The sequence below is a fragment of the Sorex fumeus genome, unplaced genomic scaffold (assembly GCF_029834395.1).
Source record: "Sorex fumeus unplaced genomic scaffold, SorFum_2.1 ptg000081l, whole genome shotgun sequence".
Lineage (NCBI taxonomy): Eukaryota > Metazoa > Chordata > Mammalia > Eulipotyphla > Soricidae > Sorex > Sorex fumeus.
In genome coordinates this window covers 9,829,021-9,973,199 of record NW_026606138.1, presented here as the reverse complement: position 1 = coordinate 9,973,199, position 144,179 = coordinate 9,829,021, and the positions used below count along the sequence as shown (strand labels likewise).

The 144,179-nt window shown below is 39.7% G+C and overlaps 1 protein-coding gene across 1 annotated transcript; it reads right to left on the bottom strand.

Moving 5' to 3' along the window:
• Positions 1 to 42,208: 42,208 nt before the first annotated feature.
• On the bottom strand, positions 42,209 to 130,561 carry WIF1 (WNT inhibitory factor 1). Its single transcript, XM_056130787.1, has 10 exons — positions 130,395 to 130,561; positions 129,714 to 129,853; positions 81,403 to 81,511; positions 67,231 to 67,371; positions 66,184 to 66,279; positions 65,005 to 65,100; positions 60,700 to 60,795; positions 52,710 to 52,805; positions 50,928 to 51,023; positions 42,209 to 43,063 (listed from the first exon to the last, which is right to left on the bottom strand). The coding sequence occupies exons 1-10, from the start codon at positions 130,540 to 130,542 to the stop codon at positions 42,942 to 42,944; spliced, it is 1,140 nt and encodes a 379-aa protein (XP_055986762.1). The 5' UTR covers positions 130,543 to 130,561; the 3' UTR covers positions 42,209 to 42,941.
• Between the last annotated feature and the right edge of the window lie 13,618 nt (positions 130,562 to 144,179).

Genomic DNA, 144,179 nt, shown 5'->3' with positions numbered 1-144,179 from the left:
TACTTTGCAATAAAGGAACCAATAAAATGTATAAAATGGAGGAAGTGAAACTTATTCAACACATAGCATAGGTCAAACCAATAAACCACATACAGAAAAAATAAAACTGAACCACTATCTCACACCATACACAAAAGTTAAGTCAAAGTGAATTAAAGATCTTGATACCAGACCTGAATCTATAAAATACGTTGATAAAAAAAATAGGTAGAACTCTCCATAATATGACTTCAAAGGTGTCCTCTCTGATCCATCTTCCTTAGCGAAGGAAGTACAAACAGCTGTAAACAAATGAGACTACATCAAGTTCAAAGGCTTATGTACTCTGAAAGAAACTATCACTAAAATTAAAAGACACCTGGCAGTGCTTAGGGCTTACTTCTGGCAGTGCTCAGGGGACCAAATTCTGTTCATTATAAAGGGGCATTATGAATGAAGGATGAGATACAGAGAACAGACCGAAGACCTCAAAGGAAAATCATGACTGCACTTCCAGAGGTGAAAAGGTTGTTCTTAGATCTGGCGGCATTTCAGATGCAAATACACATGTAGTGAGGAAAATTTAAAGAAAAAAGTATGTAGAGATACGTTTGAATGAAGTAATTGGGTGGCACTTGCAAAGTCCTCAGTGGGTCTGAGGCAATTCTCAGTCAACAAGGTCAGATGACTCAGTGAGAGGGCCCAAGGATACAGCAATTCACTTGCACACCAACATGTGGGCTATCTCTCTGGTCCCTTGAATGAATTTCTTTTAATTGTTGCATTAATATTTTTGCATAGTCAGACTTAAATTTTTAGAGAATTTTAGATGTAGAACAGAATTGAGAAGTTATACAGATTTCCCAAGTGCTCCTTCCCCTACAATTGGCATAGTCTCCCACATTATCCATACCCCCATCAAAGTTATACATTTGTTGTAATCTCTGCCCTCACAGACACATCAGAATCTCCTGAAGTTTACATGAGGTGTTAACTTTTGCTGTTGTATAGCCTATGGGTTTGTATAGACATATAATCATGTATATTTATCATTATAGTATCACAAACGGTGTTTTCACTGCCCTGAATATCCTTCTGCCTGGTTCACTCTGCCCTCACCCGGCAGCTCCTAGAAAGCTTTGATCTCCATTGATCACTACTGCCTCTGCAATTTCATCTTTTCAGAATGTCGCGCGGTTGGAATCATGTAGAATGCAGCCTTTTAGGGTTGACTACTTCTACTTGGTAACATGCTTTTTAAAATTATTTTGAGTTACCATGATTTAAACACTGTAATTATTTTCATGCACGCATTATTCCAACACCACACCCATTACCAGCTTGCCTTCAATCAGTGTCCCTCCCAGCCAACTCCCCTTCTAGATAAACTCAGTTCTGTAGACAATAACTCCAATTTTGATGTCTTTGCCCTTACTATGTTTCTTTATGGTCCACAAAAGAGAGGAAATTTATTTTTTCATTTTGGCAGTGGTGACACCCAGACACATATAGATAAACAAAGCTAAACTCTTGAAATCCCACAAAATTGTAAAACAATGATAAGTTGACTTTTTCCAATAATACTGTATTTCTTCTTATTAGTAATATGCTTTAAAAATTTACTGAAGTACTGGAATTTACACTACAGTTAATCATACTTTTCATGCATACATCATTCTAATACCACACCCATCACCAAAGAACTCGATTCCCTTCACCAGTTGGGACCTTTCCCAACACCTCAGTTCCATATAAGCTCAGTTCTATAGACAAAAACTTCAGTTCTAATGATTTTGATAATTTGTTGTTCCTTTAAATGTTTCTTTTTTAACCATACATGGGCGGTCTCTTCTTCTCTCTTTCTTTATTGTGAAAGTGGTAATACCTACACGATATAGATGGACAGAACTAAATAAATCCCCTGAAATTCCATCACTGTCACTGCTTCACTGTCATCCTGTTGTTCGTCGATTTACTCGAGTGGGCGCCAGTACCGTCTCTATTCCTCCCAGCCCTTAGATTTTAGCAGCCTTTCCTTACTTGTCTTTCCCAATGATTGGAGGCTCTTTCAGGGCCAGGGGAATGAGACCTGTTATTGTTGCTGTTTTTGGCATATCGAATATGCCACAGGGAGTGTGCCAGGCTCTGCCTGTGCAGGCGGGATACTCTCAGTAGCCTGCCGGGGGTCTCTGAGATATACATATATATATATATATCTGATATATATATACATATGTATGATTTGATGCCTAATGTCTGAAACCATCAAATTGTGGAAAATGGGTAGGAAGTGTCTTATGATGTGTGGTCCCGAGAAGCAACCGCGCAGTCCAGAAAGTGGTGTGGAGCGTGGCGGAGGTTGGATAGTGGAATTTGGCTGCCAGGGCTGGTTCCTTGGGGTGGGTAGGCCTCTCACCCGCCCCACTCTGGGGTGCCCCAAGTGGAAACAGCCTGGCGTGGAGTCCCTGAAATTCCATAAAAATTGTAAATAGGTTGATAACATACATTTTTTCCAAAAATTATATTTTTATTTTTAGAGGTATGCAAGTTAAAGATTAATATTATAGATAAGTTTGTGCTCATATAGTCTAAAATTTACATGAAACAGGTAAATAGAACAAATGTAAAATTTAGTAAGAGTGAATAGAATTATGGTAATTTTAAGGGGGAAATCTGATTATGCCTATAAAAGTAAAAAAAGTGTGTTTTCACTTTCCTCTAAGGAAAGTTTTTTGGAGCATTTTCAGCGGTTTATTCATAACAAACAATACCAAATAAATTATTTCAGTTCTGCTTTGGGGAGGGGGTTGGGGTTCAGGGTGGAAATATCCAAAATACGGTGGTGGGAAGGTGTAACAGTTGTGGAATTGGTGCTTGAATATTAAATGTAATCAAATATTGTGAACTACTTTATAAAAATAAAATAAAATTTTAAAAATGTGTGTTTTATCTTCTTTTCCCACTTATTTAAGCACCGTGGCTTACAAAGCTGATTGTGATGCATTTGTTACAGACATTTAATATGCCAACACCAATCTCACCATCACCATCATCTTCCACCATTGTCTTCATTTTCCCAACCATCCCTGAAGCCTGCCCCCATAGCAGGCCCATAATAATTTATTTTATATTGCTTGTTACCACAACTTGATGGGCTTCCATGCATCTTCTCCCACGTGCTGTGCAGAGGTAGTCACTGTACTAGGAATCTCTGAAGGATTAGACTGGGAGTTGCTCTCTTTCTTCCTTGCCCATCTTCACCCAAGGAAGTGTAACTGTAAGCAGTGTGAAATTTGATGAACGGAACTGTCGTGTAACTGCATGCGGGCTTCAAGAGATGTGGTGCTGTGTCAGTTAGTTTGGTGGAGGGAGCTTGTGGAGGATGTCCGGACCTAGCCAGAAGCGAGGGGAATTTGCTTCATTCTTAAAAGAATTTGGAGATGCCAGCTGAGAGATGAATCTCACTGGGAAGGGTAGGGAAGCAAGCGGAGGCTCAGACCCATTAACACGACAGAGGTCACGTGTGGAGACTCCTTAATAATATGTGTTTAAGTTTCCTTTGTGTCTTTTCTTGGCTTGATAGTTAATTTCCTTTTAGAGTTGATTAATATTCCATTGTATGGATAAATTGCATTGGATTTATCCATTCACCTATGATGCACCACTTACTTGCTTTCACATTTCGGAACTTAAATATTATGATAAATATTTATGTGCAGGCTTTTTTTGTGGACATAAGTTTTCCGCTTCTTTGGTTAAACCCCAGGCAGTTATGACTTCTGGCTCATTTGTTTGGTTAGAGTATGTTTGATAAGAATATGTATGGTTTTATAAGAAATTGCCAAACATATTCCAGAGAAGCAATATCATTCTGCATTCCCAGCCAACAATGAATGAATGGGAGTTGCCCTCTATCCTTGCCAGTTTTTGATGCTGTCAATATTCCACATTTAGCTTTTCTAATAGGTGTGTGAAGAAGTCTCATTGTGAATTTTATTTTGTATTTTGTATTTTTTTTTTTTTTTGCTTTTTGGGTCACACCTGGCAATGCACAGGGGTTACTCCTGCTCTGCACTCAGGAATTACTCCTATCAGTGCTCAGGGGACCCTATGAGATGCTGGGAATCGAACCCATGTTGGCTGCTTGCAAGGCAAACACCCAACCCGCTGTGCTATCACTCCAGCCCCACATTGCGCATTTTCGTTTGCATTTACCTAATGTCTTGTGTGTGGAACATCTTTCCATATACTTAGTGATGTTTTCTCTAATTTGGGAGGCATTCGTTAAGATCTCTGATCTATTTCTTAAATTGGCTTTGTTTATAGTTTTCATACAATGTTGAATTTTAAGAGTTCTTTTGTATTTGGATAATGACCCTCTATTAGATATGTCTTTTGCAAATATTTTTCTCATTCTATGGTTTATCTGTGTGATCATTAACTTAATATCCTATTAACTTTATCTTTCACAAAGTAGGAGTTTTTAATTTTAACAAAGTTCAGCATATTATTTCTCTCATAGATGTATCTTTTGTGTCTTTCTGGTGTATCTTAAAGTTATTCACACATCTAATGTTATTTACGTTTCTCCAATTTTATCTCCTAAGATCTTTATACTCTTTAAGTTTACATTTGGGTCTAAGATTCATTTTGAGGTAATTTTTGTGAATAGTTTATGTCAAGATTCCTTTCTTTTTTTTGCACGTGAATCTCTAGTTGTTTTTCAAACCATTTGTTGAAAAGCATATCTTTGCTCTTTTGTTTCTTTGTCAAAGATTTTTTCTGTATTTATATGTGTCTATTTCTAGGTTTCCTATTTTGCCCTTTAATTATAATCTGTCCTTTCAGCAATGTCAAGTCTTGATTACTAGACGTCTTTATTCTTTAATATTATTGTGTTGGCTACTCTGAATATTCCTCTCTCTGTAAACTTCAGAAGTAGTTGATCAATATGCACAAACTAATTTACAGAGATTTTTTTTTTGGCTTTTTGGATCACACCTGGCGATGCACAGGGATTACTCCTGGCTCTGCACTCAGGAGTTACTCTGGGCGGTGCTCAGGGGACTATGGGATGCTGGGAATCCAACCCAGGTCGGCCGCGTGCAAGGTAAACGCCCTACCCACTGTGCTATCTCTCCAGCCCCATACAGAGATTTTTGACTGAATATATTAAATCTATCAATCAAACTAGGAAGAACTGATATCTTAACAATATTGAGTCTTCTTATCTAAGGACACGGACTCCTTTGTTTACTCCTCCTTTGCTTTTATTGGTTAGAGTCTTAGAGGTTTCCACACATATTCCTTGTACATATTGTGTTAAATTGATACTTAAATACTTCATTTTGGAGTCACTTGATCACTTGATACCCCGTTACTCATTGATTTACTCGAGCGGGTGCCAGTAACGTCTCCATTCATCCCTGTTGCGTGCTAGCGTAGCCCAATGGCAGCTGCTCATTCTAGGAATATGCAGATCCTCAAACCGATCATTCAGGGTCTTGAAGAAGTCTGACCATCTTGTAGGTGGGCGTTCACGCGATCTTTTGACGTCCCGTAGAATCCAGTAAGTAATGGCTCTAGTCCAACAGTCATCTTTAAACCTCATTATAAAAAACCTCATTTTGGGGTATGATAATATAAATGACATTACATTTTAAAGGATTCCAGGTCTGAAGAAACAAGCCAGCAGGTTAACAATGGCACTTAGCTTAAAAGCATAGGGCCTCATGGAAACAGATGTTTTTGACTAACAAAAAAGTAAAGTTCTTATTTAATATTTAGATAAAGGAGACAGCTATAAATGGTCATCCCTGAAAATTCATTGTAGGAATTGGCCCAGGTTGCCCGGCAGACACTTCAGCTGCGTGATCCATCTTTTCTATCTTTGAAGTGGAAGTTTTTATAGCAAATCTAACAAAGAAATGTGCAGATGCTGCTCCTGCCTGATCAGTTAATTTAATATCTGGCTGAGAATCCCGTCTCATGTCAGCTTTATTCCAGCAGAAGTTGTCTTAAGAAGTGGATCTGTTTAAAGAAGGCAGTAGCTGTGCATAAAGTGAGTTACTTTTTCTGTTCGACAACTTGAGAAATGTGAGGAACATTTGGGAAAAAGAGGGCTTGCTCTTCAGTATCTGTTAAGAATTAGCTGTCTGTCTTTGTATTAAACACAAGTACAATCTGCAAAGTATCAGATTCTTAGAAGTTGGATTAGTGAAATTCTAAAACCATCTAAAATAGGATATACCTCTTGGATGATTTGCACATACATTAAAATTGTTATAAACATCTTCCTGTGGACAGAATAATAAATTTTTATTTGTAAGAGGGAAAAAAGGGAAATAATTTGTGAAATTAAAGTGAGTTCTGGACACGTAGCCAGAGCATCAGATTCATGATCCTTCTTCCTCAGACCCAGGTAGGGCAAGAGTATCTATGCTGGTCCAATACAAGTCTGGCTTTCCATAGCTCTGAACTTAAATTTTGTGTGAATTTTGCATCAGAATACTGTTCCAAAGGGCCTGTGGGCATTTTGTTTCTTGCTGAGCACATTTTAAGGTTGTATTTTTGAGTTTGTTTGTCTTTCGCCTCCTTGAATGCCATGAAGCACTTTATGGAGTAGAAATGCTTTTATGTGTCCTTTTTCCTTTCATGTCCATTTCTGGCTTGCTCTTCAATAGCATGGCCGTTGGCATGAGCTGTAATGCTCAGGGAGCAGGACAAGCAATTAAGAGAGCTAGACAGATCTTCCTTCTTCATGGGACTTTCCTGGCTTCTTCCAACACTGCCAGGCACACAAAGACCTTGGGAAGGAACTAAACAGTAACTCACTTCTTTCTTTAACAGAAACAACTCAAAACAGTATTAATCATTGCCATTTTGTAGTTGATGCTTAGGGATCAATGCCATAAGGATAATTTGGAAGGGGTAACCAGGAATTCCCTGTGCTTACTCTTTTTTTTCTCTCTCTCTGCCTCTGTTTAGTACATCACCTTGGAGAAAACATTCAGATTCCAGATCATTGCATGAAAAGAGGCTTCTGAAAATGTCTACTAACATTCTGAAAGTTAACATGGGAAAGAAGTCAGTGAGTTCTTCTAACATCTTGGAAACAAATGACAGCAACTGCTGGAGCAGTAATTAGAGCCTGAGATGAGATTTCTTCCATTCTGGAAACTAAACAAGCTAGAGGAAAGAAAAAAATCTAAATGCAATTTATAGACACAAAAGGAACAATTGAATTAGTAAGAATAGAAAAGGGCTCAAAGGTAAATTGGAGCATGAATTCTGTAGGCAAAGGATCAGATGAAATCTATTTTTTAAAAGCCTTTCAAACTTCTGAATCCTGTTGCTCTTGAAACACAGTTGAAGAAATGAAAAAAGTATGACTGGAAGCTCGATTAAAGCCAGGGAGCAGAAATTCTTGGTTTTAGCAGGCTGAACTCATCTAAGTGATGGGGAATGGAGGAAGGGAAGGAGAGAGGGAGGGAGGGAGAGAGGTAGGGAGGGAGGGAGGGAGGAAGTGAAAGAGAGAGAGAGAGAGAGAGAGCACTGTGTTCCCACATCATTCTTATGTAGGATACAAGCACCATTGCCTCTCCTCTTTGTAGACACCATATGGAATCAATCTTGGTGCTGATGATAAGCCCTGGGTGACTGTGATATTTCCCTTTAAGATCCTACAGATTTGACATGGGATGGGGTAGAAGGATGGTGGATTGGGAGGGAGAGAAAAGGCTCACAGGGGATAAAAGAGGGCAATGAATTTCAAACAAACCACAGGAAGACAAAAAGATTGCACTCCTTAGAAAAGTTTCAACACTTTCAAAACAAGTGAGTTAGGGAAGCTTCACTAAATGTGTTACACATAATTTAAGGTAGTGAGGGAGATGATTTTTTGGTGTGCTTTTTGAAGGTTAGAATAAGTTCCAACCTTCAAATAATGGATGATTTTGCAAATAATATTGTAATTCTTACTTTCCCAGCTTGCTGGAGAATGCCTCTAAAGCAGGATACCTAGGATAAAATTGGTTTATGTTATTTTCTGGACACTTAAAAGCAATTCCAAGCAAAGTGACTTGCATGGAAAGACTGAAGATGTGGGCCATGGACTACTGGGGTGACCTTTGGCCAAGCAGATAGCATCTCTATTTCTGCTTCTTCTCAGTGAAGATGTTTTGTTGGATGATCTTTCAGAAACTTTAAGTTTTGGAAATACCCTCAAATTCAACATTCCGTTGCTTTTAGTTGATCTTTTTTCCTCCCCATGGAAATTATTGTGAGTCATTCCTCAAAATTCTCTTTTAGGAAATGGACAGATAGTATGGAGTGTAGGGTGCTTGCCTAGCATATGATCAACCTGGGTTCAATACCTAGAACCCCATATGGTACATATGGTACCCTGAGCCCCATCAGGAGTGGTCCCTAGGTACAGAGCTAGGAGTAAGCTCTGAGCAGAGCTGGGTATGTCCCTCAAAGAAAACTCTCTTACTCCCAGGGTAGGGGGTTGGGGTTTGATATTAGGCTAATAGAAGAGATAAATAAAAAAATTTTAAAGGGTAGTAAAGCAATGGGAGTGAGGAGGTATTCAGTTACGTGGCTATCTGTGATTTGATGATGTGATCTGGCCATCAGTGATTTGATGATGATGATGATGATGATAATGAGTTTCTGGTAAAAGCTATGGGATAGTCGGGCCAGGATATAGTACAGGGATTAGGGCCCATGTCATGCATGTGCTAGACCCAGGTTTGGTACACAGCACCGCATGATCCCCCAAATATTTCAGGTCCTCTAGCCCTGAAGCACCACTAGGTGATCTGGATAATTTCGCACACCACAGGGCCCAAAAAGCATCCTTGGCCTAGCCCTGAATCTCTGGCCTGGTTGGTCAAGTATCACTGCATGTGGCCTTAGGGCCTCATAATCACTGCTTAGAAATCCTATTTTCACCTCTACAAATCTCTGAAATAACCACATCTGCATTCAGGAGCCTGTGCAACAGCCTTCAGAGAACTCACTTTAGATAACCCAGTGGTTGTTCTCTCCTTCAACCATTACTTTTTCCTGATTACCATTAAACACACTCCTTTATATTAAAATAAAAGATAAGGCAGAGATCAAGGGAGGAGATGTTATTAAAGTATATAGGGAGAACAAAACGGAGTCTCTAATGCTTGCTCATGTACACTGTAAAATACTTTCAAAATATTTTAGGAAAGTCTTCAGAATATACTCTCATAGAGAAGATGTCTTTATGTTAGCAGAAGAAAAGAAAGACTCTCATCACCAGAGATAAGTTGCTGAGGTTGAGAGAATTTTCTGTAAACTTTGCTAAACTACTCCTAACTGTCAGCGTTTCTCCATGATCAAGTCTTCTGGCACAACCCCACAGCTTTGTCATGGTTTTACATTTTCTTCTTCCTTGTCCAGCTTCATGAGAAGGCAAGCAAATGTGGCTACAACTTTGGGTATTCATTTTTGCTTGTGAGGATTCCAGTGCACATGGAAAAATAATCCAAATGTGTTTGCTTCTCTTCTGTTTTATCTCATGTTAATTTAATTTTTAGAACCAGTTAGAGATCATAAGAGAGTAAAGAAGAAATTTTCTTCCCCTAAAATGCAATATATAGTTTGCAAAAGGCAAGCGAGGTGAATCTTTATCTATATCAGTGGTTTTATGAACCAGTTCTGGTCACAGATGTAGAAAGTTGGAAACTACTGGTTTACCACCTTGGTTAGAACTGCTGGTCCATGGACCCACGTGTAGGACAGATGCTGGTCTGCAGGTGTAAAATGGTTGAAGAACGGGGCTCTATATAAGGTTGTTTTCCTTCCTTTCTTCTGTAAGAGAGTGTTTTCCCTTCCTTCCTTTTGTCTTCAATTTTCAAATGGACAAATGCAAAATAAAAATTTTAAACACTTCCCTTAAGCTTCTTTCAGCTTAAAATTTTTTTCTTTGTCATTCTTCATCCTATGTCCTCTGGTAACTTCAGTATTTTTGTCAGTGTTCGCTAGTTTATCTTGAGTTTTCTATGTCCTTTCTTGCCTTTAATTTCACACATTAGTGCAATCATTCAATATTTGTCTTTATTCTTTAATTAATATAATCTCCTTGAATTCTTTTATGTTTGTCTTTATCTTTTGCTTTATATATTCTCTTTGAGTTCTTTATACTTGTTGCAAATGACAAGATTTTACTTTAAAAAAATTCAAATAGTTCAGCGGGGGTGGGGGGAGGTGGTCCAGAATTTGGTCTACTCCCAACTGTGCTCAGGGCTCACTCGTTACTGTGCTCAAGTACCACTCCTGGCAGTGCTTGGGGATTGAAACTGGGTCAGATGTGTGACTCCCAAATAGTGACTTGTTTTGTTGTGTGTACATAACAAATCTTTATCCAATTATCTGTCAAAAGCTACTTCCAGTGTTTCTATATCTTACCTATTACAAATAATAATAAACATTGGGATGGGTATAACTTTCTGATTCAATGAGTTCATGTTCTTCAGATATAAACACAGAAACAATGCTGAACCAGATAGTAGCTACATTCTTGACTTTATTGAGGAAGCTCCATACTGTTTTCTAAAATGGTTGCACCAGTTCATGCTCCTACCAAGAATATATGGAATCCCCTCAAACACTCACCAAGATTTTTATTTACATTTCTTTTAATGTAAGCTATTCTCACAGGTGTAAGATTTTAATGTTTCATGTTATTTTAGTGTTTATTTCCCTAATAATAATTGACGTAAAATTGCTCAAACTCTTTCATATGCCTGTCTAAGTGTAGATATATCCTATTTTGGAAAGTGTTTATTCAATTTGTTTCAAATTAGGTTGTTTGTTGCTGTTGAGAATTTTAAAATTCTTTTTATGAGTTTGGTATTACAGAATCATGAGATACATTCTGTTTGAATACATTTTCAGCGGGATGTTTTATACTGCTATTTTCCTTGGCAGTACAGATCTTTTTCATTTTTTGTAGTTCCAATTGTTTACTTTTACTTTTACCTTTCCTTGTATTTAGGTTGAGATCTGAAAAACATATCTAATACTGATCTTATGGAACATTTAATCTCTGTTATCATCCATGTATTTTACCATTTCAGGTTTTACATCTAGGTCTCTAACCTATTTTGAATCTATTTTTTAATATGAAGTTAAAGGGTAATCTATTTTCATTGTTTTGCATGCGGATGACCAGTTTTCTCAGCAAGATATTGTCCTTCCTTCCTTCCTTCCTTCCTTCCTTCCTTCCTTCCTTCCTTCCTTCCTTCCTCCCTCCCTCCCTTCCTTCCCTTTCTTCTTCCTTCCTTCCTTCTTCCTTCCTTCCTTCCTTCCTTCCTTCCTTCCTTCCTTCCTTTCCATTTTCCATTTTCCTCCTTTCTTTCTCTTTCTTTCTTTCTTTCTTTCTTTCTTTCTTTCTTTCTTTCTGTTTTTCATATAACGAGATGCAAGCAAAGTTTCTAGAAACAAAAAAGAGTGAAAGAATAAAGAAAAAGGAAACCAAAAGTTCAAGAAAAGTGTGGCAAAAATGGGGTGGTGGGGAAGGGAGAACCAGAGAGGTAGTACAACAGGTAATGCCCTTCCTTGCAAGCGGTCAGCTTGGGTTTGACTCTCAGCACCACATGTGGTTCCAATAGGAGAGAACTTGAGCACAGTCATAAGTAAGCCCTGAGCATAGTTGGATGTGGACTCCCCTGCCTCTGCCTTCTGCCAAAAAAAAGCAAAAATGGGCAAGGTGTGAAGATATTTCAGTCTCTTGCCTACTTGATACTTCTCATCCCTATCTGGGCTAGCAGGAATTGCCCACCAGGACCTTTTCCTACAAAGCCACAGAACCACCATTTGATTCAGAAAACAAATATGCATCCTTACTATCATACTCATCTATTGCTTCATGGACCAGCTCAGTGTTACCCTTGAATGAAAAAATAGGCCATTTACAACCAAGTGAGACAATGGGGATCACGCCTCTGGTTCCCTTCAGTCTGTAGCCATTCTTCTGTCTTTCTTTAGTTTCTATGCTTTAAATGATTATAGGCCAGTTATTTAGCTGACTGTCCCTCAATTTGAGATCATCTGCTGTTCTCACAATTAGATTTGGGTTACTCATTTTTTGGCAGTGAAATCATATAAGTGAGGTTTTATTCTTTTCACTGCATCCTATCAGATGCCACAGGATTTTAATTTGTCCCACGACTGGTAATACTCACTTTGATGACTTAATTAAGATGGTGTATTCCTGGTTTCTCTACTGTTGAGCCACTTGTAATTAAAGCTATTTTGTGGGGGAGGTAATTTGAAACTATGTAAATACCTCATTCATCACCAAGTTTTCGATTCATTCATTTATTAATTAAATCTGTATGGACTCATGGTGTTCTTTCTATTTTATTTAGTGCGCTATGATGCATTGCTGTCATTATTTCTTTAGATGCTCTAATTTAATTGTCTCTCAAGTTGGTCAGTGGATTTTCTTCAAGTAAGCTTCTGTGTCCTTTTGACACATCTTCATCATTCTTTGAGTACTTCTTTGTCTTTTGGTGCAACACTCCAGACTCATGTACACTCCCTGCACCAGCGGAAGACCTAACAAGCAACACACACACACACACACACACACACACACACACACATACACACACACACACACACACACGAGTCTCCTTTCTCTAGTTTGTTCTGTAGAGATAAACCAGGTTCACATCAATCCCTGACTCTAATCCAACCCCCAAAACACAGAGCTCATAGTCGGAACTTCCTTCTTAGACAATGGGAGACCGAGTTTTATTATTCGTAATATATTTGCTTTCTTCTGCATTTATTGTCTTATTATGAGCTGACAACTTTATATAATTTCAGAGGTACAACATTATATCTTTCTATGTCATTATAAGTAAGTACCCCACCAACAAAGTTTCAGTATCATCCATAGCCAAAAAAAAAATTGCTTTCCTGATGACTTCCTTGAACATAATTGATCTCCCTTTTCCACTGTCATTCTCTTCTTTGTATAGTTTCCCTCCACATCTTAGTGGGACCCCAATCTCCTTCTGGGGCACCCCTAGCACCACCACATGCCCCTTCTTAGCCCTGCTCGGTTCTGATATGCATTTTGTCCATCTCTCCAGGATCTTCCTCCTCCCAATGCTCGGTCTCTAGTCACTGCTGCTGCCTTGCTTTCACATGGGTTCTGACTCCATGCTGGACTACTCCTGCAGAGAGACCCCATTTGGCCTCTCACACCACAGTCAGTGTAGCTATCTCTGCATGGGCCTCTTGTCCTCTAACCCACACTCCAACTCTCTGGACTCCTGCAGCACCCTCCCCTCTCCCATGGTGGAAGCCGACCTTGTTCTTCCCCTATCTTTAATCCTAGCTTCTGTAGGAAAGGAAGGAAAAAGAGAAAAGAGGAATGGGGAAGAGACAAATTTCTTCTAAATTTTGCCCTAGAACATTCTCAGTCTTATTTGTTTCACAAGAGCTTATTATATTCTTATTGAGATGGTTCCTTCTTATCTTGTGGCATATTAAAGAAAGCAATCCTTTCAGAAGAGTACAGTGAAACAACTTATTCTCTTTTATTCAGGTTTCCAGAAAGTATGTTTATCATGTTAGTTTCAACTGTTTCAAGTAACTCCAGCCATTCCATCTCAATTGAGGCGGATTGATGATGTGGGGACATTTCCCTTAGAGCAGGAGACTACCTTTAACTTGTCCCTCCCAGTCTGGACAATCAGAGAGACCACAGATTGCCTCCTTTCCTTCTACTTTGGAAACTTTGCTTTTGCCTTTTTGGGAACCCACCTGGCAATGATCATGGATTATTCCTGGCTCTGTGCTCAGGAATTACTCCTGACTGTGCTAGGGAGACTATATAGGGATGCTAGGGATCAAGCTCAGGTTGACTGCTTGCAAGCTCCTTAGCTACTGTACAATCTCTCCAGCCCCCAAAAGGTGAAACCTTTGGCACCCAGAACCCATCTACATGCTGTGGGGTGTGAAAAAGAATGGATTCCATTCCATGAACTTGCAGGGCAAATCTAAGCATTGTGGTCTCTCCACGATCACCCCTGCTTTTCCTGACCTTTTTTAGCCTTAGAAAGCTCACTTGAAGCCACTTCTTAGGAGTTTGGGGGTGACTTTTAGGCTTCTCTTCCTATTTGAGAGGTTGAATTCAGAGTCATGAGAGAAAATGTCAGATAGGTCATTTCCAACATTTCTTTCATTCCCATGGTTCTCCTCAATCTCTTCCTGTAAGCCAGTTTGTCCCACTGTTTCTTCTGGTCTTCCTTGCTGTTAAAATGATTGGTAATAGATATTATGGTTTTTAAAAGAAAGATGATACAATAAGAAGTCTAGCAATAAATAATAACAGTCATAAAAAGATAAAATAAGTTATTATTTTGACCTCATTAGTGCTTACTCACTTCTTTTCCTCTAGGCCTAGAGATAAAATATAAATGGTTCTTAACCATCTTTCTGGGATTGGCTTAATCATTGCTATGCATTATCTCCCCACTGGAGTGATAGCACACTGGATAGGGCATTTGCCTTGCACATGGCCGACCTGGGTTTGATTCCTCTGTCCCTCTCAGAGAGCCAGGCAAGCTACCGAGAGTATCCCATCCACACTGCAGAGCTTGGCAAGCTCCCTGTGGCATATTTGATATGCCAAAAACAGTAACCACAAGTCTCACAACGAAGACGTTACTGGTGTCCACTTGAGCAAATCGATGAACAACAGGAGGACAGTGCTATGGTGCTATCTCCCCTCGCCCTTCACCCTTCAATGTTTGGTTGAATCCAGCCCATGAACTTGAGAAATAAAGTTTATCCAATTACAGTTAATTAATTATACAATTGCTTAGATGATTATATTTCAACTAGACTTTAAGCTCTATGGGGGCATAGATTTTATCAGGCTTATTGACCACTTCATTCCAGTGTTACCAATATAGAGTTTAACAAATACTTGTCAAATGAATCAATATTTTTGTGCACCTCTGATGCTATCACTGTCCTCACATTATTTCTTCATTTATTTATTTTTACATTTTATTTTATTTTTATAAATTAATTCACAATATTTGATTACATTTAATATTTGAACACCAATCCCACCACCATTACACCTTCCCACCATCATATTTTGGATATTTCCATCCTGAACCCCAACCCCTTCTCCAAAGCAGAACCGAAACAATTTATTTTGTATTGTTTGTTATGAATAAACCACTGAAAATACTCCAATAAAACTTTCCTTAGAGGAGAGTGTGTGAAAATTGTTGTATTTCACCCAGGGGTCATTAAGCCTTTCTATAAGAGATTATTAATATGTTGTTAAAGGTCGAGCCTTTGTCCTTCGTGCCCTACCGAGGTCACGAGTAGCCTCACGTGCAGCTCTCCGGCACAGCCATAACACCAGACACACAGAAACCAATCTCGTAATTATCGGGCTCTTTGCAGAAATCCAAAATCACGAGGCCACTATTGCGGCCACGCGAGATTATATGATTCTCATAACCAGCTATAGAAAACAAAATATTTCACAGTGCCTTTTCAGCAATTCTGATTGTTGGGGGGGGAATTCTAAACAATAATGGTGCATCTTTTGTTGAAATAATGAATGTCATCAATGTAGAGAATAGTTAAGTGGAAATCATCTGTCTCACAGGCATTGGGAGGGGTGGGAGGGGGGTATATTGGGGTTCTTGGTGGTGAAAAATGAGTACTGGTGAAGGTAGAGGTGTTTGATCATTGTATGACCAAGACTTAAACCCGAAAGCTTAGTAACTTTTCCCACAGTGATTCTATAAATAAATATAAGAAGAAAAATAAATAAATAAATAAATAAATAAAATTATGAAAAAAAAGTAAGATGGAGTTCATGCCCAATTCAATCAATCAGCTAATCGGTGGCTAAATAAATAGCAGTACTCCTACATAAAAATAAATAAATAAATAAACAAATAAATAGGGGGAAAAAAAGGTTGAGCCTTGTGTGTGCTTATGTGAAAACATATTTTCCTCTAAGATTGGTTGCCTTCTACTTTAAACCCCATCTAATGTGGTGCACTACTATTGGAATATGAATAGTGTGAGGTATGAGAGGTCCAGGAATAGGTTTACTTGTGGGTGAGACGCAGTGGGAATGTGTGGAGAGTGGCCGTGAGCATGGTGGCGGTTGAGTTCTGGAGGATTTCAGCCACTCAGGCTGAGTCTCTTGGGATGGGGAGGGACCACACTGGCCCTCCTCTGGGATGCTCTGAATGAAACAGCCTGACACGGAGTCTGGCAGCATGACTGTGGCGAGTTGTTTCATGCTCTCTTCCAAGAGGACCATGGGTAACTGGCTCCTCACATTATTTAAACCTTCCAGTAGCCAATTTTATAGATTGTGATACAGAATCTAAGAAATTTGGTCATTTGTTCAAGTATGTGTAGATTTTAAAGGGTAGGTAGGTATAACCCCAAAGTTGGGATAGTCCCCTGGGCAGTTTAGGTCTGTCAGAATATAATCTGAGCAAACAAATATGCACCCAGCAAAGAATAGAATAAAACACTTTAGAGTCTTTAAGGTGCAGAGAGCAACACAGGCTAAAACAGAGTAGGAAATTGATAAGACTTTAATGCTTTTTGGTTCTGTGAAATATCCCAGCCTCTACTCTTACTGTACCTATTGAAATTTGATGTTCTCACTAATTGTTCTTATTGTCTGTCAACTTTGGGCTGGAGTGATAGCACAGCGGTAGGGCGTTTGCCTTACAAGCAGCCAACATGGCCGACCTGAGTTCGATTCCTCCGCCCCTCTCGGAGAGCCCAGCAAGCTACCCAGAGTATCTCGCCCACACGGTAGAGCCTGGCAAGCTACCTGTGACGTATTCGATATGCCAAACACAGTAACAACAAGTCTCATGATGGAAACGTTACTGGGCCCGCTCGAGCAAGTTGATGAACAACGGGAGGACCGTCTGTCAACTTTACAATGATTCAGTGCTGGGAGCCGGGGTGAGGGAAAGATATTGTATGAACAGTTGGCCAGCTGGTGAACTCTCCCATGGCTGCTCAGTTGACTCAAAACTTGAACAGTCCTTGTGTGTTTGTCTCCCTCTTGAACAGTCCTTGTGTGTTTGTCTCTTTCTCTATGACCAACCCCCCACTGAAAGTTCTAGTTGCCAATTGAATTGGCTTTAGACAAATGTAGATTCTTTTTTTTTTCTTTTTGGGTCACACCCGGTAATGCACAGGGGTTACTCCTGGCTCTGCGCTCAGGAATTACCCCTGGCTGTGCTCAGGGGACCATATGGGATGCTAGGAATCGAACCCGGGTTGGCCTCATGCAAGGCAAATGTCCTGCTGTGCTATTGCTCTAGCCCCAACAAATGTAGATTATGAACTCAAACCTATTTAGAGAAAGAACAACTGTTTCTTGTGCTTTATGCTTTGTGCTGTGTGTATATGTGTGTGTATTGTGTTTATAGGAATGCTCTCCAAAGTTGCTGGGAAGGGGGTTTTGGGCCACTTTTTGTATTGCTCAGTCTACCCCCACGAGAATCTGTGCTTAGGAGGTCATATGGTTCTGGAGAGCAAACTCAGAACCTGAAGTTAGAGGTAAAGGCATTTGCTTTGCATATAATTGACTCTGGTTCCACTCCCAGAATTGTATATGGTCTTTTGAGCATCACCAGGGGGCCATTCTTGAGCCCATAGCCAGAAATAAACTTTTGATGGCTACCCTCTCTGCACCCCACCCCCACCCTAAAAAAACTTGAAGCTCTTACATGCTAGAAATGTGCTCCAGTTCTTTGAGACATCTCCCCGATTCCAAAACACAGGTTCTGAAGCCAAGTGTCTAAATTTAGTGTTAGAGAATGGTAGGAGGATGAAACGAGATAACAAAGACAGAACACTAAGAAAGAGCATGGTAGAGTCAGCACCTGGGAAATGGTATGAATTTGTATCACTTATGCCAGTGAACTTTCTATTTTATCATGCTTCCTCTTCTCATCAAAAGACTCTCATTAACTCACCCTCTTCTCCCCACTTAGCTAAAGTACTAATCAGATTGAACTTGTGGAGTTTAATAGAAAAACACCAAAGTCTAGAAGCAAACCTGGAAGACAGATGAGTCTTGAGTTGCTGTGTGGATTATAGTTGTCGCTGCTCACCCATCTGGAATCTCTGCCTTTGGTGGCCAAACTAGTGAGAAATTCAGCTATATTGGATTAAGTGTCTGTGTCTGTGAGTTCCTAGTTAGTGACACTTTGATTACTACATCTTTACATTTCTTAAAAACTGTGTTGATAAAGTAGTATCTTTATCTCAGTAAAGATACTACTTTACTTTGTATCCTTAGTATCAAAATATCTAGTATCTGGGATCTGTGGTGGTGGGAAATGCGCACTGGTGGAGGGATGGGTGTTGATCATTGTATAATTGAAACCCAAGCACAAAAATGTGTGTCTGCAACTGTACCTCATGATGTCTCACTATTAAAAATAAATAAATAAATAAAAGTATCTGGTATCTTTGTCTCAGTTTATTTTGCTGTAAATTTTACTTGAACAATCAATTTTGAAAGGAATAGAGAAGTTAAAAAAAAGTCCTAGTTAATCTTTCGAATCCAACAGATCCTATACTGAAATATTGGGGACTCAAATAGATGTTCAATAAAAGCATGACTTTATTCCATTTTGCCTATTATTTCCTATGATCATGGAAGTTCTGTGCTGAAGAGGATTATGGTCAGGGAAGGATAGGACATTCCTTGATTTCTATTAGAAATATGATCACAATAGATCCCTGAACTAAACTCTATAGGAGGAGAATATGTTATTTAAACAGAGGGAATTGAATATAAAAGCTTGTTGATTTCTATTTTCATTACCCTCCCATATAAGACCATTTGAAACAAAATTGTGAGATGGTTCTATTTTAATGCTAACAACTAAAGTTAAGACTTTTGGAATATATGATTTATTGTCTCAAAGTGAGTAATTTGAGAACTTTATGTTTAGTATACACTGCATTTATAATTAAAGGTGGGAAGCTGCTTTTAATAAATAATAATATTAATTAAATATTATTTCTTTAACATGTGTTAAATATAAATATTTAATAAATAATAAAATAAGCATCAGGCTTATTTTTGGAATGCTGATATAAAGTATACTCACATAAAGGTGTCTGATGCAGCGCCTTTCCTCCTAACTAGTGTAAGAATTAACTGGAAGTGTTTCCCGTAAAAGCAAAATAATAATAAGAGGATAAAACACAGCCAGTGGTAATAGACCCTGCGAATCAACCTCCAGAAAGGACTTTGCCAGTGGAAGTTGGTATGTAGGGACCCAGAGACAGTGGTAAAGTGCTGACGTTATCACGGTGGGTGTGGTGTTGGAACATTGTATACTTGAAACATAACTATCATTGGTACTGTAAAGCAGAGTACTTTTTTTTTACTTGAAGGAAAACAAAGGCATTCTTAGCCACCCTTCCTACCTTTGCACATACCTCTTCATAGTGTTCACAAAGCCTTTGTCCACAGGTGTGCAACAGAATACACTCAGATTGCCTTTGTCCACAGGCGTGCAACAGAATTTTCTCAGATTAACTGCTTTCTTTTCTAAGTGAGTCACTAATGCAGGGATTTACTCATCTTTGGATTGGGTGTGTGGAGCCCAGAGAGAAAGTACAGGATTAAGGAGCTTGCCCTACCTGTGACTGGCTTCAGTTCAATCCCCTGATCCACCCCTTTGGAATATATGACTTATTGCTCAGATCCTTGAACATAGGAACCAGGAGTAAGCCCTGAACACCACTGGGTGTGCCCCCCCCCCAAAAAAAAAACAATAACAACAATGAAGCACAAACTAAGCTTGTGGTAGAAATCAATAAATAACCATTGAGTAGAAGATTAAAAAAATGAGCCTAAATTTAGTCTGCAGCCACCTTGGCTTGGTAAGGCACGTTGAAGATTCCATAATACAAGAAGAACTTCCAACTCCCTAAGAAGTGGTGGACATACGCTTCCCATTAGGGTGGAAAAGCAACTGTCTAGATTTTTTTTTAAAAAAAGTTTCCTGGGAATTTCACTTTGGGTTCTTATTAAGAGATCTTTTTTGTTGTTGCTGTTGGTCTCTCCATATGCATCATGGACCAAATTATCACTTTGTGTGTGTGTTGAGGGCGGGGAGGTTTCAACATGTTCTTGGCCATTGAAGGCAAAAACCTGCTGCAAATTGAGCCTTGTGACTACTTAAGAGAAGTGTCTCAAAGAAAACCTGTCCTCCAGCATGCCTTAAATGAGACTCAGGCATTTGAAGACTTCAGCCCAAACTCCAAAATGAAGTTAACAAAAAGGAGTTCCCAGGAGCAGATCAGGCGTCTGAGATACTCATGGGCAGTCAACTGAGTCCTATGAGGGTGCTAATGAGCTGTTTTACGTTGTTCTGGCAAATTCGCCCTGCACCATTGTCTCTCAAGGTATCATTAAAATCAAATGATTCCCTTATTTTGGATATCCATTTACACTGTAATTATTTTGGTCTTTTGTAGTGACTTTTGTGGCTAAATTGGGAAATTCTTCTCCAGCTTGTGTAGATAATATAATGACTTTTTAATCATTTATTTTCTACTGGCCAAATTGTTTCCATGATTCCTTTAAAAATTCTTCTGTAGTGATTCCAATGGATTTATTGAACTCCTGGGGACAGCCACACTGACAAATTGCAGGCTGCTTGCTGCTTAGGTCCAGGCAATGATTATTAAATATCTTCCATTTTCCCTGGGACCCAGAAAAAAATCTAGCAATTTTCACTGATAGATATTTTTTGACATTCACCATCAAAGTTATAAGGAATGACACAATGGGACCGAAGAGATGTTAAAGAACTAAATGCATCTGACTTGCATACATTTTAACACTAGTTGATCCTTAGCATCACATATGGTTTTCTGAGCACGGCTGATGCAACCCCAACCCCAAATTACAAAAAAAAAAAAATAGCATGTGGTAGGTTTTTTTTTTTAAGTTGCATTTTTGATTTGATCTGATTTCAAAAGTAATATTATACATTGCTATTATAAAAAAATCCAGAAATACAACACATTCTATAAAACACATAATTTTATAATATAGTCAAAATCATATGTATTTTATGATATTTCCTCATAGTTTCTAAGGCTTACTTCTCTATTATCCTATATCACTTTCCTTTATCACTTAGCTACCTACCTGTTCTAAATTGAAGTCATATGTTAATTATAATTTTAAGCCATGTTTCCTCATGGAATTTGCATGATAAACATTTTTCCAATTAACTGAATATTCTTGATAGTTTCAACTTTAAATTATTTTGTAATTGTCTGTAATGTTCTTGTTTGTTTCCTTATTTGTTTTTGGGCCACAACTGGTTGTGCTCAGGGATTATACGTGACTCTGTCTTAGAGATCACTCCTGGCAATAGTCAGAGAATCATTTGTGATACGGGAGATCGAACATGCCAAGGCTATTTAATCTGTTAGCCCCTGAGCAATCTCTCTGGCTCATTATACTTATTTGTAATCTAAATATTTTCTGAGCTCCTATTACAAACAAAAAGGATTTCATTATAATTTAACCTGTTCTTATTTTTTAAACATTTATATCACTTAAAAGTATGTTACATGGACTAGAGAGATAGAATAGGTGTTAAGGTACTTTTCTTGCTAGCAACTGACCCCCACTAGATCCTCAGAACTGCATATAGTCCCCCAGAATCACCAGAAGTAATTTGCAAGCAAAGAGCCAGGAGTAAGCCCTGAGCACCACCGGGCATGGTGTATATATATATATATATATATACATATACATACATATACATATATATGCATACTATATACACATATATAATACATATATATGAATGATACATTTCTGATACATTGATGTACACATTTTATATATACATATATCATGTACATCACACACACAGAAACACATACATACATGTACACATATATAATGGTATTTCTGTAGCATATCCCTCAAGAACTGTGTGTCAGATGTTTTATGTCCTTATGATGACCTTTGAGGTCATTTTGGGGCCCCAAACACTCTCTGGATTTCTTTCTTTTTTGTTTTTCATTTTGGGTCATGCCCAGTGATGAACAGGGGTTACTCCTGGCTCATAAACTCAGGAATTATTCCCGGCAGTGCTCGGGGGACCATGTGGAATCCTGGGAATCGAACTGGGGTCGGTCGCATGCAAGGCAAATGCCCTACCCGCTGTGCTATTGCTCCAGACCCTCTCTGGATTCATTTCTTACTCTTCTCTATGCTTAGGTAACTCCAGACACTGGACTTCCTTTATTGCTTTAGTTGTCAGACATACTTGTGGCCCTGGGCCTTTGCATCTCTGTACCCTCTCCCTAGAATTCTTCCAAACACACCAGTCATCTTGACTCATTTTACTCTTGGCTCAAGAGTCACCTTCTCAGTGATGAAAATTGCTTCTGCCATCTTGCCTCCTGTCATTGCTGATCTCTTCTATCTTGCTCTGTCTTTTTTAAACGTTACTAAATGTATTGCTTAATTTTTATTCTGCCCGCTATAATGCAAATTCCAGGAAAGTAGAGATTTTTTTTTTCAGTTTTGCTTACTAATGACAGATGCCAAAAACACTAATTGACACATAACAGATGTTAGGTAAATACTTGTTGAATCAATAAGTGAATGCTTTGCATATTTTACTGCTGTAAACAGTGCTGTATTGGATATGAATCTTTGATCTTTTGTGATTTTTCTGAAATTTAATGTAATTTTTATTGTTAAAGGAATAAATGACAAGGTTTATTAATATTTATTACTAAGAAGAGAAAACTTGTGCCAGAGATAGTTCAGAGGATAAAGTATGCACATAGCCAATTTAGATTCCATTCCCAGCACCCCATGGTCCCCCAAGCACCTTGGTAAGAGTAAGATCTGAGTACTGCTGGGTATGACCCCAAAATAAAAACAAAGCAAAACATAAAGGCAGACAAGTTGTTTTGATTTATGCTTTTAGCAGAGCATAGCTATGTTTATCTCACTGCTTTAACACATTCATTACGTTTATTTGGGCTGGAGCAATAGCACAGCAGTAGGGCTTTTGCCTTGCATGCAGTGCGATCGACTTGGCCAACCCAGGTTCGATTCCTCCGCTCCTGACAAGCTACGGAGAGTATCTCGCCCCCTCGGCAAAGCCTGGCAAGCTACCCGTGACGTATTCGATTTGCCAAACACAGTAACAAGAAGTCTCATAATGGAGACATTACTGGGCCCGCTCGAGCAAAACAATGGGGGGACTGTGCTACAGTGCTACATTTATTTAAAATATTTTCCTGTAGACAGAAGCACTTCTCATTTAAATAAGTGCCAATGAAAACTTTATAATTATTATATTATTTAAAGATTTTTAAAAATAAATTTACTGTTTCTGAAGAATTATTTGATCACATTCCTTATTGAAATTCCTATGGTAAATAGTTATTTTTATATCTTTAAGAAATAAAAAAAGAATAGATTAGAAGAAATAAAAGCTCTTGAATTTTACTTACAAAATGACACTACTTTTTTTAACCTTTGGGCCATGCCAAGCAATGCTTAGGGATTACTTTTGTTTCTGTGCTCAGGATCCTGGTGGTGTTTGTATGACCATATGCAACGCCAGGGATTTAATCCAGATCATCCCATGCAAGGCCAAGTGCCTTACCTCCCGTACTAATCTCTCCAGCTATAATTCGTCTTTTTCTTGGGAAGAGTGGGATTTGGGCCACACCTGGGGTACGCAGGGGTTATCCCTGACTGTGTACTCAGGAGCACGCTGGAGGTGCTCAGGAAACCATATGTGGTGCTAGTGGCTGAGGCAGGACTGGCTGCATGGAGGCATGGAGAGCGATCATTAAAGTGCATGTACTGTCTTTTTGGCTCCAAAGTCTTAGAAGTTCAGTGAGTGCCTCTGATTCCATTCCTCAGCATTCCATTGCGTTTTTGTGCCCTGGGATGGCAAATTGTTTTTCTTTCTTTCTTTCTTTTTTCATTTCCAATTTTATATTGAGGTGCCATAATTGACAATACTGTAAATAATAGTTTCATATATACATGATTCTAACACCACACCCACCACTAGAATGCCCACTTTCCTCCACCAAGGATCCCTCCCTATCATCCAGGTAAGCTCAGTTCTGAAGATAAATTCTCCAAATTTGATGAATTTTAGGTGTTTTTTCACCTCTGTTGAAAGCAGAGCCCTCTGTGTAGTCTTCTGTACTATATTTCTAAAACTGGCCAATTTCTACAACTGTGACTCATTTGTTTTTAATGCTGTATAGTATTCTCTTTTTGTATATGCCACTGATTATCTCGTCTCCTTTTGGGTAACATTTGGGTTATATATAAATATTTGTATTATAAACAACACTACTATATTCTTACTTATTATTTCATGGAATTCTATCCAAAATGTTTCTAAAGTATACACTTAGGATGGAATTGCTGTGTCATAGTGGAGATACATATTTAGTTTTTCACCTAATTTTTTAAAAGTTTTTATTTTTTAATTTTTTAAAAAAATTTTTATTAGTGAAATACCATGAGGTACAGTTGTAGACTTACAAATTTTTGTGCTTGGGTTTCAGTTATACAATGATTGAGTATCCATCTCCCAGGATGAGAGATGCATGCTGAAAGTAGATTATAGACTGAATATGAATGCCACTCATATTTAGCTTTTCAAGATAGCATGAAACTTCCACCTTGATTGAATCATTTTATGGTTTCTCTATAAATGAATGAACATCTCCATTGCTTTACATATTTTCTAATAAATAGTACTATACTGAGTAGTTAAAATAGTATTACATTTTGGTTTTAATTTGTATTTACCTGATTACTAACTGGTGAGATCTAGTGTCCTTTCAAATGACTATTGACCATTTAATCTTTCCTTTTTTCTCTATATTTAAAGACCAATAATTACCATTACAATAATCATTTTACAGGATAAAACTTTCTGTGTGGCAATCCTTGCACATTACTTGTTACCTCCTCATCAACTTCATGAAGTAATTACCATCATATTGAGGACACAGAGAGGTTATTATCAGAGTATATATTTCAAACTGTATTTCTCCAAATGATGGCCTTCACATCCTTATAACATGTGACTTGAGTCCCCAAACTAACCTGTAATCCTGTTAGACTACAATTTGACAGTAGGTATCTAATTTATACGGTCTATTGTAAGTTCTTCTAAATATTTCTAAAGATCAGTAATAGTTGTATGAAAGAAGCATTTCTGAAGTGTTATCTTCAAAACGGGCTGGAGCGATAGCACAGCGGGTAGGGTGCTTGCCTCGCACGCAACCGACCCAGGGGCAACCCCGGTTCGATTCCTCTGCCCCTCTTGGAGAGCCCGGCGAGCTACCGAGAGTATCTCGCCCACACGGCAGAGCCTGGCAAGCTACCCGTGGCGTATTCGATATACCAAACACAGTAACAACAAGTCCCACAATGTTGTGAGACGTTACTGATGCCCGCTCGAGCAAATCAATGAACAACGGGAGGACAGTGCAGTGCATCTTCAAAACAATTTCACTATTACTTCAGGAAGACCAACTCATATATAGTTTTACTCTGTCTAGAGAAACCGTTTACATATCAGCTAAAATGTAAAATATCAGCTAACACAAGTATAAGCCCCAACTCTTAAGGGATTTTCTACTGAAGGAACGTAGTAGTAGTAGTTGTTTAATGATTTTTTTTTTAAAAAAACTCCTGTTGGATTTTAGAATCTAAGAAGAGTTGGATGGTGATTATAAGTTTTCGATTATTTATTTATTTATTTATTTTGCTTCTTGGGTCACACCTGGCAATGCACAGGGGTTACTCCTGGCTCTGCACTCAGGAATTACTCCTAGTGGTGCTCAGGGGACCATATGTGGTGCTGGGAATAGAACCCGGGTTGGCCGCATACAAAGCAAATGCCCTACCTGCTGTACTATTGCTTCAACCCTTTGATTCTATTTTAAAAAGACAATATATTTGTTGATTTCTATACCTTAATTAATCTAACAAGCCTCCTCCACTCTGTTTCCTGTTAGGGGAGGTTCAAACTTTTGAAGACAGGAATTAATTCCTGTTTAAATTTTATCAGTAAATCTTAACATTTGTGTGCCATTGGTATATGGATAAAGCTAATGTAAGGTAAGAATGTTCTATTGATTCCAAATATATGGACACTTGTCATTTTCAGGATTTTTTTCAATTATAATAATAGTATATCAGAGTTAAACAACCAATTTATTGCTTTCTGTTAACCATCCTGAGATAAATTTACAGAAACTATTGTGGGCTATGGGCTGGAGTGATAGCACAGCAGTAGGGTGTTTGTCTTGAACACAGCTGACCCAGGTTCGATTTCTCCGCCCCTCTTGGAGAGCCCGGCAAGCTACCGAGAGTATCTCGCCTGCACAGCAAAGCCTGGCAAGATACCCATGACATATTCGATATGCCAAACAAAATAACAACAAGTCTCACAATGGAGACCTTATTCCAGCAAATCAATGAACAACGGGAGGACAGTGTGGCAGTGCGATTGTGGGCTATAGTCAATGAGGTGTAAAAATTGTGTTATCATTCTGTTTTAGAAAGTTTGGGCTAGGCCACTGTAGGCTGAACAAATCCCATCACCCAGTGCGTCCTTCAACTCATGGAACAGACCCAGAAAAGTCAAACTGAGGGAACAATGATGACCTGTCTAGACCTCTGTCTAACCATTGGACCAAGTTATCAGAAAATTCAGAAGACCACAGAACTGTTTCCAGGGTTTCCAGGAGGCTGGTTAAGAGAAGGTGAATGAGTCATTTGACCCAATTCTAATGTAAATATATATGTAGACTTATATACAAGCAATTTTCAAACTTTAACAGAATGTACTGACAGTCTACCAGAAATAGTATCAGATCTCACAAAAGTTTCAGTTTCCCAAGACCTCCCTTCACATCACACACCGATTGTTAGCCTAGGGTGAATCAGAGCTACTGAAAAAACCAAGTATAAGGCAGTTTCCCACAAGATCTTCATCAAGTTTGATTGCTTTGCTAGAGAGGCTCAAATAAGTCAGGAAACCCATTACAGTTCACAAAAAAGGAATAGCCAGCTGGAAGAGACACAGAGGAGGATATGTGGAAAGGGACACAGAGCTTTGATACCTTGTCCAGGTAAGGCACTCTCCACAAACCTCCACAAATCTCCATCTGTTCACCAACTCAGTTCTCTAACTTAATCTTTTTTGGATTGTTACGGAGATTTTTTTTACATAGACATGGTTGATGAACTCATTGCCCATTGCTGGATGATTCAATCTCTAGCTTTCTTACATTTTCTGAAATCCAAAGGTGGGAGTGAAAATTCAGACCCTTTAATTACTTGGTAGGTTCTTTTAAGACCCTTCAGGCAACCAGATTCCATCCTTTGGTTCTTCCAAAAGTCATTTCATTAACATTACAACAGACACCATTTTCTCTCTCAGTAAAAGCTCTGAATCACAAACTGTGGAGAAGGGCCAAATAGATGTGAGAAGCACGTTTTGGTGATCTGAGTGGCCAAATATGTATTTTTTACATATCGCTCATAATTTATGAGATTTAGTTAAGAGCTCCTTGTCTCCTGTGCACAGAGAATACACAGGAGGTCAGGAATGGGCCAGAGAAAATGATAACATGTGTGACAAAGTTCAGAGATGATCCTGACTTTTCCTGCTGCACAGGAAATGTGTGGCCTCCCCGTGACTCTGTGTGTCCACCACCAAAGTTATGCTTGGTGACCCACATGTGAATGAAGACTGACATAGAACATGCTCGGTTTCTGTTCAGATAAAATGGCTAGAAAATTAGTAAATCTGTAGACCTATAAAAGAGACTATGGTTGTCTGGGCCTGAGAGTGGGACAGGGAAGGTGAAGTAAGTTATTATCATCATCTGATAATCATCAAGTCTATTGATTTTATTTATTAGTAGAATTCAAAATATAATAAAATCGTAGATTTGACCAACGTGCACTCACATTATGCAAACTCATACTCTCTCAGCATATGTGACTTTATGCTTATGTTACTTAAAATCAATTTTATTAAGTATAATTTGTATGCCATGAAAGTTATCCATTTTAAGTGATTCAAAGATTTTTAGTAATTGTAGTGAATTGTGTAACCATTACCAAAACATGGTTTTGAAACAGTTTAATTACACCAAGAGAGTCCATCATGTCCTCTGGCAGTTAATCCTTGCTCCTCACTCCCACGCTCATAGTTCCTTCTGTGTCAGGCCTCCTTCACTTGGTATAAACTTCACCCTACACGCTATAACAATCATTAATATTTCGCACTTTTTTTTACTGCCAAACTCCACCCCTTAAAAAAGCAAAAAGGAAAGAAAATATGTCATGCAATTATAGGTGTGTAACTTCTTTCCAGATGAAAAGAGACATATTTTCATAATATAATAAGAGTAGTCAAAAAAGCAACTTAGAACTTGAATTGTTGGAAATGAACAATTGAATAGTAAGTGAATATAGCTCTTTCATAATAAAGGCTTGCCCTAGAGGAATCATAAGTTTCTGTCTCTTGGATCCAGGATATATTTTACAATATAAAGTCATATTCACAGGCTCTAGGAGTTATGACTGAGTCATCTTTTAGTCCTCTATTTGATATTAGTGAACACAATCTATTCTAGGCTGAGAGTTAGGGATCCCTCGGGCTGCCAAAAAAATTAAAGTGATGGTCCAAAATAAAACTACAGCCTAGGGTTAGGAAGATGACTTTAGGGGCTTTAGTGCATACTTTCAACTGGAATTCAGGTGTTTGGCACTCAAAACTACATAGTCTTCTGAACACCAAGCTCAAAAGAGCCCCCAGAACCTCAACACAGAATCTAGCAGAAAGTAGAAATTACGTGATGAAATTTGGCACAAGAAACACAATATGGTACAGTTTCTTTGGAAAATAGTTTTGCAATTTCTTAATAAGTTATGTTAATGGGGACAGGAGTGATAATAAAGCAGGTAAGGGCATTTTCCAACCCGCGTTCAATCCTTGGCATCCCATATGGTCCTCCCAGCACTGCTAGCAGTGATTCCTGAGTGAAGAGCTAGGAGTAGACCCTGAGCACTGCCAGGCATGTACCAAAACAAACAAACAGAAGTTAAGTTAATGACCCCAGGTAGACTTACCGTATGCTACATAATTCCACTTCTATGTTTTTATCTAAAAATAAAGGATACATGTATTTATGAAAGAGCTGTATTCTCTTACTATTCAGGTGTTCATTTTTAACAATTCAAGTTCTAGTTGCTGTTTTTTTTTACTACTCCTATTACATTATGGACATGTTTTTGGTGTTTTTTCCCCCCAATCTGGAAAGAAGTTACACACCTATAATTGCATGACATACTTTCTTTTCCTTTTATGAGAGAGCGAGAGATGGGGCTTGAGCCATACCTGGCAGTGTTCAGTTCTTACTCCTGGCTCTGTGCTCATTGATCACTTCTGGTGGGGCTTGAAGGACCGGATGTGGTGCTGGGGATCAAACTGGGTCAATTGCATGCAAAGCAAGCACCCTATCATCAAGCTAAATACTATTTCATTTGACTTGTGAGTTCTATATGGTCTGAAATAATATATCTTTTTATTATTATTTTATGTTTACTTATAAGCATATGATTAATATATTTATATATTTGTATATAGCACAGCGGGTAGGGCGTCTGCCTTGCACGCAGCCAACATGGCCGACCCGAGTTCGATTCCTCCGCCCCTCTCGGAGAGCCCGGCAAGCTACCGAGAGTATTTGATATGCCAAACACAGTAACAACAAAGTCTCCAATGGAGATGTTACTGGGCCCGCTCGAGCAAATCGACGATTAATGGGAGGGCCTTTACCTTTACCTTTACCAATTTGTTTAAAAATAAACATAATATATGTTTATATATTAAACATATATGTTAAACATAAACATATACATAATATATATGTATATATTTCAAGATTATTATCTTACCAAGACCCTGGCACTAATCTAGAATCATACCTTGTCCCAGAAACAACTAATCATTGTTATGTTAGAATTTAAGGTCATGGAAATTCAAAAGAAGCACTGAATTAGTAGAAAGATTGGTAGAAGAAAATAGTAGCTTCTCAATCTTTTCATCATTATAAGTGAGTGATTCATACATCCACGAGACTGGAGAATCAACTCTTAGAATAAAGAAAGAGATCGAACAGAGGAAAGGCTGGGTCACGTGTAGCTTCACATTAACCATTTTGGGGATCTCGGGTAAGATCTGCCAGCTAGTGAAAAGTGGAGCTGAAACTTCATCTCTTTCTCCTGGTACTTATGCTCACAATTTGTCTTGAGGTAATGACCTTTTGTTCTCTGCTCACTAGCTCCATCTCTGATCTGAAGTTCAGTGATAATTAAGAAGCAATACAGAGACCCAGAATTTTGGAAGGAACATAAACATAGTACAAGGCAATGGACTTATAAAAGTGCTTTACCTAGTAACTTCACAAGGGTTCCTAAATATCAGATGGTATTTAAATACCTTGAAAATTCCACTCATCTCTCCTTTTGTAGATTAAATAAATTACATAAATTAAAATTTTACATAAAAAGCTTAAAAGCACTTAACAATGAGGCAGTGTGTTGCATGAATATTCTTTCGGTCAGAGCCACAGAGACAAGACACGCCAAGAGTAATGGAGAGAGCACGGAGGGCCAAGGCATCAATCTGGCTTGAGACAAAGAGCAGCTGCCAGGGGGACTCCTTTATTCTATTTGTTATGAGTTACATCTAATGACTTCATCGCAGTAAAAGACTCACTAACGAGAGTACAAACAGTTACAGGATGAGCATTTGTCAAAAGAACATCAGGGTATACATTGTCTTGTCAAAGCTATGTTGTAATGTTTAAAAACGTCAAAGGAAGATATGGAACTGGACACGTAGGTTCTACAGATTATGTCCCCCACATTCTTGTGGTCGGTTATACATAGGGCAAAGAGAAGGCTCATATTGATACTTGAAGGTCAATCCAGATTAAGGATGTGTAAGAGTGGGGGAAACTGCTGCTTGTACTGCCAAGATAATGTATGACCATGTGGGTATATGAGAACATGCTGTACTTCTCCAGATCATCGGACTCACAAAGTTTATTTATTTATTTATTTATTTATTTATTGAATCACTGTGAGAACATTTACAAAGCTTTCAGGTTTAAGTCTTGGTCATACAATGATCAAATACCCATACCTTCATTAGTGCATATTTTCCACCACCAAAAACCACAATATACCCCCCCCATGCCACCCCTCCTCGTGCCTGTGAGGCAGATGATTTCCACTTAACTCTCTCTACTTTGATTACATTCATCATTTCGACGAAAGATGCACCATTATTATTTGGAATTTCCCCCCAACAATTTCAAGTCATCATGAAATAATTTGTTTTCTAATTGCTGGTTATGAAGAGCATATGATGTCGCGGGGCCACGGTAGTGGCCATGCAATTTTGGATTTCTGATATTTTTCTAATTAAGTCTGGAGGGATTTCTGCCCAAAGCTGAATTGTTCCGAGATTGGTTTGTGTGCCCCTGGGTCCATGGTCATGCTGGAGAGCTGCTTGTGAGGGGCAACTCGTGGTCTTGGCAGGGCAAGAAGGATGTGCCGGTTCTGCCCCTTCCCCCCCCCCCCCCCATCCCATGAGGCCGCAGTTGCCCTGTCACTGCCAGCTCATACCTGGCTCGGACTCACAAGTTTTAGCTTGCCCACTTAATATAAAAGTGGGGCTTCGGTTCTCCTTCCTGCTTGCAGGGCAGGATCCAGAGGCTCATCCTAATGTCTGGCTTAGCACCAACAGCAGTGTATTCCAATTCTCCTATAAATGAGTAGAACTAGAATAAAGGAGATCTATTTATTCTCAAATGCATAGGGAAAAAATAAGCTAATTACCAAACCCACTGATTTACAAAATAAACTGAAAGCTCTTTGCATTATATTACAGGTTTCAGTTTTCCTTGAATTAGATTCATACAGATAGGACAATGAAAGACCCTGAAGGAAATGAGTTAAGAACTAACTCCGGAGACATCAAACTCTTCTAAAGTTATGCTTCTTAGGTTTGGGGAATTCTGCATATTCATCTTCTTTCAGAGAAGTGATTCACAGTAGCACAGCAAAGACTCTGGGTGGTACTATTGTAGACCACTCCTTAATTTAGTGTAATTCTCTTTCTCAGTGTTATTTGATGTCAAAATCCTGTTTTCATAAAATTCATGTTAATATCCTGAACAACTGGTGTTTTCTAGAACCTTACTTTGAAATCCTCATGATAATGTTATTATGGCTTCTAAACTCTTTGCCATTTTCAGGAAATCTTAGACATCATGTTTTCCTTTGAATCTATAACCCCTGTCACAAAGATGCTGTGAACCAACATTTTCTAATAAAGATTCTCTAGAAAGTTTGGAATGCTACTTTAAAACAGACTTAAACTCATTACAAGAAAGCTAGCTTCCTGTCATCCTGTTACTGTACCCTACTAGAACTCTCACTCATTCACCCCTCCAGTAGGGGCACGTACAACAGCTCTGGTGAGGGACAGGGGAGATAGTACAGGATCTAAGGTGCTTGGCTTTGCATGTGATTGACTTGTGTGCCAACCCTGGCACTGCACAGGGTACCCTGAGCACTACCAGGGGTCATTCCTGAGCACAGAGCCAGGAATATCCCCTGAGCACTACTAGGTTGTGTCCTACTTCAAACCCCCTTCCCCTGACAAAAAAAGCATTGATGCGCACTTGGGATAGCTAACGTTGCTCCCTGTTGTTTCAGTTTTAACCTGATGGCTGTTTCGAGGTAATTTTTTTTCCATTCTAAAGGCAAAAGGGCTGTAGTAATTTCCTTCCATTTAGCTATTCACATTGAGACAAATTGTCACTGGAATAACCTGTGCTCACATCATCATTTCAAGGGTAGCTTAAATGTGGAGCCAGGATGGCTGCAACCTTAGGGTTCACCTTGGCTTATTCCTCTGCAGTTGCTGTCTCAGTCTGGTTTTGGTTTAGAAACAAGGAAATATGTAAGCCAAATAAACAAGCCAGGGCAGAACCTCCAAATGAGAGAAAAGCAAAAGAGCTTGAAAACTCCAGTAGGATACTTGGGATTTAGCTAGTGTGACACAAACCAAGTATTTCTTCCACCTCAAACTATCCTATGGATGAAGCGCCCGAGACTGGCTTTGGAAGAAGCTGTGTTTGTTCCCTAAGTGTATTGGAATTTTGGGTCAAATGAAAACTCTGAGCAAATATTCTTTGCAAAGTAGTTAAAGAAAATCACAGATTTGCTTTTTAGTTATGGGTGTTTCCTTGAAGTGAAGCAAGACTAATTTGGGCTTTAGGGACATTTGTCTTTGGGATTTCTGGAGAGTGTCAGATGGCTCTTCATTGACTCAAACTTCCTTGGGTGGAGATGAACTTAATTTCTATTCCAGCCAGGTTTCTGCCTTTCTGCCTTCTAATAAAGAACAGCAGTCAGAAGTTGGAATAACCCAAGAAGGTCTTTTTTGGTTAAAATGGATTATACACAGAATTCTGAAAATATCTTTCCCCTGTGAGCTATAAACTTCGACCTACAAATTCTTTCTTTTTAAGCAGGAACTGAGGTTCAAAGAACTTGACTGGATTGAAACATGAAGCCATAAAATTTTTGTCCCCTCATTTTGCCCTTTCCTTGTTTTCTTAGTTTTGTGTTCCAATATTAATACAAGAAGAAATTCAGCAAATGGTCACTGATTTAACTGGTTTGATGGCTAATGATTCTTCCATTCTAAGGTTTGGATGTCTAGAGAGGAAAAGGCAAGGAAAACTCCAGTGACTAGTGCCTGAGGGAAGAAGACTGTTTGGTATTTTACCAAAAGTTCCCCAAAGAACCTCCTGAATGGAACTAGCAGCGGCAGGTTTATCTAGCTCTGTGAAACAAAGATCCTAGGTTTGGTTGAAGGTCTTGATGTTACCCTCTTAAAATGCTAAATACTTTCCAAGGAGAAACCACTGTTTTCATTTTGCTCTTGGCTGAGAGCAGATTGCAACCCTGGCCCTTTCTGCTTTACAGTTCACTAAATCTCTCTGTGGCCTCTTGCTCTTCTCTCCCTGCTGTGTCTATAGGTCCCTTGGGAGCATGTTTTTTGCTGGACACTCCAGAGCCATGACCCTTAAAGCAGGTGTCTTCATCCTGCCTAAGTGTTGTTCCACAGTTCTCCTGTACAGGATTCAGTAAGGATTATCCATCAACTCGGTTGTCTTGCCTACTTTGGGCTTTAAGAAATGTCAGGTAAGTAGATAAAGGACCAAACATGATAGCCTCTCAGCATCTATACTGAAAATCATAATGCCCCAAAGTAGAGAGTATGGGGGAAATTGTCTGCCATGGAGGCAGGGGGAGGGTTAGAAATCTGGGGGTTGGGAGTGGGGGGTGTTCCTGGGGGTGTCCAGGTGGGTATACTAGGTGGTGGAGAATGGACACTGGTGGAGGGATGGGTATTCGATCATTGTATGACTGAAACTCAAACATGAAAGCTTTGTAACTGTATGTCATAGTGATTCAAGAAAGAAAGAAAAAAGAAAGAAGGAAGGAAGGAAAGAAAGAAAGAAAGAAAGAAAGAAAGAAAGAAAGAAAGAAAGAGAGGAGAGGAAGGAAGGAAGGAAGGAAGGAAGGAAGGAAGGAAAGAAGGAAGAAAGGAAGGAAGGAGAAAGAAAGAAAGAAAGAAAGAGAGAGAGAAAGAGAGAGAGAAAGAAAGAAAGGAAGAAAGAAAGAAAGAAAGAAAGAAAGAAAGAAAGAAAGAAAGAAACTGTCAAGTAAGCCAATAGTTGCACCAGCTGGATTTGATGAGGAAGGGAAAGGTGTTACTCAGGGGAAACCGGTGAAGCCAAACCTTAACAAAATATTTTCCTTGTGATCTATGAACTGTTATTGACAATAAAGTAGCTGAGGTGTGAAATCCATCTATGTATATTAGAATTCGAAAATATCTTCCCAATACACCTGAATGCTTTGTTATATGATGACCACTTCCTGACTGTGGTTTAAATTTTTGGATGGTGTCATGGAGGGTATATATGCAATATACTCGTTAAACTATAACATTGTACCACTGACATAAACTGTCTAAAATGATCATGTTGAAATTCCTATCTTTGCATAGTTTCTTGTTTGATGTCTTTTTTAAGAATTTTTTTTATTAAGTTACCATGAGATACATAGTTACAAAGCTGTTCATGGTTGGGCATCAGTCATACAATGTTCCAACACTCATCCTTCCACCAATATACATTTCCCACCAATAATCACCCCAGTTTTCCTCCCTTTCACCCTCCTACTCCCAGTCTACCTCTATGGCAGGCATCTCTCTCTCTCTCTCCTTCTCTCCCAGCCTCCCTCTCCTTTGGGGCATTATGGTTTGCAATACAGATACTGAGGGGTTATCATGTTTGTTACTGTTCCTACCTTCAGCATGCAGTTCTTATCAGAGTGATCATTCCCAACTCTCTTTGTCATAGTTGTCCCTTCTCTATCCCAGTTGCTTTTCCCCCAAGCATTTGAAACAGGCTTCCAACCATCCAACAGGCTTCCAGACCTATCCTGTTTGATGGATTTTTTTCCCTTTCATTTTATTGACTCAGAATAGTCTTCAGAAATAACCATGTTTTCCATTTACCCAATATAAAAACTGCTCACCTCACAGTAGCCTCTGCCCCCTCCCTCTTTGATGACCAGCTATTATTAATTTGTTATTAAGTTTTAATTGAGGTCTCAGAGTTCACAATACTATTGAAGTTGTACTGTTGGAGAGCTTCTACAGCAGTCCCTCCACCAGTAACCTAGGACCCTTTCCCATTCTCCCCTTTCCAAGTCTCCTCAGTTCCCAGTTCTATTTATTTATTAACTTAAAAAATTGGCACCATGATTCACAATACTGTTAATAGCAGAGTTTCAGGCTCACAATGTTTCAATTCCAAATCCATCACCAGTGTCTGCATTCCTCTACCAATATCCCAGACTTTCCTCCCATCACCACCCTGCCTACTTTGCAAGCACTTTAACATTTTAAAATGTTAACTATTATAATATCCAATAATTGACCAATGTGCTTATGACACTTCCAGTGCCACAACTTTCCTCCTTGTCCCACCTTAGGCATTCTCAGTACTAAAATGTAGCACCAAAAGTTTGTCATTGGTATCTTCCATTCCCTTATATTGCTGCTCCGGACACCACAGATGAGTGAGCTCATCTTTAGGACATCTTCTACTAAATGGCAGTTTAATGTGATCATGTCTGCCTTCTTGGAGAGTATGGAAACAATCTTGTCTGTTATTATCCTCTTTGTATTAGGGACCACTGCATATCACACAGCGTTCTCACCTCTGTAGAAAGACCCACGGGGCAAATGCTCTGTGCTGGCAGGGCTATTAGGGTAAGGCCCTGCTAAAACCATGTTCCAGGACTCACTACATGAAATTAGCAGAAGAAAATTAAAGCACCGAAGCCCCTTTTTGAGAGGAATACTATAGATGATTGAAAGGAATACTTTGGGAAGCCAATTAGAGAGATGTTCAGAATTTCAAGGGGGTAGGGTCAGGAAAATAGTTCAAAGGACTGGAACACATCCTGTCTGCATGAAGCTGTGCATCGCCAGGCCCCTGACCATCACAGGGTGGGCCCTGGGAGCCTGCCAGTACCACTGAGTCTGAGCAGCACTACATTATGAAACCTGAACACTAAATTATCCAGCAGGGTGGGCCCGAGTATTGCTGGCAGTAGAAGTGCCCCCCTGCCATGCCATTGTTTTGGAGGCTGTGCTGAATTAACAATGATCTCAGTATATTCTCCTCTGCAAACCTTGGGCGGGTTTAACAGGAGCACTATTGTTAGCTGGTGGATGAGAAGCTGAACCTTGTCAGCAACATTTAAAAACATTTTTTTTATTATTATCACTTAGGCAATATGGTCACAATAGTGTCTAAGTTTATAGTACTGATGTATAAAGTTACTGCACATCACTACCACTAAAGTGTTGATGATCTTCCACCTCTGGTTCCATCTTCTATCCTCCCACCTCTGGTTCCATCTTCTATCTTCCCAATGGTCTATTCTCCCTACCCACTACTGTCAGCAACACTTTTCCTCTTTGATGATTGGTAAACAGTATTGGAGAATCCCCAGGCTAGCTTTACACTTCTATTATGTGCATAAGACTCTTTCTTAACTCACAAATGAATCTTGGAAGAGAGCAGCATGCTGCAGAGATGCCTCTGGACCCTGTGCCAGGCAGATTTCACTGGGGCACCTCAGAGAAGAATAGGCATAGTCCCTCGCCTGCTCCAAAGGAACCCTGGCAGACGCAAATCTCCAGAACCCAATAAAAAAAAACCCAGGTATGTGGGAGCAGTGACTGAAAACTCCAGGCCTTACAGAGTCAGAAATGGGCCACCACTTCCCATCTCCCTGTCCTTCCGCTTTCCTGGCTGTCACTTCCACAAACTACCTCCGGGTGCCATTTAAGCACCTTAATGGCCATGATCCAGAGACTCACAAATGAATCTCAGAAAAGAGCAGCATGCTGCAGAGATGTCTCCAGACCCCAATTATTTAAAATTATAGAATTTTAAGGGTGCGCAACTGCAAAAGCGGCCACACGACATCTCATACTATTCATAACAAGCAATACAAAATCAATTATTTAGCATCTGCCTGCGGGGCAGTCTTAAGTGGTGGTGGGAAAATTCAAAATAATGGTGGTGGGAAGGTATAATGGTGGTGAAATTGGTGGTTAAATATTGAACGTAATCAATTATTGTAAACAACTTTATGAAAATAAAATTAAAAATTATAAAAGACTGTGTGTCTCATATATACATATATACACACACACCCCAAAAAACTCTTTCCAATACAAAAAAACCCTTTTACCCATTTCCCCCACACCCTGCTCTGCTTCCTTCCAATAACCACCATTTCCCACCAAATTTAGTGATTCCCCTTTTATTGGCAGGGACATACCTGGAACTGGTGTCAAGGCTTTTTCTGTTAGGGTGAGTCCTAGCATCGCATGCTAGGCTTATTCATGACTCTGTGCTCAGGGATCACTCCTGACAGGGCTCAGGGGACCATATGGAATTCCAAAAATTAAACCCAGGTCAGCTGAAATCAAGGCCAGCCCCTACTGTGGTGTACTATCATTCCAGCCCTTACTGGACCCTTTTGTTGAGAAACATTTTTCTTGGCCTCTACCACGTAGATCCTTTGTAAATAAATCTGAGAGATATCTTTTAAGAATGATTGGTTTGTTTATTGTGAACAGTTCAGCAATGAACATACAAGTGCAGATGTCATTTTGACCATACATTTTTGCCTCTCCAGGATATATTCCTAGGAGTGGTATTGTTGGGTCAAATGGGAGCTCAATTTCTAAATTTTTGAGAATTGTCCATACTGTTTTCCAAAAGGGCTGAACCAGTTGGTAATCCCACCAGCAGTGAAGAAGAGTCCCTTTCTCCCCAAATCCGCGCCAACACTGGTTGCTTTTGTTCTTTGGATGTGGGCCAGTCTCTGTGGTGTGAGATGATATGTTGCTGTTTTGATCTGCATCTCCCTGATGATTAGTGATGTAGAGCATTTTCTCATGTGCCTTTTAGCCATTCGGATTTCTTCTTTGACAAAGTTTCTGTTCATTTCATTACCCCACTTTTTGATGGGGCTGGATGTTTTCTTCTGGTGGAGTTCAACCAGTGCTCTGTATACCCAACTCGAGTGCCCGAGAACAGATGACTGATTAAAGAAACTGGTACATCTACACAATAGAATACTATGCAGTTGTTAGAAGAGATGAAGTCATGAAATTTGCATACAAGTGGTTCTACATGGAAAGTATCATGCTAAGTGAAATAAGTCAGAGAAGGACAGACAAAGAAAGACTGCACTCATCTGGGGAGTATAAAGTAACAGAATGGGAGACAAACACCCAAGAATAGTTGAGATAAGTACCAGGAGGTCTGCTCAATGGCTTGGAAGCTGGCAGCACATGCTGGGGTAAAAGGCAGCTCAGATAGAGAAGGGAACACCAAGTAAAGATGTTTGGAGGATTGTCTCGGGATGCGAGATGCGTGCTGAAAGTAGGCTATAGATCGAACATGATGGCCACGCAATACCTCTACTGCAAACAACAACACCCTAAAGGAAAGAGAAAGCAAAAGGGAATGCCCTACCACTGAGGTGGGGTGGGGTGGGGGTGGGGGAATGGGCTACTGCGTTCGTTGGTGGTGGAGAATGGGCACTGGTTGGGCACTGGTGGAGGGATGGGTACTCAATCATTGTATAACTGAAACCCAAGCACGAAAGTTTGTAAGTCTACAACTGTACCTCATGGTGTTTCACTAATTAAAAAAAAAGAATGGTTGGTTTGAAGGAATGTAAAAAGATAGCTTTCCACTGACCTCAGCATCTCAATCTAATGTAAGTTTCTTGTACAATTGAATTTTTCCTGAGAAGCTAGTGTTTTGTGCTTATGGTCTTTGGGACTCAGTGCAGTCCCATATACTGAAGGGCAGAGCAGAGCTCATAGTTAAATGCAGCTTACCTCTCACAATTGTGCTCATGCCTGGACTCATTTTCTCTTCAAATGTTTAGTTTCGTTTAGTAAAAGTTTTCTTAGTTATTATAGCTGGTCAAGTGGTATATATCTTCTCAGGTTGCCTTAATTCATTACTACATAAGCATAGCAGGTGGCACTATAATACATACTGTTGACCTTTGAAGAGATCTGTCCCACTTGATGTGATTCTATATATATCAAAGGATTACCAAAGAGTGTGTTTTGGGGGAAGATTTAAAATATAGATGAGAGTGGAGGAGGATGGCAGATTATGCTTTAATTGACTTGCCAAATCGGAAAGGCCATACTGACATACAAATAAATGTGTATATAAATATCTACAGGTAAATAGCAAAGAACATTTAACCATAGCACTGTAGCACTGCCCTCCCATTGTTCATCCATTTGCTCGAGTGGGCACCAGTAACATCTCACAACAAATTGTGAGACTTGTTGTTACTGTTTTTGGCATATTGAATATGTCACAGGGAGCTTGCCAGGCTTTGCCGTGCAGGCGAGATATTCTCAGTAGCTTACCGGGTTCTCCGAGAGGGGCGGAGGAATCGAACCCGAGTCAGCCGCGTGCAAGGCAAAGGCCCTACCAGCTGTGCTATTACTCCAGCCCACGTTTAACTATAGAATCTAAAAACACAAGTGAATCATACTGCTTTCCAACAATAAAAATTTTATGTAAATTTATCAAAAGCAAATCTCTATATAAGTCTCCATATAATCTCCATATAATTAGTCTTACTTATTTATAATATGACTAATAATTAGCAAATAATTGGCTTAACCTCCTAACTATATTTCTAAGTGACTTTAGGCATTTTCAGCAAGATGTCCCCAAAGTGCTTTAAGCTCAAAATCTTCTGAACTGAACCCAACTGTGGAAATCTATGCTTTTGTTCCCTAGGGACTTGCATTACTTGGTCATCTGGTCCTGTTTAGATATGAAATTTCTGTGTCCCAACTACCTAACACCAATGCCATTTCAGATCTTATTTCTCCCCTTTATTTGAGGTCTGTCTTAAGTGTATATGTACTCGTGGGCATCCATAAAACCATCGTGGTGTAAGTGAGTCAACACAAGTAAATTCTGGGATAAACTAGATAGCATATACAAGTTAGCTCTTGTTATTATTTTTACTATTATTTTAGACTCAAACTCAAATTTCTGCCATGGTCATAGAGCTTCATTATCATGTATCTAAAATTGTAGGGAAGGATGGAGGTGCAGTGTGCAGAAGGTCTGGGGACCCCTGTGGCAATTCTATGCCAACCAGGCTGTCAGTTCAAAGTAAGGTCCAGAGAATATGATGCTGCTCAGGCTCTGCAATACCAGGATACCGGGGCTCTCCCAGTGATGATCAGGGAGCTTCCAGAGCCATACCCAGTGGTGCTGAGTGGACCATCTGGTGCCAAGGATTGAACCTAATAGCCACATTTTCTTCCAGTCAGCCCCATGGATCCTAACATAAAATGTAAAACAAGAAGCTTCTTATATTAAGATCTTAAGGTTAGCTCCCTTGTTCCAGGTCACCTTTACCATGTCTGTGTGACCACAGGCAGAAACTCAGGGCTCACACTTGTTAGAAGAGAGACAGTACTAGGATCTGGCACCTTGATAAGAGAGGTTCACTTCACTTCCGGTTTCTCCCTTCATCACTTCCAGCAACAGCACCATTTCCCTGAACCACACACTGACCCTGCCACTTGCAGTGTAAGAAAACTTCATCACATTAGATCAGCTATAGAAAAGAGGGTTCATTCCCTTGAGAGAATGAAGAAACTAACATAAATTGGAAAAGAGCTAGGATCTGTGAAGTTTTGTGCTCTACTATATTTACTGAGAAAAAGAAAGGAGAAGAAAGAGCAAGGATTGAAAGTTTCAGTCACATGATATGGATTCAAATACATCCCTATCACATGATGAGATCTTGTTGCAATTATTATATTGCTACAAACTTCAGCATTAAAAAATCTGTAAAATAATATAACAATAGCTCATAGGATCGTAAGACAACACATAATTTTTAACAAATGGCAGCACTTGATATGACAGCTTTAGAAAGTCTCTGAAAGCTTTTCATGGATGAATTATTTATTTTCCTTGGCTGGGGATCCAGTACTGTGGGGGCAGTCAAGATGCCCTTGGAAACAGCACCATGGTTTGAACTTGCAGCCTTGTGCCTGCCAGACGAAGTCACTAAGCCAACTTCCAGACTCTTAATGAATTTCTAACACTTCTGGGTTAGAGAAGACTTGAAAGAAAAGACACCCAAACTGGGAGGGAATATAAATAGAGTTTCCTATGTTCTGGCTGGAGCAGAAGCAGAACTGGGAGAGCTAAGAAAAGGCCAAAGAATGAAGGAATGAAGCAGATGACTTTTTTTTTTACTTCCCAAATAATACTGCAAAGTTTTATCCACCACTAATTGCAACCAACTTTATTTCCATAAGATAGCACATGCACAGACCATACAACACTCAGAAAACGAAAGCAGCACCTTTATTTTATACATACAAACAGTATAAAGTGTTTATTATGTAAGGGCTGTGTTTTGTTTACAATATATTATATTGCTTCAGCCAATGCAAAAAAGTTCATACATTATAATCCTTATTTTACTGTTTTTACAATATATTATATTGTTAAAATGCCACTACCACAGTGTTATTTCTTTTTCTTCTTTTACTACTGAATTCTCTGGAATCATGATAAGGTCAAAATACGCTGTATTGAGAGATTTAAAAATAAGAGCAATTTTCAAATGTGACAAACGTCTTCATACTTGATGGTAAAATTTGAAATGCTGTAACTTCAGCAAATTTACTGCTTCATTCCCATCCCTGTGACTTATGCATTTTTGTTCCATTTACCTTCATTAATGTTGCCTCAGCCCCAACACCACAAATCCATTGTAATTTTGGAAAGTATCCACCAACTACACATTGAAAAGACAAATTTTTAACTTGATCAACTGACATAACATAAGATCTGTCCCAAAGCACTGAAACAAGAAAATCTATACCATCATGCTACAGACATACTTAGAAAACTTAAAAGGAAGAGTAAATATCAGCCCAGTGATTTATAATGAAGCTAATAAAATTCAGGCCAGTATTCTTAACTGTAATGAACATTATTTGAACATTCAACACATGAAAGGTTAACAAAGGCTATGAACTTGGTGTAACTTAAAACGTTTCAGATGTCGGAGTTCACCAGACGTAATTGGATTCAGGTGGATCCTGTCGCTCCTCGGCCTTTTTAACTGAAGGCGTGTACAGCCTGAGTCGGGTGCCGGCTGGCCCCAGGGCATGCAGGAGGCTGGCTCCGTATCCTGCAAAATTATTCACAGCTTAAAAGAAAAGAAACTACAAAAACAGACTCTTCAGATTACTTATTAACCATTCAAATGAAATCCATTTTCCCTCTGCAACCCTGAGTGCACAGCCACAGCGACCACCAAAGGCTACCTGCAGGACGAGATGCTACAGGCCCAAGATCTCTCCTAAGATCTCAAAAGGATTTTAGGACAGGTGATTAAATTATTCAGCCCCACCCGTTATCGTACAACCATTCCTTGGCAACGTTTATGAAAACCAGGCATAGTCTACTGTCGAGTTTTGACACCAGACATACATGGGGTAGGACAAATGTTCATCCTTTGTTATGAGGAGAGTCATTGATGCTGATGAGTCTGGTACTCGGCTGCTTTGATTTTTGAGTATTGTCTCTGGTAGTACTGATTTTGGATTATGATACTTTGGGGCTTGAGTTTGTTAATAATTCTCATTTGTTCCTTGTCCTTGGGCAAACCAGTCAATTTATCTGAGCTAGATACACTTAGGGATTCAGGTAATTTATCTGTTCCTTGAGAAAATTCTAGTGCTGGGATCTACCTAAATCTTACTTCTGCCACTCCAAATCCTCTGAAATTTCCTCCCAATTCTCCGTAGAAGATAGAATTTGAGTGTTCCCTCTTATGGGGATTCCATTTCTTTCCTCGATTATTGCTTAGAAGCATTTATCATAAAATCTTCCCAAGCATAAAATCTTCCATGTGTTAAAAGGAAAAAAAAACCCTACAGGAACAGAACATAATAGCTGGACAAATTATCTTGTCAGAATGGAAATAGTATTAACTAATTTAAAGACATGGCATTTAAAAACTTAAAGGAAACCCATTTTATTCCATTAGATCTGGATTTTATTAAATCTCTGAATCACTGTATATTATGGCCTGCACAAATTCTTTATGCAAAGTTTCGATGAACGTCTGGATGACTGGAAGGCTGTTCCCTACCCAAGAATTGCTAAGAATCTAGCACTGAAATCTCAAATGCAGAGACGTTTTTGCAGGGGATCGAATCATTGATCTTCTCACTATGTTGCAAGGACAGTTTTGTGACTCAATGTTGCAATTCAGTATAATAACCCACTTTATTGATATTGATATGATATTGTTATTGATATTAATACGATATTAAATGATGTGGAGCAACCACTGAATTTATAGAAAATTGGAATTCTGTAAGAATCAAGGAACTTCTGTTATATAGTACTGTAGCACTGTAGCACTGTCCTCCCGTTGTTCATTGATTTGCTCGAGCTGGCACCAGTAATGTCTCCATTGTGAGATTTGTTTTTGTTGTTTTTGTCATATCGAATAAGCCACAGGGAGCTTGCCAGGCTCTGCCGGTTCGATTATATAGGTTAGAAAAAGACTTATGGCTTGAAATCACTCCTTTTAATTAGATGTGTGATTTTCTCTTAGGATGATCATGTAAGCTGGAGAAACAGCTCAAAGGACAGAGCACCACTTCCCTGAGTACTGCCAGGAGTTACCCTGGTGCAGTCATCCTGAACAATAAACCGAGATTAGACCCTGAGCTTCACTGGCTATGGCCCCAAAGCCTCTCACCCACAAAAGGCACCATCCATTTCCAGCTTTAAGTACTAAGTGGAGAACTTGAGACTTTTATTCCTCTGTGAACGATTAGAGGCCCTCAAGGCCCTGATTTCTACTGATTTCCTAGAATTGAAAAAAAAAAATCTGCCTCTATCCCTTGGTGCCTTAGTCAGTCAGGTTTGGCATTACATTTGTTCCCGTGGTTTTTAACTGAGAGTATGCCACTAAATAACTACTGAGAACAGAATACTTTATTCCTCAATGAGTTCCTTTGAATTGTCAGTATGTAGGCTAGTTGCTCACAGAATGGTCAAAACATGAGCCAACAATGCACTGGAATAAATCCCTACCCTTCTGCTTGTCCTGCCACCCATGAAGCCCAAACCTCCCTGCTGGAGTCTGTCTGCAGTCTCCTCCTCCCCACAGGATGTCCGGGTGCCCGGGACCTCCCAGTGTGTCACCCCACTGGGAGTCTGCTCTGTGCCACAGAGCTTCCTGTCACCTCCCTTTTGTCAAAATAAACTCATTCTTTCAGCTTGATTTCCTTAGTGGTGTACAGAACGACTGGGTGGCCGCTCCTGCAGGCACACAGTATTTCAGTGAAGCACCAGTTTCACCTTTTTGATCTGATGCAGGTACACGATGGCAAAAGCCTTTACCAGCTCAGTTCCTGGGAAGATGGAGATGTTCTGTGGGGACTGGTGAACCTATTATAATTGCTCCCCTTGTCTACTTAAGGGTCCCTAACTTTCTCTATTTTGGGAAAAATGACAGGCTCTTTCAGCAGGAGGAGGTAATCCTGTGCTCCTGTCACTCTCAGTACTCTCCAGAGAGGAGTCCCAGAGCCCCTTGGAAAATGAAGACCTGGGATGCTGAGTTTGACCTCAGGTCATACACAGACCTCAGGATTTCTTGGAAGTTAATTTTTTAAAAAATTTTTATTAGTGAGACACCATGAGGTACAGTTGTAGACTTACAAATTTTGTGCTTGGGTTTCAATTATACAATGATCAAATACCCATCCCTCCACCAGTCCCCATTTCCCACCACCACGGATCCCAGTATCCCTCCCATCCCCCACCCCCCTCATCCCACCCTGCCTCTGTGACAGGGCATTCCCCTTTGGAAGTTAATTTGATTTCAGGAAAAGCCTCAGGGATTGTATCTAATTGAGGGGGGCACAAAAGGTCTGGCCTATTCTTCTCCAAAGTGGCTCTAGAAATGGTGAGTTTCCTATAGGTCTTTTAGGATGAAAGTTTCCCTGTGAGAAATAGAAGTTCTCATGGAGGAGTTATAGTACAGCAATTAGGGCATTGCCTCGCACGGGGCTGATCTGGGTTCAATCCCCAGCACACCATATGGTCCCTTGAACCTGCCAGGAGTGATCCCTGAGCACAGAGCCTGGAGCACATACTGACAGCTGTCAGGTATGGCCCCCCAAAACAAAACCAAGTCTTAACAAGGCTATCATTCTACCACTAACACCTGAGTAGAGGAGCTTTTTCTAAAAGAGCGGCACTTGGGGTTAAACTGCGTCCACCTGCAGACAATTCCATATAGCCTGTCAATTCAGAATGGGGGAAAAACTCAAAACAATGTCTGAGTGTATCCTGAAGACCAGATGTCAACCTGCCTTAAGTTAAACAGTTCAATGTATATATTTCTACATATCAATGTATTATATAGCACCATCAGAACATCATGTGGATACTGCAAAACTGCACCAAAAAGAAATCAGGATGAACATATAAAAATAGCCTAATCCAGAAATGCATCTGGACTGTGCATTAAACTATGGCACCATGCCACCCCGGGAGGGGAAGGGTGTTTGTCCCTTCGCCTTTTACCCCTGGCGGCAGCGGCATGGTAGCCACCATCTTTCAGAGCCTAATGGACAGCCAGGTATGACACTGCAGTGATGAGGGCATGACGGGCCCCATGGGATGGGGGGTAGAAACGGCCCTGCTCTCCGCCCTGTCAAGGCCCCGAGTTGCAGCCCATGAACACCAATGCCTCCTCTGGTTCCTGAACGACCATGATACCAAAGGTACACAAACCAACCTCAGAACCCAGTGGCTTTTGGCAGTAATCCCTCCAGACTTATTACTAAAATATCAGAAATCCAAAATCGCATGGCCAAGATAGTGGCCACATGACATTATAAAAGCTCTTTATAATCAGCAATAGAAAACAAATGATCTAATAATGTCTTTTTGGCAGGTCTGATCGTTGGGGGGAAAATTACAAACAATAATGATGGGTCTTTAGTCGTAATATTGAATGTGATCAACATAGAGAGAGAGTAAAGTGGAAATCTGCCACACAGGCAGGGGGCCTCTATTGCAAACTACAACACCCAAAAGGAGAGAGAGAGCAAAAGGGAATGCCCTGCCATAGAGGTGGGGTTGGAGAGGATGGGATAGGGGTAGTGGGAGGGATATTGGGATCAGGGGAAGGGGCACTGGTGGAGGGATGGGTACTTGATCATTGTGACTGGAACGTAAGCACAAATGTTTGTACCTCATGGTATTTCACTAATAAAAATAATAAACTGTAGCACTGTCTTTCCGTTGTTCATCGATTTGCTCGAGTGGGCACCAGTAACGTCTCACAAAAAACGGTGAGACTTGTTGTTACTGTTTTTGGCATATCGAACACATCACAGGGAGCTTGCCAGGCTTTGTCGTGCAGGCGAGGTACTTGGTAGCTTGCCAGGCTCTCTGAGAAGGGAAGAGAAATTGAACCCGGGTCGGCTGCGTGCAAGGCAAATGCCTTAACTGCTGTGCTATCACTACAGCCCACGTTTAACTATAAAATCTAAAAACACAAGTGAATCATACTTCTTTTCATCAATAAAAATTTTATGTAAATTTATCTAAAGCAAATCTCCATATAAGTCTCCATATAATCTCCATATAATTAGTATTACTCATTTATATTATGACTAATAATTAGCAAATTATAATATGACTAATAATTAGCAAATTAGCTCGAGCAAATCGATGAATTTGGCTGGCTGTCCATTAAGCACTGTCTTCACGTTGTTCATCGATTTGCTGAAGCGGGCCCAGTAACGTCTCCATTGTGAGACTTGTTGTTACTGTGCTTGGCATATAAATACGTGATGGGTAGCTTTCAGGTTTTTCTGTGCAGGCGAGATACTCTCGGTAGCTGGCTACGCTCTGCAAGAGGGGCAGAGGAATCGAACTCACATTGCCTAGGCTGGCCACATACAAGGCAAACACCCTACCACTGTGCTATGACTCCAGCCCATATAGATAATATATAAATGCATATTAATAAATATAAACAATATATAAATATTATAGATATATTACAATATAAGTACAGGTAATTGTAAATATAAAATTTATTTTGTAAATATAAATACTTATATAAATATACAAATATATTTATATTTATAAGTAAAATACATTTATTTTATTTAATATAAATAAGGGGCTGGAGCGACAGCACAGTGGTAGGGCGTTTGCCTTGCACGCAGCCAACATGGCCGACCCGAGTTCGATTCCTCTGCCCCTCTCGGAGAGCCCGGCAAGCTACCGAGAGTATCTCGCCCGCACGGCAGAGCCTGGCAAGCTACCCGTGATGTATTTGATGTGCCAAACACAGTAACAATAAAGTCTACAATGGAGACGTTACTGGGCCTGCTCGAGCAAATCAATAAATATAGATAAAATAATATGAAGTGTCAAAACTATTTTTAAACTGTTTTCCTTCAGCATCTGAGTGGATCATTTCTTCACTCACTAGAGCCCTTGGGACCTGCCCTTTAAGACCACTGATCTAAAAACACATATAAGTGATTGACTGTACTGGAGTCCATTTTTTTTTGAGGGGACTCCCAACTCATGTTCAGGCGACACTCCTGGCAATCCTTGGTCAACTGGGCTGAATCAATGCTGGGTCCAGTTGTTCTGGGGAACTCCATGGCTACACGTGGTGCTGGTGATCAAACTAGGGACTTTGCACATACAAGACTTGTGCCCCTGGATCCAATTGGTTTTTGGCAACACAATATGATGGCTACAGTTTGGACTGACACCTGCCTTTACAGAGGAAAGTGGACAGTGAGTCCATTCTTGGCAGAATGAGCACCAACAAGGCAATCCTTGTTTCATACACTAATTAGTTGACTGTCCCTCCCACTAGGACTCTAGCAGGTAGAACTTTCTGTATGTGCAATTCTCTTACCCAACCTGATGCTGGGGTCACGCTTAGCCCAGGGAAGATACGCATCAAAACAGAACTTTTGTAGAGCTCTAAAAGTATTTTATAGATCTTGAATATTAACCCTTTGTCAGATGAGTTGTGGGCAAATAATTTTTCCCGGTTTGTGGGCTGTCTTTGTATTCTGTTCTTTGTATCCTTTGAGCTGCAGAAGCCTCTTAGTTTAATGTAGATAGTTCATTTGTTTATCTCTGCTTCTACTTGCTTGGTCAGTGACATTTCATATGTAAAGAAGCCTCTAGCTTCAAAGTCATGAAGAGTTCTGCCTTTACTTTGCTCTATGTAACTTATGGATTCAAGGGACCCTTATTCACTGCTGGTGGGAATGTTGACTGGTCCGACCTTTTTGGAAGACAATATGGACATTCTTCAAAAACTAGGAATTGAAATTCCAATGAGCCAGAAATTCTACTCTTAGGAGTATACTCCAAGGGCCCAAAATCACTATACAGAAAAGACATCTGCACTTCTATTTCATTGCAGCACTATATACAATAGTTAAAATATGGAAAAAACCCAAATGCCCACAAACAGATGACTGAATCAAGAAACCATAGTACATACATACAATGGAATACTCGTAGGTCATAATGAAAGATAACGCCATGCAATTTGCTGCAATGTGGATGGGTCTGGAGAGTGTCATGTTGAGTGAAATCCGAGGGAGAGAAATGGATTCAGAATGATCTCTCTCATATGTGGATAGAAAGAAATTTCATAGGAGAATATCAAAGGCCCAGTGGCAATAAGAATGAAGAACAGAACTGGCCTTCAGTAGGAAACTTACCACTGGCGCAGGGGATGAGGTGGGAGGTGGGAGGAGTAAGTTAGGGAAGGAAACCAGGACAATGGGGGAGGGGGAAAGTGCCTGCCATAGAGGCAGACTGGGGGTCGGGAGGGAAACTGGGGACTGGTGAGGAATTGGTGTCAAAACATTGTCCACCTGAAACTCATTCATAAATATCTTTGTAACTTTGGGGAAACTAGGGAGCTAGCTCAGCAGCCAGGGCTGTATGCCTTACCTGCTTTAGCACTGAGGCCTGCATTTGAACCCTGACACTACATGCCCTCCCCACCCTAGTAGCCCCCAGCACTGCTGGACTGAGCATTGAACCATTTGACCCAGTTGGCCAACTTTCAACGGGAGTGGCTTCCAGATCTCGAGCATTGCTTAGGAGGCCTCCCCCGTAAATCCCAAACCCGAATGGCCAAACATATTATGTTACATTTTGTGTTTGAAACAGGCCAATGGTTATATTACCTAAATAACGAGACCACTTTAGCTGTCGGGAAATTTGAAAAGTGCCAATTAGAACATCTTTTCCAGGCTTCATGAGCTTTTTCTTGCCCTCAAAAATAACTCATTTAAAGCATATCATAACCAATATAAAGATTTTAAAAGATCAAAACGCTATATTTAATGTTTGTTGATACATTCTGAAAGATAAAATCATGTAAACATGGAGTCTACATTAGATATAAAAGCCCCAGCTTGTCATATCTTTCCTTGTTTATATACTGTAACATCAAATCAACCTTTATTACTACTTTAACCTAGAAAAGATTCATGATAATATTTTACAGATGAGACATTTTTTACCTATGATCCTCTTGATTCTCTAAGGCTTAGACTCAAAGTAGAGAAAGTTGTGAGGATAAGGGACTGAAGGGCAGAGATAAAGGAAGAAAGGAGAAGAGGAGAAGAAAAAAGAAGAGGCAGTGGAGGAGGAAGAAGGAGAAGGAGAAGAAGAGAAGGAGGAGGAGGAGGAGGAGCTGAAGAAAGAGGACAGGAGAAAGAGAAATAGAAGGAGAAGAAGGAGGAGGAGGAGGAAGAGGAGGTGGAGGAGGAGGAGAAGAAGAAGGAGAAGGAGGAACTAAGGAGGAAAAGGAGAAAGAGAAGGATAGGTAGGGTGAAGAAAGGCAGATGGAATAGTTGCTTTTACTGAAAAAGAAAGCAGGGCTGAGTCATGGGTTGCCCTTTAGCCTCCAGAGCCAAAAACTAGTTGGGAGGAGCAGGGCTCCCCAGCTGGCTTGCACTCACTTTTATTGCAGTGTCTTCCATGCCAGCCCTCTTGACATAGGCATTTGTTGGGCTCATAGCAGACTCCGTGTTCACCACAGTCAGGCTCACAGACAGCTAGAATCAAGAGATAAAAAGAACATTTTCAGAGACTTTGTTTCATTAATAGAATCACACAGCTGCTAAAGTTCTTTAGAATGTGAAGAGCCAAACTTTCCTGAAGGTCTTTAGAATGTGTTAGTCTTGGCCTCACCCCCTCTCCAGTTTTTTTCCAAGTCAGTTTCCTGCTATAATATGGTTGTTCAAAACTTTTGGAAAACCTGGTGTTTCAAAAGTTTTCCCAATAATTTTGAGAGAGATTCTAAACTATGCTGGATACTTTTCTTTTACAAAACCATTCAGGAACTTTAAAACTGCTTGGCAATGGAAGTTTATTTTCTTTAAGAAAACTCTTCAGGGATTGGAGTGATAGCACAGCAGGTACGGCATTTGCCTTGCACATAGCCGACCCGGGTTCAATTCCCAGCTTGCCATGTGGTCCCTGAGAACCGCCAGGAGAGTGCAGAGCCAGAAGTAACCCCTGGGCATCGCTGGGTGTGACCCAAAAAGCCAAAAAAAAAACCTCTTCATATGTATGTCTACATATAAATATGTACATATATACATACACATATATGTGCATATATATTAAGGCAGAGTCTCCTGCCCACGCGCCTGGCTGTGCTCACTGGGGCCCCTTGGAGGGGGGTTGAGTTTCCCTCCCCACCCCAAGCAAAGCCCCGGCAGCCGAAGACCTCCAGAACCAGCCATAGCCATGCTGAGACTACCCTCCACATGTCTGGACAAGCCTCATGCATGAAGGAACCGATCAAGGAACCCAGGCATGTGGGTCCCGGGCCTGAGATCTCCAAGCCTACTGGGACTGGGCCTTCTCCACCTAGATCCCCCATCTTCCAGTAGGTAGGCGTTACACCCAATAGCTGCTACCAGCACCAGGCGGTCCCATCAACGGCCAAGACCCAGAGACTATGAAACCCAACTCCTGGAAGCGCGCAGCCACGAATGCGACATCTTATTATCTCGTTTTTACTTTGGAGAACCCAGCAGGCTACCGAAAGTATCCTGCCCGCACGGCAGAGTCTGGCAAACTTCCCATGTCGTATTCAATATGCCAAATACCAGTAACAATGATAGGTCTCATTCTCCTAGCCACGAAACAGCCTTGAATATGGCACTTTTTAAAATCTCAGGGCTAGGACGAAGTAGACGTTACTGGTGCCTGCTTGAGGCAATCAATGAACAACAGGATGATCATGATATTAAGGCACTGTATTTTATAAAAGTGTTCATAATAGAGTTGAGAGTTGAAGTCACACAATGCTCCAACCCCAATCCACTATCAGTCAGTGTCAAAGCCCCTCCACCATTGTATCCCGGTGCCCTCCCACACGGAGACTTGCCTCCTTAACAGGCGCATTTTCAAGTTTGATTGTTGTAATTTGGTGTGATGTTTTCAGTGTTATTGACTCTATGGTTCAGATATGTCCATGCACCTCACCTCTACATTACCTATCTGCTTGAAGCCCCTAGCCCCCGCCCCCTTTTCCTCTTAATTTCCGTCCTTCCCTGTAGTTGTGTGTGTGGTTTTTTTTTTCTGTGAATGGGCTTCATATAGTGCTTCATTATAAGGGACGTAAACAAGTCGTAGTGCAGACAAATCATAGGGATGCCTCAAAAGCGCATGGCAGGCATGGGAACTATGGTGCAAGACACACATTCTGGTTAAGTGAAAAGATTACTTACGCTCGGAGCACAGGTCTCCTTGGTAACCCTTGGAGCACTTGCATTTGTTTTTGCCAATGCATTTACCACCATTCTGACAGGGTTGGGCGCATTTACCTGAAAAAGAAAAGAGTGTGACTAAGCAGGGAAATCTCTCAGAGGTAATTACATTTTTCAAAGTAATTTACTGCAAGGCTTTGAGAGAATAAATGTTTTTTAGATGGTAGTAATTTCCACTTATTCTAGATATTTTCTGCTGTTTAAGTTTCACCGTTGGAACCAACAGATCAGTATTTTCACATAATAGGGTGTCGCATGTCTATCTTTTTTAATCCGGTGACCAAGTGCCGCTATTTGTATTACTTTTGATTTTGCAAACTGAATGTAAGCAAAAGATGTATAATTTTTATTAAAAAAAACAGATTCATAATATATCTAAGGCAAACCAAAGTTTAAGATCTGAACAGCCCTTAAATGTTATTTAATGTGAGTTCTGACTTTTGAATGTGATTTTTACTTAAAGCAAAGTATATCCGACTAAGTCTAGGATTCTCCAGAAAACTGGACTTACAGATTATTCATTCATTTATAAGGCATTGATTCATTTATCAACCTCAAAAAATATAAATGTATATACTGTACATCCAGATAGCTCTAATTCTGGTCTTATCTGTTTATCCATGAACATCTTTCATGATCAAGTCCCTGAACAATGCTCAGCAGGTACCCGTTCTGATAGAAACTAAAGTAAATGCTCTTGGAGGTGCATCAAAACCTGGAGGGTGGAGGGTGTAAAACAGGAAAGGCAGGAGAGCCAACACACAAATGTGTCTGTGGTTAAACTTCAACAGGAGCCACCAGGTTCCAGATTCTGCTGGGGCCTGAGGCGCCACGTGTGTGGCACCTTCAATACGTTGGAAGAAAGAAAAGGGAATATTCATCAACTTCTGACTCACACAAGTCAGAAGTCATACCATGGAACAGCTTCCTGGCACTTCTGTTCTATTACTGTGAATGTAGGCTGTATCAGCTTTCTTTTTTTTTCCCCCCCTTTTGTCTTTAGACTGGGAGGAGTCTCTGGGTGCAAGGCAAGAGAAGCTTTGGGCAGTTGAGGTACAGCCAGGCTCTGTCTGACTGTGCCAAACAGGTTATAGTAGCCGTGGCTGGAGTAAAAGATTGTTGAGAAGGATTTATGGGAAAAGACTTGATAACATACTAGTGCCTTTTTCCCCATGGACTGTCATAGGTCCTAATAGTCCATCACTCTTTTATCTCTGTGCCAAACAGATGTTGCTTGTTTTTTGTTGTTGTTGTTTTGTTTTTTGTTTTGATCACAGGATCTTAGAGTTAAAAGACCTAAAATGTGAAAATTACATAACTTTCTTCTTTTGCACTCCAGAGGTTTTTCATTCTCTCTCTGCGATGTAGGATTTGCCATCCCAAGGCTAAATTTTTTTTTAGATTTAATTATTTTTATTTAGACACTGTGATTTACAAAATTATCCACAATAGTGTTTGACACATACAGTGTTCGAACAATTATCCCACTATCAGTGTCAACTCTACAACGTTCCTGGATCCCACCCAAACTTCCAGCCTAGTGTAGAAATGTATATTATATATTTGTCTCAGTATGTCCTTGAATACAAATAAAATATATATAAATTAAGACAAATTATGATATAGGTAAATTATATCATTAACCAATTCAAAGTCTGGAGCGAGAGCACACCAGTAGGTTTGCCTTGCATGTGCCAACCCAGGTTTGATTCCTCCACCCCTCTCGAAAAGCCTGGCAAGCTACCGAGAGTATCTCACTTGCATGGCAAAGCCTGGCAAGCTATCCATGTCATATTCGATATGCCAATCACAGTAACAACAAGTCTCACAATAGAGATGTTACTGGGCCCACTCGAGCAAATCGATGAACAACGGGAGGACAGTGCTACAGTGCTACATGATAGAACTGTAAATATTCCTTGATTTATGATAGGATTATAGCTTGATAAACCAATTGAAAAATAAAATATTGTGACTTGAAAATGCATAAATGCATCTAATGTACTGACATCATAACTTAGCCTTAATATGCTCAGGACATTGTATTAGCTGATAATGAATGAAATCATCTAACAAAAGCTATTTTATTTAAAAACTGAATATCTTGTGTAGTTTATTGAATACTGAGCAGCAGGTAAGTGAACCATGATAATGTAAATAAAACCAAAAAACATAGCATCAAAAAGTGTTGAAGACTGAGTAATTACAGGGTATCAATTATATTTTTTGTTTTGCTTTATTATTTTATACTATCTCCACTTTATTTGAGTCAGTTATATTTTATGTGCCACAGTCTATGTTCTCTGCAGGTTTTGAAGTCATTTAGATGTCTCATCTAGATGATTCATCTCATCTATCAAATTGTCTTCATTTTATTGACAATGAGACTTCATTCAGCTTTCCTTAACTGGTTAGATTTTCTAAACTTCTAATGCTTAATTTTTTCTTTTTCCTTTTGCTTTTTGTTTAAGTTCTGGGTGTTTTAATTGTTTTCTGTTTTTTATTGTGATTAATTCTTTTTTCAATGCATTGTGATCTGAGAGGATGGGGAGAATATCAATTGTTTAACTTCAGAATAGTGTGACTTTCTGTGAGCTGCCACTTGCAGTATCTCTATTTTGCATCACCATACATTTATTTTTATTTTTACTTATATATATATATATATTTTAATGAATCACTGCAAGGTACAGTTACAGACTTAGAAACTTTCGTGATTACGTTTCAGTCATACAATGATCGAGCACCCATCACTCCACAGTGCCTATTCTCCACCACCAATGTTCCCAGTATCCCTCCTGCCACCCCTTCCATCACCCCCACTCCCCAGCCCCAGTGGCAGGCATATTCCCTTTTATTCTCTCTTTCCTTTTGGGTGTTATGGTTTGCAATACGGGTATTAAGTGGCCATCATGTTCGGTCCATAGAGAGTATCATGCTAAGTGAAATGAGTCAGAGAGAGAGGGACAGACATAGAATGACTGCTTTCATTTGTGGAATATAAAGTAACATAATGGAAGACTAATACCCAAAGATAATAGAGATGAGGGCCAGGAGGATCGCTCCATGGCTTGGAAGCTGGCCTCATATGCTGGGGGAAAAGGCAGCTGAGATAGAGAAGGAGATAATCTAAATATTTTTTAAAATATTTAAAAATTCCCAGCAATTTTCAGTACTTACTCCTGGTTTTGCATTCAGGGATTAATCCTGGTGGGGCACAGGGGACCATACATGATACCAGGATTGAATCTAGGTTGCCTGTGTGCAAGGCAAGTGTGCTACCATTTTACAATCTCTCCAGTTGAGGGCTAAATTTTTTGAAGTATGAAAGATAAGGGATTATTCATTCCAGGCTGAAATCAAATCCTGTGACTGGGATCACCGTGTTCCAGAGAGAGCAAAGAGTCATTCAATTTGGGAGGTGGAGGAGTTCAGACTTTTAAAAAAATTATTGTGGTTCTTTCTTTTTTTAATTTTCCTTTTTTTCTTTATCTTAGCAGAATACTCATTATAAAGGCCTCGGGACATAAATAAATTTTGAAAAAAGTGAACACTTAAAGATTTTTTCCAGTAAGCACAATGCTTTATATATATGAAATAAAATCCGTGTGAAAATTATTTCTACAAACACTTTATTCTCTTTGTAACTTATCTTAATATGATTTTATTTGTATATAAATTGATGAAGGCAGCATTTAGTTCTTTTGGAAACATTATAAGCATAATATTGACATGTTAGAGTCTCTCAAAAATCAGGAATGGCATTAGATATTTAGGATTTTCTGATGCAGATGAGTTCAAGAAACAGGTATTAACACATACTTATAATATATTACCATCTTTCAACTGAGCATTAAAAATCTAAATTGGACCTTCATGCTAGGGTTGTGTACAAGAAAAACATTTACTATTTGATTAAGAAATCAACTCTCACCTCAAAGAAAGAAATACTTAACTTTCATTTGCATCAAAAGAATGTCTGGCCCATCATATACGTGAAATTGGATCATATCACAGTACTCTGAAATGCTTTTGGGTTTTTCAAGTAAACAAGATGTGGGACTATAATTATATGGCAGAAAAGATAGAGTACTTATTGTGAAATACTTGGTGAGTCCAAATTTTCCCTTGTTCTATGGGAGGTGAACTTGGCAATCAGGAGTAACACTGGAAATAATGAATGAGAGAGTCTTGTTCATTGACCAAACAGGCCTGTTTTGTTTGTTCAGCCATACAGAAGTGAGGGTCCTTCAGTTTACTGTAGCCAGGATGGAGGTATTGACAAAATCAAGACATTGAAGTTCTCCTATCCAACTTATTGGATTGCAGGAAAAAAAAAATTGCAAATCTGCTTCTCATAGAAAAAGATTTTTTAAAGAGGGTGTGAATAGGAAATTTCAATAATGGTCATACCTGGGTCTTAGGATTATTGATAATTATAGTTTATCCACTACTATAATTTTTATTGTATTTTTTATAAACATATATTATATATACATTTTTAGTGCCAGGGATTGAATTCAGGTCTCATATATGCAAGGCATGTACTTTATCACTGAGTCATATTCCTAGCCCCATCATAAATATTTTATATATAGAAGTTTTATAATAACAATTAATTAAGTGATTTAAACTCCATCTATAATACAGTATAAATAATTTGTGTGATCTTTAAATTGAACATTCATTAAAGATGCTTGAGAGATCTATATGCCTTAATAAAAACAAGATAAATGTGTATTCTACATCCAGATGACTTTAGTCATATTTTATTTGTTAACATACAAGCATAACTCACAACCAAGTTAAAATGAAGTTTTAAAAGATATAGATTTTGAAGAGTCCAGGAGGACAAAAATATAAATAATAGCAGAATACATTTTTCGTAACAAAAATAATGACAAGTGTTGGCAATGATACGGAGAATTAGAACCCTTAGACACTACTGGTGGGGAATGTAAAATGGCACAGATGTTTTGGATAACAGTTTGGCAGTTTCTAAAAAATTAAACGTAGCATTAACATATGGTCTAACAATTTTACTTCTAGGTATCTACTGAAGAGAAACTTAAAGCATATGTTCATACAAAACTGTGTACAGAAAAGCTGATAGCAGAGTTATTTATGAGAGTCCAAAAATAGAAACAACTGGAAATTCATCAACTGACATAAAAGAAAAACAAAATGCAGTTGGCACAGCATACGCTGGAATACTAGTCAGTAGTTAAAAGGAAGTGCAAATGTATGCTGCAATTTGAGTGAATCTTGAAAATATCATGCTAAGTTAAAAAAAAAAGACAAAAGAGACCATATTATATGATTATATTTCTAATGAAAGGTCTGAAATAGGCAAATCTAAAGACATAGAAGAGTAGTGGTTTTTAGGATCTTAGAGGAGAGGGCGAGGAGGAGTAAGTGCTAATGGGAACTGTTTTTTTGGTGGAGGGTGATGACATGTTCTGAATGAAGATGAAGGGATACTGCACAACTTCAGAATATATACTGAACAAGGATGGAGAGATAGCACAGCGGGTAGGGCGTTTGCATTGCACGCGGCCGACCCGGGTTTCACTCCCAGCATCCCATATGGTCCCCTGAGCACCACCAGGAGTAACTCCTGAGTGCAGAGCCAGGAGTAACCCCTGTTCATCGACGTGTGTGACCCAAAAAAGCAAAAATATATATATATTGAACACTGAATGGTATTCTCTTTTTTTGGCCGGGTTTGTGGCCACACCCAGCTGTGCTCAAGACTTACTCCTGGCTCTGTGCTCAGGGATCACTGTTAGTGGGGCTCAAGTGTGCCATGGACTGAACTCGGGTCAACTCCATGTGAGGCAAATGCTCTACCTGCTGCACTCTCATTCCAGTCCCGAACTGTACTTTTTAAAGTGGTGAGTTATTTCCCAGTTTAAAAATAAGAATACACAATTCAAACTGTCATGTTTAGTACATTTAGAGGCACTTTTTAACCCAGGACCATTTCCATAGTTTACTGGTAATATGATTCCTGGATCAGGAATAGGAAATTCCCTTTAGAGATCTGAGAGCAACTTGTGATAGGGACAATCAGAAGTTTTAAAGACCGTCATTGTAGGCGCAGTTATGAGGTGGGGGGACCCCACAAAGAAGAATAAAAAACAGTGCCTCTTCCCACGTTAATCTCAGAAATGTCAAGGCATGAAAGGGTACTCTTAAATGAAGAGAAATGAGACCATGAACAAGGATCCATAAACATGAGCTGCCCAAGTATGTGAAGTCTGAGAGTAAGCAAGGGGAGAAAATTGAGGGGAGTTAGTTCAGAGATATCTTTATCAGGGCAGGGTAATTAATAAGAACCGAAACCACATCCTGACAATTAATTACATGTTTCATGGAAACTTCAGAGGCATTTCATTTGAACTCTATAAAAAAAAGGTTACTTCATCTACTAGTCATTAAAGTACAAAAACCCACAAATAAATTAGAGGTCGAAAGTTAAAGTGGGAAGTCAGTTTTCAGTCTGGAACAACTAGCATACAGAAACTACGGCGGGACTAAGCACCTGGGGTGTTTTACAGACATGGTAAGGCTGGAGGAGCAAAGGACCCCTCCAGGGCTCCCAGCAAGGCAGGAGCAGAGAAACCCTGGCAGAGAGACACACACGGCCCTTGTGCTCTTCCTTAAGCAGAGTTCTAACATTATCTGTCCTGGATGAAAAAGCAATCTAAGATGGGTCAGCCCATTTCTGAGTTTACTAGGTCTCAGAGACTCATTGAGGACTACGAGGCTGACAGATGACAGAACTGGAACCATCAGTTTGCTATCCTATCCCAAAACAATGATTATCTCCCATAGCCCACCCTTAGTATTCATCTCATGTACTTTTTAAAATTTTTATTAGTGAGACACCATGAGGTACAGTTGTAGACTTACAAATTTTGTGCTTGGGTTTCAATTATACAATGATCAAATACCCATCCCTCCACCAGTGCCCATTTCCCACCACCACGGATCCCAGTATCCCTCCCACCCCCCATGCCCCCCATCCCACCCTGCCTCTGTGGCAGGGAATTCCCCTTTGTTCTCTCCTTTTGGGTGTTGTGGTTTGCAAAAGAGGCATTGAGTGGCAATCAGTGCATCATCTCATATTTTGGATTGAAGCTGGACAAATATATTGAAGGCATAGTAAGAGGTGAACATAAGTTTATATAGCTCAACTCTTGCTTGGTGTGAAAAGACATAAATACTCAGTGGAAGCTTTGTCAATCAAGATACAGACCATTCTATGCATCTCCAAAAGGTTTCTTTGTGATCCCAAGCACAATTTTTGTTTCTACTTTTATCCATTAATTGCACCTGTTTTTTGAACCTCACAAAAATGGAATCTTTTTGTATATACTTTTTGGAGAACTAGCTCCTTTGATTTAACATCGCAAGTTAGCAATTTATGTTGTTTTGTGTACTATTAGTTCATCCTTTTTTATTGCTATCCTCCCTTTGCTGTTCTTTTATAATGTGTTTTATCCTGTTGGATGGACTACAGTCTTCCTTCTAGTTTAGGAAACATGGTACGTCAGGCACAGAAAGAATTCTCTAGGCCTGTAGGTGAGTGAGCAAATCCCAGTTGCCCACTGCTCTGGTCTAATTTCTAGATGAATACTAGTGGTTCTGCATCATGAGAGGGGACCAAAGCACTGGTAAAAAAAAGTCACTCAACATGCTGAGTAACCCAAACCCAGACCCAAATGAGTCTGAAAGTATTTGATGTGAGTCATCTGGGCTGGGTTAAGCCACTCTGCGCTATGTATAGCAAAAATGAGTGTCAACTGAGTTGACTGGACCTTTGGCTGAAGACCCCGACAAACTATTCTTTCTCTTTAGGTTTCAGGCTCTTTGCTGACAACATTAAGGGCTAAGAAGGAGTTTCCAAGTCCCCCCAAAACAAGAATGCAGAAGATCAATAACTCACTTATTTCACACTGTTCTCCCTCTAGTCCTGGAGGGCAGATACACTTTCCAGGGAAGAAACAGGTCCCTCCATTAAAGCAGGTAGTTGAGCAATTTGCTGTTTGGATGAATAGCAGAGCATTGCATGAGATATTTGAAGTATAAAAAAAAAGTCATGTTAAATAGGATTATTCTTTTGGGCATCTGTTATTTGCCATTTACTTACCTTAGTAAATTAAGCCACTCTAAAAATACAAGAATTGTGATCAATTCTTGCTATTTCAACAATATAATAAGATATCACATGTTTTACATAGTACTCATTCAAGGGATTAATACCTTAGTGAAAAAAAAAAGCACAGTGCATAGAAATTAGTTTCCAGCAAACATATATTCCTCTAAAAGGATTAAGTATATTATAAATTTAAAAAAAATATCTTTTAAGACAAAAAAGAAGAGAAAACTTCCCTTGGAATAGAAGTCATAAATATTAGGCTTAAAATATTTATTAGACATAAAATATTTATTAGACAAAAATAAAAATATTAGACATAAAAATTAGCAAAGAATTGCAGAAACTTTTTCCCAACATAAAATAAATATTTATCTTGTGTTGTATGCATTTTTTTTTGTAGGGGGAGCCACACTCAGTGATGCTAAAGGGCTAGGAAGTGCTGGGGATCAAAATTTAGGTCCTCATACAAGTGAGGCATGTTACATTCTATGACTTGAGCTACAACAAACTAGTCCCAGGAATATTTTTTGATAGATACTTATGACCTTGGGAGAAAGAATCAGTATACTCAGGAAAAGACAGGTTATAGACACTGTGAGCTATCATCAGCAGGGAATCAGCAGCACCCTGAATGGAGAAATGAGCTATAGAAATGGGGGAATCCAATTAGCTGGACCATTCATGTAATAATCATATTGCTCACGATTCATCCTAAAGCTTCTCCCTTGGTGCCAACTTTTGGAACTTCAATAATTACTGTCACCTAAAATAGTGGGAATACAGAAATGGGGACATGGGAAGGAGAGCAAATATCTAAATACAGACAAGACGGCTCATTCCGTGAAGGAACTGAAACGTAAGAACCTCAATTCTCAGCCTACTTATTCTTGTCCCATATAAAACAGGCCAAATTGGCTCTAGCAGAACAGAAACTGATGCTAAGCTTCCTGTAGGAAAATAAGAAAGGAAACCCAAAAGTGATAAGTATATGTTTTATTTCTTTTTATGATATAAAAGAAATACAATGGAAATGTTCTATAAGCACAATGCTTCTTTAATAATAAAAGTTTTTGAGTATTTTTGTTTTTTTTTTTATTTTTTTGGTTTGTTTGTTTAAAAGTGTAAGTACCTTCCAGTTTAAGCCAATGCTGTGCTGGCTTTGATGAAACAGAACCTTCTGGAGCCAAACAGAACAGCAGCACCAAGGCACAGTGGCTCAGAGAGACTGTTCTCTGGACTTCCTTCTTGCTCCTGGCTACTAACTGACTAGGGTCCGATAGTTATTTCTGGAAGTGTGTCCTGTCTCCCAACTTGTCCCCATTTCTTCACCAAAGAGAAAGAGATGAGAAAGTGTTGGGATCAGTGCCTGCTCGGCTGATGCCCTTAGGCATCATCCTTCACCAACGCAGTGAATACCACTGGGAACTTAACTGAAAGTTAGAAAATAGGACAAAGCTGAGTCTAGAACTTGGCAGTCTTATTATGCATATAACATTTTAATATGCTGACCAAGCTTTTCTAAATTTCTGACTGCAGTGTGACTCCTGATAAAGAAAATGAGTCTGAGAAACTAAGTAGTTTTCACTGGATGGAGGTAATGCTAGGTCAATGCTTAGCTAATCTCTTAAAGTTTGACACAGATGGCACAAGAGCCAAGAGAAGTGAACCTTAAATGTTCCTCAAACACACAGTGTTAAGGTCTGGTTTCATGCCCATGATTAAGCCACTTTGCAGACTCTCTACATTTCTTACTGCATAACAATTGTGATTTGCAGGACTTTGGATTTGGGGGCCACATCTGGTGGTGTTAAGGAGCTACTCTCAGTATTGTGCTTGGGGTAGGGGACTCACTGCGGCAGTGCTCAGGGGACCAGAATGTAAGGGATTGAATCTGTGCCTCCTATATGCAAAGCATATGCTCAGTCTTTGAGCTATCTATCTCTCTGGCCTGCTTTTTTCCCTAATGTTGTGAAAAACATTACTTTTTAATGTTCCCACATTTCCAGTGAGTCCCTGTGGAATGTCAGCAGACTCCTCAAAGAACTTCTTATAATGTCTAGGGTCTAACAAGTAGAAAAATCTTTCATCTGAAAGGCAAAATATTATAACTATATGATGTACTGAAATACAAGTACAAACGTTTCTTCAACATATCCATGCAATATTTATGGTACCACAGCATTACCAAAATATTGCAACTGACATTCTAGTTTGAAAATTATCCCACAATTTCCCCCTCTATAGAAGCAGGCCTTACACATGTTCCCATTAAATACAACATCTCCTGTTATTACACAAATTCTTATCCAAATTTCTAAAGGCTTTGCTCTGTTTTCTAATGCATTTGAATCTGCTTTAAGAAATGCCTGATATTGAAATAGCAGAAACTCTGAATGTTAAATTTAGAGCAATAAAAAAATTCACCATAAGAAAATTCTACCCACTTTTGTTCATGTTATTAGTGTCATTAGTGCTTAATCTTGATGTATACAAATCTTAAAAACTATTTTAATCTTATGGTTATAAGTTACTTTAGGGGAGAAGAGTGAGAATACAGTGGTTAGAGCACTCACATTGCAAATGACTGATCCATGTTCTATTCCCAGCACCCCATAAGATCCCCTGAGCTCCACTAGGAGTGACCCAGGTTTATAGCTTTGAGTTATTTTTTCTCACCTCTAACCAGAAAATTAGACCAGTGTCCAGTTCCCCTCAGCTATTTAAAATAATACTGAATAACCCCTGAGTATCACCAGGTGTGACCCAAAAACTAGAGAAAAAAAAAGAAGAAAAAAATGCCATTAGAAGTATCTTCATGGTTTCTTTTTACAGAAAACTTTTATTTGTTTATTGACATTTTATTTATTTATATATTAATTTCTATGAGACATTGCTCAGGGCTTACTCCTAGCTCTGCAACTCAGGGATCACTCCTGGTGGGCTCAGGGGATGATATGGAATGCTGGGGATCACACCGCATTCAGCCACATGCAAGGCAAGCACCCTCCCACTGTACTTTGGCTCTAACCCTATTTTACAGCAGTCTTCCACTCAGTCATATATATTTTTGAAATTTTATCATGGTGAGATACACAGTTACAAGGTTGTTCATGATTGTGTTTCAATTATACAATATTCCAATGGGAAATGCATAATGGGAAACATACACTGGTGAAAGGATGGGTATTGAAACACTGTAGGACTGAAACCCAATCACGAACAATCTTGAAATTATCATTTTTGACACAAGAACAAGTTTATTATATACAGATACTTTGCAGAAGTAATTCAATTTTTTTCCCATGAAAGATGTCAACTGGGCAAAACAAACAAGTCCTTTGTAAGGATTATGAACCATCTCCAGAGTTAATATAGGGCCAAATATGAATCAACTTTCTGACTAAAAGGGTGTAGTGTCAAGGAGAAAAACACTCTATGTCTCAGGGATCTGATCTGTGAACTGGGGGTGGGGTGGAGGTGAACGTCTAGCTGAGACAATGGGGAGCAGGTTGTTTCATATCCTTCTTAGAAGTTCACCCATAAAATTGATTTAGGACATAACAGAACTGCATATGGCAGGAACAGCTAAGTGTTCACAAAATTCACTCTCCCTCCCATAAAGCTGTCAGTGGGAGGCAGCTGTCCAGGCAGGAATGACATCTTCCTGGCACACATCTGGATGGGACCATGAGGTTAATTCCTACCACTGAAATTGGGTAGAAGTTTTGTCGGCTATTTCTGAGCAGGGAGTTTTTTTTTTTAAAGCTGTTTATATTCTAATCTCTCCCTGTGCTTACTGACTGGCTCCAGAGAGCTTCAAACTCCCATAGGACTCTACCTAGATCTCTGTGTCATTGTGGGGAGGTGAACCACATACAGCACAGCCCAGTGACCAGTAATTACAGCATTGGGGCGTTCAGTGAGTGAAAAATTAAAAGCCCTCTAGTCTGTTACGATACACTAATGTTATAGAAGCAGGCTTGGTCCAAGTGATGCACTCTATTTATAGAACTGTTACAAAGAGAAATGATATGTTAAGTAGGTTTCTTTTCATCTAGAAAAGATCCTTGTTCTTGAAAAAAAAAGTGGTACCTTTATCACAATTGATGCCATAGAATCCAGGCGGGCAGATGCAGAAACCAGGAGTAACGCAGAGGCCGCCGTTCATACAGCGTGGTGTGCAAAGGGCTAGGAGGGAGAGACAATTTGGTTAAGGCCAAACAGGCTTTCAGAGGCAGGACCATTCTAAAAATGTTGCAGTTTAATGGGATGGCATTTTTAGGTTCTGCAGTTGACTCTAAACGGGTTGCTCTTAAGGGTTTTAGTAAGTTTGATTAATGTGTGTGTGTGGGGGGTTATCAATAAGGCTATTTTTTGATCATTTTCAAAAAGAGAATTTTGGGGACTGTTATATTTGAATGAATGATTTTTCTGTTCCTTAGAATCATTATTTGAACTAAGATGTTTTTTTCCAAGACTAAATATTTTTTGCTGTTCCTTCTTCTTGATATCCTAATTCCAAACAAGTAAATATTCTTCTTGAAGATAAAAAGTTCTTTTTATTATTTTGGCCAAATAAATTATTGACATTAAAGCATCTTGCAATTAATATATATTGTATTGTTTATCTTCTTTTTATATACTTTTTTTTGGTTTGGGGGCCACACTTGGCAATGCTCAGAGCTTAGTAGACTATAGGGGATAAAAACTATTGGATAGAATCAAGGTTGACCAGGTGCAAGGCATGTATCCTATCCACTTAACTATCCAGCCCAAATTTCTTTAAAGTAATTTTAGAGAAATGAAGAACTTACTACACAAGTGACTTTCATCTTTTTGAAGGAGAGAGCTAATAACAAGTGCTTAACACAAATGTAGACATAATTGTGAATTCAGGTACATTTCATTGGAATGGAATACTTTCAAATTAATCATAATGCTAACTTTTAAAATCCAATTTAAGTGGAAGAGAGAAACTCTAAAATTTTCATAAGCTTGTGCCAAAGAAGAGTGTATATAACAGTGAATTTGTAGGGGAGTGGTTTCACAGAATATAGCATTCGTGTCAAAGTCCTCCATTCCCATCACTACATATTAGAGGTCACAATTAGAAGAACCGCTTTCTAGTTGCTCTTCTGTGGCTTTTTAAAATTTCACTATTCTTTCTAATGTGATCAGAAAAATCATTTCAGGGGAGTTCTTGAAAACACTGGTGAAACTTCTGTGAGACCCCATGTTGAATAGGATGCAAGGGAGAGAAACTGAATTTACCTTTCTCACAGTGAGGTCCATAGAACCCATCAGGACACTCACAGACACGCCTTTCATTACAGAAGCCTCCATTTCGGCACCCTCCTGGACATTCCGCTTCACCAAAGAGAAACAAGGTTTAAATGAAGAGGAAGAGGAAAGCATTCTTAGTTATTTCCCCTAGACCCAGCAGACTATCACCACTCATTGAACAATCAGTAGAACAATATTTCTACTCCAATTCCCTCTTACACCATTTATACTACTTACTACACTAAGTTTCTTCAAAGCAAGATTTTGCCTTTCTCAATCCTAGATCCAAAAGCAGAGACTCAGTGAAAAAGACAAAGCAAGCTTTATTAGAACTTCCTTCTTCCCTATTAATCAATCGTCCTCCCTCTCTTCCTAAGCACCTTACATTCACACTAGACTACAATGCATATTTCCCTTCATGTTTACTTTCAGCTGGTGGAAAGTGACTATTGTTTAGAGCATAGAATGCACTTAAGTTGAAATTCTGTGCTGATAAAGCGGTATGGAAATAGGAAAGGAAGCAGGCCTTTGTGCATAAGGGGACATGCAGAGCACAGTGAGGGGGGGCTTCCGCCTGGTAGGGATTGCTGGCAGAATGGTGGCATCTGGTCCTGCATGGAAATCACTAAAATGAAACTTTAAACCAGGGTCATGCCCTGACATATGGCAACTGCTGATAATGAGGAACCAGAGCAAGAAAGGTGAAATTCATGACCACAGTTGGAGAGAGCTCTGGAGATTTCCAAAGATTGTACAGAAGGAAGAGAAGGTAAGAATCAGGAAAAGAGGCATTGTGAAGGGGTATTAGGGTGCCTGACCTCATGATTGGGGTCAAAGCAGAGAAAGTTTGTCTTAGTACCATTTTTAGAGCCTATGTTTATCATCCTCTCACCCTACTGGTATGGTCAGAGTGGTTATAATCATTAAATTATCTATCTACTCTATCAATCATTTTTGTGAGATTCAGATCATACTAGGTGTAGACCACACCTGGAAATCTTGGAAATTCTTTCTTGAGTCTCCATCACCAATTACCTTGTTGGCATGTTTTAAAGAAGATGGCATTTTGAGGCGTCTGCAGGATGGTGTTCCCTTCAGCATTCATTACAATCACATTCACTTCAAATGCTGCCACTCCATCTTGTTTTCCAAGACAAGGAAAGCCAACTTGAACAACTAACAGAAAAAAAAAGTTTGGAAAAATATTTTATTTCATTGGGTCTTGTTTTAAAGAAATCTTGATAAGAGAAACAAAGTAAACTATTCACATTTCATTGATGTTTCTGAAAGTCTACTGGATGTACAATTCAATTTTGTTCATCTACATCTACACATCCTGCACAGAATTAATTAGTTAATATTTTCTTGGGCTCTTTGTTATTAAGACTTGTTCACATTTTGGGACGCATATGATTCCCGAGCACATATGTTGCTGCTGCATGCATGTGATGCCCCTGCATCTGTCACCTGCATCTTGCCTCTTGAGATATGTAACTTCATATTTTAAGATTGGGATGTGTGCCACTGGACTCTCTCTCTACTCTAGAGAAACCTGCATTCTCCCTTCAGTGAGTCTCTCTCTCTCTCTTTCTCTTTCCCTTGCTCCTACGTGTGCATGTGCACATGCACACACATATACACACACACGCATGCATGCATGCATGCACACAGGTACACACACTCAGAACTTCCAAATAAAACCTGTTTTTACTTCACTGCTTGTCTCTTCCTGAAATTCTTTTCTGAGAGGCAAAGGTGACATACCCAAAATGCCTGGATAAGCTCTAGGACTGACTTTCCTTTCCTGTGAGGAGCAAGGCGCACAGCAAAGTCTTATCAGCCCTAAATTTCCTCAGCTATTCCCAGGTTGGCAAAGGTAGATAGAAAACAGAAGATTCCCTTCTCAAGGCTGCCATCTCTCCTCTCCACTTCATATTAAGTCACCCCCACCGGCTTCATTAAGTAGCAACCACAAAGAGATGATGCAGTGTAGAACTTCCAGAGGAAGGAGGTACAAGTGAAAATCAACTATGGAGATAAGTTCTTTGGGACAAATCTCCAGCAGGACTGTACTGTTTAGCCTCTCTGTGAATGTGTGGTCTCTATGAGGAGGTACCCCTTCCCTATGCTTCTTGGGCCACAAACCACAGGGGGAATTAGAACTTGAAGATTCTGGGGGACTATGGCATTACATCAATCCCCAGGAAGGAACCCTTTCTCCTATCTCTGCTCTCAGTCGACAAAGGGAGTTGGCTAGAGATCACCAGAGGGAAGTGAGATGTTAATGAGAAAAGTGAGCAGGCTCGGGTTTGAGCAAACTAAAGACTCGCAGAAAGAACTAGTGAGAAAAGATGCCTCAAGTTAGAACCGTTTTTGTCTCCAGATCCAGATGGAAGGTCTTCCAAAGCCACAGCACTCACTCTAGGGTAGTCTCGATAAGTCCTATGTCCGCGGCCAGGTCAGACCCCAGAGACACTTGGGGTGGAGCACAAAAGTCACTGATAAAAACATCCAATACAATGACTCTCTGACAACTTTTAGGAATGCTTGCTAGGGCATGGGGTGTTGTCTATTCCTGCAAGCTTTAAAGGAATAAGGCTCCTAGCCACAGAAGTTACAGCAGATAATGGAAAGTTGCATGGAGATGTAATCCAGAAAATGTTAAAATCCCCTTCGGAGAAATTACAGAGAATCTTAAAAAGAGAATGTTAAAGACCACCTTTTTATTTATTTATTTATTTATTTATTTATTTATTCTTTTGGGGGTCAAATTTGGCAATGCACAGGGGGTACTCCTGGCTTTGCAGACCACATTTTAAAGCTTTTCCTCTCCATAGATTGTTGCTACTCATAAGAAGTATAGAGAAAATTCCTAAGTACTTGCTCTTTAGAGTGTTTGAGAAAGACACTGGCAGTTTCCGAGGCTCAAATATACATAGGAACTGTTCTAAAGCTTCATTTCTCACCCCTTCCCTCCAGAAGGAATTCAGGAAACTTACTGTCATTTGTTAATGAGTCAAATACTGATACAGACTGAAGGGGGGAACTGAGCTGTTTTAAAACTTAAGTCACTGCTACAAAGAACCTTTTCCATGTTAGTGGTTTCTGAGAATGGAGAAATGAAGACACTTCTCAGAGGAAGACAAGTGGATGGCCAATAGGCACTTGAAAAAGATGCTCAGCATCGTTTACTATTACTTATTCTCTAATAAGAAATCCAAATCAACACAGTGAGTTATCATCTCATACCAGTGAAAATGGTACATATCAAAAATAGTAGGAACAATCTGTATTGGTGCTGATGGTGAAAAAGAAATCTCATCCACTGTTGGTGTGAATGTTTGGTTCAACCCCTGTGAGAAACAGTATGGAGATTCCTCAGTAAACTTAGAATTAAATTGCAGTATTACCCAGCAATTCTAATTTTGGGCATCTGACTCCAGGACTTAAAAAAATTAATTCAAAAGGACATATGCACACCAATATCCATTGCTGCATGTAGTACAATAGCTAAGATGTGGAATCGGTGTCCAACGACAGGTGAAGGGCTTATGAAGATGTGGTAAATATATACAATGAAGTACTATGCAGATGCAAGGAATGATGAAATCATGCAATTTGCTGCAATCTGGTTGGAACTGGAAAATACCATGTTGAGTGAAGCCAGAAGAAGAAGGACAAACGTGGGATGTTCTCACTTATCTATGGTATATAGAATAACTGGATGAAGGAAATGTATTGTAGTAAAGGGGAATGCCTAGATCGATCCCAGAGTTTAGAGAGGAGAAGGAGCGAAATCCAGAGGCTAAGGAAGAAGAAGAGATTGGGAAGTAATGGGCAAACAGGGATCAGTGCTTCAATTATACTGGTGATGTGGGAGAATGTTAAATCCACATATCCAAAACATGACTCAACAATGCTGAAAATATGAGATCTAAGCTGCACCTACCAAATTTGTAATGTTCCGTGTAATGTGTAATGGGGTTAGATGCCCTTCAAGGTGACAGGTGGGATGGGGTGGGGTAGGGATGGAATATGGGAACACTAGTGGAGGGAATTTGACACTGGTGGTGGAATTGGTGTTGAAATATTATATTCCTAAAACTCAACTATCAATATCTTTGTAAGTCACTGTCACTGTCACTGTCCTCCCGTTGTTCATCGAGCGGGCCCAGTAACCTCTCCATTGGAGACTTTGTTATTACTGTGTTAGGCATATCTAATACATCATGGGTAGCTTGCCAGGCTCTGCCGTGCGGGCAAAATACTCTCGGTAGCTTGCCGGGCTCTCCGAGAGGGGCGGAGGAATCAAACTCGGGTCGGCCATGTTGGCTGCATGCAAGGCAAACGCCCTACCGCTGTGCTATCACTCCAGCCATCTTTGTAAGTCATGGTTTTATTTTAATTAAATAAAAATTATTTTAAAAAATTTGTAAAACTTGTTCACATCTTTAAGATCTAGAAGGGTTTAGCATTATAAAATAATCTCATTGTAAACTCATATTTAATGATGGGGGTTCTTAAGAACAGTCACTTCTTTTTTGGCAAACCCACTGTAACTTGACAAGTATAGGTGTTGACAATAGATTCACTATCAGAAAGAACTAATGAGGCTTCTTTGCCAAGGGAAAGGAGATCATCAGCTCTGGAATGCCCACCAGTCAATGCAAACTGGTTTATGTCATTTACTGAGACTGATTATGCAAGTTTTAAAATTTCATTGGATTATGATAAAATATCCACTGGGTAAAACTGGTCAAATGAATCCACTAGACAAGTGTTTCCTTTCAAAGTATAAGAAATATTGTTAGTAGTTAGACACATAAAATTTTGCTTGATGTTTTTTCAGCATGGCTGGCTATGGTTCTTGCAAACTTGGGGAAAAATCATACCAAGCCAAAAATAATCTTTCCTTTTAGAGTTTTCATAAACATTTTCTCTAAGTTTATAAGAAGAAATAACCTGAAAATTGGTTTAGTCTTTTCCATAAGGCCCTACACACAAGCTGGTTATACAGTTTTCTTAACAGGTTTGGCAACCAAAGACAACTCTCAGAGTTTTGGCATTTTCCGTGTTCACTTCTGTGCTATTACCAAAATAATATGGATTTCCCCTCTTCTTTGAGATCTGAATATTATAGTCATTTAAATGATGAAACTAAAATACAGATATTTCATAAAATACAGATATTTTCTTGTGTTGTAATTATTTTTGGTATTTGGGTCACAGTTGGCTATGTTCAGGGCTTGGTCCTGATTTGGTGCTCAGGGCCCACTCCTTGCAGGGCTTAGGGAATCATGTGCAGTGCCGAGATTGAACCTGTTCGGCTTCATGCAAAGCAAAGCAAGCACCTGTATATCTGCTGTACCATTTCTCTGCATCCCCCAAGAGATATTTTATGAAAATATAGAAAGAATAAAAATCAGAATTGTGTCTGAAGTTCTAAAACAAAATTGTTCCCATGAAAACTTTGGTTGAATGAAGTCTTACATGTAAAAGATGCTAATTAACAAAACACAAAAATCCTGGGGCTCAGGGATGTGGCTGTGGACACCACAGCAAACTGTATAATCCCTGAACATTGTTACTATGACAACAACAACAAAAGGAAAAGTAGGGAGAGAATTAGTATAGATGGTAATATTTGTCATGTGTGCTCTAGCACAAAACAAGTTTTCTTAAAGAAAACACACAAAAAAAATCCATTGATAAAGATTTCCATTTTAACAGAAAGTAGGGGTCTGACAATTTCTTTAACTTATTCACTCTTCCATTGTGGTAATACTTTGCCCAATTATAAAATTTTATTTATTTTTCCTATATTTTTTAACATGAATAAGAAGGCTAAAAAATTCCCCAAAATATAAATGAATAGAAAAACCTGAAATGATAAATAGAAAACTATTAGAAAGTCCCTCACATATGCCATTTTTCTAACCATTCTTTTCTGGGTCTTTTTTCCTGGACCCTTTTTAGTCCTTCAACTATCAGCAACTTTTTTGCGGGGAGGGTACCCCTGGAGATGCACAGGGGTTACTTCTGGCTCTGCACTCAGAAATCACTCCTGGCGGTGCTCAGGGGACCATATGGAATGCTGGGAATCGAACCTGTGTCGGTCGTATGCAAGGCAAACGCCCTACCTGCTGAGCTATCGGTCCAGCCCCTATCAGATACTTTTATAAGGTACTTCATACTTATCTTAGCATCCAATATCTTGAAAGATAAAGTATTTGTAAGTAAACTGTTCTTCATTTCTGCTCATCAATTTTGTAAAATTTTAAAGTACATCTTAGACCTTAAGTATAAAAATGTCTGATTAGATGTGTGGAAAATTCAGTTACATGTGCCCACTTTTCTAGCTTAAGACTTAAATTCTTTTCTAAAGACTTTAGTAGTCCTCCTTTCCTTTTTATAAATTTTATCTGTGAAACTAAGAAGAATTATAATAAAACAGCTTTAACTTTTTCCCAAGAATTTTTCTTTAAAAAACAAAAAATGAAAGCACTGTCAACACAAACTGCTAGCAAGGATGTGAATCAACAGGAACTTATTCCATGCTGGTTGGAATTCAGAATTGCATACCATTTATTTTTCTTTTTGGGTCACACCCGGCAATGCCTAGGGGTTACTCCTGGATCTGCATTCAGGAATTACTCCTGTTGGTGCTAGGGGACCATATGGGGTGCTGGGAATTGAACCCAGGTCAGCCGTATGCAAGGCAAATGCCCTACCCGCTATGCTATCGCTCCAGCTCTGCATACCAATTTTGAAAGACAGTTTGGCCTCTAAACATACTCTTGCCACAAGTTCCACAACAAGCTTCTTGATATTTACCCAAAAAGATTTGAAAACCTATGTCCATACAAAAGCATATGTACAAGCATTTATAGCATCTTTATAAAACTTGAAATAAACCAAAATAAATTTTATTTATTCTTGGTCAATGGACATTCAGCTTCAAAAAGAAATAGGCTAAGAAGTAATGAAAAGACAAGGAAGAAACTTAAACACATATTACTAAGAGAAGTCAACTTGAAAAAGCTACATATTTCAAAGCTAGCCGCATAGTTTCAACTTAATGACACTCTAAGAAAGTCAAAAGTATCGAGACATTAAAAAAGACTTGTTGACAAGGATTAGGTAGGAATGAATGTAGAACACAGAGGAGTTTTAGGACAGTAAAACTTCTACGCATGTTACTATCATGGTGGGCATATGTGATTAGATATTTGATCAAACTCATCTAATGTCCATCACCAAGAGTGAAGTGCAATGTAAACTAGGAATTTTGGGTGATTATGATGGATTGAGACAGATTCAATTGCAAAAATGTATCATTCTTGGGGTAGATGCAGCATAGTTGGGCTTTTATGGAAAGGCAAGAATTCTATGATAAAATTCTATAGCGTCTATTTAATTTTGCTGTGATTATAAAACTGCTTCAAATAAAATCAATAGAAATGAAGCTAAACAAACACAATGACCCGATTTGACCTCACCTGGTCTTCAGAAACAGACCTTTGTGCCCAGTGAGATCTCTCTGATCCCTAACATGGAGAAGGCAGCCCCAGCACCCTGATACCACATCCAAGTTGCTGCTTCGGTGTTCTCTTTCCTGGACACTATCTCCCCTCTCAAGATAAAAGCAAACAGTACTTGCTTTCTGTAGCTTTCCCCAACATGTCTCTCTCCTGCCTAAATCATTTTACTTATATCTCTTTCTGATACTTCCATATGTGATCGCATGGTACAGATTGTTAGAATTTTGCATCCTTTGCTCAGAAGGGCATTTTCAAAGGCAAGAGTAGTATCCTATTTGTTTTTGTAATCTCAGCCCCCAGCATTTGATCTGTCACAAACGAGGTGCTGATAGACACTAGACACTAAGATATAATTATGGAAGACACACCCCTTTGTTGGATAACATTGGGTTGTCCTTGCTCCTCCCGAAGGGAACTTAAGGTTTACTGAGCTACTCCCACAACAGTGCCCCGGAGACACACCCAATTCCATCAAGCATTAATAATCCTATATTGCTTTTCTCTTTCCTTTATGTCATGTGCATGGTTTAGCAATGTCCTTTTTGTATAGATACATGAAGACAGTTCATGATATGCTTTTGTAACATGGGAGTTAATTGACTCCAAATAATATTTATTCCTGAGCACCCATCTGTATTTACTTGATAAAGCCTCAGTTGCCCTTAGTTCCTAGAACTCGAAAAGCAGGGTCTCAATGAAGGGACTGAATAGACCCAGAGCAAGCAATAAGCTACTCTGGCATTGGAAAAGGGACAAACTAAGTGTCATAAGTATAATAAACTAAGAGCATGGTCATGAGACAAACTCTGTCATGACCCAAAAAGAAGTAACTGAATAAATACCCTGCTGGGGTTAGGAAAGATTAACCTGGCTTAAGAACTGAAGTCTGCCATGTCCCTAGGAAGAGCCAATCTTTAATCTTAATATATTTCTTACTGTGTTCATACAAAATGACTAGAAATATTGTAACACTGTAGCATTGTCCTCTCGCTGGAGCAGGTACCAGTAACGTTTCCACTGTGAAACTTGTTGTTACTGTTTTGGGAAATGTTGTAAGAAGTAAAATTTACTATGATTGTTCAAATGGATTACTAGCTGAGGGAAGGATAAAGCAAGACACTCTGGATGGAATCCTGCGCTTAAGCAGATCTCCCAGTAATCTGGAGTGATGAACCCTCAGATGAGATTTTATCCTTGAGTTAATCTCCTAGAACTTCCCCTGAAGGAGTGGCTTTACCTCTGTTTGTTGTTATGACAATGTTCAACAGCCACCTATGTGTACCCCCGCCCTTCATGATTTCTATATAACTATACTGTAAGGATAGTCTAGGGCAGTCTTCTGCCCCCGCGCCTGGCTGTTCCTCGCCGGGGCCCCTTGGAGGGGAGCGGGTTGAGCTTTCCTCCCCGCCCCGACCAGGGCTCCGGCAGTCGAAGACCTCCAGGAGCAGCCACCACCATGCTGAGTCCACTCTCCGCACACATGAAGGTACTGGCAGAGGGACAAAGCCACGTGGGTTCCGGGGCCGAGATCTCCAAGCCTACTCAGATTGGAGTTGAGCATCCTCCACCCAGATCCTCCAAATTCCAGTAGGTGGGGGTCACACCCACCACCTGGCCCCCTGGCGCCGTGTAATCCCATCAACGGTCAAGACTCAGAGACTATAAAATCCAGCTCCTGGAACTGCGCGATCGCAAATGCGGCTGCGCAACATCTTATCAAGACATCTTTTTATGACATCTTATTATCTCATTCCTACTTTGGACAAACTTTCAGGCTATTGAATGCAGCCTGCCCACAGGGCAGAGTCTGGCAAACTCCCCGTGGCGTACCAAATATGCCAAATACCAGTAACAATGATGGGTCTCATTCTCCTAAAGAGCCTTGCATATAATCTCAGGGCTAGGATGAAGGAGATGTTACTGGGGCCTGCTCGAGGCAATCGACGAATAACAGGATGATGAAATGAAATGAAATGAAAATACTGTAAGGATAGGAGGGGAGAGGACTTTGAGGTCTACAAGGAAACTAGGATGATGGAACTCTGCTGACTGGGACTATGACCAAAACTACAACTGATTGTGCTGTAAGGGGAGAGATCGGACTATGTTGGGGAGGAGAGAGAAATAAACTGACTACCGACCAGTCTGGGGCCATAATTCTCTGTTCCCTCGGTCCGTCTGTCACCATGGGCCAGCCAGGAGGATGGTTTTCAGCCACCGAATGCTCATATCCCCCACGCGCCCACACACTCTTTCTTTTGGAAACTTATCCTTACACACTTGCACATATGCACACCCACACACATATACAGCCAGAGACAACAAATTTACCAAAGACCATGAGAGGTAAAGATAAAAAGTATTAATAATTGGTACTCCCAAAAAAAACTATGCACAAAGTAAAAGTGCCATCAAAAGTGCTGGATATTGCAAAAGCAATATTGCAAAAGCATGTGAGTTGAAAGCCACTTTTACTAAAAGCCAAATTAGGCCAGATGTGAATTCCAGTGAAGTCTAGCTTGTATAATCTAAATGGAGGCAAATTGAAACCGCTCAGGAAAAAACAACAAATTGAATGTAACTAATTCTTAGGACATTCAAACACATATTGCTGTGCAATTGATTACACATAAACAACTACAATATAAAAGTAATGGTGATTTATTCTGCCTGAATACCTCTTCCACAGTGAAGCATAGAAGAAGCTTGTAAAGGTTTAGACTCTGATCTTGGGAGTCCGTCCTCCAGTGCATGACACATGAATGGCAGACCAGAGCTCACCCTTCTCACCGCATGATAAACTGCTCCGTGATTAGAAGTTGCCCAATGTAGTCAGTCATCAGTGCTCCCAACTGTGCTGGCAGCAAGTGATACTCTCAGCAAACCTAACCTGAGGACAGGAATCACCAGAAGATGATGACCCTTCCAGCTTTAGCTATTTCAAATTTATGACCTTTTTTAAATTTCCTAGACAGTTGGGCTCCTGCCTGTCTTGGCTAAAAAACACTGCAGCTCTGTTACTTTCATGGTATGACTGAGCCCATGTTCAAAGAGGCGAAGTCTTGGCTTTATGGAAACTGTTTTTTGTTATACAACTCAGTAATTTTACTGAACCACCCTGCAGTTTGTATTTCCTGTTTTTGTTCTCTTCAGATGCCAGAAGGCAAGCACTTCATAACTGTTAAAGATCAAGCGTTTTTCTTTTCTTTTCTTTTTTTCGTCATGCAATGTTTAAGCATATAGGAGTCTGGAATAAAAGAATGGCTTAGCAGCTTGGAGGTATAAAATTGCCTAGTAGAGTAATGAACATTACCTGGATACTTAGAAGCAAGGACACGCTGATTTGGTTACTTTTTAATAATTCAAGGTAACTTCACTGTTCTAAGTGTGGAGACTGAGCTAATGAGGCTAATGAATACCTGCCTGGCAATGACTAAAACTCCCATAAATGTCTTGCACCTGCATCTCTGCAAACAAATCCTACATCTGCCTCCAAAAACTTCTGAGAGGGAGGCGGTATGGGTTAGGGGGAAGGGTTGTACATGCAAAATGTGTATGTGTGCACAGGTCAACTTGTTTCACAAGACTATGATACTATTTAAGATAATGTTTTTCTAAACATAATTAACTGAAAGAGTGTCACGTCACATATTCATATGTGTTTCCGTATCCTGATAGGACTTAGTATGTTTTTTTTTAACTAGATGCCAAAAAATTGATTAAGTTGAAAAAATTTAAGATACAAACTTCAAGTTAAAATGCACAGGTAGGGATACTGGGATTAGTGGTGGTGGAGAATGGGCACTGGTGGAGCGATCGGTTCTCAATCATTGTATAACTGAAACCCAAGCACAAAAATTTGTAAGTCTACAACTGTACCTCATGGTGTTTCACTAATAAAAATTTAAAAAATAAATAAAATGCACAGGTATAAGACTGGAAGTTGAGCAGGTGTAATTGTGTAATTTAAGGGACAAATTGTGATTAGTTTATATTAATTTAACAGAGAAAAGCAGAGAAAGCAATGAAATACAGATCAAGAGATGCTATGGATTTATTTGTGACTGCTTCTACAAATATAGCAATGCATATGATCCAAAAATTTTTATGGAAAATTATCAACTAGAACAAAATGTGTGGTAGAGAATGAAACTGAGAGCTGGCCATGCTGTAAGAACATGGGGTCCAGAACATCTGTCTTGTTTCATGCTGTAGGAAGCCCCAGCAACACCATCTGAGAGGATGTGGAATATAGAGCTCTCTGGAATAGGATACCCATATCCATGAGCTACAAATCTCAGGTAAAGCAGAATGTGTGGCTTTCTCATTCTTTCACACAGGCTTTCTCTTTCTCCAAATGCATATGGATCAGAAGCAAATCTTCCGGCAGGGCTGATCCCCATGAGGCAGCACTAGGATGATGCAAGAGAAACTCAAATTGATACTTCTGCTGACTCCATCTCCTGTCTAGACTGGCATTTTATGCCAAGAAATTAGAAAAACTGCACTTAATGACACCAAATCTTATAGTGCTGGGATTTCAGGAAGTAGTAGAAAATTACCATCTGGGAAAAAGCTGACACTGGTTTTGGGAACAGTATATGCCTGAAACTCTACTATGAGTCATGTAAATCATTATGCCTTAATAATACAAAAAAAAAGCATGTTAAAAAAAAGAAAAAAATCACCTAAAAATGAACATTAGAAGAGTGCTAAAATTGCTAAATATTTTCTAGATTTAAATAATCTCCTAATGATATTTGCAGCTGACAAGAACTTTCTGTTTCTCTAGAAAAATATGACTAATTTTAAACAAAATAAACAGGCTTAAACTAACAACGTTTTAGAAATATAAACTACAAATATTATTTTATTAGAACAAATAAAAACTCTAAAATAAACTATATGAAGAACTTAACGTAAAATTTAGAAGCAAAAATTGAATCAGTTCAACACTGTAAACACATTGCAAACACTAATGATTCAGAAAAACAATTCAGTTGCAGAACTATTTCATAATATTGCTGTAAAGTAATTTGTAAAGTACTAGAAGCTTGTGCAAATCATTACTAAATTGTTCCTTAAAATAAGAATAATTTCCAAGCATAAATATCATGAGGAGAATATTACAAAGGTGAAGAGTTTTGATGATAAAATATGTTAAAGGATCTCGCCTTTCAAAAATAAAAATTAAATATAAATAAGAAATTTGAAAATCCAACAGAAAGTAGTGCTTTTCAAATCAATGAAGCACTATTATTTCAATATAAAAGTAAGCATGTAATATTAAAAAAGTTGAAGTCATGAAGTTTCCTTATAAGTTCATGGACATAGCGAGTATCATGCTAAATAAAATGAGTCAGAAAGAGAGGGACAGACATAGAATGACTGCATTCATTTGTGGACTATAAAGCAACATAATATGAGACTAACTCTCAGGGACCATAGAGAAAAGAGCCAGGAGGATCACTCCACAGTTTGGAAGCCTGCGTTATGTACTGGGGGAGAAGGCAGTTGGGATAGAGAAGGAACTACTAAGTCAATGATGCTTGGAGGGATCTCTTGGGATGGGAGATATGTGCTGAAAGTAGACTAAGGACCAAACATGATGACCTTTCAGTATCTTTATTGCAAACCATGATACCAAAAAGGAGAGAGAGAGAGAGAGAGAGAGAGTAAGAAGGCAGGTGCCTGCCACAGAGGCAGGAGGTGGGATTGGGTGGGGGCGGTGGGAGGGATACTGGGGACATTGGTGGTGGAAAATGCACACTGGTGGGCGGATGGGTGTTCAATCTTTGTATGACTGAAACTCAATCATGAAAGCTTTCTAACTGTATCTCATGATGATTCGATTTAAAAAAAGTAAGCATGTACATAAATATTTTTCATGTCTAAGAGATACATAAAGATATATTCTACCCCAATAGGAACTAAGAAATCATACTTAAAAAAACACTGAGAAAATGTTCTATGTCACCAAAATGCTTACCATGATTAATAACATTATCTGTTGATAATATTACAGTTAGCAAAATTATCTCCCATATTGCTGGCCAAGATGTACAACCTTAATGGAAGTGTAGAATTATGTATTTTAGACATTTGTTCTAAGAACCTTTACACAAGTTCATAATTCACTTCTTTTGATATTCTAATTCTAAGAATTTATCTAAACAAAATAATGAAACCAGTTCAATTATTTGGGTGCACATATCAACACTGAAAGTATTTTCTGAATGCCAGCTCTGTGCTGGGCTCCTGTGTTGGCAGTCATGGTGAATAAAACACGAGGCTCTGGCACAGTGACCATCATTGCTTTAAAAAAGAATGTATGTCAGTGATATTTCAAGGTTGCAAATCCTGAAAACAATCAAAGGTGAGTGAATAAATACATTGTAAGTTCATGCAATGGAATATACTGGAAGGGCATTAAAACAACTTTTGGAAAAATTTATTAATGACATAGGAAAAAGATTATATAAAAACATTAAATGTAAAATACCACAAAGCAAAAACAAATGTATATTATTTCCACAATTATGTGCACTATATATCCACCAAATGGAAGGAAATATTTAAACATGTTCACATAAGCTATCTCCATATTTTTCTAAAAGTCTATAATCCTGGCTTTATTCTAAGTTTTCATCACTTACAACTAGTACATGATCCAGGAAAAATCAGTTAAATTTTATACACTTTAATTTTCTAATTTTTAATGGAACTATAATTCTGGTCTTGACTCCATACCAGAATTTAAATTAAATAATGCATAATGGGTACTTCATAAGTTGAAAAACTCTTAGTAAATATCACATACTATTACATGCTTAGCAAGGAAGGATAATTATTTCTGAAAGCCAGATTCCTTTCTTTCATTCTTCTATATCTCATCTTTCTTTCAAATTCCTATTGCACACACTGTTTGTTTTTTCAAGGTTTTCACAACTGATCCAACTTGCCCTCAATGACTCATCTCACCTCTCACATTTATTATAGACACTACATGAATGAAAAATTACTGATCGGATATGTCTCATCTGTAAACTTTTTTTTTGTTTCAATCCAAAATCATTTGTGAGCTCCAACAATGTGAGTTCTTAGAAAATTATGAAACTGCCATTTTCTTCATTCCCATCTCAGTCTTTTATTCAAAGAATGTAGTGATAGGGGTGGCAGGAGGGAAATCGAGGACATTGGTGGTAGGAAATGTGCACTGATGAAGGGATGGGTGTTGGAACATTGTATGATTGGAATTCAATGATGAACAACTTTGTGACTGTATATCTCATGGTGATTCAATTAAAAAGAAAAAAGGATGTAGGGACATAACAAATAAACCATCCGAACATCAACAGAGCTTAAAAATTACCCCATAATCCTTTTTCATTTTATATTATTTTTTGCTTTTTGGGTCACACCTGGAAAATGCACATTGGGTTATTCCTAGCTCTGCACTCAGAAATTACTCCTGGCAGTGCTCAGGGGATGATAAGGGACGCTGGGAACCGAACCTGGGTCGGCCACGTGCAAGGCAAACGCCCTACCTGTTGTGCTATCGCTTCAGCCCTCCATAATCCTTTTTATGGGTGATATCTGGGTCTTAAATATTCCCATCACCGTTACATTTTAACTGTGATCTCTTTCTGCAATGAAGACCACTCACCTGATGCTTCATGAGGCACTGTTCCCAACAAAGGGACATTAACGGTTGGATCTGCCATGATGCCTTTATCCAAAGAGCGCAAGGACAGGAATTCATAGAAGTATTCTGCCTATAACAAAAGGCATTGACAGTAAGTGCCATGGAAACCACAGAGGGTGAGAAGGCATTTTCCAACCCATAACTTCTCTGCAGGGAGAGCGACATTTTTTACTTGAGGAACTCTGCAGCATACATCTGAAATATGGCATAAGCACAACTCTTTTGGTTTTTAGAACTGTAGAGTTAAACCGTTTGGAGAGAAGTACACTTAAAAAATTCATCTTAGCTTTGCCAATAATGATTTAATTTTTATAATGTTGAAATGAGTATTTTGACCAGAATTTGGAAAGTTGAAATAAAGGGTATTGAAAATAATAACCAATCAGTAAATGAAGATATGAAAATCTAAAGTCTACTAATTGTGGCTGTTAACATTTATTTCCTTTGAAAGGTTTATATCTCAGGTCAATTTAAACTAACTGGAGAGAAAATTCTAATACAATATTGACTACTAAAGTATGACAAGTCACAAAACTTTACATTATAAGCTTTTTTTTCACTTTGTCTACTGTTTGGTTGAAAAAGTGATTTCTGCTACTTGAACAGTCATGAAATATTGAAAGTAGTAAGGTATAATAATCTCCCCATGAAGTTTTGCTGCATAACTGCTTCTGAACCAGGTTACTAAAATGGATTTCTAATGAAAACAATATGTTCTTGCTTAGGAATAAAAAAACAATCAATAAATAGCACAGATACTAAAATTTGAGACAAACTGAGTGATGCTGCAGTTATCTGTAGAGACATGCAAAATTTGAATGAGCTAATTAGTAAAAGAAGTTACAAAAATATGAGCATATAAGAGACTTAAAAGAGATGACAGTCTCTTTTTATATGCAGTATCGAATTTATTTTTCAACATGGAAGATACTAAGACATACATTAGTATATGATTGCACGACTAAATTGCAATGTCAAATGTATTTAGCATTGAGAACTTCCTGTGAGACTAATCACATAGAAAAGATCATCTCACCTTCTATCAGGACCCTGTCAACGGCTGCAATGAGTCATAAAACACTTTCTGGTTTCATTAGATTGAAAGGAACACTTTCTTTGACTAAATTCTCACTACAACCCCTTCCCTGAGTTGTGACAGTAATTGTAGAAGGCCACAGTGCATACTCTAGGCGGTAACAGAGTTGCATGAATTAATTTTACTAAATTCACCCACTTGAAGGACACTAAGAATAAAGGGTCCTCAGGCGATTCCTACCCATTCTAAGAGTAGGCAGTGGTTTGCAAGAAATCTGATAAAGGCAGAGTCCTCAGGAGAGATAATTCAATTTAGAATAAATTCAAGAGAATACATAACCCAGTGACTATTAACAGTGGACTAATTAGATCTCATTTGATGATCTTTGGTGTTTCATTTATTTATTTTTAAGTACACTTAATAATCATATTTCTATTTGTTTACTTATTTGTGGCACCAGGGATCAAATCCAGAGGCTCATACATATAATGCATTCTTTCTACTGCTGAGTCATTCCTAAACTCTAGTGTTTTCACTGACTTATATCAGATGCATTTCCCACTAGATATTAACAATTAATATTTACCACTGAACATTTTATTCCAAAACATACTTTAGTTGGCATAAAAAATATTTATTCTTGGATAGCTGAGATCAGCACCAGGAGGATTACTCCATAACTTAGAGGCCAGCCGGGTATCCTAGAGGAAAGGGCTATTCAGATAGAGAAGGGAGCACCAAATAAAGGATGTTTGGAGGATCCTCCCAGGAGGGGAGATGCATGTCGAAAGTAGACTATGGACTGAACATGTTTGCCACTCAATGCCTCTTTTGCAGACCACAACACCCAAAAGGAGGGAGAGGACACAGGGGATTGCCCTGCCACAGAGACGGGGGATGGGGGGATGGGGGTGGGAGGGATATTATCCATGGTGGTGGAAAATGGGCACTGGTGGAGGGATGGGTATCTGATCATTGTATAATTGAAACCAAAGCACAAAAAATTGTAAATCTACAACTTTAAAAAAAATAAAATAAAATAAAGGGGGGAAAAAAAAATATTTATTCTTGGATGCTCCTATAGTAAATAAGATTGGAGTTAATTATGTCAACAAATACTACAATAGAATCTAGCAAAGAAAACACAACAAACACCTGTGTGATGTGTACCATGTGCCAAACTTAATCTAAATATTTGAATTTACAATACATAGAAAACACTGGAAAAAGACTTATATTGTCTGACATATGTTGGTCAGTCACTGCATAAATCACTCTCAGCAACTTCGAGAGCACCTTGAATGTAATTTGCAACTTACAATTTGAAGCTGCAATCTCACAATTGCAATCTCAATTGCAATTTACAATCTTACCCCAAACCTCTATAAAGAGTCTCCTTGTCAAGAATTCACTGACCATCTTGTGAAAACCCAAGCTAGGTCTCCATACTGAAGACCCCGGCTCCAATTGTGACCACTACATAGTTACTGTAGATTAAAAAAAAAATCAGAAAACTCAGCAAGCACTAACCAGCCCAGCCGGATCCTCAGAAAATGGTTTCAGTAACACCAGCGTGATATATAACAATTATCACAAATTGACTTTTTATATATCTAAGTTTTAATAACACCATTTTCCTTTGTGTTGTAACAAACAATGTGAAGTAAATTTGTTTTTGTCTATAAGGTAGCAGTTTGGGGTCGTGATGGGAAACTGGAGACCTCGGTGGTGGGAAGGTTACACCGATGGTGGTTTTGGAACGTTAAATGCCTGAAACAATTGTATTATGAACAACTTGGTAAATTATGGTATTACAATAAAATTTTTTTAAATAAGGAGATTTAGTATTTTTTTAAAGGAAGGAAATGAGCATCAGTTTCACAGGTACTTTACAACAAAAACACTGATAAAGTAAAATACTTTATTATCCTATATTATCTAAAACACATTATCATATAATGCTCCATTACCTCTTTGAACTTTACCATGTTATAAATTAAGCCTACATTTATATGAGTAATATATACAAGTAATATATACATGTTTATACAAGCTAATATAATTTCAGAAAATTTTTAAAATCATTTTTGTTTTTGATCTGTGCAACAGTAAAGTGGGTAAAACAATTGTCTTGTCCTCAGCCGGCCAGGGTTCAAATCCCTGCCATCCTGTTTGATCCCCCAAGTCTACCAGGAGTGATCCCTGAATGTAGAGCCAGGAATATGGCTCTGAGTACTACTGGGTGAGCCCACCCCAAAATAATTATAAAAATTTTTTTTGCATTGAGTTAAAGGACAAAAGAATAGACACAAAGAATAAAATAACGATTGTATAGGATTGATGACAACAGTTCTTTTTCTTTTTTCCAAGTTTTCTACATGTGATTCCATGCCTTTCCAATGAAATACATTTATTTAAAAACAAAAATTAATCATGTGCCCTGCTTTCAGATCTATGTGCTAATGATAACCACTGGCTCTATTTGTATAATTATATGATCATAGATGAAATATTCTTCTTGGACTTCTTGTTAGTGTTGCTGCACTCATGTGACAATTTGATTGAAATCTTGCATGTCTCTTTCAAAGTGTGCTTTATGAAAACAACACTCAGTACTAAAGTGGCTTCTGTAAGTGTCTACGAAAACCTTTTGATAATGTTCAAAGAGTGTGGAACCAAAAACACTTCACTCAGAGTCCAGAAACATAATTTCACAGAGCCTTCAGATTTCTGGTTGTTGCTTTTGGATATGGCAACATGAAAAAGACTGGGAATCCTGGGATCCATAACACAGTATCAGAAGGTTCATAATCAGCAACAACTTGACTGCTCAACTTGCTATGCCTAGGATTAATGGACTCCTCTGAACAGCTAATACTTTGATCTTATCAATAACAAATTTCATATTATAGCTTCTCTTTGATTTCTTTGAGAATCAACAAACATATGACTTTTCTGTTGCAACTCTAAGACCTGTATCACAGAGTACAAATGGTTCAAAAATTCTTGAGTCTTATCAGCAAGAGGAAGTTGCTGGATTAAAATGTTTTTCATTTGTCTTTCTTGTTGAAAATAATTATGCTGTTACTTCTGAAATATATCATTTCCTTTGTACTTGACCGATTTTTAAAAGGTTTATCCATGCCTTTAAAAAAGGCATGTTTGCATTGCCTTTAAAAAATTGTCAACTTGAAAACCATTTATAAACGGACCCAATCTTTTGTCTCTGATCTTGACACTAACTTCTTTCAGAGTTTTGTGTTGTCATTACAGAGATTCCACCCATAATATTCCATCCATTAATACATAAATATTTCTGCAAGTAAATTATGATCACCGTGAGGAAGAAATAAAATATTTTCTTCATGTAATTTAATGGCTCAACTATTTCCTACAGTGTCACAGAAACAACTGATGAAATAAATGATAGATTTATAATGACATATTTTAACGTCTAGCCAGGAATTTCTGTTTTTACTTTATTTATAATATAATAAATATTCCTAGTCTCAAGATTCTCTACTGGAAAAACTTATTTGGGGGCAAATAAAACCTAAATTCTATTGCCAAAGAGAACAGAGAGCTCTCTTTAAAGTTTGGGAACAAGTTACACAAACTGTAGATTTATGACTTAGATAAAAGGAACTCAGAGCATAAACTGTAGTAGGGATGTGGCCCTTTGGAGGGTAAGAAACCTCTATTTGGAAAAAGTACATTTTGTTTCATTAAACGACACTAGTGGAAACTGAGGTAGATGTGAGTAGAGTGCTTACTTGGGAAACCCATGAAAAGATCGCCTTGTATTCAAACAAAGAATGAGTCTATTCAGGAGAATAATTCACTTCTAAATTAAGTTGCTAAAAAATTGTTTTGGCCTGATTTTCCACACAGTAAATTTTCTTTTCATGGAGAAGTACAAAAGACACCCAAATATTATCAAGAGAGGAGTGCTAGAGGCCATTTATCCTGCTTTCAAGCAAGTTGGCTGAATATTAAGGTCGTTCCTTCCAGAAAAGATGAAGACATCATTTAAGCAAAGAAAAAAAATGGGACAACTCATAAAAGGCCTTCACTGGCATTTTTGGGTAGACAAGGAGAAAGGAAGCAGAAAATTGCAGTAACCTTTGGGAGGAATGGAGAAAATCCAGTATTTCTTTTTCACCTTTGAAGTTCTAAGTTTATGGTGCATATTGAATCTAATAAGCACAATAATTGCAGTAACCTCTGAGTTAAGACTCAGAGGTTCTTCGTAAAACCATGGCTCTCAAACATCTAACTTTATACATCAGGATACTGACCAGAGTATTCCAGAGTAATTACTAGAAAGGGAGGTGGGGAGTCATATTTGCCATAAAGAAAATTTCACATAATATTTAACAAAAAACGTATAGTTGCCATAAGGTTTGAAAACTCATTAGCAATTTTTGGTTTAGGATTTCTATACTACAGTTACTGTCAATTAAAATTTTATAATAATCTACTATTAAAATAGAAGTATGTTCAGATTAACAGGACACTGAGAATTACTTAAGGGATATAAAATAGCTACTACACTGTAAGTGAAGGGCAAGAATAAACTTAAAATAAGCAAGAAAGGAAAACAGTTCAGTGTTAAAGTCCCAAACAAAATGAATGAACATGCCCAATGCTTAAAATAATCTGACGCCTGAGTGTCTAGACCAAAATTTGCCAGATCTCACATTCTTCTTTAGCATTCTTCTTGTCACCTCTCTACAAAATTTTTTTCTTCAAACTCACAACTCATTATGCCCAGGTTTTGTGACACTCCGATGACTCCCATGTCTCGATTTTCTTACGTTTTCTCATTAACTCTCTTCTCAGCGCATGCTCCAAGAAAACCACTAAGAACCAGGTCTCAGCCCTTTCCTCTTTACTCCCTTTTCAGTCAGCTCTTCTCTTTATTCTCTCATAAAGTTCAAGCCCTTTTACAGCTGGAATTATTTTCTTTTGGGCAATGACACTCAGTGTGAACCATGAACACACTCCATGGCCATATTTGTCTACATGTGGTGTAGAATTGATTTTCTTCTCAAACCAACTCCCCCAAAGAACAAGATGTTGCTTCTTGCCTTTTTTCCTTCTTCTCCAATAGCCAGAGACCAAAATCTCATCCTTTCCCTTTCATAATGTCTGTGACTCTCTCCTCCCTTCTCACTCACAGCCTCCGGCATAACCTAGACTCTATATCCCCATATTTGCATTATCATAACATTTTTGAAATACCTTTGTTGCCTTCTTCTTCAAAATATGTTTTAATTCCAATCAATATATTTAATGTATCACTTTTGCCATCATTATTCTTCCTTGCCTCCCCCTTGTCTATATGATAAAATGGATATCCTCCACTGCTGGTTTCAAATTTCCTTTAATTCTTATTAAGCCCATTAGAGATCAATTGGCTGGCTCTGAAAAGTCATGATCAGAGTATAGCCAAAGGCTTTCACCACACTTACCTGCAATAGGATTTATACCAATCTGACCCTTGGACAAATACATACATAATCATCATCATCATCATCATCATTATTATTATTATTGGGCTGGAGCGATAGCACAGCAGTTGGGCGTCTGCCTTGCACGCAGCCAACATGGCCGACCCGAGTTTGATTCCTCCACCCCTCTCAGAGAGCCTGGCAAGCTACCAAGAGTATCTCGCCCGCACGGCAGAGCCTGGCAAGCTACCCATGACGTATTTGATATGCCAAACACAGTAACAACAAAGTCTCCAGTGGAGACGTTACTGGGCCCACTCGAGCAAATTGATGAACAACGGGAGGACAGTGATACAGTGATTATTATTATTTTTATTATTATTATTATTATTATTATTTTCAGGCTTTCTCAGGGTCAGGATGGGCTACCTCCCCCCACTTTCCTGTACTTCTGGAAGCCTCAGCGGTCACATCCACACCCCAAAGCTGCCACCCAATTGAAAAGCTACTCCAGCCTTACCATCTTGAAAAAAATACTGAAGACTGTGAACAAACACCATGACCTCTTAGCACCTGTATTGCTAATCATAATGCATAAAAGGAAAAGGAGAGAGAGAGAGAGAGCAAGAAGGAAACTGCCTTCCATAGAGGGAGGCTGGCAAGCTCCCCGTAGTGTATTCATATGCTAAAAACAGTAACAACAAGTCTCACAATGGAGACGTTACTGGTGCCCACTCGAGCAAATCGATGAACAACAGGAGGACAGTGCTAGAGTGCAGTGCTATTATTATCTGTGAAAAATTTATTCTCATTATTAACATGTATTCTCATGTACATGTTTGATGTTACACTTTTTGAAGCCATTTGATATTGTTCACAACAGGTTATTTAATGAATATTGTCTGGTGGAATGAATGCTCTACTAAGAAGCATCCAAATGTGTAAGGCCAGCACAACCCAGAACAAATTGTAGTGGCGAAATAGCATTTGCCTCTCATGCTTCTGATAGGAGTCAGTTTTTCTCTTGTAGAAATTGATGAACTATGTTCCTGGGTCAAGAGAATCTCTTTTTGCTTTGTGACTTGTCACCATGGCATGCAAAAGAGAACAGAAAACATTTCTAAAAAAAATGATCAAACGAATATTGACATTTGATATCCAGCCAATCTGTGGGTAGAATTTATAACTGTTTTATGCTTGTTCTCAGACAAAACCTTGGCAATGAGATTGCCAGAAAGAATGTAAAAAAACAGTGTAAAACAAGATCCAGTTCCGAAACATCACTGCATCCAATGCTCTTCTGGTTTATATTTCTCACTTGGCTCTATTTCTAAAAATTGCATGTAACTATAATTATCTATAATTTATATGGTTTTTAAAGTCTACAAATTTTGTGAAATCTTCTCAATTTATGTCAGGTTCTTCTATCTCTAAGTCACAATATATAATTACAGCACGACTGGGATTGTAAAATATTGACAGTGACTATTTCCTCGCCTCGTTTTGATACTAACTCTATGAAGAATTTATTTCAGAAACCAAAGTGAAAAGTACCTTCTCAGGCAAGGGGTTATTGAATTATTTCACCATCCTTGCCTTAAATTGACTTTGAAATGAACATTGCTTAAAGAGAAACTCTCAATCGACCTAGTTCTTCTGTTCTCGTAATTGTTTTTATACACACAGGCTAGACCACAGTCAGTGGGCTGGATTGAGGGAGTCGAGTTATTGGAATATAATGGTAATATTAAAACATAAAGTCCAAGTAAACGCATCCGGGACCATGGGAGTTTTGTAAACTAAAACTGGCAAGAGATCACACAGTTTGGCTTCATATGAATCTGAAAAATCTAAGACATTTTTCCATTTTTCTCCTCCTAGGGTTTGGAATCATCTTTGCTCATGCAAACCAGAAACAGACCTGGCTATCTGACAAATCATGGCTGGTGTTCTTCTCTTTGAAGATCCAAAATATAGGAAAGAAGTAGAGCACCATATTGTAACTTTGTATTATACAAAACCTAATGCTCTTCTTGGTTTTACTTAGGTTTTGTGTGTGGTTCTGTGTGTGGTTCTGTGTGTGGTTCTGAGGAGGCAGGGGTAAGCTGGGGAGGGTATGATAATTAAGAAGTAGAAAAGAAAAGCACTGGAGAATAGAGTCCTCCACTCCACCCCATCAGTTCCCTCTGACTTTGTTGTAGTGATGGGCCAGAAATTGCATATTTGGCTGCCATGCTGGCACACTTTTGTTTGAAGTACTTGCCTGGGGGGGGCCACACACCTTCAACAGTGGTGCTTGCAATCATATGGTTATAGAACACAGGAGACAGCACACATTGTTGTGGTATAGTCAAGGATCTCAAATGGCAACACCCTGTGGGTTTACTTAGTGTGTGGGTTGGGAACAGGACTCATGTCTCCGGCCTACAAGGCAGGCATTCTATCGTCTGAAATATCCCTAGGCCCTGCAAAAATTATTTTCCTTCTTAGTTTTTCTAAAGCATAAAATAAAAATAACTAATGATATAAAAACAAAGGATTTACAGAAAAATACAGCCTGATTAACATTGCTTACACCAGACTGTCAAAATTTTCAATAGGACACACAATACTGGTAGCAGAGGAATTTGTGTAAGTTCTCCTCCTCTTTATTCTCCGATGCTTTAGAACAAGCACAACCTCCTCCCACCACACTGCTCATTCCAGCATTTGAAAAGTTACGTGTCAATGCCAGCCTGAAAATTGGGCACAGGGAAGGCAAGTCCTGGGCAGTATTGGGTGGGATAAGCAAAGAGAAAAAAGAAATCCTTTGGGGGCAGTGGGGCAGCTGGTACTTCAGGAGCTAGGACAATTCACAAGGGAAGGATGAAGGAACTTGGATGAGCAGCTCTGAGTTTCTCCTAGAAACTAAGTATAGTTATTGGACACCATGGCAAGCTTGCTGAGCAACACTATTAAGGAAGTGTTTTCACAGAGGAGAGGGAAGAGAGGTATTTCTGTTTTGAAAATGGAATGCTTTAAAACAACATGGAATACTTCTTTACTCATCACAAGTTTTATATTTGAGTATTTCTTTTTTAAAAACTTCAGAAATAGCCATTGGGTAATCATATACCTGGAGGGAAAAGAGAGTACTAAGAGATGTTTCTTTATTAATTATTATAAAATGGAGAAATTATCTTTTTACTTAATGTAGTGCTTTTATACTTTAACTGTGTCTCTTTTCCTTGTTCTCTCTCCTTCAAGCAATTCAAAAGATGATGCATTTCAGCACTTCACTTTTTAAAAAATGATATTACACATAAATGAAATTTCTATGTAAAAATAAAATTTGGTAGCACTGGTAACTAGCTCTAAAGAGAAAAAATTAATGGGTTCTGGGGTAATCACAGACAAAGCTCAGGGTTTACTTCTGGTTCTGTGCTCAGAATCACTCCTGCTGATGTTCAGGGGACCATATGTGGTGCCAGATATGGAACCAAAGTCGGTCGTGTGCAATCGCCTTAACCAGTGTTATCTCTCTGGCCCCAAATACTGCATTTTTAAAAAGGGGTCTTCATAATGCTATTTCATGATACTGATAGAAAATGTGTCTGAAACTTTCAACTGACTTAGAAACATGAGGAAATATTCTGAATAATATGGACAAAATTCAATTACTTCTTTGATAAAGCCAAGAAATAAGGGTCTAGGAGACGATATTAGCAGTTAGAGCACACGTCTAGTGTGCCTCAGACCCAGCTTCCATTCCTGCACAACGTGGTCCCCAGAGCATTGCTGGGTCAGCTCTAGAGCAGCCTCCAGCACTATGCCATGTGTCTTTGAGGGCCCCCAGCACCAGCAGGATGGCCCAGGTACTCCCAGCCTTGCAGGGCTAGAGCAGTACCGTGTGCTCAGGCCCTCGTGCTGAACTTCCAGGTAGGTTGGCAAAGATTCTCTAGTAGGGCCTCGGGGCCTCCTGAGCACTGCTTTGGAGGATAGCTCTCAAAAAGAAAAATAAAACTTTTCCACTGAACTTTATTTTGGAAACAAATGCAATAAATGTAAGGTTATGAAATATGGCCTAATTCGACTTCTTTTTCATATAATAATAATTTCATTTATCAGAACTGGGGCATATGAGATGCCTTCCAGTGACCAGGTTTTTGTTTCTATTTAAGAGCAAAATAGGAAAAAGGAGTTAGTAACTCCATGATTACAGATTTTCAAAGTTCAAAACTTCAGAAACTTCAAATCACAGTCATCTTTCTACATTTTTATACTTCAGGAAAAGTCCTTGCCGAAAACCTACAGCACAACTGACCTTTTAATCTTTTAAAAATCTTTAGGTAATTTATGTTCTAAATTTGTTCTCACACATGCATCATTCAACCTATTTCAGGAAAAGAAAAACCGAGGCAGAACTGAAATAATTTCTAACACTTAGGATGATAATTTGTAATTTGAGAGTGGTTAAAGTTAGTGGCCAATCCCCTGATTATTTCTTTTAGGCAACCAGTGTCTTTTTCTTCTGTTCTTATTCAAGTGGTTACAATGTTCTACTCACACAAAAAATAAGAGTGTGAGATACAAATTTTCTCAACTTTTCCTCTATTCACCTACAAATAGACCACATTTACAAGTCGGTACTACTTTCTTTCATACCCTCTGAAACTTGTTTTATAAACTATGTCATTTTTTCCCATGAAGATAAATTTAACTGAATTTTTTAATTGAAACACTATGAGCTACAGTTACAAAGCTTTCATGTTTGAGTTTCTGTCATAAAATGACTGAACACCCATCCCTCTACCAGTGTACATTTTCCACAACCAATGTCCCCAGTATCCCTCTCCAATGCCCCTCATGCCTCTATGGCAGACAATTTCCCTTTTACTCCCTCTCTACTTATGGGCATTATGGTTTGCAATACAGATACTGCCATCATGTTTGGTCCTTTATCTACTTTCAGCACACATCTCCCATTCCAAGCGATGCCTCCAACCATCACTGGCTTACTAGTCCCTTCTCTATCCTAGTTGACTGAAATTTTTAAAAAAAAGAAAATCAATCCTCTCGCCATCTGGCTTCTTCCTTCTTTCTGTGTTTGAACAGGGGTATGTACTTACATCCTTGATTTCCTGCTCATCCCTCTATTGCCACCGTTATAAAGAGGATGTTTTCATAAAATATCACTAATGACCTCTGAATTGCTAAAGTGAATGAGCACTTTTACATTTTCATTTCTCCTTGCATACCCTAAATTTTTACAAAATTGATTTATCACTAAATACTATTGCAATTCAGCATATAATTTCACCTGGGCAAATACATATACCACACTACACTCAGCATCAAAGTTCTAGTACCATTCACTGCTATCAACTTGACCACCTCCATCCCAGACTCCCATCCCCTTTTCTTCTCCAAGGATACCTACTATTTTGCTGGCAGAGTTCAAGATTTATTTCTATGAGTTTAGTTAGTTTCATTTGTTTCTTTATTGTTCACATGAGAGAATCATTGTAGTTGTCTTTCCCTTTCTGACTTGTTTTCTTAGCATAGGATGGTGACATACAGAAGAATGATGCTAGATTAACATCACAATCACGATCATCCTGTTGTTCGTAGATTGCCTTGAGCAGGCACCAGTAAAGTCTCCTTTGTCCTAGCCCTGAGATTCTAAAAAGTGCCACATTCAAGGCTCTTTCAGGATTATGAGAATGAGACCCATCATTGTTACTGGTATTTGGCATATTGGGTACGCCACGGGGAGTTTGCAGACTCTGCCGTATGGGCAAGTTACATTTGGTAGCCTGCCAAGTTGTCCAAAGCAAGAACGAGATAATAAGATGTCGCGCGACTGCGCTTCCGGGAGCTGCGTTTTATAGTCTCTGTGTCTTGGCCGTTGATGGGATTACACGGCGCTGCGGGGCAGTTGGTGGGTGTGACCCCCACCTACTGGAAGATGGAGGATCTGGGTGGAGGATGCTCAGCCCCGATCCCAGCAGGCTTGGAGATCTCAGCCCCGGGACCCACATGCCTTTGTTCCTCTACCATTACTTTCATGCCTGTGGAGAGTGGTCTCAGCATGGTTAGCATAGATTAACATCTATGCACAAAAATTAATGGACTTTTATGAATGATGTTAGATTCAAAATGAACTACTTTTTAATATATTAGGATTAAAATTTGATTAAAGTCTTTAAAGACCCGAAACCGTAACATACAAGAAGGACATCTAGGCCCTGCATTGCATGAGGATAGCCTCAGAAAAGTCTGTGGGGACTCAACTTCAGTGACAGGGGAAAGAAAAGAAAAATAAACAAAAGAATTTTTTTATTAAAACACACTTATATTTCTCTTATTTTCTAACCTACATTCAGCAAGAGTTTCTGAATTTTCTTTATCTGAGCAAGCATTCTCTTTGCATGCTTCTCTCTATACATTAGCAAGAGTCTTGAATCCACAATTGGCCATACACATATGACTTTTCTTCTGGAAACTAAGTACTAACCTTTAACACATTTTTGAAGGAGTCCAGAACTAAAAAAAAAAAAATTTAAACAAGACACCGACTTAAACATTGTTGTTTCTCAGAAGGAATTACTGGCCCGCTCCTCTTCTGTTCTGTTTTTGGGGTAACTTTTCCATGGCTTAACTTTTAGGTGCTTACATTTCAATGATCTCTCAACTTTTGTCCCCAGTTTGTATTCTTCATCTAGCCTCTAGATTCAGATTTATAGTTATCTACCATATATTTCCCCTTGTATTTATTTAAATCAAACTCACTCTTCCCTAAGAACCTAGTTCTTATTTCCTGAGAGCACTGTAAATTTGGTTACCCAACATATAAACTTGGCAGTCTTTTTTTAGATTCCAAACTTCTTTCTCATCATCCACAAATTCTCATTAACTTTACAAATATATTACTTTCTTTTATTTGCTACTGTTACTCCCCAAATTCAGACAGTTGTCATTCATTAACCTATTTATCCATGGTCCCTTAATTGCTGTCACTATAAACCCATGGCCTCTAGATTTATCAATGCCAAATGGACATCTTTTAGGTATTTTTTTCTAAATGCCTACTGTAAATTCCACTGTTCTTATTTAAACCCTTGTTTTTAGTCAGAGTGGTAAAAGTTTCATTGTATCTTATGCTGGCTCTGCTCACCAGAGCCAGTATTCCCTCAAAAGCCTTTTATTCAGTCACAGGAAGCTAGAGTCACTAAATCACTTACTTTCTCCTCTGTACCTGGAAATTCTATGTCATGCCTCTGTCCACCAAGCAAACTAACCTTCCCAGGTTGGGGTGAAAATTGACTTTGGTGAAATTTTCCCTCACCTAGATGCTCTTTCCTGTACTCATTCTCTTAACTCCTGAACTTAAAGAAACAGTCTATTTACCTGTATTCTCCATTAAGCTTTTCTCTATGGAAGAAACTTTATCTTTTCTCATTTCATTTTTTAATTTCGTTTTTAGGGAGGGAGGCTTGGTCACACACAGCAATGCTTGAGACTTACTCCTGGCTCTGTGCTCAGAAATCACTTCTGGAGGGGCTTGAGGGACCAGTATATGGCATGGGCCTTATAACAAAGGAGGATCAGCCACATGCAATGCAAGCACCTTACTCATTTTACTATCTCTCCAACTCTACCTTATATTTCGGGTTTGGTTTTTATTTATTTGTTTGGGGGCTGCATTCATCAGTGCTCAGAGCTGACTCCTGTTCTGCACTCAGGGATCGCTTCTGGTGGGGCTCAAAGACCATATGTGGTGCTAGGAATTGAACCTGAGTCAGCCACATGCAACTGATCCTTTTGCTCTGATCCTTTTTATATTTTAATCTTCAGTGATTAACATATTTTTTGTGGTTCAACACCTTTTTTAGAAAAAATGCATCCAGGTTTTGAGTCAAGGGAGTTATATATCTAAATAAAATAGGCAGTACATGTTTTGCCATATTCATTCCAAGTCATGAGACTTCTAACTTTCAATGGAACAGGAGCCTGAGTATACTTTGTTTGAAGACCTGGAATGGGAAAGGCAAACACTGGATTCCCAATTATGAGTCAACAGAATATGAGAGCTAAAGAACCTAACTAAACATTGATGCTGAGCTCATGATCCAGAAAGTTACCATCGCCCATGTAACAAACTTCTCAAGAATCTGGGTGAAGTATGGGTTGCATGCAGATCAAGCAGGTTTGCATTCTAATTTCACTACATAGGGGTTAATAATTTTGGACATCTCAGCCTCTGAGTACTATGTCATCAGTAGCACTACATATGCCTAATATTGTGAAGATGAATAAAAACAGATCTAATGGTTTATCTTTTAAAAAGTATTGAGATTCTGTAGTTTGCTTTACTATTAACAATAATTTCTCATGCACATAATTCTAACACCACATTCATTTCCAGTGTACCCACCTCCCTCTCCCAAGGACCCTTCTGAAACCTCCAATCCCCACCCCAACTCAATTGTGTGGATTAAGTCTCCCATTATATTGTTGTTGGATCTTTGTTGCTATCTTACTGTGTATCTTTAAGTTCCATATATGAGAGAGATATTGGGGATTCACCCTAGTGGACCCCAGGATCACTGGGTCGAAACAACATCAGGTTTTCAACACCAACCACTTAGGTATCAGACCCATATAGCCAGACCAAGAATCACCAGGAGTGGTCTCCAGGTCTGAATTCTGCTTGAGGACCTACCTCCTCCCACACAAACCCCAATAACAACAAAAAAGAAAGTCTGTGCAGGAAAGAACAGCAGGATTGTGATTGCTTAATGAGCAGAAGTTAAAAAGGTGAAAGGTGGACAGTGTTTCCACCGAGGAAAAACCAGGTGCATGAAGGGCTGACAGAGCTTTGACAAGCTGAGATACTGAAGGAGAAAACACCTACCTAGGGTCCAGACGACTGTAGTAAGGGTATGGAAAGACATTTAACTATGACTGGAGACCATAACTTGACTACCAAAAAGAAAACGGGTTCACTGCAAAGTGAGAATAATTTTAGCATGAGAGCGAACAGAATATTTTATTATCTCCTGGGGACTAGGGACACTTCAGGATCTGCTTAAGGCCAACATCTCTTATAGGCCAAACTTGTAGGGGCTGCTGGGAGGAAGAGAAAGTCTCACTGGCTATCATAAGACATAGAGGCATTTTGCTTATGGACTCCAGGGTTTAAATCTTTAGCTGTCTATCGAAAGATTTTAAGACCTAAAGAGGGGAAGCATATTTTCCATTTATGTTAGCAATCCCGCAGCTTTTTTACTTGTGCTCTGAGAATATGCCAGAATATTAGGACCAATCTGAGGCCTCCACTGTTATTTTTTCATGTTATTTGTTGCATGTGAGCATTCTCCTGCCTAAAGATTGCTGCCTGTGAGTTCCTGAGGACTCGCAGTCTGCTTGGATTTAAACTTAATGATAATCACTCTCTTCCAAAAGCACAGTGGATGACAGTGCTTTACAGTTCAAATAAACGGTTATGAGGCAGCTCCCAGCAGACACCATAGTTAGTCAAGCTGATTCATTAGGAAAAAAAGGCACGTTAAAGCTGAATCAACTGTCATCTTCTAGTGATGACTGCTGATCTGATGTGATGAGAGAAAGTTCATGCACGTGGATGGGTGAATGTGCTCCCGGACAGCCTGGAACATCATTAACTCATACAGACTGATTCTGGCCAGGGCTCAAAACTTTCAAGGCTTTGTTCTCGGGGCTCACAGGATAGCTTTGAAGTTCTGGATAAAGCTCTTCTAACACACCATTACCAAAGAATAACCTTTTGATTATGATCTCATGAAAGTATAATCAATAACTTACATAAGTTAAAACCATGGCAAACAGTGACGGTCCTGTAATTGGACCTTTATGAATTCCATATGTGGCAACCTTGGCATTAGCTCGCAGTCTTGCATAATACATAGATCTCTTCCCAAAACAGAGCCGTTGAACTTTCTTAAAAGGCTATGAAACTTTTCACAGCTACTGTCAGCCTTGAACTCTTCTGGTCTCTAAGCTCGGATGTGAGTACCTAACGGGAGAATGTCTAGAACTTAAAAGAGTAAAAAAAATATTTCCCCCAGCCAATAGATATTTACTTGTAACCAAAGTCAACAAATTTTTTACTTAATTGTGTGACTTTAAAAAATATATTAGGGAAAAAGACTTCCAATAAATCATTATTAAAAAGCATAAGTGGAAAATATATTCATTTAGCAAAGTTGTGTCCTCATGGGAAGTTATCAAGTAATGGAGACCTAGCTAAGAATCCATGATGTGATTTTCTAAGATTTATTTTTATATCTTTCTGTCTCTGTCTCTCTATTTCTCCCTACTTCTTTCTTTCCTCTTACTTTGGACCTCTTTCTCCTCTCTCTTCCTTTCCCCCTTTTCTTCCCTCTCTTGCCCCTTTCTCTCATCGATGTTAATGTTATTAGTATATTTCAAACATGGGTATTTAGTGTAGCTTAATTGACTTCACTTTGGTAGGAAGGGCAGCAAGCAGGCAAGAAAAGATTTGGGAGGAAAACCATCTAACTCAAACCTACTACAGTTTTTGAAAAAACACAACCCAACAGAGTATCTGATCTATCTATGGGATAATGAAAAAGTCTGGAATGAAGAAACATTTTATGACAGAACAAAAGATATACAAATAAAAATTTGCATCATTCGTTCATTCATTCATTCATTTTATTAAAAATAAATAGCAGGTCCAGGATGGGAGATGAGGACAGAAAGCCCAAAGCAATATACAGGGGACACATCAAGTGAGCTATTTTTGCATCTTGGCCCCCTTCTTAAATACTATTACCTGCCCCTCCCCATTTACAGTGACATTTTACTTTTATTATTATGAATTCCCACTCCTCTCCAACTTTGGAAGCATATTTGAAATCAAAGTTCATTTTCAGCAAATTTATACACCTCTATATCAAGATTTTTCAATCTTTTCACACCTGCTGATCAAGCCCCTGTCCGAAATACCTGCCCATGAACCAGCAGTTCTAACGAAGGTGGTTTTCATTCTTTCTATGCCTGAAGACTGGTACTGGCCCCCGGACCTGTGGTGGAAGAATTCTGCTCTAGCTAAAAACTACCAAAATAATCTTTGTGACTCTACTGTACTCTAGTCTTTGTGATTCCACTATGTAGAACTTTACCAAAATAAATATGGTGCTAGATTTGAATTATTGGCACACCATGGATTCACCATACTCATCTACATAAAAAATTGATTATAATTTCTGAAAGTAGATACTGTAACAACAATAATCTATTTTTAATATTTACTTTTATTGTAGTTTAGGTAACATTGCTATATTAGTGTTGGTGTTTATAGTTTTGAAGTACAAAGTTACCAACCTACTATTAATGTCCAATTTATTATTATAGAAATAAAAAGTTTCAAATGTTTTGTGCACACATACATAAAAAGAGATAACTAGCAGGGAGAAGAATCAGGCTATTTTGTTTCACTTTTGGTTTTGTTATTATCTGGTTCCAGGGGGTGGGGCCAAAGAGTAAACAGTGCTCAGGAGACTTGGGGACACACTTTTGGTACTACTCAGCCACCAGGCCAATGGGCCAGAATTTTCACCTAAGGATGGGGGATTCTCTGGCCCTGCATTGCCATAGTGCTCAGACGGCCCCCAGCAACACACCTGGTGATGTTCAGGAGATCAGGTGATGTCAGGGATCAACCTGTGTCAAGCACATGCCTTGTATGACCTAACTTGTGTATAATTTCTCAAGCCCCTGGGCTATTTTTAAAATTGAGACCACCTTCAGCAGTGCTGGGAGAGGTATGTGGGGGTCATCCCAGGAAATAATAATGTAGCGTTGCTAGGGAGAGGTCTGGTGGCCTCCGGGGTCTCCAGGGATCTATCTGTAAGTGCTGAAGAGCATACAGAACCTGGGATTAAACATAGGTCCTCACACATTCTGGGCATGTGTTCGAATACAGGAGCACAGGAGCTCTCAAGGATCAGACTTTTAACATCTTCAGTTTGATAGCTTAAAAAATAACAAAAGATCAATGAACTAGCGGTGATAGAAGATAATGGGCTGGGCTACTAATGTGAAAAAGGAGTAGCCGGGGGAACATTAGAGGTACACAGACAGCAACACTGAAGTCATCTGAATCATGGGGTTTTTGTGAATGTTTGTAAATGAAAAGGCATAGAAAACTGGGCCTCTTGTTTGGTTTGGTTTTGGTCCTGCACCCCCTCCCCCAAATAGATACTGGAAATTAAACAATAATTAGCATCAATATGTTATCCTGGCTCCCTTGATACCTGAAAGAATAACCTTGATATTATTAGCATAGAATCACAAGAGTGCCATATTTGATGTCCTTCTTCAAAAGAGAGTAAGTAGCAGTAGTCAACTTTTATTTCAAAATCACATTACTTCTACCCATTAGTGATAAACTATTATTAGGATTGGCAAAACAATTGATTTGAGTCATCAAGGTGAACATATTGAGCATTGATTCATTCCGATTGGTCTCAGAAACCAATCTATTAGGTCATTGTTGTCTTGGATACTTGATGGGCTTTCTTTTCTCCACCATATCCTTTAAGAAAGTCAGTTTTACTTTCTAGAATGTAAATGAAGTTTTGCTATCTGGATGTTGTTGCCAAGTCCTAAAAGATGTAACCAAAAAATAAGAGCTCATAATCATAAAGAAGACTATGAATGGACAGAAAGAGAACGCTGAAATTCTGAATAGCCAAATGCTAAAGTTCCCACAGAAAATATTTAAAGACCTGCCGTGGGTACTTTTTGACAGGGTGCAGTTCCTTTTGCTAACTTGTGGAAGACCTTCAGAACCTCATGCTCTCAGTGGTCTCCCTATCAACAAGTCCTTCCAACTCTCTAACCACCACTCCCCCCAGTCTCAGACTGCCCTCCCATGGACTAGTACATTATCTGTTTCTTTTTTCTGCCTTTATCATTCGATTGTGCTACTCTATATTACTCTAGCGATAGCACAGCGGAAAGGCGTTTGCCTTGCACGCAGCCAACATGGCCGACCCGAGTTCGATTCCTCCGCCCTTCTCGGAGAGCCCGGCAAGCTACCGAGAGTATCTCGCCCGCACGGCAGAGCCTGGCAAGCTCCTCGTGACGAACTCAATATGCTAAACACAGTAACAAGTCTCATGATGGAGACGTTACTGGTCCCGCTCGAGCAAATCGATGAACAACGGGAGGACCGTGACCATGACCCTCCAAAATTGCTTTTATTGCCCTCCACAAGGAAAATCTTTCTTTTTTAAAAAAAGATTTTATTTATTTATATTTTTCCATTTAAAAGTAAAAGTAAAGTAAAGGCCCTCCCGTTGATCGTCGATTTGCTCGAGCGGGCCCAGTAACGTCTCCATTGGAGACTTTGTTGTTACTGTGTCTGGCATATCGAATACTCTCGGTAGCTTGCCGGGCTATTTTTCCATTTATTTATTTTTAATTGAATCAGTGACATACACATTCTCAATTTTTCATGATTGGGTTTCAGTCATAATGTTCCAACATCTGTGCCTTCACCAGTGTACTTTTCCCACCACCAATGGTCCCAGTGTCCATCCCACCCCCTGCCACTATGGCAAGCACTTTTCTTCTCTGTCTGTCTGTCTGTCTCTCTCTCTGTTCTTCTCTCTCTCCCTCTCCCTCTCCCTCTCTCTCTCTATGTCTTACCTTGTGTGTATGTGTGTGTGTGTGTGTCTCTCTCTTCCTTTTGGGCCTTATGGTTTACAATACAGATAGTGAAAGGTTATCAGCTACATTCCTTTACTAGTGCCTTCACCCCCCCCCCCACCCACACACACACATACTCTTGTGGCAAGCTTCCAATCATTGGCCTCTCCTCCTGGCCCCTGTGTACCCTCATCTTGGATATTAGCCCTAAACTATATTTCACAAATGCAGTCATTTTATGTAGGATAACATTGGTTTGTCCTTTCTGTCTTGCCACAGGAGCTTAGGTTTATTGGGTTACTCCCATCACAGTGCTCCCATTTCACTGTGTTCTTCTTTGTGCTCTGCTTCCCCAGCTGGTCAATCACCTTCATCTCCTATTCAGACTCTGTTAACTTGTAAATATTGCTTTTCTCTTCTCCTTAAGTTTTTTGCATAGTTATTTCAGAGCAATGTTCTTTTTGTATAGACACAGGAAGACAGGTAATGCTATGCTTTTGTGACTTGAGAGTTAACTGACTCTGAATGATATTCATTCCTGGTCATCTGTTCTCTCGACATAAGCCTCAGTTTTCCTTACTTCCTAGCACCCCAAAAAGCAGGGTCCTGACGAGGGACTGGATGGACATAGGGCAAGCTGTGAGCTACCCTGGCATCAAAATGGCCAAATCGCCAAACTTAACAATAATTTAAGAGCATGTCATGGACAAATTCTATCATGATCCAAAAAGTAACATCTAGATTAGGACCCTTCTAAGGTTAGGAAAGATTAATCTGGCCTGAACACTATAATCTGAGATCTACAGTGAGATGTCCCCAGGAGAGCCACCCTGTAAACTCAATGTACCTCTTAACTGTGTCCATACAAAATAACTAATATTAAGAAGTAGAATTAGGGGCTGGAGTGATAGCATAGCGGGTAAGGCATTTGCTTTGCATGTGGGCTGACCTGGGTTCGATTCCTAGCATCCCATATGGTCCCCCAAGCACCGCCAGGAGTAATTCCTGAATGCAGAGCCAGGAATAACCCCTGAGCATCGCTGGGTGTGACCCAAAAAGCAAAAAAAAAAAGTAGAATTAAGATGTTAATTAAGATGTTATTGGACTAAGGAGAGGAGAAACACCCTTAGGTGGTATTTCCCTCCCTTGAGCCTGAGCAGTGATCAAGAGGGACTTTTGATAGGTTGATTGTGCTGGGGGCTGGGGGAGGGGGATCTTCCCCCAATTCGGGGAGTTGGAGAGAGATTAGAGAGAGACCAGGGCAGCAATACGGAGAGTGGAGAGACTAGGAAGGGGACAGAGGAGGAAGAAGAACGTAGGGGAAGAATGCATGGAGAGAGAGAGAGAGAGAGAGAGAGAGAGAGAGAGAGAGAGAGAGAGAGATGCAGCTGCGAGAGAGAGCTCGGAGAGATGAGTGGGAGAGATGGGAGGAGACGGGAATGAGAGTCAGTGTGAGATTAGAATGGGGAATTAATGAGACTGGGACAGGCACGTGGGGAAATGGAATAAATAGCAATTGATCACAAACCTGCATGGCCCTCGTTTCCTCCTTTGTCTGCCCATGGCATTAGGTGAGCCTGGGTGGGTGAGCAGCCTGTGACCACCAAACGCAGGTGGTGAGAGAGCCGCCAGGGCTTTCCCTAGCTGCCTGGAGATTACACAATTTTTTACCTGTCCTTCTGCTTCTGACTCATTTCACTCAGCATGAGAACAATACTCTCCATATCAATCCACTTATAAGCAAATTTCATGATTTCATTCTTCCTAACAGCTGCATAGTATTCCATTGCGTAGATGTACTATAGTTTCTTTACCCAGTCATCTGCTCTTGGGCACTTGGGTTGTTTCCAGATTCTGGCTATTGTGAATAGTTCTACAGTGAACATCGAAGTGCAGAGGACATTTTGCTGTGTGTTTTTGGATCCCCAGGAGTATATTCCTGGAAGTGGTATTACTGGTTCAAATGGGGGTTCAATTTCTATTTTTTTGAGGAATGTCCCTATTGTTTTCCAAAAAGATTGGACAAGTCAGCATTCCCACCAACAATGATGGAAAGTCCCTTTCTCCCCACATCTGCACAAGCAGGGGTTGTCCTTTTTCAGAAAATCTTTCTTTAACATTCATTTCTATGTTTTTGAAGAGAATAAATATTTATAAAGAGAATAAATATTTCCACAGAATTGCTTTCATCTGACATTTTTAGAGTCACCTGGACATTATTACTTTTGCATTTCTGCCTTTAGTGTTGTTCATCAACTTTCTTTGGTTGTAATATTATTAGAGGACATGCAGTAGAAGTTCTAGTGCCATGGGGAGAAATTGTGTTTATTAAATGGAAAAAGTGAAAAGAGAAAAGGGGAGTACTAATTCTAGGGTTCGTAGATTCTTAGGTAAAGAACTCATCTTTAAGGAAGAGGCAACAGTCTAAAATGAATTAAAGAAGAACAATAGAATAAAAGGGATCAGTATATATTGTGCTCACAAATAACTTTTTTCCTTCATAGGCACTGGATAAAAGACAAAGTTGATTTATGAACCCAGGCTTTTAGAAGCATGGGGTCAGGTCATCTTTTCAAAGTCATGTAAAACAGTGCTGTTCAGAAGATATATGTTGTCTGACTTGTTGGTACTTTGTCTGATAGAATTTCCACAATTAAGGATCTCAGAGAGCTTTGTAAACATATGAGTCCTCAGAAAATCTCTCAAAGATGAAATGGCAGAACATGCCACTTTAGAGCTCGAAAAATTCTAAGGTGCCATGTGGAGTGTAAGGAAGATAAAATTTCATTTCCAAGGCTTATCTAGTCAGAACTGGCTCTGTATGCTTTCCATGATTTCCCTATCAACCATTTCCATTATGCTAATGTTAAAATCAAAGGGAAAAAAACTAACACTGATATTAATCTGAGATTTGGGGGACTGTTTATTATTTTTAATTACCTACTACATCCTCATGCTCCAGTTAGAATATATTATGGTCAGAACTGAGTAGTAATCAGCCCATCCAGCTAATGTCCTAAAACTTAAACACTAAAGTGTGTGGGCATCAATGTGTATCAGACTCGATCACACAAAAAGAGATCAAAGGATTTTCCCATACTGTAATCCAGGAGAAATTTGCAGGTAATCTTTTTCCTTCCAAATTATAGGGGAGGGGGTGGAGAGATAGCACAGCGGGTAGGGCATTTGCCTTGCAAGTGGCTGACCCGGGTTCAATTCCTACCATCCCATATAGTCCCCCGAACACCTCCAGGAGTAATCCCTGAGTGCATGAGCCAGAAGTAATCTTTGAACATCGCTGAATGTGACCCAAAAAGCAAAAATAAGAAAAAATTATAGGGGAACCATTGAATTGAGATGGATTGATATTGTATATCAATCTTTCAAGTTTGTGACTACAACAAAGTGGCAAGTTCTGCTGTGGCAGAAGTTCTGTGCTTTGTTTTTTTGTTTTTGATTTTGTTTTTAATTTCTCTTTGTTATTCTCAGAAAGTCAGTCAGCATCTCTGGGACTCAGGCTTTCTTCATCAAAAAATTAGGAATCTTCAAAGGAATCTTTGAAAAACTTATGATTCTGAGTGGAATAAGCTCTTGGAAAATTTATCCAAGATTTAACATAGAATCAAGTGTTTGAGAGGAAAAAATAAAGTCAGAAATTAGACTCCGTAAAATGAGTTCAAAATGTTAAAGTCTGGGACCAGAGTGATAGTATAGCGGGTAAGGTGTTTGCCTTGCATGCGAATGACCCAGGTTCAATCTCCGGCATCCCATATGGTCCCCTGAGCACTACCAAGTATAATTCCTGAGTAAAGGGTCAGGAGTAACCCTTGAGCATTACCGGCTGTGATCCAAGCTAAAAAATAATGCCTCCCACCCCCCAAAAATAAAACTGTTAAAGTCTTTGAAGTCCAGAAAGATAACCCAATGGATAGAGCACATGCCTTGCATGTACAAACACAGGGTTTGATCTCCAGCACTTCATGGTGCCCCAAGCACTTTTGGAAGCAACCCTGGCCCCCAGAGTTTGGAGTAGTCCCTAAGCACAAAAAAAGAAAAGTTGAAGTTTTAACGTATTTATTGAGTGCTCCAATTGACCTAAAACCTAATTCTCAGACACACATGCAAACCTGGAGATGTTTGCAGATATCCTTGCCTGTACATTTCTGCCTTGATTAATTCCTGGTGTCTTCAAATGCATAGATATATATTGATAACAAATTGATGAGATTACTTGTATCAGCCAAAATGATTTCCCTTCATCAAATCTTCCCACTACCCTTCTGTTTTCCACGTGTTCATGACGGGAAATCTTGTTCAGAGAAGTATGTGAGGCTCCTGTCTTTGAAGTGGCCACAAGTTTCTAGTCATTTGTGTCTACCTTGCAGACTCTCCCTACCCCTACTCTGATCCCAGCCATCTATTTTATTCCAAAGAAAGCAAATTCAGCAGAAGTTAAAAGACACTTTGAAGATGAAAATGCAGGATATTTACTCAGATATCAAGACTTCTGGTTCAAGTGAAAGCAGCTCCTTGGGTGCTGGAATACTTTCTCTTAAAGACTTCCCGAAATTAACTCTTTTCCACTTGGTTGTATTATGCTGGGAGCTCTAATCTGGCAGTCAGTTTGTCTTCTCTTTTATAAAACACCCATAAAAGTATGTTTACCTTTGTGTTATATTTGATAAAGGCAGCAAGCACACCATTCTTCCTCCTAGAAAGTACTTTGTTCTAACCACTAATGGCAGTAAATTTAGAAACTCTGAAGTTGATCTATTGCCTATCCCCTTTCTAACTGGTCCCTCTAAAAAATGAGGCAATGATGTCACTGAGTTCTGGGAGCATAAACTATTTAGCATATAAAAATTAAAGACTATAAGTGCAAAATAAGTGCTATTTCAAAATGTTTCCAATCAGAGCTATTTCAAAATATTTTATAAAATCCATTTACCTACATAAATTCATGCAGAGAAGTCCATATAAATGCCTGTTCATATGTATATAAAATTAGTAGGAAGTGTGTTTCCTTGCAAAGAATACTTAGTTCATTCTTTACAAATCACACACCAGTTTTGTATTTGTAGACTATTAGTAATATTCATAATTAAGATCTGTCTGAGAATTCCAAGTACAAAATCAATAATCATCCCACCATAGAGTCTTTTCCTCTCAGGGACCTTCCTATCCCTGTAGGGAGAAGGGATATCTACTCCCTATCTCCCACTGCCCCTACAGCATAAACTTCCCACCGAGATAAATGTGTCAGAACTTAAAAAATGGAGATTCAGATCAAGAGCACTCAGTATCATTTGGAACACTTCACTTGGAAGCTTTATGAAAGTCACAAAAGATTACTCAAAAGAACATCCTCACATAATTCCATGGAAAAAAAGGAGTCACTGTACTAGCCCTTCAGTAAGGATGTGCCAAGAGTCTGTAAAATGATCAGGTCCATTTACTCAAAAATTCCATGTGTGGAACTCAGCACTCAGGATGTGATATGAAATGGAAAGTTTTATGCATCAAATTGATCTTCATAGTGTACTTATAATAGTGAAAAATCAGAAGAGAGAAGACAAATAGAACAGTGTTTAAGAAGCCAGAGAGTACAGCAGGTAAGGCATCTATTTGCCTGGCAAGCCTCTGATGCAGGTTCCATCCCTGGCACCACATATGGTCACCTGAGCACCACCAGGAGTGATCCCTGAGCCTGGAACAAGAAGTAAGCCCTAAGTACAGCCCAGTGTGTTACAAAAACAAACAAGTAAAAAGAAACAGCATTTAAGTAAATCACAGAATATTGCAGAGTTGTAAAAAAAATCATAGAATATAAAATAATATAAGAAACTATCCAACAATCCCTAAGCAAAGAACAAACTTAAAAGGACACATAGCTATTTCTTCAAAAGCAACACACTAGGTGCAAAATCACTGAAACATTAGCTTGTGTGTATGTGTTTCTATGTCTGTGTGTGTTAATTATATATGACGTTCCTTCTTCCATGTTTTTCCTTCCTGCTTTGTATTTTCAAAAATATTAGAGTGTGTACTAATTTATAATGAAAAAAGTAGCACTGTAGCACTGTCCTCCCATTGTTCATCGATTTGCTCGAGAGGGCAGCAGCAACGTCTCCATTGTGAGAATTGTTGTTACTGTTTTTTTTTTTGGCATATAGAATACTCCACGGGGAGCTTGACAGGCTCTGCAGTGTAGGCAGGATACTCTTAATTGCTTGCCGGGCTCTCTGAGAGGGACGGAGGAATCTGAACCCAGGTCAACCATGTGCAAGGCAAACACCCTACCCACTGTGCTATCGCTCTAGCCCATGGAAAAAGTAATAAACTTAAAATCTGTAAGTATTTAAAAAAAGAAGTAGTTATATTCAGGAAATTAAGCATTTGCAAACTCAAATAAAGTCCAGTTTAGGTTAATGAGTGAGGTTTGCACAAGTTAAAATTACTACAAAAAGACAAAAACCTCAGAGTTGATTTTCCCATTCATTTTAAGAATCAAGCCAGACATAGGTATCAATATAGGTAGGAGTTATTTCTTGTATATCTTAAAAGATAAGTATCAGTAATAGAGTTGTCCTGACTATGCACCTCAGAGTTTAAATCTGAAAGTGAATTTGTGGGTGGACTGAAGTGAGTCAGAAAAACCAGATGAAAGTTGCTTCATATTGATTGTAGCCAATTCTTACTAGCATTAATCAGACAAATATTGATTTTAAGGGATAGTTTCTGCTCCAAGTTTGATTTATTTTATTACAATGAAATGCAGTGTCCAAGCAGATTTTCTGTGGTCTGAGTTCAAACACAAAAACTACAAACAACGTGGAAATGATAATGATGAATCGCAGACATTTTAGCACTCCAAGGAACCCCCCTTCCAGATCTACAGATGAGGAAGAAAATAAAATGCTTGTCTGAGGTGGCAGAGATGGTGTGGGAGCCAGTCCAGAAGTCCAGTCTCCAAGGCCTGCTCAGTGTGAGGCCGAAAGGGGAGGACACTGCTGCTCAGAGTGGGATTTGGGCCTCCTTCCAGCTAACTCCCCAACCTGGGAGTCTGCAGATTACCTTTCTCTGGCCTCCTGTCTTCCACTCAGCACTAATCGCTCATTAACTGAAAAGGAAGAAAAGATCCCACTTTCTCAGTGTCGACTATGTGCTGAGTACTTTGTACACACTGTTCAATTGCATTTTTCTGCCATTACTTTTTTTTATAAAAGCAAATTAATGATTTCCCTAAGAACTGGAATAAGCTGAGGTCCTGAGAGTTTGATTAAGATTTGACCTGGGCTACTTTTTGTTTCTCCCACTCTTAAGCAATTTAGACACAAAACATGGAATCTTTGTCAGAAAGCTCATGAGAAGTAGAACCAATGGGGCGGGGGGTGCGGGGAGAGGAAAAGTTGGTTTATTATAAGAAATTGGTTCAAGTGAATCTTCAAAATTTGTGGTCATCCGAAAGGAGATCTAGGAGAGTCCAAGGTACAGTTGTGACCAGAGCATGAGGAAAACCAAGGACGTAAGTTCCTCTCTGAAAGTCAATAGGCTTAAGGCACAGGATGAGCCAATATTTCATTTCAATAGGCATTCTGATCAAGCAATGCCATCTTAATCTTGGGAAGATCGGTCTATATCTTCTAGTCATGCCTTCAACTGATTGGATGAGGCCCACCCACACTGTGAAGAGCAATCAACTTTTGTTAGGCTACCAATTCAAATGTTAAATTTCATTCAAAAACACCCTCACAGATACATTCAGAAAAAGTTTGAGCAACTATCTGAGCATCCCATGGGCCATCCAAGTTGATGCAAAATTAACCACCAATATGCTATTCTACAATATATTTAGACTAAGGGGAGGCCAATAAAGCACAAAGAGAGTGAATTTGCAGAGACTAATTTTTAGGTTCACACAAATACCCTTAGCACCTTACTAGACTCACCTTGGTCCTGACCCATATCTCACTCAAAGGAAAACCCAGAGTCAGGTATACAGCTTCCTTCCCACCTATGAGGCAGTTTAGGCTCTGACACCAAAAGCAGAGACTTCTTAAATATGAAGCGTTTTATAATGGGGGAAAGACTTTCAATAAGCACAGAAGTACTATTTCTAAAGAAGTCATAGGTTTAGAGAGTTTCTCAAGAAATTGATGGCAAAAAATAAAGTCTGAATACCAAGTATGAAAACAGATGAAGGATAATTATCTCTAATTATTTACTTCTAATCACTTATGATGGAATGGAAATTCATTTATGTTTTCCGCTGAAACATTTCCTTATTATTAAAATAGTATTTATTTAATGGCTCCTTATTTATTTTTATTGAATGCAAAAGCATTTCTATAAAACCACAGGCATATGAATTCTTGAGCATTATAAAAAAAAACAGCTGACCTGGGTTTGATTCCTCCGCCCCTCTCAGAGAGCCCAGGAAGCTACTGAGAATATCGCGCCCACATGGGAAAGCCTGGCAAGCTCCCCATGACATATTCGATATGCCTTACACAGTAACAAGTCTCACGATCGAGATGTCACTGGGCCTGCTCGAGCAAATCGATGAACAATGGGAGGACAGTGCTACAGTGCTACAGTGATATATATATATATATATATATAAATATATATTAAAAAACACGACTATTAAGGATTAAAACTGAAATGTTTTACTTTGGGCTAAAAGCTAACATTGGAAAATATCAGTTTGTTCTCATCTATAATTTCATTGATAAGTGATTTTTTAGTTACCGAGAGGATACAATACAGAAAGTTGTTATGGCTTTTAATTAGGCAATGGAACAACTTCTTGCTTGCTCTCTCCTGACCTGGGTTTGATCTCTAGCACCCCACGTGGTCCAGTGAATCCACTTGGAGTGATTCCTGAGTGCAGAGTCAGAAGTAGGTCCTGAGCACCACCAGTGTGGCTTCCAAACAAAACAAAACAAAAAGATTTTTTAAAAAGTAATTAGTGCAGTGATGCACATAGACTTTTCTTCTACCCCCTTCCTTTCCCTTTGTTGTACTGTCCAGGGCTTATGCCCATGGTGGCAGTGCTTACACATACTTGACTGTAGTGGCCTAGAAACCACACACTGGCTGTGGCACCAGGGACTAGAATAGCAGTGCTGGGATTGTACTCAGTCATGCCAGCCAGGGATCAAACCCGCAGTTTCAGAGATGCAAATAGTGTCCCCTAGTAATGAATCATATCCCTGGGCCACAGTTTCCTCTTCCTAACCCCACCACTTTTACTTCCTCTGTTTTTCCTCTTCATCTTCAGTTTATTATAGATTTACCGAGCAAAATATGAGCTCACAGTTGTGGATGAAAATCTAGCCAAGAATTCTTTCCTCTTCAGAATATAAAAAGTAATGTACCTGCAAGTTCAATTTGTCACAATTTTATCACTGTATCAGTGGATCATCTCTAAATCTCATTACATGTCCAGCCCATTTGGTTTTCAATGCCTTGGCAAATGAGACAGCGTCCCTGATTCTTGAACATTGACGGAGCTCAACCAGAGACGACTGCTGGACTAGAGCCATTACTGACTGGATTCCATGGGATGTCAAAAGATCGTGTGGCCGCCCACCTATGAGATGGTCAGACTTCTCTGTCAAGACCCTGAACGATTGGTTTGAGGCTCTTCGTGTTCCTAGAATGAGCAGATGCCATTGGGCTACACTAGCACGTTACAGGGATGAATGGAGACATTACTGGTGCTCTAGCAAATCGATGAGTAATGGGATATCAAGTGATCAAGTGGTCAGTGGATCACTGTCATCCCATTCTTCATCAAATTACTCGAGCGGGCACCTGTAACATTTTTATTTTTCCCAGCCCTGAGATTTTAGCAGCCTCTTCTTACTCGTCTTTTCCCAACGATCGAAGGCTCTTTCAGGGCCAGGGGAATGAGACCTGTTGTCATTACTGGTTATCGAATACACCACGGGGAGCTTGCCACACTCTGCCCATGCAGACGGGATACTCTCAGAAGCTTGCCAGGCTCTCTGAGAGGCATATATTTATATATTTCTATGATTTGTTGCCTATTGTGTGAAACCCATCAAATATGGTGTGGTAATTATGGAGAGTGGGTAGGAAGTATCTTACATTCTGCTGCGCGGCTGCTTTGTGGTCGCGCAGTCTGGAAACCAGCCTGGAACGTGGTGGTGGTTAGGTAGTGGAGGTCGGCTGCCAGGGCTGCGTCCCTTGGGGTGGGGAGGGCTCTCACCCGCCCCACTCTGGGCTGCCCCCAGTGAAAACGTCCTGGTGTGGAGTCCAGTGGCATGGCTATGGGGACCTCATTTTATACTCCCATCTGGGAGGAGTAGCCTTGAGTTCTGGAGGGTGGTCAATGAGGAAATTATCTGGTGCTGGCAGGGTGTGGGTTATGGACGTGATCCCTGGGTCAATGGAGACTGGGGTAAGCAGGCATAGGATATCTGCTCCTGGGTCCCATTGAGACCAGATTCCAAGGTTACAAAGTTTCGCATTACCTGGGTTCCGTAGGACTTCCTTCATTTCTGCTCATAGAGCTTCTGTGTGACTGAGCCCAGTTTGAACTCCAGAACTGCATATGTCCTCCTAAGCACTGCCAGGCATGACCCTGGGTTTGATTCCAGACATCCTGAATGGTCCCCTGTACCTGCCAGGAGTGATCCCTGTGCACAGAGCCAAGATGAAACTTTGAACACTGTCAGGTTGTTCCCAGTTTGTGAGTTCCTCTGCATGTCCTCTTTGCTGAACATGGACATAATTTTATATTTGTCATAATTATTTAGGAGTTAAGTTTGAAGAAACGCAGAACTGCTTAGGTGAAGCAGCTGGAGATGTTGGGGATGTTCGAAGTGGATGGGGAAGGGGTGTGAGTAGTTTTCAAGCACTTGTGAACTGACCGCAATCAACCAGAGGGAAGACCTTTGCCCTCTGAACTCAGAGGTCAGAGAGAAGATCCAGGCCAGGAATGAGGGCTATGACTGTGCAGAACCTCAACTGGAATATGGGATTCAGCTCTAGTACTTGGGATCTGTGATCTCCCTTGGCATTCATGGTAGTCAGGAAGCTGCTGCTAAAAACTAGTGCATGCAGTTACCCAGAGAAGAAGGGGACAGGATGTAAGACTGCACATTTTATCCCGAGAGCCTCTGATGTCTGGCCATCAATGAAATTTGAAGCTGAAATGCAGCCTCCTCACTTAGGGTTCCTCTGTAGTAGACATCTCTCTCCAGGATCCACGTAGAAGAGCCTATCTGAGAACTATAGAAAGATGTGCTCTCTCCTTGAAAAGACATAGGAGGCAATTGAGATTAGAGAAAAAGTACAGTGGGCAAGGTGCTTGCCTTGCACACAGCTGACCCAGGTTCTAGGTCTAGCATCACATAGAGTTCCTCAAGTTAGGAGTGACTCTTGAAACCAAAGAATCAGGAGTAAGCCCTGAGCACAAGCGGGTTTAGCCCAAAAAAACAATGAAGAAAGAAAAAGAAATGAAGGAAGGAAGGAAGGAAGGAAGGAAGCAAGGAAGGAAGGAAGAAAGGAAGGAAGGAAAGTTAGCTATTTTGAATTTTTTCTCATTGTATAATGGGTTTTATTTCTCTAGTGGCATTGACTTTGAGAATGTTCACCTTCTAATTTACTGATGACAAAGTTTTATTGAGATGAGCCTCACTTGGACTAGAATACCCCACAAACGTGTGGCTGTTCCATAAAAAGAACCACGATAGCCTTACAAAGGATTACAGTAAAAAATTCACAGATAAGTACTTCTTTTTTTTTAAAAAAGATATTCATTGTTCTTATAAATCTTATTTTGTGAAGCTTAAGTAATGTGGTTATAGTAGTGTTAATTTTCATGATCTTTTTTTTCACTAATAAAAAAGGAGATTAAAAAAAGTAATGCGGAGTTTATGCCCAATTCAATCAGCTTAATCAATGGCTGGATAAATGGCAAACTCCAAGATTAAAAAAAAGAGAAAAAAAAATTTCACGGTCTTAATGAACAAAGCTATTGTACTTTCCCCACCACCAAAGTGCCCAGGACACCTGCCCCACTCCCAGCGTGCCTTATATCACTCCTAAAAAGTCACTTTCACATTGCCATCTGCTGGCTACTGCTTTAAGTGACAGCAATGCGAGTACAGTATCAAATCTGAATCAAGTTTCAATGAAAAATAGGAGTATGAATTACACTTTCAGCTCATAGGAATCAAATTATTTCACTTGTACTCAAAAGCCAAATACCAGAACACTTTTACTAGTCTACTGGGGATCCATCTGGTTATTGCCCTGAGCAGGAAATCTAACTTGATCTTGGATGTGAATCTTCTTAGTGGTATGTCCACCACTAATACAAAATTGGCCCTCATAATCAGGCACGTTAACAGCCTTTAAGACACAAGATTTTCATGTCTCTCTTCAGTTAAAAAAATTGTTTTCTAAGAACTTTTCTCTACATTTAATACAGCACAGCTGATTTGCCCTGTCATCTAGTACTATCAAGACATCAGTCCTATTGATTTTAAAAAAATTAATGGCAAATGGCTTGTCGAGTACATTTGGGAAATTTATTTCAAATACAATTTAAAAAACCCATGAAATTCAGAAAAGAAAAAACTTTGTTCTAATTCTGCACACCTTAGTTTTATAGCTCTCTGATCATGCCTGAAAACACCAGGAAACCCAGGCAGATAATAGAAAAAAATGCTCCCTCCTCAGTATATTTTCATTGTGTTTTGTCATATTGCAGTCATAAGACATTTAGTATTGTGTTATTATTAGTTTAGTTCTTATCTGTTTCTATGCTGGCACGCAACTTTTTGAGGACAAGTTTCCTACTTATTTATTTTTATTTTTATTTTTTTGTAGAATTTATCACATGTTTTACTATTAAGGAGGACGTTACTAACAACTATTTAATGAGTTAAGATTTTTTTTAAAAGCAGGGTAGAAGAAGAGAACGGGGATCTAAACTCTTCAAAATTAGTATTTCTATTCCACATCTCAGGCCTTAGTTCTAGACTGTTTTCAAAGTACATACCAGATTTTTGCCATATGAATACATAGCAGAGAATTTGTCTTGAGCAATTCCTGAAGAGGTCAGTTGTGTATGTCCCCCAAACATCTCTGCTCTTGCTCCTCTAATTTCACACCACTCATCCAAACAGAGTCATTCTCTATTTTCTCATTTTCATTAATACCTGCATTTCATTAATACCCACTACATCAGTCTCAACAGTTACACAATCCTTCTGGGGTCTGTTTATTCCTGTTTTTCCCCAGTGCCTGCCTTACTTCTCACTTTTGTCACCGCTTAAAGTGTCCTTACTTCCTAACTGGTTCCTAATCCTCAATCAGGCACCCCCATTATCCACCTTCCATATGCCATCAAAGTTACCCTTTTGATACATGTGACTTTATAATCTATTTTATTATCAGAAACTTTCAACAGTTCCCCATTTTCTACATGACAAGTCAATTATGGTATAGAAAAGTCACCATCATCTTTAATGGTTTACTGAGCCCCATCCCTTACTGTCACAGATAGGGAATTCCTAAAAGGGAGTTGGATTAAGACCAGAATCTAAGATACTGTTCAGTGTTCTTTGAATTGTTATTTTTCAGAAGCTCTTCCAGAAGCTACCAGAAAAAAAGATTTTTGTATAAAGGACACTTGACCCAATTCTGTTTATCTCTAATCAGAGTAGCTTGGATGGCCTCTGATTATATATAAAAGAATGAAGAGTCTTTTCTGTGAGTTCTAGTATTTCTCCACCTGGCCTCTACCAATTAATTGCCTGGCTTCTTTCCCTCCCTTACCCCAGTTGCAAGCAGTTGATGAACAGAATAAAGTCCTTACTCCTTCAAGCTTACCTTGAATGGGAGAGTCAAATAATAAAAAATAGCGATAGCACAGTGGGTAGGGTGTTTGCCTTGCACGCAGCCGACCCTGGACAACCCGGGTTCAATTCCTCTGCCCCTCTCAGAGAACCGGGCAAGCTACCAAGAGTATTCTGCCCGCACGGCAAAGCCTGGCAGGCTACCTGTGACGTATTTGATATGCCAAAAACAGTAGCAACAAGACTCCCAGTGGAGACGTTACTGGTGCCTGCTCGAGCAAATCGATGAACAATGGGACGACAGTGCTACAGTGCTATCATTATTCTAAGTGTCATGAAGAAATATATAGCAAAGAAGACTCAAAGTAACCAGAGATGGTTTTAGAGAAGGTAGTCAGGGGAAGCCTCTCAGAAAAGTGACATTTGTTCAGAGAGAGAGAGAAGCCAGAAAACTGGCAAGGGTGCATTTCAGCAGAGGGAAATTCAGGGCAGGGGCGGGGTAAACTGTAGGGTGAGAAAAAGAAAGGCTGACATGCAGGGTTGCTGCCAAGTTAGCAAAGCAGAAAGTGGAGAAGATGTGGTACCCTTATTCCGAGCACTTATACTTTCAGATTTTCACCTTCTTAATGTTTCCCCCAATCCACTGTTGCCCCCTCTTCATTCTTGGTTGTCTTTCATCATCTCTGATTTCTCTCCTGGCTGTCCTAGTCACCACTTTGCACAAAGGATCACACTTAATCACTTAACTTCCCGTTAGTCGTCGATTTGCTCGAGCAGGTGCCAGTAACATCTCCATTTGTCCCTGTCACGTGCTAGTGTAGCCCAATGGCATCTGTTCGCTCTAGGAACATGAAGTGCCTCAAATCGATCGTTCATGGTCTTCACGAAGAAGTCTGACCATCTGGTAGGTGGGCGGCCACGCGGTCTTTTGACATCCCGTGGAATCCAGTTGGTAACAGCTCTAGTCCAGCGGTCGTCTTTAAATCTCATTATGTGACCAGCCCATCTGATTTTTCACACCTTGGCAAACGAGACAGCGTCCCTGATTCTTGATCGTCGACGGATGTCAGAACTCCGGATTCTTTCTCTCATTTGAGTGAAACGTGATATTCCAAGCATAGCTCTTTCTATTCTTCTTTGGGAGACCTGAATAGCATTCTCATCTTGTTTGCGTAGGGCCCAGGTCTCTCAGGCATATGTCAATACAGGAAGAACAGTGGAATCAAAGAGATGTGCCCGGAGCCAGAGGTTCTTCGTCCTCTTAGCTATTTCTTCGACGTTCTTGAAGGCGTTCCAAGCCGCTCTCTTCCTCCTGCGCAGCTCGGGTGCAAGGTCATTTGTCATGTTGACTTCTCGACCTAAGTACACATAGCTGTTGCATTCAGAGATGGTTGTTCCATTGAGAGCGAATGGGGCATCAGGAACGAGGCTGTTTCTCATAAACATTGTCTTCATAAGATTCAGCTGTAGTCCTACCTTTCCACACTCACGGTCGAAGTCAGCCAGCATTTATGTCACTTGGCTGATGTTTGGTGTTATTAAAACAATGTCATCAGCAAAGCGGAGGTGGTGTAGTTGCCGACCATCTATCTTCACTCCCATTCCAGTCGTCGCATGATGTTCTCGAGGGTGGCACTGAAGAGTTTCGGTGAAATGGTATCACCCTGCCGAACCCCTCTCTTGACATCAACGATCACTTCTTTGTAGAATGGTGAGATCCTGGTAGTGAATCCGCAATACAGTTCATGGAGGATCTTGATGTATTGGGCTTGAATGCCCTGATTGGCTAGGGCTTCAATGACTGCTTCCGTCTCAACAGAATCAAAGGCCTTCTTTAAATCAATGAACGTTAAACAGAGCGGCATCTTGAACTCCCGAGAAACCTCAATGAGTTTGGTTATTGTGTGGATACGGTCGATGGTGCTGAATCCTTTGCGGAACCCGTCTTGCTCGCATGGTTGTCTTTCATCTAGTGTTCTGCCAATCCTATTTAGGATGACTCGAGTGAACAACTTGTAGATGACAGACAATAGGCAGGTCGGGCGATAGTTGCCAATGTCATGGATGTCTCCCTTCTTGAACATTAGTACGGTCCTGCTGGTTTTCCATTGGGACGGAACCTTGCATTCAGACAGGTAGCGTGTGAAGAGCCGAGCCAGTGTATTGATGAGTACTGATGGCAGGTTCTTCAGGTGTTCAGGTCTGACCTTGTCTGGGCTGGATGCTGTTTGTTTCTTTACTGACGAAATGGCGTGTCGGGTTTCAGAAGGGAGAACATTGGGAACGACATAACCATCCTGTGGAATTTGGTATGTCGGCAAGTGGACATGGCTATCGAAGAGATTTGAGTAGAAGTCATGGATAATCTTCTCCATTGCCATTCTGGAGGATGTGATGGATCCATCAGGATGTTGGAGGGCAGTCATCTTGGTCTTGTAGTTGGCGAAGGACAGGTGGGCATAACGAATACTTTTCCCAGCTTCTGCCGCATCTACCAGTATTTCTGCTCTTCTCTCTTTGAGGTCTTCCTTGATCGCATCTCTGCACTGCTTTGCGAGCTCAGACATTAGCTTGCGGTTGCCTGAGGCATGCGCCAAACCACGCTGGTGAATTAGCTCAAGAGTTTTTGAAGACAAGTGTTTTTTTGTGGCTATCTCTCTCTTGGCGTTCCTCGCACATTCATGGAGGTGCTGAACCAGTCCATCGTATTCCTCGTCAATGTTGTCAACAATGGCATCTTCCCATGTTGCCGCAATAGTGCCAAAGAGTTCCCATTTGGTGATCGTTCTGGGAGTTCTCTTTTTGAACTTTGCAGCCCTTTCTCCCCGCTCTGTGAAGTAGAATTTTGCACGAAGGAGATGGTGGTCCGATCCCATTCGAAATTTTGGGACAACAGCGACATCGGTCAGGCAAAACCGTCGATTGAATATGATGTGGTCTATTTCATTGTGGAATCGTCCACTGGGAGGCTCCCATGTCCAACATTTAGATTCTGCCTTCTGGAACTGTGAGTTACCATGGATGGTCTTGGTCGACATGATGAACTCAGACAGTCTCTCACCCTGTTTGTTCCATTCTAGGCCATGGGTCCCGATGTGAAGTTCTTCAGCTGATCTTCTCGGTCCTATCTTGGCATTAAAATCACCCATGATGATCTTGTAGAAGGTGTGGTCTTCTTTATAGAACTTCTCCAGCTCCATGTAGAACTTCTCGATTTCTCTTTCATCATAAAGAGATGTTGGTGCGTAGACAACGAAGATAGAAACTGCAGGCAGTGAGCCACATCTATTCAAATGTAAACTTCCGATTCGGGTTGTTAGGCATTCGAATGAATCAATGCTCTTGGCCAAGTTTGTGTTGACAAGGACACCGATGCCTCTGACACCTCTTTTATAGCATGTTCCGAGGAACAATTCTTCTCCAGTGTTGAAAACGGCATGGTGAGATTCGTGCCTTCTTGTCTCGCTCAGACCAATGATGTCGTACTTGATCATTCACACTTGTACCATCAGGTCCTCGATGGATGCATCTGATGCTAGCGTACGTGCATTGAAAGTACAGACAATCATTTTTGTCTTCCTTCATTGTGGCAGCCTAGTTCGGCCTTGAGATTTTGTCGGCCTCTCCTTTCTTACCCTTCTCAGTGCTGCCATGTCGGTGAAGACTTCAGGGTCAGGTGAATGAGACCAGTTGTAGTTACTAGTTTTGGCATATCGAATACACAACAGATAGCTTGCCAGGCTCTTCCGTGTGGGTGGAATACTCTCAGTAGCTTGCCAGTCTTCCCGAGAGGGATAGAGGCTTTTGGGGCGACCTCTAATCACCCTTGTAGGTGTTACCATATTTGAACCCTATCAAATATGGTACGACAATACTGGAAGATGGGTATTTAGTGTCTTATGATGTGTCTGGAAAGCGTCCTGGAGTGTGGTGGCGGCTGGGTAGTGGAGGTAAAAGGGGATAAAAGAGGATAAAGTACATATATAAGTCTGACTCTGTCATCTTTGTTTTATACTTTCTATGAATTTTCTCAACACTGCTTTGGAGTATTCCAAGATCTTAACACGATTAACAAATCATCTAGGACCTACAACCTACTACTCTTAGCTTCTTAGCATGCACGCACACTTCAGCCACAATAGAGCACGTATTCTCTGGACAATGTATAGCTCATATTTAAGCCTTGTTTCACAGCATGTCCTCTTCCTCTTCCATGTTTTTTGCTTGTCAATGACAATAGTCATTCTGTTTCTGTTCTAAAGTTACTTCTCCTCTGTGCTTTCATTTTAACCTGGGATTTCTTCTGTAAATCTACAATGTCATTTGCAAGAAATCATACACACACACACACACACACACACACACACACAACACACACACAATAACCTCTAATTATGTCGAGGTCAATGATTTGACTCAATTATATTCTGCCTCCAGGATATGATCTGAGATTGGACCAAGAACAGCTAAGCAAGAATGCAATAGCCTTCCTTCTCATTGAGCAGCTGGTCCTAAGTGCTCACTCTCTAATCGGTCCCTGTGTCCCAGGTTTATAATCCACATAGCTCTCCTGTGAGGCTGAGATTTAGGTTTATGAGTTTCAAAAGATGCCCAATTATTTACAAGATTCTTTGATGACATTCATTCACAAATCTAAAAAGATGAAATGCTTGGCTCAAAAGAGTTACCAATCATATGTCTGTAGCACTGTAGCACTGTCCTCCTGTTGTTCATCGATTGGCTTGAGCGGGCACCAGTAACGCCTCCATTGTGAGACTTGTTACTGTTTTTGGCATAGCGAATATGCCATGGGGAACTTGCCAGGCTCTGCCCTGTGGGCGGGATGCTCTCAGTAGCTTGCCGGGCTTTCTGAGAGGGACGAAGGAATCTAACCCGGGTCGGCCGTGTGCAAGGCAAACGCCTTCCCACTGTGCTATCGTTCCAGCCATATGTCTATCTGCTCAAAATAAGGAACAAAAATTATCCTGTAACCTTAAGATTTTAACCAATGTTAAGTTTGGGGTTTTTTTGTTGTTGTTCAGTTGGTTGTGGTTTGGGGGGCCACACCGGGTGGTGCTCCGGGCTCACTCCTGGCTCTAAGTTCAGGGGTCATTTGTGACAGGATCAGAGGATCAAATGAGGTGCTAGAGATCAAATCTGTGTCCACCACATACAAGACAAGCACCCTACCCACTGTACTATAGTTCTGGCCCCTTAACTAATATTAAGTTTTAAGAGAAAACTAAATGCTTGAAGAAGCAGGCTTATTTAATTTATTTATTTATTTATTTACTTATTTTTATTAGTGAGACACCATGAGGCACAGTTGTAGACTTACAAATTTTTGTGGTTGGGTTTCAATTATACAATATTCAAATACCCATCCCTCCACCAGTGCCCATTTCCCACCACCACAAATCCCTGTATCCCTCCCACCCCCCACCTCCCCATCCCCCCATCCCACCCTGCCTCTGTGGCAGGGCATTATTTTAAACAAATCTCTTTCTAATATTCAACTACGTATTTAAAAAGAAAGATTCTCTGCTAAATATAACATCCATATCATTTTTGTACATTTCTTGATATAAAAAAGGAAACATGGGAGTTGAGAATAGATACTATGTCAATGCTTTTTTCCTATTAACATTATTTTATTTATTTGAGCTTCTTTTCATGTTAAATTCAAAGTTCTAGATTACATTAGAAAATCAAATAGACATTTTTTTAATCTCCATGCACTCATAAAATGCAATTTTGTGGAGGGCATACCTGTTACTGCTCGGGATCTACTTCTAGCTTGGTTCTCAGTGGTTGCTCTTGGCTGTGCTTGTGGTGCCAGGGATCAAACCTGGAGCCTCTACATACAAGCATGTGTATGCCTCTGAGCTATCTCTTCAGCCTCCCCCCTCAAAATTTTAGGACTCCAGACCCTAAAAAGAAGTTAAATCTGAAACTTAAATTGCCACACATTATTCCAAAATGTAGTAAGAATAAAAAGTGAAATATTGGTTGTGGGAAGGCCACTCTCCACCCAACTATATAGCAAAGATTTACTGAGTCCATCTCTGGGACTAAACTACAAATATGGAGTCAAGTCTCTCCAAAATAGAGAAGAAAGAAAACTTCCAGAATAGTTTCCATTTTCTTTTTCTTTCCTAGAATCCTTGCCCATTACTTGACCTTGATAAATCCTCCTTCATTTGACCTGGACACCCACTTCACTGAATTTCCATTACTCTCTGATGAGACTCAAGGTCCTTCACTGATCACCTTCAAAGGACCTTTCCCTTTCCCATGGAGCCTGAACACCCCCCTCCCCAACCCCCTTGGCACTCTACTCGGAAGGAAGTTCTCTTTCAAAGCAAATCAGACACCCCCAGCTCTCAGAGATCCCAGGAATCACTCCTCCTGGGCAGGGAAACATTTCCTTCCTCCTTTTGGATGCTCCCAGCCAATCTTGGTTGTACCTTCTAACCTCATTAGGGAGTGTAATGAATATTTGTGTTTTAGAGTATGAGTTGCTTGAGGGCAAGAACTCCTATCCCTTCTTCTTTGAATGCACCATTACTAATTCAGGGTCTCAACATTTGTTAAAAGACTGAGTGATTAAAACTCAGCCTGGGAGAACAATTCCTCACTTGCTTCAGGTAAAAGGGGAAAGAATTCAGGCATGGAAAATGAAGCAAGTCAGTTAAATTACTGTAGCAAAAGAAGCAGTAACCAGAGAGATGTGAGCTGCAGGATGAAGGGTATTTCCCCTAAACTCTTAATCCCCCAAATGTTTCCCTCACAACCTTGATTCCCTCATCAGGGACATTTAAATTAGCTGAGTTTAATCCCAAACAAAATGCTTTTCTGAGTATCATTCTTTTCCACTTCCCCACAACAACCTAACAGATTTTTATTTGTGTGAGCATTTTAAAAGTCAGGAATAAACACAGAGGAGAGGGCATCGGTGAAGGATCTGTTTACGTGCCTTTACACCACCGCACAAAGAAGACAGAGTAGAGTTTACATTTATGCCATGTACATCGCTAGAGAACCAGATGTGGCTTACAAGGTACCTTGTAACTCATCTCCTCCAACCAATAAAGCCTTTTTTTTTCTGGCCAAAGTTGAAGAAACTTACTGCTGTTTTCTATCAGCAGATCCAACAGATGGTTGGCACATGCCGGCCTCACTAAATGAAATGGGCTTTCTGCAGAATGACTCTTTGATCCCGGTGGCATGCCCACAACACCACAACGCAAAATACCGCAGCCTAGTAGAGTCTAAACATTAAAGGTTTAAAGCTGTGCTTTTGATATGAGTACCTTCTTTTAAAAATCATGGCCACAGTATGTAAACATAATCACATTCCCACTTTGAAACCAGGGAACAGGGGTCAGAAAATGAGGCATTTCCTCCATTTGGTGACATAAAACTACCGCAAAGGTATGACAGCAAACCCCAGGAGTTGGAAGGTATGCAACCACTTGGGTTGTAACTTTACCAAAACAATCATAACTCCATTAGGAAAAAATGTGGACAGTGAACATTAAGGGATTTAAATAATAACAATAAGTGTTACCATAACTTTAGAATTGGAAGGAGGTGTTTCAGTGTATTTGGCAGTTCCTTTGAAGACACAGAGGAAATATTTGAATTAAAATTCACCCTCTGTTATTTTTTTTTGATTTGTGTAAAAGAGAGAAGGAAGGAAAAAAATACATTTTAATACAGATCTAAGTTCAAAGGTAGCAAGGGAGAAATTTGAGATCACAAACTATAGCTTATCTAATGCCACTAATGTTATATCGTATCAAACACCACATTGAAAAAATAAGCTATCTGGAGTTTTAGGAGCATTCTGATGGCAGAATTGGATTATCCAGTTAATATTACAGAAACATATAGTAGAATGATTCTACTTTTTAAAGAATTAGCAAAATGTGAGTCAGATCAAGAAAATAACTTGTTTCACAATTCCCTTATCTTTTCAGTAGGTACTTTTCTCATATTAAGGTTGAATTTGAGGGCTACAATTAGAATTATTCACAAAAACACCCCATTTGCCTTTTATGCTGCCAACTCCAGATCCCCAGAACTGCATTTGCTCCCCTGAATACTACCAGGATCACTCCTGAGCAGAGTCAGAAATAATCCCTAAGCACTGCCTGGTGTGCCACACCAACATTATGAGAACCAACCAACCAATCAACAAACAAAAGATGCGATGAGGATGCTCCAGCAGCCACTTTGCACCATGAGGACCAGGTAAAGTTTCTTTCCTTCCTTCCTTCCTTCCTTCCTTCCTTCCTTCCTTCCTTCCTTCCTTCCTTCCCTCTCTCCTTCCCTCCCTCCCTCCCTCCTTCCCTCTCTTCTGTCCTTCCTTCCTTTTATCCTCCTTTCCTCCCTCTCTTCTTTCCTTCATTCTTTCCCTTCTTACTTTTCTTTCTCTATTTCTCTCTTCCTTCTTTTTTCTTTCATGCTCAAAGGGTAGCTCCTGAACATGCTCCGGGGTTCATGGGGTGTCAAGGATCAAACCTGGGCCCCCTGCATGTAGAGCCAACTGAGCTACCCTGCTGATATCTCAAGAGTTCTATTTGAATTTGTATTATTATTTTTAATAGAGTCATTTCTGGGTGTTTTCAAAACCCAATACTCTCTCAGTAGAAAGGGTTATAACTCTTTTTTAATCAATCTTATATATTAGAAAAGTTTTCACTTGATACAATATATTCATCATATCTAGTATTTTCTACTTTCGGTGGTTATATAAAACAAAGGAGCAAGCTTTTGTAGATTAACCCAATAAAGTTAATTGTTCCACAATATCTACAAGACTACACATATCCACAGGGCAGCAAACAAAATTCTCCCCTTCCTTGCCAGCATTTACAATGACACTCTAATGCTTTATTTTTAAGCATCTTGAAATTTTGAAAAATGAAGCTATACTAGTAACCTCCAGCAGTTAATTGTTGATTAGCTTATTGTTGATTTACAATTTTGTGAAATTTCAGATTAGCTCTACTCATCTATATGTGTGTGTCACCACCTCCACAACGAGAGAGAGAGAAAAAGAGAGAGAGAGAGAGAGAGAGAGAGAGAGAGAGAGAGAGAGAGAGAGAGAGAGAAATGTCTCCCATATGTGTGATTAAAAAAGAAAAAGAAACATAGTAAGGGAGCAACAAATGGTCAGAGACATAGGAACTGGAGACTTTTGTCTAGAAAACTGAGTTTACAGTTGAGGGTGTGACTGGCTGAGGGCCTTGTGCTCTGGTAGAGGGCAGCAGACTCTCAGGTGATGGTTTTGGAATAATGTATGCATGAGAAGTATGATTCACAGCATTGTAAAGCTCAATAAAAAGGATTTTAACAAGAAGAACTATTTACTGAATTTTAATCTGTCAAAAGAAAATGACAAGAATTTTATCCTGCATGCAAGGTTAAAAGTTTCTTTTAAGATCTAGACCTGTTGCTGTAGATGTTTAGAATGCTTAGTGCTCCCAGTGGATGGATTTGAGGTTAATATTGACCAACTATCTTCATCTAGAGATGGTCTACTCTACAACTTCATCCCAACCCTTCATGAAATCCAAGCATTTTGTCACAAAAAGGAAAACCAGTACAGATGGCTCAGCAGAAAACCATCAACATAAAGAGAAAAGGCCAACATAAAGTGCGACCTGTTATTAACTAGGTACTAAATCCTTGGTGTCTGCATGCAGGTAACACAATAAGATATTTTAGTTTATAATATCAAGGCTGTATGCTCCTTATAAAGATCTATTTATGGAGTTTATATGATTTCTTGGCTTTTTAATTGGTTCATATGAAAATCAGCTGTTGTGTCCTAATATAATTACAATACAGATTTGTCCAACAGAACTTCTCATTAAAGTTTTATTTGAAAGTCATTAGGTATAGCTGGGCTATTTTCCAAATAAAATGTTTAATTAGTTCCTAATTTAGAAAACAAAAAATAGTTACTCTTAGGCTTTAACTATCTCAAATTTAAGGAAATTTTTGAATAGGGAATGTCTCATTGAAAAATATTTTCTATTATAAAGCTATTAATAATAGTTCCCATCATTACTAAAAATACTTAAAGCATATACCTCTTTAGTAGAATTCGTTCTCTCATGTGAAACACTTGAAAATTGACATGTTAGAAAATGAAGATTTTAATGGGAAACAAAGTGTAGAGACAGAATTTTCCATGCAAAAATTGGGTTTTTAGGGAGAGGAAGAAGTCAGATAATCTGTCTTAGGGTAGTAAAGCCTTATCTGTGGGGTTTGGAGGATCTCAAAAGAAACTGACAAGTGAAAATCAGATAAACAACATGAATTCTTTGGACTCCACAATTACTATAGTTCATGAAAACCAATTGTTTATCATCTTGTTGAGTGATGTGTATTATGAAAATAATATTGCATAATAAATAGCAGCACTTTATAATACAGAACATCATACAAACTTTTATATACACTTAATGTGACATCATTTAAAAAATACAAATCAATATATATTGTAGAAAAATAAAAACAGGTATATGCAGGCATAACTAATGTTGCGCTTGAAGGAAGCATTTTCCTTTATGACTGCACACATACTTTGTAATGGTATCAAACAGAATATATTGTTATGAAATACTGACTTAACTTGTCATGAGCATCTTTCCATGACAACTATGTGTGTGTGTATGTGATCTGTTTATATATATACATAATATATGGAGGAGGGTCTCCCAAACAGTGCTCAAGAGACCAGGGCCCCACCAGGGATTCTCCAACCACCTGAAGGAGGTAGAACACAAGGGCCCAAGAATGTGAGACTTCGCCACCCTTCAGTGCTGGGGAAACCCAAGATGCCCAGTGATACTGGGGGCCTCCAGAGCTGCAAAGGGTGATTGGAATAGCAGAGTGCCAGGAACTTAACCCCAGCCAGGAGCATGTGCTCTAATAGCTATGATTTCATTTGGCTCCTACAGATTTTTCTTTATTTCTTTTCTCCTTCTTTACCTCCCCACGGTATTTGTAATCAAACCCAGCATCTCCCACATGCAAGGCACACAAGTCTCATCCAGCATCTTTTATTTTCTTTTGTGACTGCATTTACCTGTGGAGGCAAACAAGGGTTTATAATTCCCAAGAATATCTTGGGTTGACTACACTAATAGTTTTTTGAATAGAGAGAACACAACACCCTCTAGAAGATCCTCAGTCCTAGGTTATTTCATCTTTTTCTACATATTGTGAAACGCTAGGCTGGAGCGATAGCACAGCCGTAGGGTGTTTGCCTTGCGTGCAGCCAGCCTGGCTGAGCCAGGTTCGATTCTTCCACCCCTCTCGGAGAGCCCGGCAAGCTACTGAGAGTATCTCACCCCCATGGCAATGCCAAACACAGTAACAACAATTCTCAAAATGGAGACGTTACTGGGCCTGCTCGAGCAAACCAATGAACAACGGGAGGACAGTGTTTGTGTTTGTTTGTTTTCTGAAATGCTTAAATATTTTTTTCATTAACCAACTCTATGCCCTGTTTGTGTTGAAATGCCAACGTTTGATATTCTTTGGATGAACTACTAGATAGTGGAAAATCTTCATTTTCCATGTAGATGTTCTGATGTGGTTTGGCTTTACCAGAAATGCTTTTCAAAATATCTGATTGGTATTGAAGTTGTTATTTTTTCTATCTCCAAAATGCCCATGCATTTCAAATTTTTTTAGTGTTGGATTGGTCAACTTTAAACATCTTAAAATAAAACTTGCCGTTTGCATTATGTAGACCTTACCCACTTTGCCATCCTCCCTTCTAATAAAACAGACACCAAATTTTATAGTTACCTGTGGTGACCTATCCAAAATAGATTCTAGAGATTAAGATAATTGAGTTGCTAACATTGTTGGTACAATAAAATAATTCACATAGCTAACACCTAAAAGGAGAAAAAAATTTCTAGAAGTTTCATGCTATTTCTACAACCTTCTCTAATCCCCAACCAGAAATATTATGGATATTGTGATAGCTCAGTCCACTCAGTAGTCAACAGTAGACCAATGTTTGCAAACATACACTTTGCATTTTCCCAAACTTATTTGGTTTAAAACCCTGTTTTTAGGCAGATAAGCTCACATTGAACACCGCCTGCCCTCCAGAACCTACTTTTTTTCTGTGAACAGATATAAAACATGCCCCCTAAATTGTACCCTAGGCTGCTGTGACCCACAGAGGACAGTATCACCCAATTTGGGAAATACTGCTCTATAGCAATAGGAGAAAACATGAAATTTAAGTCTATGCTTCAAGACCCAGGATTAAAGGAACAGGCCATATGAAAAAATTAAAATAATAGACAAACAAGTGTAATCCTTTTAAGTTTAATAAGTAAATTGACATTTTCTGCAACTCCAACAGTAGCAAATCATTTTGATAAAGGAGTATAAATCAATCGACCTCCTAATGATTCTTATGAATCCCTAAATTTTTGAGGTAAATGAAATATTCTGGGGCCAGACAGAGAGCCTAACTGGCATATGCCTAGTATGCTCAAGGCCCCGAGTTCAATCCCTGGCACTGCATTGACAACCTGAGCATCTGTTGCCCAGCTGCAGCAGTGGGGGCTCCTACGCAGCCTGTCCTGTGCCCTGACAAACTCTGTAGGAAGTGACCCAGGGCCCCCCAGCCTACCAGGGGTGACCCCTATGGGGAAAAAATGTTTTTTAAAATCAGCCCTAGGACTGATTGTGACTGACAGGTGGTCAAGTGAATAAATTCAGGCAAAAAGAAAAGGAGATCATGAAAGACCGTTCACTGATTCATTGCTGGTTTCATAATATTCATAAATTAATTGCCCATTAAACATCTATAAAGAGCTGGAAAGATAGTACAAGAGGGCAGATGCTTGCCTTGCATCAGCTGCCATCCTGGTTTGAATTCCTAGCTCAGCATCCGGTCCTCTGAGCACAGGGTTCACTCCTAAGCACAGATCCAGGAATAGCCCCTGAGCACAGCTGAGTGTGGCCTAAAGCCCTTTCCTTCAGTTCTATTTCTAGGGAATTATAGGAGAAAAAAGAATAATCTTCCTATAGAAAAATAGAACCCTCAGTGAACTTATCTGCAAAATGGGGGGTCCTGAATAGAGAACCCTCTGGTTGTGAACTTCCATGGATCTAAAAATAAAACCCAATTTGTATAATAATAAGAGGTGTTGAAGAGTCTGGTTTGAACTGCTTAGAAAGGAAAGGGAGAACAGTCCTGAGGGGTAAAATGATAGTTGGGGGTGGCCATGCCCATAGTGTGTAAAAGGCAATTAGAGGGAACCAAAGTGGTTTCTCGTCTCAAAATAGTTCATTTTTCTTAAAGTGTTTTCTAGATGACATTTTCATGAAAATGGTCATTTAAGTGTGTTTATGGAAAAAATCAAAACATGTGATTTTAATTATAATCACAATGACTTTCATGGTAGACACATTTTACCAACTAAGTGAGCAAAATTATGTGTTACTTACCATTTGTCCTCTAGAGAAATTTTCTAATTGTACAACAGAAATTAAACTCACACATCTTATTCTCCCTTTATTTCCCAAACTAGAGACCATTTATGTAATACATGAAAACTATAAAACACACAAATGAAGGTAAAGTTCTGGAAGAGGAATAATACTGGATTTAAAAAATATACCTCACACTTTTCTTTTTTCATACGATAGTATTGAAAAGATACATGTCAATATCCTGCAATATTTTCAAATGCTATGTGACATATTTAGTTCTGTGAATTCTACCAGAAATATTTTATGCTTACTTCATCATTCCAGTAAACAACATTCAACATACCATTATTTTCAAATACACATGTTAAAAATACTTAGATTTTTAGTATATACTCTGAGGAAAGTTTTTTTTAATATGACATTAATTTTAATGTCAGTGATCACCAAAAGAAGTGATGTTGGTGTCTGAGTCTCCAGCACCTTGAGGACACTGGTCTTGGGACAGCATTCCAACAAACACTGCTCACATTTTCTTTGGAGACTCTTAAAATGACAACTTTAAATAAGTGGGAGGTAATTCTTCATTTACTCTGCAGCTCAGAGAAGAAATCACTCTTAAAAACTTTTTGTTCAGTTAAACAGTATTACTTCTGCAGAGTATTCTTTCTACATAGTATTATTTCTGCCTACCATAGGGCAAAGGGTATGTATTCTTCTCAATGGGAAGGGTAGTTGTCTCCATCTTTTCTGGTTAGAACTCACCTCTCCTGCCGCTTGCCAGGTAAAATTCATAGAATGAATATTGACAGGAATGGCTGGCATCCTCTGCTGTGCTTTTCTGAAGTCGTGTGTGAAAGGGGCCATTTTCCCCTCTGAAACAATCAGGATATCTTCTTCAAATCCTGGTTGGGAGGGGGAAAAAGCCAACTATCAAATGAGGTGGGCTTGAGCTCAAATCAGATGAATGCCCCAAATATGTATTGGCCACTTGCGTTCACAAAGCACCTGCTAGGGAACGAACCAGGCAACGGAGATTAATTTTCTTCTCCAATGTGACCAGCACGATGCCAAGAGGCGCGTGCTTCCGAAGAAAGGAACACACAAGGTTTGAACCAATACAAACAGTTGCAGGGTCCCCCTGTAAAGAACGCACGGCTGCTTGCTGCTAGTAGAAGCCAGGAACAGCTTCATCAGAATACCTGATCCCTTTGGGTTTCTTGAGAGAAGTTTGTACGCTTTCAGATTGAATAATAATAATAATATGATAACAATAATAATAATACTACTAAATAGTTCATACATAACAAGCGGGGTGAGGGAAGCGCAATCTTGCGTGGAAACGAAGTTTTAAGAGCACACTAAAGGCATGCACCCCTCTTTTCATGAACTAGGTTGGGGAGAGTGAAGACACAGGCCGGGGAAGGTGCTGGCGCAGGACCTTACCTATGAGCACTCGCGCCTGGTGAGCATCGATCCACAGGTACAGGCTCTCCTCTGCCGGCGGCCCGACCTCCGCCCGCAGCAGCAGCAGGCACTGGAGGATGCTCCAGAGCCCGAGCGCGGCCGCAGGGAAGATGCTGCTCCGGGCCATGCTGCTTCCCACCACCGCTCGCCCGGCGCTCGGCGCTGTGGACGCTTCCTCCCGCCGCTCCGCCTAGGGCAGCGGCTAAGTTCCCGGCGGGGTGCGGCTGGCGCCCGGCGGGAGTGGAGCGGAGCCTAGAGCCGGGCTGGGTGCGGAGAGCAGATGGGCAGAGCCGGCCGGCCCCGAGGAGCGAGCGCGGCGCGGGCCGGAGACGCGGCCGCAGAGGCGCGAGACTGGCAGAGCGGGGGATGCCAGCGCGCCGCCGGGACCCACAGTCCGAGGGTTAAATACGGCGCGAGCGAGCGAGCGCGGGAAGGGCTGGCTGGGGCGAGGTGCGAGCCAGGAGTGGCCAGGCGCGGCCGGCAGCCACTGGGGGGCGCGCGGGGGCGGGGCGCGCGGAGTCCCGGGGGGCCCGGGTGCGCCCGGTGGGAACGCGCGCGGGCTGGGCTGCGGCGCGGGCCTGGCTCCAAAGGGGCCTCTGGGTGTCTACCTGCAGGCAGCGAGGACATGGGCACAGCAAGGCTTGAGCGAACGGTGGGAATCAAGAGATTTCACCCTCCTGTCTAGCCGGATGCTAAATCCAAGGCAATATTCCTTCCTTTCCCCCTTTTTCCCAGCATCACGTTGTAAAACCCTAACTTCTCTGAGCCGCGGCACTGCGCCTTCCCGTTCGTTGCCAAGTTGACAGTCAATCAACTCTCCGGGTTTCAGGCACCGGCGAGGCTCAGGCTGCCTCGGCTTTAGTTCTGCGCTGGTCGGGCATGGGTGCGGCCGACCCCCTTGCAAGAGCCCGCAGCGCCTGGGAAAGTTCTCTGGATTCTGAATGTCGAACCTACCTGACGTGCCTTTGGGAACAAGGTTCCTCAAAGTGAAAATAACCATTTGTTGGTGTTTCAAGGAAATCTGGAGTAGTGCTGGAGAGAGCGCGCAACGGGCTGAGCGCATGCTTTGCATGCAGTAAGCCCGGGTTAGATCCCTGGCTCCCAGCGGTCCCCCCAGCGGGATGCAGGGAATGATGCCCGAGTACAGAGCCAGGAGCGGCCCGAGCACCACCGAGTATGTCCCCGGCAATAAAACACAAAACGCTGGAGGCACTCCGTGGTACTGAAATAAGTCACAGGCATTTGGAATCAAGGCTCCGGCCTGGCCTGTGGGAAGCGCAGAGGGCGGGCTCCGGGTAGCACGACCCCCGCAGAAATTGCTTACGTCGCCCCCCTTGGATACGCAGAGAAACGCAAGCAAACGGTTAAAAAAATATATTAGTGGAAAGATTTCAAAGTCCAAAAAAGGGGCTGTTTACTTCTCTTTGTTCTTTAGCTCCCAGATGCTGTGACAAATGCCCCAAGGATCCTGTGTCTGGAGCTGGGCGTGGTGTGTCACTCAGTCCTTTGTGGAACAGTGGACACCTCCAGCGGGAAAAACAAACAGAAACAACAGCACAGAAGAAGCTGAACATGTGCATACATTAAGTTAACTAAATGTCAGGTCGTGAGAAGTTACTAAACAGAACGGAATGTGCATTTCCAGTTATGAAATATTTTCAGCTGTACAACTGTTGATCTTTAAAAGGAATTAGACAAGAAGTCTGTCTAATTATGGCTGGTTTGAATTTGCAGCGTCTTAATTTTAAAAGTACTTTTTATTTGAAGTGCTTACTTAATCCTGACAACTCTTTTAAGTTGGTACTATTATTATTCACATCTTACTGTGGGGAACAAAGCTCTGAATGCTCAAGTTGCCTGTGGTTGCTCTGCTGTAAGTGGCAGATTTGGGTTTAAATCTGGCATTCTGATTTCAAAGCCTGTTCTCTTAGCCATGATACCGCATACGGGTAAGCAAACCATAATTCTCTCTCCAGCCCAAGCTTCACAGCCATTCTTTAAAAAATATTTAACCTCTCCTCAGACAATTCAGTAGTTTTTATTTAAAACTACATTTAAATAATGTGTTCATATACATTAGGCAGCCTTCAATGCATTAAACATTGCAATGTCAATTCTCTTCCAGTTAAAGATCATCATTAGATACTTAGACTAGTAGATACTTTCCCTGACTCCTGAAAGTTTGATTTTAGTTGAAGATTTCCCAGCTCAAACCCTATGGCTTTTGGTGCAAGGATGCCCTCTACAGGTTGTCCTAATCAAGTACTAATTGACACTCTTCATAAGAATGAAGAGAAAACAAGGGGCTAAACTCTTCCGAATCTTGTTGCTCCTAAGTGTATTCTTTTGAAGCATTTGGTCTTGATGATAATAATAAAATATCTTGCTCTAACAGAGTTTCTTTTCCTTCCAGAGAAGTTGGCTTCTGTTCACTTCTCCCCAGCAGTGAACATAAAGAAATTTATCTTGCAGAGAAAAGAAAAGCTATCTTTCAAAATCTTGAATTTGAGCAATCTGGGTTCTAAAAGAAAGAGTGGGGTGTATTTTACACTGAGGAGAGATGGGGGGAGGTTTATCTGAACTAAACTAGGCTTGACTCTCCATTCATTTGATCCTTCTTGTTTTGTTTTGGGATTACACCTGGCAGTGTTCGGGGTTTATTCCTGGCTCTGTGCTCAGGGATCACTCCTGGTGTATTTGGGGGACTATGTGAGGTGCCAGGAATTGAACCTGGGTCAGCTGCGTGCAGGGCAAGGGCCTTACTCACTGTACTATTTCTTCAGCACCTCCATCATATTGTTAAGGGGAAAAAGTGGCTCCTCCCACCCCCCCGCCACACACACATACACACACATACACACACACACACACTTTATTTAAACACTGTGGCTTACAAAGAAAATTTTCTTTCTTATTTAGAAAGGTAATGGTTTTTAGTTGTCTCTACCAAAAAATATAATATTTATTTTCACATAATATAATTTGGAAATAAAGTGCTAGTAGGTATTACAAGTCTGTTTTGTTTAGTTTGGAAAGCCTACCATTTATTTTCTAGTCCATTATCCTTCCCTCCTTGTAAAAGTCATTTTCATCAGTTATATTCATAGGCATTTTCATTGATTTGTTCATTGATTCATTCACTTATGCAATAAAAAACTTACTAAATACCTGTTTTGTGTAAGGCACTGTCCTAGAAGACAAAGACATTACTGGTGCCCGCTCGAGCAAACCAATGAACAACAGGAGGACAGTGCTACAGTGCTATACTATTCTAATGTAAATGCTATAAATAGTGAAAACTGGATGGGAAGTACATGGGAGCTTTCTCCATTACCTTTTTGCCTTTTCTCGGTACATTTTAAACTGTTCTAAAAATACAGATTCTTTTGCTACCATTTGAAAATCAGATGTTTTTGTCATAAAAATTCCAATTTTTAGCTTCTTGGGGTTTTTTTCCTGGTTTTCTGTTTTTTTGTTTTTAAGGACAATTTAGAAAACTGGCAATATTCCCAGTACGCAGGAGACAGGCAGGTGCTTTGAGGGGTCCCTGTCATTCAGAGCAGGTTGTAGTCAGCAGAAGGGCAGCCCGCCCGCCCCCCCCCCCCACATTAAGCTATGGCCGAAAGTGGCAAGGTTTCCCTCAAGTACTCTGCTTCAGTCCCCCATCAGAGCAAGCCCAGGTTGAGGGTCCCATCCCACTCCCTGCCTTTTAAACCCTTTCCAGACGGGACTTGAGAAGCCAGCTCAGAAACCTAGTATATTTAGTAGAGTGAGGATGGCTGGGGGAAAGAACCAGGGAACAGAGAACTGGAGCCATAGATTATTGGGGAGGGGGCGTTGCCCTTCTGCTGACTACTACCTGACTTTGCTGTCAGTCACCGTCCTTTTGGCGAATTCCTGTGTTGGGACTGAGATGGCATCCTATCAGCTTACCCCACGCTGTGTTGGGAGAAGGCAGGAAGCAGGTATCTCTTTAGAACACTGCTATGGATGGGGAGTAAGTAAAAGCGAGTGGCCAGGCATTATTTTCAAAGGCAGTTCTGTTTTTCAAAAGCAATGTGTGTAGGCATATATGGGTAGATACACAATATCCAAACCGTTACATACAAAAATATTACCAGCAGTTATCGATAGGGAGTGGGACTAGAGCTAGAAAATGATCTTCACTCTGTGCACAAGTATTTTCTGATTTTTTTAAAAAAAAAAGGAGCACACATTCTTGTCATTAAAAACTATTTTTAAGTAGAGAACAAAGTCATTTCTTTCCTGTTTCAGCTTCTCCCAAAATAGGCAGCTGTCACCACCCGGACCAGCGCCTCCCGCTCTGCTGCTTGCATAGTTTATCACTTCAGAACTGTACATCACAACCCTGACAGCTCATTACCGCAGCTCAGCACAGCCTGCCCGGTCCTCGGCAGCCCGTGTCACACTCCTGCTCTCCTTTCCTCACTTCACGGCATTGCCAAGCAACCTACCCTACCGAGTCTCTCACTAACCAGGTCCTTTATTCTCGGTTCACCCATCTGTTTCATCCCTGTGACATTTGACAGAGCCTTTTTTTTATGATGGGGAAAAAGAACAATTGTATTGTATTGCTCCATATAGGATCTCTGTAACAACAAACTGGAATGTCATCAGAGGATGAAATGTCATTGAACTATTAAAACTGATGTTATGACATGTACTCAATCATGAAACTCTCACCACGATGAAGAAAACAGATACCATCGTAAAATTTAAACAAACCCTTAATTGAAATATGAGCATTTTTTTAGATGTCAACTGTACTTCGTTAAATCTGTTTTTAAATTTTTACAAAAATAAAAAATAGGGATGATTCATCAGCATACAAAAATACTAACTGTAAAAGAAAAAAGAGTAAATTAGACGATGATATTAAGAATGTTTTCTGTCGAAATATGGTATCAAGAGTGACAAAAATCAGCCATAAAGCAGAAGAAAATACTTGGATGATGTCTTAAGACTTTCCAAGAATATAAAAACAGTTTTACAAGTCTATAAAAAATACTTTTTAAAGGACAAAAGTTTTTTCAGATGAAATATACAAGAATTCTTTATTTTGAAAAATAAAAAAGTTGAGCTTAAAATACATAAAATGCTGTATCAAAAGCATAATATATGTCAACATTATACATAAGTCAACACAGTGCATTCAAAGCTCAGTACATCCAGTCTCTGATGTTGACTTTAATACAACACTTTTAATGTTCTTCCTATTTTGACTCTTTTTTTATAATGTAGGAGTACTGCTATTTATTCAGCCATTGATTAAGCTGATTGAACTACTTTTTGTATGAACTCCACATTACTTTTTTTATTCAGAATGTTAATTTTATTATTTTTTATTATTTCCCCTCCCCCTTTTTTGATTCACTGTGAGATACAGTTACAAAGCTTTCATGTTTGAGCTTCAGTCATACAATCATCAAACACCCATCTCTTCACCAGTGCTCACTTTCCAACTCCAAAATCCCCAGTATCACCCCCACCTCGTTCCAACCCTTCCCCTGCCGATGTGGCAGACAATTTCCCCCCATACTCTCTCTCTACTTTGGTTACATTTGATATTTTGACACCAGTCTCACCACCACGCAAGCCTACCAGAAAGGCAATGCTAGACTATTTTGTATTGCTTGTTATAGATAGAATATAATGTCTAGGAAATTCTGTGTCGTTCTCTTCCGGGAGCTTTAGTTTATAGTCTCTGGGTCTTGGCTTTTGATGAAATTACATGGTGCTGGGGGTGGTTTGAGGGTGTGACTGCCAAGCTTCTGGAAAACTTAGGACCTAGGGGGGAGGAGGCCCAGCCTCATCCAAGATCCAAGTGGGCCTGGAGATCTCAATCACGGGTTCCTGCATATCTGGGTTTTTTGATGGTCTGCTCTCAAGAGAGGTTCATCCCATCTTGGGTGAGGCTCGTGCCCTCTTGGGAGAGGTCAACCGAGCATGTGGAGAGTGGTCTTGCTCATGGTGGCAGTTGGGTCCTGGAGGGTTTTGGCTGTCAGGGATCTGCTTGGAGTGGGGAGGGAAATTCAATTTGCCCCTCTCTGAGGTGCCCCGTGAAGACAGCCTGGTATGGGGTCGGTCAGGACATTCTGCAATGCTCTCTTCTGTGAGCTTTAGTTTATAGTCTCTGGGTGTGGCCGCTGATAGATTGCATGGTGCCAGGGGCAGTTTGTGGGTGTGACTGCCAAGCTATTGGAAAATTGGGGACCTGGGGGGAGGAGGCCCAGTCCCGATTCAAATGGGCCTGGAGATCTCAGTCGCAGGTTCCCACCTACCTCCATGCCACAGGCCCTAGCTGCGTCTTTTGATCTCTTTCGAGATTTATGGGTCTCTGAAATAAGGCAAATAAATGAGCTTACATAGCTGAGCCAGAGCTGGTTTGTGGGTGTGGCCCCCACATACCTAACTTTTGACCCTTTAATTTATTGATAAACTTGGCCCCAAGTTGTTGGGGTCTGGCCAAAGGCACAGCAGCAATTTTGGGGTATCTGGAAGTCTGAAGGCACCATCAGGCTGCTGATGCACTCACCCCGCAGGTACAGGTTGACCTGCTGGCAGCACCATACCCCTGAGGACAAAAGTTTTGAACCATTTTTTCATATACAAAGACAGCACTATCTAACTTTACAATTAACACATAAAAAACTGATGCAAAAGAACAATTTGTCTTAGATTCCCATATGGAAATAACACAAGTATTTATTAACATATAATACATTATTATGGCTTACATACACAGTAATGAGAAGAAAAATAAAATTAAATATTACACAAATTATACACCCTGAAAGGCTCTTCCATACATCGTAATGAGCTAAAGAAAAGTATGCATACTAGATTTTGTTTACTGAAAAAATTTTAAATTGGAAAATATCATGTATTATAGTAGAAATAAAAATGATAATTATACTTAGAGAGTGGTAATGTTGTTAATTCTCCTGATCCATGTTAGAGAATATCTTTCCATTTCCTCGTGTCCTCTTTTATTTCCTAAAGTAGCATTTTGTAGTTTTCTTTGTACAGGTCTTCTATCTCCTTAGTTAAGCTGATTCCTAGGTACTTGATTTTCTGGGGGCACAATTGTGAACGGGATTGTTTTTTTTTTCCATGTTACTTTCTTCTCTCTAATTATTTGCATATAGGAAAGCAATAGACTTTTGCGTATTAATTTTATAGCCTGCAACTTTACAAGTCTATCATTTCTAGTAGTTTCTTTGTAGAGGTTTTAGGGTTCTCTAAGTATAGTATCATATCATCTGCGAATAGTGAGAGATTGATTTCTTCCTTTCCTACCTGAATGCCCTTAATATCTTTTTCTTGCCTGACTGCTATTGCAAGTACTTCCAGTACTTTATTGAGCAGCAGTGGAGAGAGTGGGCATCCTTGTCTCATCCCTGATCTTAGTTTTTCCCCATTGAGGATGATGCTTGCCATAGGATTGTTGTAGATGGCATTAACTATATTGAGGAAAGTCCCTCTATACCCATTTTGGCGAGGGTTTTCATCATAAACGGGTGCTGGATCTTGTCCAATGCTTTCTCTGCATCTATTGATATGATAATTTGGTTTTTGTCTTTTCTTTTGTTGATATGATGGATTATGTTGATTGATTTCTGAATGTTAAACCATCCTTGCATTCCCAGGATGAATCCCACTTGGTCATGGTGTATGATCTTTTTTTGATGAGTTGTTGAATTCTATTTGCTAGTATTTTGTTGAGAATCTTTGCATTCATGTTTATCATGGATATCAGTCTGTAGTTTTCTTTTCTTGTGGTGTCTTTGTTTTCTTTTGGTATTATAGAGATATGAGCAGAATGTTGGGTTCTGTCTCTGAATCCATTTTGCCACTCTGTGTCTCTTAATTGGTGAATTTAGACCATTGATGTTGAGAGAGATTATTGTCATGGGGTTTTGTGTCATCTTTCTTAAGGGTTTGTTGTGCTTGTAGGGGTTTGTCTTGTCTTACAGTAGCCCCTTTAGCCCTTATTTTTTGTTTGTTTTTGAGTCTATGAAGTTCCTGAGCTGCTGTTTATCCACAAAACAGTATACCGTTCCTTCAAGTTTGAGTGAGAGTTTAGCTGGATAGAGTATTCTTGGTGAAGGGTTCATTTCAGTGAATTTTTTTCACTATATCCCACCTTTGCCTTTGGGCTCGGAGGGTTTCCTCTAATAGGTCTGCTGTGAATCTAAGGAGTGTTCCTTTGTATGTGATTTCCTTCTTTGAACTTGCTGCTTGCAGTATTGTGTCCCTATTCATGGCATTCATCATTATAACTGTGATATGTCTTGGAGTGTTTTTGTTAGGGTCTCTTTAAGCTGGTACCCTTCAGGCTCCTTGAATCTGGATGCCTGCATTGTCCAGCTCTGAGAACATTTCAGCAATGATTTGTTTAACCGTGGCTTTTTCATTGGGACTGTTTCCCTGACCTTCTCGTACGCAAATGATTCTAATGTTGTTCCTCTTGGAATCATCCCCTATTACTCTGATTCGCTCTAGAGCTATTTTGAGGTCTCTTGCCATTGTTTGTTGTTTCCTGTAGGATTCCTGCAGCTCATCTTTGAGCTCACTGATTCTGTCTTCAGCTATACTGTTGAGGACACACTCTGAGGTTTTTTTTTATTTTATCTACCGAATCTTTTATTTGTGACATTTCTGTGCGTAGCTTTCCAATTTCTGCTCTCATTTCTTCCTGTATTTTCTCGATTGTTTCTTTCTTTTCCTTCTTTAATTTACTGGGTATATGTCTCACTGTTTCATTGAGTTTATTGAACTTCTTCATTACTTCATATCTGAATTCTTTCTCAGAAAGCTCACTTAAGTGAGTAATACCTAATGAGGCTTCTGGACTCTTCATTGTCCTCTCCTCATGGTGGGGATTTGCGTTGTTTCTTCAATGTTGGTATGGTGGTATGGAGACTGAGATGTTACAGGAGGTTGCTGGGTATAAGTAATTCACCTGAGGCCCCAAATTAGGCCTGCCCACTTCTGCAGAGGCCACGCCTGCTTCTGCAGATGCAATGCCCCTACGAGTACCTGGTATGTGTGTGTGTGTGTGGGGGGGGGGGTACAAGCTGGGAGGAGAAGAAAATCCCGCATGATGACATTTGGGCAGAACAGGAAGAAACTCAGGGATGGTGAGCTGCCCAGGGTCGTGGAGGGTGCCTGGGGTGCGTATGCAGGGAAAGCAAAGTCCTGGGTTTGAGTAATGACTGACCTGGGAGAAGAAGAAAACCAGGCACCAAAATAACACCTTTCTGACAGTATTCTTTGTATATTTCTTATATTAACTAAAAGGAACAAACTAAGAATTTGACACAATGCAAATCTATAATTGTAAGAAATTAGACAACTAAGGGACTGGGGAGAGAGTACAGGGAATACGGCACTTGCATTGCAACTGGCCTCTTCAGGTTTGATCCCAAGCATTTCATGTGACCTCCCAACTCTCACCCGAAGTAATCCCAGAGCACAGAACCAGGAGCAAGCACTGAGCACCATCAGGGTGACCCAAAGTTAACAAAAAATAAAATAAAAATTAGACAAATAAATTTTGCTGTGTGTAAACAGTGCAGGATAGTTATTATGAGATGAAAGATTATCTGTATGTTCTTACCATGAAAATGTTCTGTGATTTATTATGAATGGCGAAAAAGCAAGATGCCAAATAGTACATAGTGTGTGTTCTTTAGTATAGTATACACAGTACTAATACCAAATATAAACATAGATGGATATTTGAGATAGATAAAGGACTGAACTTAATTTAGGACTTACCCTAGTCAAGAGGTCCAGCCAGGTCAGGAAGGTAACTAAGGTGTGGCACGCATGCCTAAGGCATGAGGAACCAAGTTCAACCCACATGACTCCACATTGCCCCTCAAGCAATGCTGGATATAACCCTGGTTGCCCTTGAGTGACGGGGAAAATTGACCCCTGCCACCATTTCCAAATAAGCTGAATCAGAGCGGTAGGGACTGCCAAGAGGCAACTGAGTCTGGGCCACATGACATGATGTCCTTGAAGTGGTTAGAGTCTCGCTTTGTATCCGTGGCAACCTGGGAATATATTCCAAATGTGCTCAGATCCTTGAGATGGTCTAGTTCCTTGCTTTGTAAAGGACGTGCTTGAGAATTTCTGCTTCTGTGCTTGCCTACCAGCTACCAACAAATACCCCACCCCACATCAAATATTCTATAAAATGGAATTTTGCCTCTGTTCGTGGCCCAGATTGGATGTCCAGATGTGCGGGTTAATAAATCTGAGTTCTCCCAGCTCTCAGAGTTGCAGACTTATTTATTTATTTATTCATTCATTCATTCCTTTATTTGCTGGGTCCCAGTGAGAATTGCCACAACTGGGGCACCAATTGTGAGACCCCTAACCACCCACCCACCCACCCATACACACACACACACACACACACACACACACACAGAAAAGAAAGACAATTTGTTAGACTCTTCAGTTAAACAACTTCCCCTAGTTCTGGGTTCTCATGGCCAAATACCAGCAGCTTATAAATTCTTATGAGTCAGATAAAGTTCTCCAAATGCAACTTTCACTCCAGCAAGGCAAAGGAGAATTCCTAGCCCTGGCATTTGTTTATTCAGCTCTCTGACCTTCCTCAGACATAGTAGTGAGCAGCTCTGTCATCTTCCTGGGTGCTCATGCTATATAACTCCATTAGGCATGCCCCATCTGGAGTGCCAGGTGCCAATCTTTTGAATCATGTACAGCTAAGCCCCACTAGGAATGCACAGACCAATGTGCTGTGCATTGGGTGGCTGAGGGCAGCATCTCCTAGCAATGGATAAGGGAGTCACTGGGTTGGATGGATGTTCTCAAATTTTGTGTGCCCAGATTAAACCCCCTGATCAGGCTCCCTTCATAGAACCATCAAGAGCACAGTCCTGATACCTTCTTCCCTTCTTCCACCAGTCCCTCCCGCAATAGACTTTATCTGGGAAAGAGCTCTGGTCTTGTAAATTTCTACTTGAGAGCAAAGGACCTGAATTTCTATAGTGCAAAATCACAAAAACATAGACATACATAGACACAGTTGCACACATCCTCACACAAACCAGACATTTATCTAAAGTAAAAACACACCAAGAATTGGAATTTTATTTCCCTTGGGGAAAAAGAACTGTGGGTTCATCATTACTTAGCAAGAAAATCTTTTTCTATTCTATTTTTTTCTATTGAAATGTTTTAGATATACAGTTGCATTCTGCTTTTTGAAATGTTCATAGTAATTGCTTTGCTTTTCTGTGCTTTTTTTGTTTCTTCTTTTTGCTGATTCACAGGTCCCAAAATAAACCCTGGGTCTTAAGGTTGGCTCTGTGACAGAGTGCCTGCCTTGTGCTCTGATTCAGAGTTTGATCCATGGCACACCAGTCCACAAGCAGAGTCCTCCTGCACTGCCATTGGTGGACCCTGATGCCACAATCAAGTGTGGACTTTCCAGCACACCATGATAAAAGTGTGCAACCTTTTAATCAGTGCAGCAGCCGAGGAAAAGAGAAAAAGAGTAAAATTTTCATGTTATTTTACTGTCACTGTCACTGTCCTCCTGTTGTTCATTGATTTGCTCGAGCGGGCCCAGTAACATTGTGAGACTTGTTGTTACTGTGTTTGGCATATTGAATACGTCACGGGTAGCTTGCCAGGCTTTGCCATGCAGGCGAGATACTCTCGGTAAGTACAATAAATTTTTGTTTGGCTTATTTTAAATGACATTGTAAGCCAATGTCACTTATTGTCATTACTTTCTGAAAGGGCATATCATTTTGAATAAGAACAAAAACCTGTAATATATTGTGTAGTGGACAAAAATATTACAAAATACCCTGAAATATTCACTAGAACTAGAAAATTCCCCATGTAATAGCCAGAATAATATGCTTACACAAGAGGAAAACTAATTTTCTCTCTATCATTCTAGGTTTTTGATTGAGATAGCTCTCTCTTCTAGTAAAAGACAGGAGAAAAATGTAAGTTTGATAACATGCTAGATATTGAGAAATGGCCCAACTCACCAATTTAAGTATGGTCTTCAGCAAATGACAAGAGGTGTCTAGTAGGGGTGAGGAATGAAGGGGATGAAGTTATTGGAGGTTATTAGGAAAAGCACAATAATAAAAGATTTGGTTCTTATGCAGATTTAGGTTGCTGTCTTCCCCACTGAAAATTTTTTAAGGATATAGAAGTATGCTTCTTCTGATAAAAAGAAAACTTTCATCCTTACAAATAAAATTTTCTTTACAACTGTAAATATTTCTTCTAGATGAGGGAATTTAACTTTTCAGAGGTTTTTCTATGTTTAAAGCTTCTTAAAAATAACTAATTCAGGGCCTGAGAGATAATACAATCAGTTAGTATCCTTGTATGTTGCTTACCTAGGCTGGCTTTTAAAGACCATAGAGTTCCCTAAACTCCCTAGGAATCATCCCTTAGCTCTGATTCACCAGGAGTAAGCCCTGAGCACCTGCAGGTGTGGCCTCCAATCAAAAAAATTTAGTAACTAATTAAAAATAACTCATGTCAAAGCATTGGGGGCGGGAGGGGGTGGTGGATAAACTAGATACAACTGTTCAGAATGTCAACTAGAAAAAAATTAAATAATGTTGAGACAACTGACTCCTGTTTGAAAGGAAAACTAGATATACTTCATATTGTTTAAAAACAAAATTTATGAGGATAAATTTAGAGATCTAGTGGGATTTGTTAAACAACTGATGATTATCAACATAAATGACTCCATTTAGAATCTGTTACTTCTTTGCTTAACAATAGTATACTCCAAAATAAGTGTCAGGGAAACAGTAAATAGTACAGCAGGTAGGACACTTGCCTTGCATGTGGTCTTCTCGGGTTCGATCCCTGGCACCCCATATAATCCCCTGAGCACCTTTAGGAGTGCTCCCTGAGTGCCAGTGAGAAGTAAGCCCTGCTACCCAAAACAAACAAACAAATAAACAAACAAAAACACAAAAATTTTCAGATCACTGCTATGTGTTTAAAATATACATTTAAAATAAAACAGGAAATAAAATGCTAATAAAAGGAAGAGTTAATACTAACCCCAAGAAAGGAGTTACCACTTAAGTTTCACCATTAAAGGCAGAAACATGTAAATGCATAAATTTAACTACAATATTAATCACAGCTATGTTGCACACACTCCAGTAATAAAAAATGAAAAAGAAAAAGGAAACTACAAAACACAAAAATGTCCAATAGTCAATTGTGGATTTCAGACAAATTTTAAAATAATTGTTGTCAGTGGGGTAAGTGCCTGGTTAGATCACGGCTGGTAAAAGTCTCTATTGAGCTTCAGCAGAGCATGGACAGGCCAGCATTGCTTACCACCTGGCTGTACCTGAGACCCACTTGGCTGGCTCTGTGCATGGAGGGAACTGATTCTTAGTTGCCTAAACTTTCTGGGTAATGCTGTCTCTCCATGGGAAAAGGAAAGTCAGTCCTAATCTCTATTTGACGTTAGGTTCTCAGGGGGTTTGCTTCAGGAAAAAATTCCCAGAGAAGACATATAGTCAAGGGAAATCATTTTATTGTCAGAGGATATTAATTCTAAGGACAATAATTTTCCAGAGAGAGAAAAAGAAAGCAAAGAAAGGCCAAAAATAAGAATAAATTTTGTCCTAAGGGGTGTGGGCAACCCCAGGGTGGAGTAAAGGAGAAAGTACAGAACTGTCATGCAGGTTACCCCAGAGT

What these genes read in the sequence shown, in the direction of transcription:
- WIF1 (XM_056130787.1), bottom strand. Translation starts at nt 130,542, where the DNA reads ATGGCCCGGAGCAGCATCTTCCCTGCGGCCGCGCTCGGGCTCTGGAGC. An exon ending in AGTGCCTCATGAAGCATCAG is followed by an intron (nt 67,372 to 81,402) that starts GTGAGTGGTCTT and finishes TTTTTCTGTTAG; the next exon opens with TTGTTCAAGTTGGCTTTCCT. An exon ending in TGGAAGACACTGCAATAAAA is followed by an intron (nt 43,064 to 50,927) that starts GTGAGTGCAAGC and finishes ATAATTTTGCAG; the next exon opens with GATACGGAGCCAGCCTCCTG.